The sequence below is a fragment of the Coregonus clupeaformis genome, unplaced genomic scaffold (assembly GCF_020615455.1).
Source record: "Coregonus clupeaformis isolate EN_2021a unplaced genomic scaffold, ASM2061545v1 scaf1727, whole genome shotgun sequence".
In the NCBI taxonomy this organism is placed as follows: Eukaryota; Metazoa; Chordata; class Actinopteri; order Salmoniformes; family Salmonidae; genus Coregonus; species Coregonus clupeaformis.
This window is the reverse complement of record NW_025535181.1, coordinates 1-114,321: the sequence shown is the minus strand read 5'-3', so window position 1 is coordinate 114,321 and position 114,321 is coordinate 1. Positions and strand designations below refer to the sequence as shown.

The 114,321-nt window shown below is 44.4% G+C and overlaps 1 non-coding gene and 1 pseudogene across 1 annotated transcript; both read left to right on the top strand.

Moving 5' to 3' along the window:
• Window positions 1-5,152: 5,152 nt before the first annotated feature.
• On the top strand, window positions 5,153-68,390 carry LOC121564672 (annotated as a pseudogene).
• Window positions 68,391-77,322: 8,932 nt separating this feature from the next.
• LOC123487488 lies at window positions 77,323-77,441 on the top strand. Its single transcript, XR_006659790.1, has one exon. It is a non-coding gene; the product is annotated as a 5S ribosomal RNA (ribosomal RNA).
• Window positions 77,442-114,321: the final 36,880 nt, after the last annotated feature.

Genomic DNA, 114,321 nt, shown 5'->3' with positions numbered 1-114,321 from the left:
GGCAGTAATGTTGAAGGGTTCTGGCAAGTATTACTTAGCCAGCTAGGATGAAGTAAGAAGCTAACGTTAAATGGAGAAAATAATATGCTACTAAGTTCTCATAGGTTACTGAGACAGACAGTGATGTGGCACTCAGCAGTGATCAGTGGTGTGGCTGAGGCAGTGCAAAGCAGAGGAAGCAAGCAGAGAGGTTAGTACAGTGGTTAACAAACTTGGGGGTCGGGGCCCCTTGTGGGGGTCCCCTAAGGAAATCTGTACTAATCATATATGATCATCTCCACATGGCCTATCTTCCTTATGCAATCAAATGCAAACAATCCAGTAAAAAAATGTCATAGGTTTTCGTTTTCGTCGCTGATGCTACGTGTCAGTGTGAATCATTTCTCATATTTCCCTCTTTCAGGGGTATAACATTACAATTGTATAACTAATAGGCTATGTGTTTGTAGATCGACTGAGGTGAATGAACCTTCAGCAGCCAAGGTGGTAATGTCCGGGGTCATTTTCGCTTGTTTTTGCTGTTCTCCAAATAGCATTTAAAAGTTTTTTTATTGTAGAGAAATGCAGTAAATGAGCTTCAACTTTCAGAAACAGCCCCCTTCCTTCCAGACCTCACTAAAACTCAAACCTTGGTTACGGCCCTGACCATAGTAGCTGTGTGGAGAATGGGGATTTTGTATGGTCTCACCTGATGGTGAACTGAGAAACACTGTTTGTAACCCGGCACAAGAGAATAGGGATTTTGTATGATGTCTCCGTCATACCTGATGTGTCCTACACTCTTAGAAAAAAGGCTTCCAAAAGGGATTTTCGGCTGTCCCCATAGGTGAACCCTTTTTTGGTACAGGTAGAACCCTTTTGGGATCCATGTAGAACCCTCTGTGGAAAGGGTTCTACATTGAACCAAAAGGATTATACCTGAAACCAAAAAAGGGTTCTTCAAAGGGTTCTCCTATGGGGACTGCCGAAAATCCATTTTAAGTTCTAGCACCTTTTTTTCTAAGAGTGTACTGATTATAATGAGGGGTCAAGATGTGAGAGAACACTGTTTGTAGCCCACTAGCACGCTTATTAAAGACTACTGTGTTCCATAATGGAATGTCTTGACTTTTTCATCCTCCCTAAAACTGGACTGATTAAATTGTGATTAAGCTGATAGAAAGTTTCAAGTTCTCTGTTAGCAGATCCATGTTGTTTGTTTTTGCTCGTGTAATCTCAGAATACGATTGTAAGAATTGTTGGTACTATGCCTTTTGATGTCTGACAGGGTGTGATCTGATCATTCTACAGTAATTTGTGAATGACATTGTAGAATCATTTGTTTCCCTATCTCAACTTGTTTTGAAGGATTTAACTATGAGTGAATTAACGTTTTGTGAGTAAATGGACTCAGGTTATTAAAATATAATACAGTTTTGTACAGGATTGTGCATTATGTAGGCTATTTGATTCTAAAGTCATTGGATGTAGCCCACACTATTCATTTTGTTCTTGCTATTTCAAAGTGTAGAAGGTCGTTCCACAGAATTAGTCCTTTTTGTGTAGTGTAACTTGTTGAAAAAATACGTTTGATTTCACCTAATTTTAACATTCTGTCATGAAGAGCACATGTTCAACTTAATAAAAAAATATGTTTTCCCATCTTAAAGCTTCAATATGTAACTTTTTGGGTGACCCCACCAAAACCACATAGAAAAGTGAGTTATAGATCTGTCATTCTCATTGAAAGCATGTCTAAGAGCGGTAGATCTGTTCTATGTGCACTATTTATATGCTTCCCGTTCTTAGTTTAGCTTTTGCTTTACTTTCGGTTTTGTACACCAGCCTCAAACAGCTGAAAATACAATATTTGTATTGAAAATATATCTCACAGCAGTTTAGATTGTACAATGATTCTCTACACATCATTAAAAAACAATTTCTACCCTTATTTTACCAGGTAAGTTGACTGAGAACACATTTTCATTTACAGCAATGACCTGGGGAATAGTTACAGGGGAGAGGATGAGGGACAGATTGATATGAGGACAGATTGGGAATTTAGCCAGGACACCAGGGTTAACACCCCTACTCTTACGATAAGTGCAATGGGATCTTAAGTGACCACAGAGAGTCAAGAAAGACACCCGTTTAACATCCCATCTGAAAGACAGCACCCTACATAGGGTAATGTCCCCAATCACTGCCCTGGGGCGTTGGGATATTGTTTTTAGACCAGAGGAAAGAGTGCCTCCAACACCACTTCCAGCAGGTTCTGGTCTCCCATCCAGGGACCGACCAGGACCAACACTGCTTATCTTCAGAGGCAAGCCAGCAGTGGGAAGCAGGGTGGTATGCTGTTGGCCAAACTGAAATTAAGCGAGCTATTAGATTTTTTTGCAACCAGGAAATGGTGGAGCGATTCCTGCATATTGCACCTTTAAGAGGTTATTGAATGAAAAAATTACTATAGTTCTTCGGCTGTCCACATTTTGAGAACCCTTTTTAGTTCCAGGTAGAACCCTTTTACTGCACACATTTTGTTTTATCATTTTAAAAGATATTGCATCTCTTCCTTTTTGGACAATTTAGGCTTTCTGATAATGTATCAATAATAACAAATAAAACATGTCATAAGAAAATACAAGTTGGGCACAAATTAGTATTTCACCGCCTCTCAAACCTGATTCTGGGGCCCATTCTTCCCATGCTGTCACTGTCCTCAAGCCCACTGTCCTCACTATCAGAGGGTATGCTTGATTAGGCTCCTTTCGCCATAGAATGTCCCTGTTCATTGCCTGTGAAGGCTGTGGAATGTCAGTGGATATGTTGGCATACCATTGACCAAGGCCATCATTTTACATCAAATTACATGTCATTAATTGAGCATTATATTGCCCTGAAAAGTAGTCTACTGAACAACATTGCCCTGAGGCAACAAAAAAGTAGCCTCTCCTAACAAAAACTATTAAAAATATATATATACAGTACCAGTCAAAAGTTTGGACACACCTACTGTGCCTATGTATTATTGGATTCCGTTACAGTGTAATTGCCAGGGATGTTTGTTTCCCCTGTGCCTGTTTCGTTGATCGCTATTGGAGCGCATGTGTGTGTCAACGAAGGAATAAACTCTGTATTTGGTGATTACCCTCCTGCGCCTGACTCCTTTCACCACACTCACCACACAAGTCCATATTATGGCAAGAACAGCTCAAATAAGCAAAGAGAAACGACAGTACATCATTACTTTAAGACATGAAGGTCAGTCAATGTGGAAAATTTCAAGAATATTAAAAAGTTTCTTCAAGTGCAGTCGTAAAAACCATCAAGCGCTATGATGAAACTGGCTCTCATGAGGACCGCCACAGGAAAGGAAGACCCAGAGTTACCTTTGCTGCAGAGGATAAGTTCATTAGAATAACTGCACATCAGATTGCAGCCCAAATAAATCCTTCACAGAGTTCAAGTAACAGACACATCTCAACATCAACTGTTCAGAGGAGACTGCGTGAATCAAGCCTTCATGGTCGAATTGCTGCAAAGAAACCACTACTAAAGGACACCAATAAGAAGAAGAGACTTGCTTGGGCCAAGAAACACGAGCAATGGACATTAGACCGGTGGAAATCTGTCATTTGGTCCAAATTTGAGATTTTTGGTTTCAACCGCTGTGTCTTTGTGAGACGCAGAGTAGGTGAACGGATGATCTCCGCATGTGTGGTTCCCACCGTGAAGCATGGAGGAGGAGGTGTTACGTTGTGGGGCCGCTTTGCTGGTGACACTGTCGGTGAGTTATTTAGAATTCAAGGCACACTTAACCAGCATGGCTACCACAGCATTCTGCAGCAATACGCCATCCCATCTGGTTTGCGCTTAGTGGGACTATCATTTGCTTTTCAACAGGACAATGACCCAAAACACACCTCCAGGCTGTGTAAATGCTATTTGACCAAGAAGGAGAATGATGGAGTGCTGCATCAGATGACCTGGCCTCCACAATCACCCGACCTCAACCCAATTGAGATGGTTTGGGATGAGTTGGACCGCAGAGGGAAGGAAAAGCAGCCAACAAGTGCTCAGCATATGTGGGAACTCCTTCAAGACTGTTGGAAAATAATTCCTCATGAAGCTGGTTAAGAGAATGCCAAGAGTGTGCAAAGCTGTCATCAAGGCAAAGGGTGGCTACTTTGAAGAATCTAAAATATATTTTGATTGTGACATCATACCAACTTCTGGACCTCATTAGATTGTCATCACATATTGTCATGTGTAGGAATTTAAACAAATATATAGGGGGTGTGAGGGGATAAAATGTTTTCTGTTGCCTGAAGGCAATGATGTGCAGTAGAGGTTTAAAAATCAGATTTATTGCATTTTCCATGTGGTCTATATTAAAGGCCATTTAGTTTAATATTACAGGCATTTAAAATGCAATATTGATGCAAAAGTTGTACTTATAACATCAAAGGGATCCCTCCTGTAGCTCAGTTGGTAGAGCATGGCGCTTGCAACGCCAGGGTTGTGGGTGGGCGGGGGCCAGTATGAAAAATGTATGCACTCACTAACTGTAATTCGCTCTGGATAAGAGTGTCTGCTAAATTACTAAAATGTAAAATGTAAAGGGACGCAAAAGGATTCATTTCGTGGAATGACCCAGAAAATGACAGGACTTAACCTACTTTTTCTTGAATATTCTCCAGACTAACTCTATTATCTAATATTTTTAGACTAATACATTCTTTGCTTGGAGCCCCAGGTGATATAACTGGGTTTTCTGAAGGACCACATTCATTCTATCAAATTAATGATATCACATATCCTCCTATTGATTCAAATAATAGGTCACATAATTGCAGAAGAGGTGAAACCAGCCTGCTAAAAAGTGGTGGGCAATGTAGTAGTTTATGTCTCTGCAAATTGGGTTGCCACAATATGCAACCCGTGTCATTTTTTGCAGGGGCCTGTCATTATGGAAATGACGCGCTCGGGATCTTTGGCGAGCCCATAAATGATCCTCTCGCTAACCACCGTGTTCTCATTGTTGGGATCAAGGAAAGGACAAGACAGCCCATTTGCTGCGGTCTGTGTTGTGCGCTCTGCAGTGTGCGAGAACAGTAAATGCTGAACTGAGAAGCCGGATAGTACGATAGTGTGTTGGATAGTGGTCGCAGCTCCGGCTAGGGAAGAGACAATTTCGCAACATTGACATCACCTCTGATCTGCGCATTTAGGCTACAGTCGGCACAAGGTGGGGCAGTCAGAACAGAACAAGGGCTGGGTCATCCTCAAGGAAAAGGGAAGCGGAGGGACACAAATGTGAGCGACACAGCGATACAGGTGCAGTGAAATCAAACTGGCGGTGCTCTTAGGATGCAGAAGTCACCCGTGGAAGATGCAAACTTCCTCTCCAAATATTTCTTCTGGTAAGGAATTATATGTTTTCTTCATCTATGTCCCGGCTGATTTGACAAGTAAATAAACCATGGAATGATTTGCTAGACGTGGACACGTAAATAAACCATGGAATGATTTGCTAGACGTGGTTGCCAGATTTGGAGAACACATTGTTGAAAGGGGACCAGGTCAGGTCAAGGCAGGTCACAGGAATTTTACTTATTATTTTATAGTTGTTTCAATGGTCACTTTTAGGGCAACTATGCACCATGGACAGTTTCTGTGTCCTGTTTTGCTCCGGAGAGGAAATTCCAGCAGCCCTTTTGCGCTCTAGTGCGTCACATTCCGATTGCCCTCCAACTTTCATAATGATTATCTTTGTATGAAATGTGTAATTGATACTAATCATCTCTCGTCATTCTTCCGCGCGTAAAGATATGTACAGTGCCATCATGTATCCTACAATAGGCCTACGCAGCACATGCTTCCTGCCATTGGAAAAGTCCATGTCATCCCAAAACTCATTATTATGCAACATAGCCTACTCAGGATTGCCTATATATTTTTTTAAACAAATAGATATTCAGCTATCTTTTAGCTATCTATATAATGCTATCTAAGATGTAGTATGCCTAATTCTCCCACTACATGCACTCTGCTGTTTGCTTGCTGTTTGATTTTGTCACCCCTATATGACTGGGCGTTTGCTTAATTAATTTATACATTTATTGATTTGGCCTATCTGTGGTAAACTTCAGAGGACATTGATCTATGTAGGTACCTCAGAAGTAGGCTATATTCTATACCCTATACCCAATGTATAGCCTACTCACTTGTTGTGAGTTTTCCACTGCGCAAAAACTGGTTGAATCAACATTGTTTACATGTCATTTCAACAAAAAAGTCAATGTAATAATGTTAAATCAACATGGAAAACTGATTGGATTTGCAAAAAGTCATCAACATGAGGGAATTTTGTCTTTTTTTCACCCAACTGTTAATCTAAATCCAATGACATGGTTACATTTTTTTGGGTTGATTTCATGTTGTATTCAAATTAATTTGTTCTCAACTGGCTTACCTGGTTAAATAAAGGTGAAATAAAACTAAATAAACCTCCTATACCCGTTCGAGTTGTTTTGCAGGTGGACATCTCCACTGTTGAGGAAGGGCTTCAGAAATAAGTTGGAGTTGACAGATATTTATAAAGCACCATCTTTTGATCTCGCAGACAATCTTTCTGAACGACTAGAAAGGTTTGTATCAGCAAAAGTGCCTCACTTTATGAAAATGTAAGGCACGTTGGACTCATATTAAATTGATATAACCATTTTATAACTATTATTCATCATCTAAATCAGAATCACATTGGAAGTTAATACATTCTAAATCAGAATCACATTGGAAGTTAATACATTCTAAATCAGAATCACATTGGAAGTTAATACATTCTCAATTAGAATCACATTGGAAGTTAATACATTCTCAATTAGAATCACATTGGAAGTTAATACATTCTAAATTAGAATCACATTGGAAGTTAATACATTCTAAATCAGAATCACATTGGATGTTAATACATTCTCAATTAGAATCACATTGGAAGTTAATACATTCTAAATTAGAATCACATTGGAAGTTAATACATTCTAAATTAGAATCACATTGGAAGTTAATACATTCTAAATTAGAATCACATTGGAAGTTAATACATTCTAAATTAGAAACTAATTTGATTACACACATGTACATACAGTAGCCTACGTAAAGGACCTATTTTATATCAATATATCAAATTGAGTGCTCCTGTTGGCATTGTTGTTGGTCCCTTCTTTGTTGTCGTCTTGTTGAGTTGAGAGAGTTGATCATTCATGTTTCTTACTGCCCTTTAAGTGTATTTACTGTAATAACCCCCCATCCATTCCACCGCCCATCCAATGACTGCAATGATTAGCTTAAGAAACTGGAAATTCTAGACAGACAACCCCAACCTAAAATATGGGATGGTTTTTGGTTGGAGGAGGACAGACAAACATAAACCTTAGCGTGTTCCCAAACAAACACACTGGAGACAGGATGGGGCAGGCTGGGCTCTCTCCAATCTCACTTTCTCTCCAATCCCTCTGCCTTTTCTCTTCTCCCCACACTGTATGTGCCTTCTCCGCTCTGTCCCCGTTATTTAAGAGCGAGTAAATGTCACCTTTGAGAGGATTGTAAGAAAAAATAAAGAAAAAGGGAAGGATCTTAGGCCACCCGTTAAATACCATCCGTTAAATACCACCCGTTAAATACCATCCGTTAAATACCACCCGTTAAATACCATCCGTTAAATACCATCAGTTAAATACCACCCATTAAATACCATCCATTAAATACCATCCGTTAAATACCACCTGTTAAATACCACCCGTTAAATACCACCCATTAAATACCACCGTTAAATACCACCCATTAAATAGCACCCGTTAAATACCACCCGTTAAATACCCCCGTTAAATACCCCCGTTAAATACCACCCGTTAAATACCACATGTTAAGTTAAATACCACCTGTTAAGTTAAATACCACCTGTTAAATACCACCCATTAAATACCACCTGTTAAATACCACCCGTTTAATGCCACCCATTAAATACCACCCATTTAAATACCACCCGTTAAAGCCACCCATGTTTTCGCCCCCGAAATGACGCAAACACAACCCTGCCCCATGATGGCCCTGCTTCGGGGGCCCCAGTGGGGCTGGGGTAGGGGCAGCGTCACGGTAAAGGGTGCCAGCAGCCCTCTAAATGGGTGTAAAAGTCGACCTTTAAAAGGGCCAGATGCCTGGAGGGTGATAGATGACCGGGACATTTTTTTAATCTGCCAAATACTGCTGGTAGCTGCATGGGAATTTGAACTTTACATTGAATTAACATGTTGGTATGGTCCCTCAATCTATCATCCGTGCACACGTTCTCATTTTTACATTTTAGTCATTTAGCAGACGCTCTTATCCAGAGCGACTTACAGTTATTTCGTTTTTTTTTCTTACACTCTTTCTCTTTCTCTGTCCCCCCTCTCTCTCTCGCTCTCTCTCTTTCTCTCTGTCTCTCTGTCTCTCTCTCTCGCTCTCTCTCTCGCACTCTCTCTCTCTCTCTGTCCCTCTTTCTCTCTCTCTCTCTCTGTCCCTCTTTCTCTCTCTCTCTCTCTCTCTCTCTCTCCCTCTCTCTCCCCCTCTCTCTCTCCCCCTCTCTCTCTCTTTCCCTCCCTCTCACTTTCTCTCTCGCTCTCTCTCTCGCTCTCTCTCCCTGTCTCTCCCCCTCTCCCCTCTCTCTCTCTCCCCCTGTTGCTCTCTCTCGCTCTCTCTCTCCCCCCTCTCCCCCTCTCTCTCTCTCTCTCCCTCTCTCTCTCTCTCTTTCCCCCCTCTCGCTCTCTCCCCTCTCTCTCTCTCCGCCCCTCTCTCCCCCTCTCTCTCTCTACCCCCTCTCTCTCTCTTTCCCTCCCTCCCTCTCACTTTCTCTCTCTCTCTCTCTCCCCCCCTCTCTCTCTCTCTCTCTCTCTCTCTCTCTCTCTCTCTCTCTCTCTCTCTCTCTCTCTCTCTCTCTCTCTCTCTCTTTCTCTCTGTCTCTCTCTCTCGCACTCTCTCTCTCTTTCTCTCTCTCTCTCTTCCCTCTTTCTCTCTCTCTCTCTCTCTCGCTCTCTTTCTCTGCCTCTCTCTCTCTCTCTCTCTCACGCTCTCTTTCTCTGCCTCTCTCGCTCTCTCTCTCTCTCTCTCTCTCTCTCTCTCTCTCTCTCTCTCTGTCCCTCTCTCTGTGCCTCTCTCTCTCTCTCTCTCTCTCTCTCTCTCTCTCTCTCTCTCTCTCTGCTATCGCTATCGCTCTCTCTCTGTCCCTCTCTCTCTTGCTGTCTTTCTCTGTCCCTCTCTCTCTTGCTGTCTTTCTCTGTCCCTCTCTCTCTCTCACTCTCTTTCTCTCTCTCTCTCCCTCCCCTCCCTCCCCGCTCTATTTGTGTCATAAATGTTCTCACCTTTTTCTCTTTCCTCTTTTTTCTCCCTCGTTCGTTAAGGTCTCTGCACTCTGTTTAATAAGTTAACCAAATCTCCCAGGTTATACACCAGTGCCCTGAACAATGTGCCCCTACTTTACTTTTACTGTTAGCTAATGTATGTGTTTTTTAACAGCTTCTAACTCCTCTGGTCTGTGTTCTTGGTGTAGAGAATGGGACCGAGAAGTGGCATCGGCCAAGAAGAAGCCTCGGCTCTTGCGGGCACTCTCCCGTTGTTTCCTCTGGCCTTTTGTGTTCTACGGAATCCTGCTGTACTTTGGGGTGAGTCCATCTCTCCGTGTAAAGCACCGTTGACCAATGGTTACCTGGAGAGGCTGCAGTTTAACAGTCTATTTGATCAGGTGTGTTGGAGCTGTGCTAGAGCAAAAGCCTGCACACATTGTGGGCTCTTCACAACCGGAGTTTGCCACGTTTGTCAAAAAGGACTCCATACTTTATTAGTACGATACCAGATGAACCACCTTGTATTTAAAATGTAGGTCACTATTTGGTTCTTATTATAGTGTTATTCCACCCAGCACCTAAATATACTGTGATACGCACATGACAATGTTGCTTTTTTAAAGTGCATCTGTCTCTCATATCTCGTATCTCGCATATGATAACATGTAATGTATTGTGACAGCATACGTGTTATGCCATTGCTAGGGTTGTGTGTCTGATCAATTCCATTTAAATTCAGGAGGGAAATGGAAATTCCAATTCAAGAAAGAAAAAAAAGCTACCATTTATTGTCAATGAGGAGATGACAATAAAATTCAATTCCTGAATTGATGGAGGGAGTTGGAACTGGAATGGAACTGACCTCAATCCAACCCAAGCTGGCTGTTAGCCTGTTCTGTCCTGTACGTGTGTGTTACTTACTAGTGAATTAGCGGCATGACCAATAGCATGGAGAAAATGCATGTGTCACTGCAGTGTGAGTATCCCAGTGTCCCCGGCTCGGAGAGGAAGCTGAAGTCAGCAGCAGGTCTTGCATAACCTGGTGGTGTGGGGTGTTCCCCATGGAACCTTCTAGGAATGCCCATCAGTTCCGTTCAGAGTTGATTGGAAAATAAGACTAGAGGTATCAAGGTACATCATTAAGACCATGATATCAAGGTGCCACCAAATTGTATTTTGTAGGGCTGGGGCAAATATTTTATAGGATAGATTCTGAACTCTTTATATCAATGTCTCTGCATCTTTTTTTTTTTTTCTTACAGGAGGCGTCGAAGACAGTGCAGCCCCAGCTCCTGGGTCGTATCATCGGCTCGTTCGACCCCATCCATGCCCCTGAGCGGGAGCAGGGTTACTACCTCGCCCTGGGTCTCTGTCTTCTCTTCACCGCTCGCTTCCTGCTCCTGCAGCCAGCCATCTTTGGACTGCACCACCTGGGCATGCAGATACGCATCGCTCTCTTCAGCCTCATCTATAAGAAGGTGTGGGGGGAGGTGGTGTGTGTTTGTGTGAGCAGGGTGTGTGTGTGTGTGTGTGTGCACATCTTAGGCATGCCACCACCTAGGCAGGCATGTAGATCCACATTGCCTTCTTCAGTGTAGCCAGACTCTTGTGTGAGGGTTGGGCTGTGTGGTTGCCACACCCTCTTAGTGTCACACAGCAGCCTCTCCTGCCTCAGGTTTTTAACCCTTTGTGTCTGTCCTAACCCCTGACCTTTGACCTCTCAGACTCTGAAGCTGTCCAGCCGGGTCCTGGACAAGATCAGCACAGGTCAGCTGGTCAGCCTGATGTCAGCCCACCTCAACAAGCTGGATGAGGTAAGAACCACCCAACTCATCTGCTGTACTAACCCTAACCTCAACCTCAACAATCTCAATGAGAACTAAGGACCCAAGTAATCTACTTATTAACCGTCAGTTTACCAGGTTAGTCGACTGAGAATGCGTTCTCCTTTATAACAATGAAGTCAAGAAGAACATTGTCTTCGCCGTTGCATAGGAGTGATGAAACGGGTTAGAAGACAATGGGGGAAGAATTTCAGTGGAGAAGAGGTGGGGGATTTGAATTAGCCAGTTGGAAGCTGGGGATAGTTAGGTGGCCATGGTGGTATGAGGGGACCAGGGTGAAGGGGCCAGGTTGGGCCAGGATACCGTAGTCGAGGGCAGGGGTGACATTTGAATCATTGTTGCATCATCATCCAAACACCAAGCTATGCTTTCTACGAATTGAGCCTCCACAACACTAGCTGTGCTCCCAGGAATATCTACCAATTGAACTATGTGGTAACAAACCTACTACAGCATGGGCCGAATCCCAGCTCGAGATACACACGCAGCCAGGCAACTCCAACCTCCCTGTAAAATCATACATCCTGCAGATGTCAATGAGAGAAGGGCGTAAAATGTGAGTCACCCTCCCAGCACATTTCTCCACTCCGGTTAGGCTTGGGCATGAGCCCTATGTCAGTGCTCAGTGGTGGAAAACAACTGAAGCTAGCCGTTTGTCAAGCCAACATGGGATGAGAGGGTGTGTCATTTAGCCTTAACGTGGCTAGGCTAGTGAAGGCTGAACATTAGGAGTCCTAGAGCAGGGGTGTTGAATGTCAATACACTCTGCTACCTGCTCCCTAGGCAATTATCACCTGGATTGGATGTGGCTTCAAACTCTCACTCATTCCCAAGCTCTCCCTTCTCCTCTCTTGTGGCTTGGCCCAAAGCTATCTCTACGAACTAGCATGTGCTTACTTTGCCAAGCCCTCCCATCTAGGTTTTTTGGATAAAGGGGTAGACGGTTAACACTTTACTTGATTTTGGCATTCTGAACCAAATCTCACGTGCGCAGGCAAGCTAGATATATATTGTTTCTTCAACTTCATATTCATTATCTCCAGTACCACAACAACATTAACATATGAGACCCACCATCTCTTTTCAGTCTTATGTTCTACAATTTGAAATTGTGTTTTTTACATTGGATAAATGGCGTATCATACACTGCAGTTGGAGGAAACATGGGGAAGTAATGCTGCTTTAAAAGTTGATAAACTTATGATCCAAGAAAAAGGCATTCAAACATTTAGATTTTCACACTTGCTCTACATTAATCCTTGGGAATCATACTGTATATTTAGAAAAGGAATCATTTCACCAAATTGCCAAAATGGATTCTCTGAACATTATCTCACCAAGTTCCCCCATTAGCCAAACCATCTACAGTATTAAATAACCTATTGTTGCATAAAGATAACCTTTCACATTGAACAGCTACAGTGCTGTTCTTTGTTTACGCACATTTAGCCTCGTTTACACCCTCTAAAGCCTTAGACCCACCCATCTCTTAAACAAATGCAAATGTAGTCATGTGGGTCATGTGGCTCTATGGGGGGTGCCACAGGGTTCAATTCTTGGGCCTACTCTTTTCTCTGTGTATATCAATGATGTCGCTCTTGCTGCTGGTGACTCTCAGATCCACCTCTACGCAGACGACACCATTTTGTATACATCTGGCCCTTCATTGGACACTGTGTTAACAAACCTCCAAACGAGCTTCAATGCCATACAACACTCCTTCAGTAGCCTCCAACTGCTAGTAAAACTAAATGCATGCTCTTCAATCGAACGCTGCTGGCACCCGCCCACCCGACTAGAATCAATACTCTCGACGGGTCTGACCTAGAGTATGTGGACAACTACAAATACCTAGGTGTCTGGTTAGACTGTAAACTCTCCTTCCAGACTCACATTAAGCATCTCCAATCCAAACTTAAATCTAGAATCGGCTTCCTATTTTGCAACAAAGCCTCCTTCACTCATGCTGCCAAACATGCCCTCGTAAAACTGACTATCCTACCGGTCCTTGACTTCGGCGATGTCATTTACAAAATAGCCTCCAACACTCTTCTCAGCAAATTGGATGTAGTCTATCACAGTGCCATCCGTTTTGTCATCAAAGCCCCATATACTACCGACCATTGTGACCTGTACGCTCTTGTTGGCTGGCCCTCACTACATGTTCGTCAGCCAAACCCACTGGCTCCAGGCCATCTATAAATCACTGCTAGGCAAATCCCCGCCTTAGCTCATTGGTCACCATAGCAACACCCACCCGTAGTATGTGCTCCAGCAGGTATATCTCACTGGTCATCCCCAAAGCCAACACCTCCTTTGGCCGCCATTCCTTCCAGTTCTCTGCTGCCAATGACTGGAACGAACTGCAAAAATCTCTGAAGCTGGAGACTCTTATCTCCCTCACTAACTTTAAGCATCAGTTGTCAGAGCACCTTACCAATCACTGCACCTGTACACAGCCCATCTGTAATTAGCCCACCCAACTACCTCATCCCCATATTGTTATTTATTTTGCTAATTTGCACCCCAGTATCTCTATTTGCACATCATCTCTTGCACATCTATCATTCCAGTGTTAATACTAATTGTAATTATTTTGCACTATGGCCTATTTATTGCCTTACCTCCATAACTAGATACATTTGCACACACTGTATATATATTTTCTGTTGTATTTTTGACTTTATGTTTTGTTTTACCCCATATGTAACTCTGTGTTGTTGTTGTTTTTATCGCACTGCTTTGCTTTATCTTGGCCAGGTCGCAGTTGTAAATGAGAACTTGTTCTCAACTGGCTTACCTGGCTAAATAAAGGTGAAAAAATAAAATACAAATTATAAAAAAATGTGCTAAAGCAGTGAGTTAGTGTTTAAAACACAAAGAAAATATTTCAACAATAAAATACTTTATTAACTTCAAGTGCTAAAGGTAGTAGCCTACAATTAGGAAAAACTTAAACACATAAAGGCTTAGGTAAAAACAACATCTAGATCTAGGACTATATCATAAGATCCTTTGAGTAACTTTGGTTCAGGTCATGTTATGATATGAACAAAGAAATCTAGCCTGAGAGCATATTTCTGTCCTGCCCTTTGGAGCAGGACATGTAATGTCCATGGCCTTTTCATTGCAAAAGTCCTGATCTTCTCAATATATGTTTTCCGGGTTGTGTCCAGTCAGGGGGATGCTTTCACATCTCTGGGAGGAAGGACGTCAACATTGCACAGCAGCTTAAACCTGGTTCCATCTGAGTGAACGTTCCTTGGCCACAACAACACCAGGCTCCAGACCATTCAAGCTGTAAAGGAGGAAAGCAGACAAGACATTCAAACCCTGCATACCAGCAATAACATTAATTGACCCCCAAGTCCAAGTAATAAGCTCAAAGTACAAAGACAAATTACCTAAAGTGTTGCTTGTTCACCCTCAATCATTGTACTGGTGGCGGAGAGCAGTATGTGAAAACTGCGTGTTTCTATATTGATTTTAATTAATTATGAGTAGGCATGACCTAATTCCCTACTAATTTCCTACTAATTGGTTTATGATGTAATTGAAAACCCTTATCTTCCTCTATCTTTTTACTGCAAAACATAGAAACGCATCATTTTTACATATGTTGATGTTAGGGGTGGTGCTGGAGATGATGAATATGAAGTAGAACATTTTAGAGATGTCCCTATAATGCTAACAATCTGTTATGAGAGATGTTTATGAATTATGATGCAGTTATTATGCAATCAATGTAAGTGGTGAAAGCAGCTCGTCTTTGCAGTTCTTTCACATCAGTGCAGATGAAGGAAAGGAGGTGAGGAGAGAACAGGACTTAAGACTATTGAGATTCACACCCAAGTGGACAGAAATCGTGCGCCTGTGGTTCACCTGCCCCTGAATGTGTGTGTGTGCTTGTGAGTGCTAGTTTAGCACACCGTATGTCATTTAACCGACAGTATGTAATTTAACTGACAGTATGTAGTTTAGCCAACAGTATGTGGTTTAGCCGACAGTATGTGGTTTAGCCGACAGTATGTAGTTTAGCTGACAGTATGTAATTTAACGACAGTATGTAGTTTGCCGACAGTATGTAGTTTAGCCGACAGTATGTAGTTTAGCCAACAGTATGTAGTTTAGCTGACAGTATGTAGTTTAGCCGACAGTATGTAGTTTAGCTGACAGTATGTAGTTTAGCCAACAGTATGTAGTTTAGCTGACAGTATGTAGTTTAGCCGACAGTATGTAGTTTAGCCGACAGTATGTAGTTTAGCCAACAGTATGTAGTTTAGCCGACAGTATGTAGTTTAGCCAACAGTATGTAGTTTAGCCGACAGTATGTAGTTTAGCTGACAGTATGTAGTTTAGCCAACAGTATGTAGTTTAGCTGACAGTATGTAGTTTAGCCGACAGTATGTAGTTTAGCCAACAGTATGTAGTTTAGCTGACAGCATGTAGTTTAGCCAACAGTATGTAGTTTAGCCGACAGCATGTAGTTTAGCTGACAGCATGTAGTTTAGCCAACAGTATGTAGTTTAGCCGACAGCATGTAGTTTAGCTGACAGTATGTAGTTTAGCCGACAGTATGTAGTTTAGCTGACAGTATGTAGTTTAGCCGACAGCATGTAGTTTAGCTGACAGCATGTAGTTTAGCCGACAGTATGTAGTTTAGCCGACAGTATGTAGTTTAGCCGACAGCATGTAGTTTAGCCGACAGTATGTAGTTTAGCCGACAGCATGTAGTTTAGCCGACAGCATGTAGTTTAGCCGACAGTATGTAGTTTAGCCGACAGTATGTAGTTTAGCCGACAGTATGTAGTTTAGCCGACAGAATGTAATTTAACTGACAGCATGTAGTTTAGCCCGACAGTATGTAGTTTAGCCCGACAGTATGTAGTTTAGCCGACAGAATGTAATTTAACCGACAGTATGTAGTTTAGCCGACAGAATGTAGTTTAGCTGACAGTATGTAGTTTAGCCGACAGAATGTAGTTTAGCTGACAGTATGTAATTTAGCCGACAGTATGTAATTTAACTGACAGTATGTAATTTAACTGACAGTATGTAATTTAACCGACAGTATGTAGTTTAGCCTACAGAATGTAGTTTAGCCTACAGAATGTAGTTTAGCCTACAGTATGTAATTTAGCCTACAGAATGTAATTTAGCTGACAGTATGTAATTTAGCTGACAGTATGTAATTTAGCCGACAGTATGTAGTTTAGCCGACAGAATGTAGTTTAGCCGACAGCATGTAGTTTAGCCGACAGTATGTAGTTTAGCCGACAGCATGTAGTTTAGCCGACAGCATGTAGTTTAGCCAACAGTATGTAGTTTAGCCGACAGCATGTAGTTTAGCCAACAGTATGTAATTTAGCCGACAGTATGTAGTTTAGCCGACAGCATGTAGTTTAGCCGACAGTATGTAGTTTTTATTTTTTATTTTTTTTATTTCACCTTTATTTAACCAGGTAAGCCAGTTGAGAACAGGTTCTCATTTACAACTGCGACCTGGCCAAGATAAAGCAAAGTAGTGCAATAAAAACAACACAGAGTTACATATGGGGTAAAAAAAAAAACATAAAGTCAGAAATACAACAGAAAATATATATACAGTGTGTGCAAATGTAGCAAGTTATGGAGGTAAGGCAATAAATAGGCTATAGTGCAGAATAATTACAATAGTATTAACACTGGAATGCTAGATGTGCAAGAGATTATGTGCAAATAGAGATACTGGGGTGCAAAAGAGCTAATTAAATAACAATATAGGGATGAGGTAGTTGGGCGGGCTAATTTCAGATGGGCTGTGTACAGGTGCAGTGATCGGTAAGGTGCTCTGACAACTGATGCTTAAAGTTAGTGAGGGGAGATAAGAGTCTCCAGCTTCAGAGATTTTTGCAATTCGTTCCAGTCATTGGCAGCAGAGAACTGGAAGGAATGGCGGCCAAAGGAGGTGTTGGCTTTGGGAATGACCAGTGAGATATACCTGCTGGAGCGCAGACTGCGGGTGGGTGCTGCTATGGTGACCAATGAGCTAAGATAAGGCGGGGATTTGCCTAGCAGTGATTTATAGATGGCCTGGAGCCAGTGGGTTTGACGACGAACATGTAGTGAGGACCAGCCAACAAGAGCGTGCAGGTCACAGTGGTGGGTAGTGTATGGGGCTTTGGAGACAAAACGGATGGCACTGTGATAGACTACATCCAATTTGCTGAGTAGAGTGTTGAAGGCTATTTTGTAAATGACATCGCCGAAGTCAAGGACCGGTAGGATAGTCAGTTTTACGAGGGCATGTTTGGCAGCATGAGTGAAGGAGGCTTTGTTGCGAAATAGGAAGCCGATTCTAGATTTAACTTTGGATTGGAGATTCTTTATGTGAGTCTGGAAGTTGAGTTTACAGTCTAACCAGACACCTAGATATTTGTAGTTTAGCCGACAGTATATGGTTTAGCTGACAGTATGTGATTTAACCGACAGTATGTAATTTAACCGACAGTATGTAGTTTAACCGACAGTATGTAGTTTAGCCTACAGCATGTAGTTTAGCCGACAGTATGTAGTTTAGCCAACAGTATGTAATTTAACTGACAGCATGTAGTTTAGCCAACAGTATGTAATTTAACCGACAGTATGTTGTTTAGCCGACAGTATGTAGTTTAGGCGACAGCATGTAGTTTAGCCCGACAGCATGTAGTTTAGCCAACAGTATGTAGTTTAGCGACAGCATGTAGTTTAGCTGACAGCATGTAGTTTAGCCGACAGTATGTTGTTTAGCCCGACAGCATGTAGTTTAGCCGACAGCATGTAGTTTAGCTGACAGCATGTAGTTTAGCCAACAGTATGTAGTTTAGCCAACAGTATGTAGTTTAGCTGACAGCATGTAGTTTAGCCAACAGTATGTAGTTTAGCTGACAGCATGTAGTTTCAGCCGACAGTATGTAGTTTAGCTGACAGTATGTAGTTTAGCCAACAGTATGTAGTTTCAGCCGACAGCATGTAGTTTAGCCGACAGCATGTAGTTTAGCTGACAGCATGTAGTTTAGCCAACAGTATGTAGTTTCAGCCGACAGCATGTAGTTTAGCCGACAGCATGTAGTTTAGCCGACAGTATGTAGTTTAGCCGACAGCATGTAGTTTAGCCGACAGCATGTAGTTTCAGCCGACAGCATGTAGTTTCAGCCGACAGCATGTAGTTTAGCCGACAGCGTGTAGTTTCAGCCGACAGTATGTAGTTTAGCCGACAGCATGTAGTTTAGCCGACAGCATGTAGTTTAGCCGACAGCATGTAGTTTAGCCGACAGCATGTAGTTTAGCCAACAGCATGTAGTTTAGCCGACAGCATGTAGTTTAGCTGACAGCATGTAGTTTAGCCGACAGTATGTAGTTTAGCCGACAGCATGTAGTTTAGCCGACAGTATGTAGTTTAGCCGACAGCATGTAGTTTCAGCCGAAGCATGTAGTTTAGCCGACAGCATGTAGTTTAGCTGACAGCATGTAGTTTAGCCGACAGTATGTGTTTAGCCGACAGCATGTAGTTTAGCTGACAGCATGTAGTTTAGCCGACAGCATGTAGTTTAGCCGACAGCATGTAGTTTAGCCGACAGCATGTAGTTTAGCTGACAGCATGTAGTTTAGCTGACAGCATGTCTATCCACACTTCTCAAGGAATGTGTAAAACAGGGGTATTCAACCAGGGGTCTGCAGGGGATCTGCGGGAAAAAATAAGAAAAATACGTGATCTTATTGTATTATTTCAATGTTTTTATGAATATCGCTAACAACAACAGAATAAATACATTTTTTATTACATACCGACAGGAGAAAATAGGAGAATATCTTATTTCTAATGATGTCAACTTTATTTGTCAACTCTTAATATTGAGCAAATTACAGTCATTGGAGCCAATTACATTCACTGGACGTATATGACATAGGCTTAGAAAAAGCACACCCGCTAATAGGCTACCAGTCAATAGGCTACCTGGGGGTGTTGTCTCTGGGCCTCTCCTCTGTGTCATACAGCCGTGACAATGCGTCTGCCTTCACGTTCTTCGTACCCGGTATGTATGACAGTGTAAAATTGAATCGGGTGAAGAATAGGGCCCACCTGGCCTGGCGAGGATTCAGCCTCCTCGCTGCCCGGATGTACTCCAGGTTACGGTGGGAGCTGCGACCTTGCCAAAGCCCCGGATAAACCTCCGATAGTAGTTGGCGAAGCCAAGGAAGCGCTGCCCCTCCTTAACTGTGGTTGGAGTCGGCCAATTACGCACGGCTGAAATGCGATCTCCATCCATCTCCACACCTGAAGCGGTATCCGAGGAAGGAGACGGACTGCTGGAAAAACATACACTTCTCTGCCTTGGCATAAAGGTCATTTTCCAACAGTCGGGCCAGCACTTTGCGAACCAGGGACACATGCTCGGCGCGCGTTGTGGAATACAACCAGAATGTAGACGATGTAGACCACTACACAGCGACCAAGCATGTACCGAAACACCTCGTTCACAAAGGACTGGAAGACGGATGGAGCATTCATCAAACCGTAGGGGCATCACCAGGTATTCATAATGCCCCGTGGTTGTGCTGAATGATGTCTTCCACTCATCCCCCTCTCGGAAACGCACCAGGCAATACGCACTCCTGAGATCTAATTTGGTGAAGAAGCACGCCCCATGACGGAATGAGGGGGAGAGGATAACTAAATCTGATCGTCTCCTTAGTGGTCGATAATCAATGTACGGGCGCAGACCGCCGTCTTTCTTCTTCACAAAGAAGAAACTCGAGGAGGCGGGTGAAGCGGAGGGACGTATATACCCCTGGCGCAGGGACTCGGTGACGTATGTTTCCATAGCCGCCATTTCAGCATGCGACAGTGGGTACAAATGACTCCTGGGAGGTACAGCGTCTACCCGGAGGTTTATTGCGCAATCCCCCGCCCGATGAGGTGGTAACTGGGTAGCCTGCGTTTTTGAAAACGTGTGCGCCAATTCGAGGATTTCGGGGGGAATGCGCACGGTGGAAGTACTGTCAAGACTTTCCACCATGGTTGCACCAACGGAAACACCTAGACACCTACCCTGACACTCTCGCGACCACCCTGTGAGAACCCTCTGCGGCCATGAGAAGGTGGGGTTGTGGAGTGCTAACCAAGGGATACCTTTTATTTTTATTTTTTATTTCACCTTTATTTAACCAGGTAAGCCAGTTGAGAACAAGTTCTCATTTACAACTGCGACCTGGCCAAGATAAAGCATAGTAGTGCGATAAAAACAACAACACAGAGTTACATATGGGGTAAAAAAAACATAAAGTCAATAAAATACAACAGAAAATATATATACAGTGTGTGCAAATGTAGCAAGTTATGGAGGTAAGGCAATAAATAGGCTATAGTGCAAAATAATTACAATTAGTATTAACACTGGAATGCTAGATGTGCAAGAGATTATGTGCAAATAGAGATACTGGGGTGCAAAAGAGCAAAATAAATAACAATATAGGGATGAGGTAGTTGGGTGGGCTAATTTCAGATGGGCTGTGTACAGGTGCAGTGATCGGTAAGGTGCTCTGACAACTGATGCTTAAAGTTAGTGAGGGAGATAAGAGTGTCCAGCTTCAGAGATTTTTGCAATTCGTTCCAGTCATTGGCAGCAGAGAACTGGAAGGAATGGCGGCCAAAGGAGGTGTTGGCTTTGGGAATGACCAGTGAGATATACCTGCTGGAGCGCAGACTACAGGTGGGTGCTGCTATGGTGACCAATGAGCTAAGATAAGGCAGGGATTTGCCTAGTTGTGATTTAAAGATGGCCTGGAGCCAGTGGGTTTGACGACGAACATGTAGTGAGGACCAGCCAACAAGAGCGTACAGGTCACAGTGGTGGGTAGTGTATGGGGCTTTGGAGACAAAACGGATGGCATTGTGATAGACTACATCCAATTTGCTGAGTAGAGTGTTGGAGGCTATTTTGTAAATGACATCGCCGAAGTCAAGGATCGGTAGGATAGTCAGTTTTACGAGGGCATGTTTGGCAGCATGAGTGAAGGAGGCTTTGTTGCGAAATAGGAAGCCGATTCTAGATTTAACTTTGGATTGGAGATTCTTAATGTGAGTCTGGAAGGAGAGTTTACAGTCTAACCAGACACCTAGGTATTTGTAGTTGTCCACATACTCTAGGTCAGACCCGTCGAGAGTGGTGATTCTAGTCGGGTGGGCGGGTGCCAGCAGCGTTCGATTGAAGAGCATGCATTTCGTTTTACTAGTGTTTAAGAGCAGTTGGAGGCTACTGAAGGAGTGTTGTATGGCATTGAAGCTCGTTTGGAGGTTTGTTAACACAGTGTCCAATGAAGGGCCAGATGTATACAAAATGGTGTCGTCTGCGTAGAGGTGGATCTGAGAGTCACCAGCAGCAGGAGCGACATCATTGATATACACGGAGAAAAGAGTCGGCCCAAGAATTGAACCCTGTGGCACCCCCATAGAGACTGCCATAGGTCCAGACAACAGGCCCTCCGATTTGACACACTGAACTCTATCTGAGAAGTAGTTGGTGAACCAGGCGAGGCAGTCATTTGAGAAACCAAGGCTATTTAGTCTGCCAATAAGAATGCGGTGGTTGACAGAGTCGAAAGCCTTGGCCAGGTCGATGAAGACGGCTGCACAGTACTGTCTATTATCGATGACCAGCTCGGAAACCGGATTGCATAGCGGAGAAGGTACGGTGGGATTCGAAATGGTCGGTGATCTGTTTGTTAACTTGGCTTTCAAATACTTTCGAAAGGCAGGGCAGGATGGATATAGGTCTGTAACAGTTTGGATCTAGAGTGTCACCCCCTTTGAAGAGGGGGATGACCGCGGCAGCTTTCCAATCTCTGGGGATCTCAGACGTTACGAAAGAGAGGTTGAACAGGCTAGTAATAGGGGTTGCGACAATTTCGGCGGCTAGTTTTAGAAAGAAAGGGTCCAGATTGTCTAGCCCAGCTGATTTGTAGGGGTCCAGATTTTGCAGCTCTTTCAGAACATACCTAATACCACAGGGAAAGCAGAGGACTCAATAATTTAAAAAAAGTGATCTGCTCACAATGAGTCTTCTGGGTAATCATGGTGACTGGTGCAGGAACTTCCTGAACAAACCCGGACCCTAATGGTCGACTATCAAGTGCTCTGATGGGGAGTGGAATGGATAGACGGCGTGAGAATGCCCTGTCCATAAAGTTCCCAGCTGCGCCTGAATCGACTAGCGCCTTACACTGGGGTGATCAGGAAAGTAGATGGGTAGGGTACAATGCGCAGCAGAGGGCTCTGAATGAGTGTGGGTGTTGGATACCTGGGGTGATGCGAGAGTGCCCTGCCTGCCGCCTCCAGACCCAAAAGATCGTTGACGACAACGTGTGGTGTACTGTCCCTTCGTGCCACCAGAGTGGCACTGTCGCTGTCGTCCTCCACTCTCTCGGACGGCGGCTACCACCCAGCTCCATCAGCTCGGGAACCGAGTCGGCCAGGGTGGGAACGGGCTGACCCCTTCCAGGACGTCCTCTGGCTGCCAGCAGGTTGTCCAAATGGATGGCCATGTACGCCAGTTGCGTGAAGGACAACATGGTGTCCCGGCAGGCCAGCTCCCGTCGGACGTCCTCCCGCAGATGGCAACGGAAATGGTCGATCAGGACCCGCTCGTTCCACCCGGACCCCGCTGCAAGAGTCCGAAACTCCAACGCGAAGTCCTGCGCGGTCCTCGTCCCCTGCCTCAGGTGGATCAGCCGTTCGCCCGCCTCTCGACCCTCGGGCGGGTGATCGAAGACCGACCGAAAGAGGCGAGCGAACTCCCCGTAGTTCTCCAACGCAGCTCCTCCTTTGTTCCAAACCACGTCGTCCCACTCCAGGGCTTTCCCCGAGAGGCAGGAAACGAGGACGGACACCTTCTCCCACTCCGATGGGGCCGGCCTGATGCTGGAAAAGTAGAGCTCCAGTTGGAGGAGGAATCCTTGGCAGAGCGCCGCCGTCCCGTCGAACTCCCATGGTCGGGATATCTGGATCCCTACGGGTGCTGGGGTGTGGGTGGATGGATTTGGTTGGCCAGCTGGTCTCGACAGATCGGGTCCTTTCCTCTCCAGGCGTTGGACGAACTGAAGAACCCGATCCATTGCTTCCCCCAAGCTGGCCAGCATCGTGGAATGCTCCTGGACCCATGCCACGACTCCAGGCATGCGCTCCTCTCCCGCTGACTCCATAGCGGGTGGGTGATTCTGTGATGAGTGTGATTAGAAGGAGAGTTTATTCCGTCAGTACACAGTTGCGCTCGATAGCGACCACAAAATACAGGCACAGGGGAACAATCTACCCCGGCAATACAAGGTACGGGTAGCTCCAACAAAATACAGGCACAGGGGAAATATCTACCCCGGCAATACAAGGTACGAGTAGCTCCACCGAGCTACACTCAATTCACATAAAACAATCACCCACAAGGACAAGGGGGCAGAGGGAACACTTATACACAGACTAATGAGGGGATATGAACCAGGTGTGTGTAATTGACAAGACAAGACAAATGGAATGATGATATATGGAGCGGCAGTGGCTAGTAAGCCAGTGACGACGAACGCCGAAACCTGCCCGAACAAGGAGGGGAGGCAGCCTCTGCGGAAGTCGTGACACTACCAGTCAATAGGCTACCAGTCTACCAGTGCGGCAGGTGCTGCTGGCTGCTGGTAAGCTTTCTTGACTTGGACATACATTTTTGCCAACACATGGCTAACCTTTGTTAAACCAGCTAAACAGCTGCTCTTAGCGAAAATGTGTTTGTAGTTACTTTTCTAGCTAATATGTTATGTTAAAGTTTACAATTCCTCTTCCATTTAAAATGTGGGAGGTCAAAATAATGAAAAACGATCTACCAAATTATTCATTTTAAAATGTTGATTACTTGTGACATTATCATTTACCTGATGATAAGACAACACGTGTAAACATTTTTTTTTGCTAATGTATGATAGGGGTCCCTGGGTTGCCGGTTTGCCTGGTAGGGTTGAAGACCCCTGGTCTAAAATATGTCGTTTTTTTTGTGTGTGCTTGTGTGTGCGCTTGTGTGTGTGTGTGTGTGGTCTGTGTACATATACATGTTACTGCCTGTGTCTTCTCTTCATACATTCATCTGTATGTGTTGCAGAGTCTTGGCCTGGCCCACTTTGTGTGGATCACCCCTCTGCAGTGTATCCTGTGTGTGGGGTTGATCTGGGAGCTGATCGAGGTGAATGGTTTCTGTGCCCTGGCTGCCCTCACCCTGCTGGGCATCATACAGGCCTGCCTCTCCCAGAAGATGGGGCCTCACAGGTGGGTACTGGACCGTACAGGAGTTCACACACACACACGCACACACACGTACACGTACACACACACTGTGCTCTCTAGATGGGTCTGTACAAGACAGGTAGCCCTGATCTCCACCAGTGATCTCATCTTACCCACAGAGAACAGAACGGCATGGCCTGTGCCCCTGAGAAATGTCAACAAAGTGGGAAACCGTGCCTATTCAGACATGCACAACTTTCACTGTTCCATACAAAACTCTTTGATCCAGAAATAAATCTTGTTAATTAACATCCAAACCCGTTAGGTCTTCATGTTTATGTTCTCAGCCATCTCTCTGAAGTTGAAAAGTCTCATTAATTGTATCAATATGGTGTGTGTGTGTCTTATTCTCTGTGTGTGTGTGTGTGTGTGTACATGTGTCTTATTCTGTGTGTGTGTGTGTGAGTGTGTGTGCGTACATGTGTCTTATTCTGTGTGTGTGTGTGTGTGTGTGTGTGTGTGTGCGTACGTGTGTCTTGTTCTGTGTGTGTGTGTGTGTGTGTGCGTGCGTGCGTACATGTGTCTTATTCTGTGTGTGTGTTTGTGTGTGTGTGTGCGTACGTACGGGTGTCTTATTATGTGTGTGTGTGTGTGTGGATCCTATTATCAGGCAGAAAAGAGCAGGGATGATCAGCAGGCGTCTGGCTCTGACCTCAGAGATTGTAGAGAACATCCACTTAGTGAAGGCCTATGGCTGGGAGGAGGTGATGGAGGACATCATCAAGAACATCAGACAGTAAGACACACCAAACACTCCATAACCTAACTATAACCTAATACTGTACATCAACAGAGACAAGTGATCTAACAAGCAATGTTCAGGGCAACGATCCCAGAGCTATAGGGAAAGTGGTCATGCTTTGACTCTATTGTATAACTCTAATACTCTAACGTGAAAAGTCATGTTAGCAACACGAACCCATCGACCCGAGATCTTCTGGGAACTAAAAACAGTTAGTTGGGATAGATGATCTGTGACTCTCATTAACGAGATTCCCATCAAGATAATTTCACTTCACTTCCATTAAATATGACTCAAAGCTCAAAGGAAGGATTAATTGTGGTCTATGATCATGACACATGACTTTCACAAACAAAGCCAATCAGAGCAACAATCCTGCATTGTGTAGTCCAGCCAATGAACGGAGAGATCTATCCTTGACGTGTGATGTTTTTTGTTATACAATCCTTGAGTAAATTGCCAATGATCAATGTTTAATCCCTGTCTGATTTTGGAGAATTTTGGGCTAAATCCATAATTTGATTTCCCTTTGGCTGTTTGTCCACCTATTTATGCCATCAAGTACATGACAGGATGTCTTGTAACCTTGTCTAGGCAGATTGTGACATAAAATATGGTCGCCCCCCCCACCTCTCCTCTCTCCCCCCTCCCAGGGATGAGATGACGTTGACGAGGAAGATTGGTTCTCTGCGTTACTTCTACAGTGCCTCCTACTTCTTCTCTGCCATCCTGGTCATTGTGTCAGCCATCGTGCCCCATGCCCTCAGCAAGGTACTTTTCCCCACTGGTCTATATATATATTTATATCAAATCTGATTGACTTGTGATGTTTTTGATGTTGTGAGTATTTGTTTTGTATTTGTATTGTTGACAAAGTATGACAAATTAATTTCCTCTTGTGGATTAATAAAGGACCTGTTCTTATCTGTTTTACTACGAAACATAGAAACACACAATTTTCACATACATATGTAGCCACTGGTATTGTGCTGGATATAATGAATATGAGGTAAAAGATCTGTGAAATACTCCCATTGGGGATTAATAAAGTACAATCTGAATGGGGTCTATCCAGGGCATCATCCTGAGAAGTATCTTTACCACCGCCTCCTACTGCATGGTGCTCCGTATGACCCTCACCAGACAGCTGCCTGGCTCTATACAGATGTGGTACGACACCCTGGCGCTGGTCACAAAGATAGAGGTGAGGCGGTTATGCGTACTTGGGCATGGGAGGAAAAGACGGATGGGGGGGACGGGAGAGGGGAGAGGGATGGGGGGAGGACAGGGGGAGAAAAGAGGGGTGGGGGGAGAGGTCAGGGAGCAGAAAAAGGGATGGGGGAGGATGGGGAGGGGATGGGGATGGGGAGGACAGGGGGAGGGGAGAGGGGTGGAGGGAGGACAGGGGGAGGAGAGAGGAGTGGGGAGGTTGGGGGAGGGGGATGGGGGAGAGAGGGGTGGAGAGGAGAGAGGGGGTGGGGGAGGGATGGGGGAGGGGTGGGGGGAGGACAGGGGGAGGGGAGAGGGGTGGAGGAGGACAGGGTGAGGAGAGAGGAGTGGGGAGGTTGGGAGGGATGGGGGAGAGAGGGGGTGGAGAGGAGAGAGGGGTGGGGGAGGAAAGGGGGAGGGGAGAGGGGTGGGGGAGGACAGGGGGAGGGGAGAGGGTGGGGGGTTGGGGGAGGGGAGGGGGATGGGAGAGAGGGGTGAGAGGAGAGGGTGGGGGAGGGATGGGAGGGGGATGGGGATGGGGGAGGACAGGGGAGGGGGAGAGGGGTGGAGGGAGGACAGGGGGAGGAGAGAGGAGTGGGGAGGTTGGGGGGAGGGATGGGGGAGAGAGGGGTGGAGAGGAGAGAGGGGTGGGGGAGGAAAGGGGGAGGGAGAGGGGTGGGGGGAGGACAGGGGGAGGGGAGAGGGGTGGAGGGAGGACAGGGGGAGGAGAGAGGAGTGGGAGGTTGGGGGGAGGGGGAGGGATGGGGGAGAGAGGGGTGGAGAGGAGAGAGGGGTGGGGGAGGAAAGGGGGAGGGAGAGGGGTGGGGGGAGGACAGGGGGAGGAGAGAGGACAGCGTCAGAGGAGAGGGGGTGAGGAGAGGAAAGGGGGGAGTGAGAGGGGTAGGGGGGGGGAGTGAGAGGGATACGGGAGGAAAGGGGGAGAGGAGAGGGGTTAGGGAGGACAGGGGGAGGGAGAGGGGTGGGGGGAGGACAGGGGGAGGGGGAGTAAGAGGGGCACGGGGAGGAAAGGGGAGAGGGGTGGGGGGAGGAAAGGGGGAGGGAGAGGGGTGGGGGGAGGAAAGGGGGAGGGGAGAGGGGTGGGGGGAGGACAGGGGGAGGGGGAGTAAGAGGGGTACGGGGAGGAAAGGGAGAGGGGGTGGGGGAGGAAAGGGGAGGGGAGAGGGGTGGGGGGAGGACAGGGGAGGGGGAGTAAGAGGGGCACGGGAGGAAAGGGGGAGGGGAGAGGGGTGGGGGAGGAAAGGGGGGGGAGAGGGGTGGGGGGAGGACAGGGGGAGGGAGAGGGGGTGGGGGAGGACAGGGGGAGGGGAGAGGGGTGGGGGGAGGACAGGGGAGGGAGAGGGGTGGGGGGAGGACAGGGGGAGGGAGAGGGGTACGGGGGAGAGAAGGGGGAGGGGGAGTAAGAGGGGTTAGGGGAGGAAAGGGGGAGGAGAGGGGTGGGGGAGGAAAGGGGGAGGAGAGGGGTGGGGGGAGGACAGGGGGAGGGAGAGGGGTGGGGGAGGACAGGGGAGGGGAGAGTGCGGGGAGAGAAGGGGGAGGGGGAGTAAGAGGGGTTAGGGGAGGACAGGGGAGTGAGAGGGGTGCGGGGAGGAAAGGGGGAGGGGAGAGGGGTGGGGGGAGGACAGGGGGAGGGGAGAGGGGTGGGGGGAGGACAGGGGGAGGAGAGGGGGTGGGGGGAGAGGGGAGGGGGAGAGGGGTGGAGGGGGAGGGGAGAGGGATGGGGAGAGAGGGAGGAGAGGGGTGGGGGGAGGACAGGGGGAGGGGAGAGGGGTGGGGGGAGGACAGGGGAGGAGAGGGGTGTGGGGGAGGACAGGGGGAGGAGAGGGGTGTGGGGAGGACAGGGGAGTGAAGAGGGGTGGGGGGAGGACAGGGGGAGTGAGAGGGGTGTGGGGAGGACAGGGGGAGTGAGAGGGGTGTGGGGAGGACAGGGGGAGTGAAGAGGGGTGGGGGGAGGAAAGGGAGAGGGAGAGAGGGGTAGGGGGAGGAAAGGGAGAGGGGAGAGGGGTGGGGGGAGGACAGGGGGAGGGAGAGGGGTGGGGGAGGACAGGGGGAGGGCAGGGGGAGGGGAGAGGGGGTGGGGGGAGGACAGGGGAGTGAAGAGGGGTGGGGGGAGAGGGGGAGGGAGAGGGGTAGGGGGGAGGACAGGGGGGAGAAGAGGGGTGGGGGGAGGACAGGGGGGAGTGAAGAGGGGTAGGGGGGGAGGACAGGGGAGTGAAGAGGGGTGGGGGAGGAAAGGGGGAGGGAGAGGGGTGGGGGGAGGACAGGGGGAGGGGAGAGGGGTGGGGGGAGGACAGGGGGAGGGAGAGGGGTGGGGGGAGGACAGGGGGAGGGAGAGGGGGTACGGGGGAGAGAAGGGGGAGGGGGAGTAAGAGGGGTTAGGGGAGGACAGGGGGGAGTGAGAGGGGTACGGGGAGGAAGGGGGAGGGGAGTAGAGGGGTTAGGGGAGGACAGGGGAGGGGAGAGGGGGGAGGAAGGGGGAGGGGGAGTAAGAGGGGTTAGGGGAGGACAGGGGAGTGAGAGGGGTACGGGGGAGAGAAGGGGGAGGGGGAGTAGAGGGGTTAGGGGAGGACAGGGGGAGTGAGAGGGTGACGGGGAGGAAAGGGGGAGGGAGAGGGGGTGGGGGAGGACAGGGGGAGGGGAGAGGGGTGGGGGGAGGACAGGGGGAGGGAGAGGGGTGGAGGGAGGACAGGGGGAGGAGAGGGGTGGGGGGGAGGACAGGGGGAGGGAGAGGGGGTGGGGGGAGAGGGGGAGGGGAGAGGGATGGGGGAGAAGGGGGAGGGGAGAGGGGTGGGGGGGGAGAGGGGTGGGGGGAGGACAGGGGGAGTGAGAGGGGTGTGGGGAGGACAGGGGGAGTGAGAGGGGTGTGGGGAGGACAGGGGAGTGAAGAGGGGGTGGGGGAGGACAGGGGGAGTGAGAGGGGTGTGGGGGAGGACAGGGGAGTGAGAGGGGTGTGGGGAGGACAGGGGAGTGAAGAGGGGTGGGGGGAGGAAAGGGAGAGGGGGAGAGGGGTAGGGGGAGGAAAGGGAGAGGGGAGAGGGGTGGGGGGGAGGACAGGGGGAGGGGAGAGGGTGGGGGAGGACAGGGGGAGGGCAGGGGGAGGGGAGAGGGGTAGGGGGAGGACAGGGGGAGTGAAGAGGGGTGGGGGGGGAGGACAGGGGAGTGAGAGGGGGTGTGGGGAGGACAGGGGGAGTGAGAGGGGGTGGGGGGAGGAAAGGGAGAGGGGGTAGGGGGAGGGCAGGGGGAGAGGGGTGGGGGGAGGACAGGGGGAGGGAGAGGGGTAGGGGGAGAGAAGGGGGAGGGGAGAGGGTCACGGGGAGGAAAGGGGAGAGGGGGTAGGGGGAGGGAGAGGGGTGGGGGGAGGACAGGGGGAGTGAGAGGGTGCAGGGGGAGAGAAGGGGGAGGGGGAGTAAGAGGGGTACGGGGAGGAAAGGGGGAGGGGAGAGGGGTGGGGGGAGGACAGGGGGGGGGAGAGGGGTGGGGGGAGGACAGGGGGAGGGGAGAGGGGTGGTGGGAGGACAGGGGAGGGGAGAGGGGGTGGTGGGAGCAGAGGGATGGGGGGAGGACAGGGGAGGGGAGAGGGGTGGTGGGAGCAGAGGGATGGGGGGGGAGGACAGGGGAGGGGAGGGGGGTGGGGGGACAGGGGGAGGGGAGAGGGGTGGGGGGGAGGACAGGGGGGAGGGAGAGGGGGTGGTGGGAGGACAGGGGAGGGAGAGGGGTGGTGGGAGCAGAGGGATGGGGGAGGACAGGGGGAGGGGAGAGGGGTGGGGGGAGGACAGGGGGAGGGAGAGGGGGTGGGGGAGGACAGGGGGAGGGAGAGGGGTGGGGGGAGGACAGGGGGAGGGAGAGGGGGTGGTGGGAGCAGAGGGATGGGGGGGAGGACAGGGGAGGGGAGAGGGGTGGTGGGAGCAGAGGGATGGGGGGAGGACAGGGGAGGGGAGAGGGGGTGGGGGGAGGACAGGGGGAGGGGAGAGGGTGGGGGAGCAGAGGGGTGGGGGGAGGACAGGGGAGAGGGGAGAGGGGTGGGGGGAGGACAGGGGAGGGAGAGGGGTGGGGGGAGGACAGGGGGAGGGAGAGGGGTAGGGGGGAGGAAGGGGGAGGGGAGAGGGGTGGGGGGAGGACAGGGGGAGGGGAGAGGGGGGGGGGAGGGGAGAGGGGTGGGGGGGAGGACAGGGGGAGGGAGAGGGGGTGGGGGGGAGGGAGAGGGGTAGGGGGAGGACAGGGGGAGGGGAGAGGGGTGGGGGGAGGACAGGGGGAGGGGAGAGGGGTGGGGGGAGGACAGGGGGAGTGAAGAGGGGTGGATGGGGTTTTGAATGTTCCATCCAGATGCAGTACAGTATGCTGGAACTTTGGGTCATCGTTGAAGTAGGCATTTAACTTGGTTAGAGTCTGGTAGAGGGCTGTAATAGTTGGGAGTGGGCCGTGGAAAATGAAAAGAAGATGTTGGATGGAGTTGGCTTGGAGAAGCACAGTCATTGATACTGTATATAATGTAAAATGTATAGACTTGAGGAGAGGAAGTGGAGGGGAAAGGAGTGCTTGTTAACAGAAGTTGATGATAACTCTGGTTTTGTCATTGTCAGTGTTCCCGAAGGTTATGTCAGTGTCCCCAAAGGTTATGTCAGTGTCCCTGAAGGTTATGTCAGTGTCCCTGAAGGTTATGTCAGTGTCCCTGAAGGTTATGTCAGTGTCACCGAAGGTTATGTCAGTGTCCCCGAAGGTTATGTCAGTGTCCCGAAGGTTATGTCAGTGTCCCTGATGGTTATGTCAGTGTCCCTGATGGTTATGTCAGTGTCCCCGAAGGTTATGTCAGTGTCCCCGAAGGTTATGTCAGTGTCCTCGAAGGTTATGTCAGTGTCCTTGAAGGTTATGTCAGTCTCCCCGAAGGTTATGTCAGTGTCCCTGAAGGTTATGTCAGTTCTGGTGTGTTTTTGTCAGTATCTTAAGAAGACTCATAAGAATTGGCAAACAAACACACACACACACACACACACACACACACACCCACACACACACACACACACACACACACACACACATACACAACACTACACATACACACATGTAACACAAATGCATGTTCAGACATGCTGATTATGTCCCCTATATTCATTTAGCAGCAGCGTTTTAAAAATAAAAATAATATCATTTTTGGGATGTTAGAGTGTTTTCAGTGTAAACTTAAACGACTAAAACCAGATATAAAGTATTTAGAGATAATGGAGCTATATATTTTTGAATAAGATTTTTGAAAAACAATCACCAAAATAAAAACTAGACAGTCAAGGAGAATCTAAAATTCCAAAAATGTCATGGCATGGGGCCCTCATTGATTTTGGTATTATGTTTGAGTCACTCATGTAGCATAAAACACGGCATAAGCCAAGGCAAAATGTGTAGAATTGCAGGAAATTAGCTTTAAAACAGCAACATTTTGTCTCTGTTGCCAGGAGGAGGTCCTTTAAAAATGTTGGTCGGAGACAGCGCAATTGGCCACGCCCACTACCACACTAACTTTGCCACCACAAAAATCCTAGGGGAAACACTGCAGACGCGCACACACGCACACACACACAGGCAACCCCACACGCACGCGCAGGCATTCAATCACACGCACAAAGAGGAAGTAGAAGCTACCTGTTTGATTTAATGGACTCATCTTTCCAGTCCAACATCTGGAATCCAAAACACCAACTGCACCCCAAGACACATACATGCCCTTCATACCGCCTTGCCATAAGGCCCATCAAGAAATAGAGAGAGAGAGACAGACACACGTCATCCATGGCCAAAAAGCCATATTAGGGTCACAGTACAGTTGTTGTTGTGTCAGTCTTATCAGGGATTCCTCTCTATCTCCTGAACATGTTGTCTATTCTGTCTACGAGCCACTACTGCACAGGACACTACAGTAGGACAACACATGTTGTCTATTCTGTCTATGAGCCACTACGGTTTGTTCTCCACTGTGAATGTGTGAATGTGTGTGTGTGTGTGTGTGTGTGTGCTTGCGTGATTGTTTGTGTGTGTGAGAGTGCGTCTGTGCGTGTGTGTGCGTGTGTGTGCGTGTGTCTGTGTCTGTGTCTGTGTCTGTGTCTGTGTCTGTGTGTGTGTGTGTGTGTGTGTGTGTGTGCATGCGTGTGTGTGTATTGAGTTGACTTGTTGTTGCCAAGATAATATTCTTGTCTGTTTCAATTTGTAACATATTAGTGGTTTTAACTCTTGTTTTGTCTGTCCTGTAGGAATACCTCTGTAAAGAGGAGTACAAAGTATTGGAGTACAACCTGACCACCACTGAGGTAGAGCTGGTCAACGTGACTGCCTCCTGGGATGAGGTACGTGTGTGTGTGTGTGCATTCTATTCTATTCTTCCTGATGATAATCCTAGTATTGTGTAGGTAAAAGGCAATTCATCATCATGACCACAGAACAACGTTATCAGTTTGAAGTGTCGCAGGCAGTACATTTAACTTTATGGACACATTTTATGGCCATCCCAAGTAGGTAGAAAATAATTTGTGTTCAGATGCTTTGTGCACTAATTTAGATAACTAACACCAATGCAATGCTACACGGTGGTAAACTATACCAAATCCATCTCTATGCTGGGAAAATCTGGTTAGGAATCCATTCATTTATCACACCCAGGATTATATCCCAGTGTCTCCTCTTCCCGTGAAAGTTATTTTGGGAATAGGCCAGAGGTGTCCGACTGGTCTTTATTGTGGACTGCGTGTACGTCAGCTCATTTGAATATGAATGTGACGCAGTGTAAGCTATGGAAATGACAGAAGCCCTTAGAAGAGCACTGACCCATAAAACGTCACCCAGGTCAATGATTAAACGAACCAACCAGGGAGCTTCACTATTTCTCTCCTACAGAAGTCTCACTCTCACCAGTGATTTGATTTCTATGGAAATGTTGATGGATTAGACATTTTAGGTCTTTTTTCTTTGGGGCCCAAGAGTCTCCTATTTCTCAGTGATTCCCAGAATCTTGAAAAGAAATGACAAAAAATACTTTACTCATCTTTCTAATTGTCGGACACATTTCAGCATAAAGCCGTCATCAGAGCATTTTATCACTAGTCTGTTTTCCCCTTTATGCCCAAATAGTATTCCTAATACAAACAGAGCTGTACACACATGAGCTCACTCTTTCAGACAAGCTGGTCTGGTCATATTGTATGAGAGAAATGTACATTTGATGTAATGTAAAGCTATTTCTGACCCCTCTCTCTCTCTCTCTCTCTCTCTCTCTCTCTCTCTCTCTCTCTCTCTCTCTCTCTCTCTCTCTCTCTCTCTCTCTCTCTCTCTCTCCTCTCCTCTCTCTCCCTCTCTCTCTCTCTCTCTCTCTCTCTCTCTCTCTCTCTCTCTCCTCTCTCTCTCTCTCTCTCTCTCTCTCTCTCTCTCTCTCATCCTCTTTCTCCCTCCCCCCCCTCTTTCCCCCCCCTCCCTTTCTCTCTATTTCTCCCCCAACTCTCTTCCCCCCTCTCCAGGGTATCGGAGAGTTGTTTGAGAAGATAAAGCAGGAGAACAAGTCTAACGGCCATCCTAACGGTGACGTAGGGCTGTTCTTCACCAACCTATATGTTACACCCGTCCTCAAGAACATCAGCCTGTACCTGGAGAAGGGACAGATGCTGGCGGTGGCTGGATCCACCGGCTCAGGAAAGGTAGCACTACCACTCACTGTCTGTCTGGGAACACTGGAGTGGACGGAGGAGGTCTGGGCCTTTTGTAGTTTACTTTATTGGGTTAATTTGATTTGACAGGAACAATGTACGTTAATCAACATTTCTTTAAATGTACCAACTGCAGTCCCTGTAATTCTCATATCTCACTATGTCATAGGGTCTTCCATTCCAACGATTAGCCTAATATTGACGTTTTCTACTGGAAACACAAAGAAGCGAGTGTTTCCGGTGGAAAATGTTAATAGTAGGCTAGTGGAAGACCCTGGATAAAAACTGGTTATAAATGCGTTTTTAGATAGCGACAGACACATTTTTCCTGCCAACTGGTAAGTAGTGTTCCTAGAAATTGTAGCTTTTGTTGACGGGCAAAAAAAGATCGGGTGAAAACGGACACTTTGGGTTAGGGTTATTTTCCATTGCCAGGCACCAGAGAGATGCGCAACTAAGGGAGTCCAAAAATGTCAGCCCAATGTCCCAACAGACTCCCGAAGTTGCGTCCGGAAGCTTACACACACACTAATGTGTGTCTTCCATAGAGATAAAATGTTATTTTATGTGTCTTTTGTCTTTAATTCTGTGTCTCCCCCAGAGTTCCCTGCTGATGATGATCCTGGGAGAGCTGGTCCCGTCTGAGGGGAAGATCAGACACAGCGGACGGATCTCCTTCTCCCCCAGACCTCCTGGATCATGCCCGGAACCATCCGTGACAACATCCTGTTTGGTCTGACCTACGACGAGTTCCGCTACACCTCTGTCATCAAGGCCTGTCAGCTGGAGGAGGTACGGTGGACTGAAATATGTAAACTCGTTGTTTGTGTGTTGGTTGTTAGCTTGGTTAGAATTCCTTTGGTCTCAGGTCTGGTCTTTGATGTAGTAGCGTCAGATGTTTCTTTACTTTTTCTGCTTTCCTTTGTCTTTGCTTTCTTTTCGACCGTTCTCGCTAATTTTTATTTTACCTGAATAGTTTTCTTCTACTCTCTCAACCTCCCCCTGTTCTGTTGCTACTCTCTCAACCTCCCCCTGTTCTGTTGCTACTCTCTCAACCTCCCCCTGTTCTGTTGCTACTCTCTCAACCTCCCCCTGTTCTGTTGCTACTCTCTCAACCTCCCCCTGTTCTGTTGCTACTCTCTCAACCTCCCCCTGTTCTGTTGCTACTCTCTCAACCTCCCCTGTTCTGTTGCTACTCTCTCAACCTCCCCCTGTTCTGTTGCTACTCTCTCAACCTCCCCCTGTTCTGTTGCTACTCTCTCAACCTCCCCCTGTTCTGTTGCTACTCTCTCAACCTCCCCCCTGTTCTGTTGCTACTCTCTCAACCTCCCCCTGTTCTGTTGCTACTCTCTCAACCTCCCCCCTGTTCTGTTGCTAATCATTCCTAACCCAATTCTCTCTCCTTCTCCCTTGACTCATATGTTCTACTTGGCTGTCTACCCAGGAGCCTTTGTGAGGCGTTGATGTGTCATATTTCTCCAGTTTATACACACACACACACACACACACACACACACACACACACACACACATGAACACACACACACACACACACAAACTAACACACACGCAAACACAATCCTGTCCCGTCCCTGTGTGGAGCCCCAGTGTAAGGTGGTGGGCAGTGTGTTCAAAGTGCTGCCTCAGCAGGGGGGCCTTGTCCCTGGATTACTGTCCCAGACACTCCCGTTGCCATGGACACACCACATTATGTCATTGGGACGGAATATCAGCTTGCTCAGAGTCACAGGCATTGATGTAGACTAGACTAGAGCATTCATTGTCAATCTGTGTATCTGTGTATATTTAGGATCAGGAGTTTTTCCTGACTACGTGACCTGACCAGAAAACTCTGGGCACCAGAGCTACTATACAGTAGCAATCATTGGTTTTACATTTAGACTTCTGAGAAGGCATGAAAATGATTAAAGTGGCAAATTGGCACCACTCATGCCCTGGGGTATTGATGATTTGCCACAGATAATGTGGATGGTGTGTTACACAAATCAAATCAAATCAAATGTTATTTGTCACATGCGCCGAATACAACCGGTGTAGACCTTACAGTGAAATGCTTACTTACAAGCCCTTAACCAACAATGCAGTTTTAAGAAAGAATACCAACAAAAATCACAAAAAAATACAATATAAAATAATACGAAATAAAAGTAACAAATAATTAAAGAGCAGCCGTAAAAATAACAATAGCGAGGCTATATACAGGGGGTACCGGTACAGAGTCAATGTGCGAGGCACTGGTTAGTCGAGGTAATTGGGGTAATATGTACATGTATGTAGAGTTATTAAAGTGACTATGCACAGATAATAAACAGAGGGTAGCAGCAGCGTAAAAGAGGGGTGGGGGGCAATGCAAATAGTCTGGGTAGCCATTTGATTAGATGTTCAGGAGTCTTATGGCTTGGGGGTAGAATCTGTTTAGAAGCCTCTTGGACCTAGACTTGGCGCTCCGGTACCGCTTGCCGTGCGGTAGCAGAGAGAACAGTCTATGACTTGGGTGGCTGGAGTCTTTGACAATTTATAGGGCCTTCCTCTGACACCGCCTGGTATAGAGGTCCTGGATGGCAGGAAGCTTGGCCCCAGTGATGTACTGGGCCGTACGCACTACCCTCTGTAGGGCCTTGCGGTCGGAGGCCGAGCAGTTGCCATACCAGGCAGTGATGCAACCAGTCAGGATACTCTCGATGGTGCAGTTGTAGAACCTTTTGAGGATCTGAGGACCCATGCCAAATCTTTTCAGTCTCCTTAGGGGGAAAGGGCTTTGTCGTGCCCTCTTCACGACTGTCTTGGTGTGCTTGGACCATGCTAGTTTGTTGGTGATGTGGACACCAAATAACTTGAAGCTCTCAACCTGCTCTACTACAGCCCTGTCGATGAGAATGGGGGGCGTGCTCGGTCCTCTTCATTTTCCTGTAGTCCACAATCATCTCCTTTGTCTTGATCACGTTGAGGGAGAGGTTGTTGTCCTGGCACCACACTGCCAGGTCTCTGACCTCCTCCCTATAGGCTGTCTTGTCGTTGTCGGTGATCAGGCCTACTGCTGTTGTGTCATATGGCAAACGTAATGATGGTGTTGGAGTCGTGCCTGGCCATGCAGTCATGAGTATAGGAGGGGACTGAGCACGCACCCCTGAGGGGCCCCCGTGTTGAGGATCAGCGTGGCGGATGTGTTATTACCTACCCTTACCACCTGGGGGCAGCCCGTCATGAAGTCCAGGATCCAGTTGCAGAGGGAGGTGTTTAGTCCCAGGGTCCTTAGCTTAGTGATGAGCTTTGAGTGCACTATGGTGTTGAACGCTGAGCTGTAGTCAATGAATAGCATTCTCACATAGGTGTTATTTTTGTCCAGGTGTGAAAGGGCAGTGTGGAGCGCAATAGAGATTGCATCATCTGTGGATCTGTTGGGGCGATATGCAAATTGGAGTAGGTCTAGGGTTTCTGGGATAATGGTGTTGATATGAGCCATGACCAGCCTTTCAAAGCACTTACATTTAGCAGACGCTCTTATCCAGAGCGACTTACAGTTAGTGAAAACATATATATATTTTTTTATACTGGCCCCCCGTGGGAATCGAACCCACAACCCTGGCGTTGCAAATGCCATGCTCTATCAACTGAGCTACATCCCTGCCGGCCATTCCCTCCCCTACCCTGGGCCAATTGTGCGCCGCCCATGAGTCTCCCGGTCGCGGCCGGCTGCGACAGAGCCTGGATTCGAACCAGGATCTCTAGTGGCACAGTTAGCACTGCGATGCAGTGCCTTAGACCACTGCGCCACTCAGGAGTACACTTTATGGCTACAGACGTGAGTGCTACGGGTCGGTAGTTATTTAGGCAGGTTATTTTAGTGTTCTTGGGCACAGGGAATATGGCGGTCTGCTTGAAACATGTTGGTATTACAGACTCAGACAGGGAGAGGTTGAAAATGTCAATGAAGACACTTGCCAGTTGGTCAGCGCGTGCTCGGACGTCCTGGTAATCCGTCTGGCCCTGCAGACCTGTTTAAAGGTCTTACTCACATCGGCTACGGAGAGCGTGATCACACAGTCATCTGGAACAGCTGATGCTCTCATGCATGTTTCAGTGTTACTGGCCTCGAAGCGAGCATAGAAGTAATTTAGCTTGTCTGGTAGGCTCGTGTCACTGGGCAGCTCGCGGCTGTGCTTCCCTTTGTAGTCTGTAATAGTTTGCAAGCCCTGCCACATCCGACGAGCATCAGAGCCGGTGTAGTACGATTCAATCTTAGTCCTGTATTGACGCTTTGCCTGTTTATTGGTTCGTCAGAGTGCATAGTGGAATTCCGGGTTAGAGTCCCGCTCCTTGAAAGCGGCAGCTCTATCCTTTAGCTCAGTGCGGATGTTGCCTGTAATCCATAGCTTTGGTTGGGGTATGTACGTACAGTCACTGTGGGGACGACGTCATCGATGCACTTATTGATGAAACCAGTGACTGATGTGGTATACTCCTCATTGCCATCGAAAGAATCCCGGAACATATTCCAGTCTGTGCTAGCAAAACAGTCCTGTAGCTTAGCATCTGCTTCATGGACCACTTTTTTATTGACCGAGTCACTGGTGCTTCCTGCTTCAGTTTTTGCTTGTAAGCAGGAATCAGGAGGATAGAATTATGGTCAGATTTTCCAAATGGAGGGCGAGGGAGAGCTTTGTATGCGTCTCTGTGTGTGGAGTAAATGTGGTCTAGAGTTTTCTTCCCTCTGGTTGCACATTTAACATGCTGGTAGAAATGAGGTAAAACGGATTTAAGTTTCCCTGCATTAAAGTCCTCGGCCACTAGGAGCACTGCCTCTGGATGAGTGTTTTCCTGTTTGCTTATGGCCGTATACAGTTCATTGAGTGTGGTCTTAGTGCCAGCTTCGGTTTGTGGTGGTAAATAGACAGCTATGAAGAATATAGATGAAAACTCTCTTAGTAGATAGTGTGGTCTACAGCTTATCATGAGATACTCTACCTCAGGCAAGCAAAACCTAGAGACTTCCTTAGATATCGTGCACCAGCTGTTGTTTACAGATATACGTAGACCGCCACCCCTTGTCTTACCAGTGGCTGCTGTTCTATCCTGACGATACAGTATATAACCCACCAGCTGTATGTTATTCATGTCATCGTTCAGCTACGACTCGGTGAAACATACGATATTACAGTTTTTAATGTCCCGTTGGTAGGATATTCGTGCCTGTAGTTCGTCCACTTTATTATCAAGCGATTGTAAATTGGCCAATAGTATCGATGGCAAAGGCAGATTAGCCACTCGTCGCCGGCTCCTAACCAAGCACCCCGATCTCCTTCCGCGATATCTCCTTTTCTTTCTACTGCGAATGACAGGGATGAGGGGCCTGTCGGGTGTCTGGAGCAAATCCCTCTCATCCGACTCATAAAATAAAAATTATTCATCCAGTTCAAGGTGAGTAATCGCTGTTCTGATGTCCAGAAGCTCTTTTCGTTCATAAGAGACGGTAGCAGCAACATTATGTACAAAATAAGTTACAAACAATGCGAAAAAACACACAAAATAGCACGGTTGGTTAAGAGTCCATAAAACGGCAGCCATCACTCAATGGCTGTTTGACCAACAACAGGGTGTGTTTAAAGCAAACACTACTGTGTGAACCTATTTTAACGCTTTGACAGCTCACGATAGTGACCGTTCCCTCTTTTGTAACTGTAATGTTTACCTTTTTCCAAACTGTCAATTGAGTGACTTTAGAAGAGTCATGAATATAACATCTCTCAAAGTGAGTGATATGACAAAAGCAATCTGGTATATGTGGTCTGAGACAGAGAGAAAAGAGAGACACCTGTTTCTGTGTGCCCAGACGAATCAGACTGTGTTTAGTGGGCTTGTGATTGTGCTGCAGTCTATTGTTGCCTGTCCTAGGACCAGACAACTACCATGGGTGGGCTGTATCTTGTAAACCCCAAGCATTGTACACATTAGCCCTTAGTTAGCTTGTATGTTTCAGCTCTAGCCTGACAGTGGATACGTTCCAAATGGCACCATATTCCCTATAAAGTGCACTACACCTGGTCAAAAATAGTGCACTATATAGGGAACAGGGTGCCATTTGGGATGCATCCAGTGGCTTTGTTCAGTATGAGACACACAAGGTGCTTTTTTCCACTTGCTGTGTTTTACGACCTGTTAAACAACCTGTTAATTTAATTCCCAATGCCTTCCTTTCGGACAGCAGAAGTTTCAAAAGGTAGGCGGTTTTATGACTGTGTTCCATCACTGTATGACTCAATTCATTATTTTACATGTTGGTGTACATGTGTTTCAGATGTTTGAGTTTGAAATAATCTACCTAATAATGAACAATTCATCAGCTGTGGTCGTTTGTGATGTTTTTCATACTCATATTTCAGTGTTTCTTGTTTGGTATTGTTTGGTATGTGGCGCAATTAGACTTTTGAAATCCAACCATTGTGTCTTTCAGCTAGGGTACTTATACTGTAAATATATATATTATTTTGAAATAGCTTTAATGTGGAAAAGGAATTGGATTTGCAAAACTCAACAGGTTGTACATTTTCACCAGGCCTCAGGTTAATTTAATTTCACATTTAAACAATTGACAGAAACTAGGGACGTTGAACTGAGTCTTTGCCCAGTTTGTTGTCAACATTCTTTCAGGAGTAATAGACGTAAACAAACTGCTTGTTTAGATTTCTTTAGCTGCCATCTCAGTCTGTTATGTCTGCTAAGGTATTGAACTTTTGATTTTGTTTTCCTTGACAGATTTAGTAGGGCTATGATGTCCCTACTCCCCTACATTTCATATTTCAGTTTTTGATTTGTGTGTGTGCGTCTCAAACATGTATCTAAACCCCTGCTGCTCTCCCCTCAGGATCTGGCCCTGCTGCCGGAGAAAGACAAGACGCCCCTTATGGAGGGAGGGGTGACCCTTAGTGGAGGTCAGAGGGCGAGGATAGGTCTGGCCAGGTACGTACCTGTACACACACACCTGTCTTTCAGCACGTATCACTCACCCCAGCACCTGTCACCATGGTAACGTTAATTCATGAAGTCTCCTCCGTTCAATATAAAAGACCCAAGATATGTTTAGTCACTCACTCTATGATCTACTCGGCAAAACACTGTGGTGGATTTCTTAAAGTCATGACTGGTGTTGTGACTCGTTAAATGTATATTCCTTCCTATACTTACTTGTCAATGGAATGTAACATGATACTCTTGAAGGAAGAATCCATTTTGTGTTGTTTTGCCCTGGAGACTCCTGGTATGGGACGGTGTATGGATAGTGATTCCTGGTCATAATGCCCTATGAAAAATATGATTACTACAGTATCAATATCTTTTTTCATCTGACTGTTAGTTCAGCTTAGAGGTCTTCTCGGTACAAAAGTTGGACCCGGACCCGATAAGGGAACCCGGACCCGAAACGGACCCAGAACAATCAGACTCGACCGAAGGCACCCAGCGACAACCAGACCTAGACCCGACCCGTTCCCTAATGGGTCCGGGTCTAGACCCGAGTGACAAAAAAATTATGTTTATCAGTCAAGTTGCTCTTCTTGTTAACGAATAGGTCTGTATATGTTGGCTAGGCCTTCTATAAGTCAATAAATTAACCTTATTAGCGTAAAAGAAATATGCTATAGGCATATCTGCATTGCTTGCTGTTTAGGTTTAAGGCTGTGTGTCTGTATATGCACTTTGTGACATCTGCTGATAAATAATATATGCAGAGCCCTGGTCGGGTCCACTCTTGTCTATCAGCTGTAAATGTAGACCCAAGACCCGATTACAATCAAACAGGACCTGACACGGACCCGAACAAAAGTTCGAATTTTGGACCCAGACCCGCTCAAGTCTCGGGTATTTGGGTTCGGGTGGACCCGTGAAGACCTCTAGTCCAGCTCCTATAACTGTAGTGTTTTATAATCTAATATTGCCGGTGCTTCTGCAACCTTTTTCTTACTCCCATTGAACCTCTATGTCTAGTCCAACGTTCCGACATATGCATTATTTATTGGTTTTATAGTCCCGGGTCTCCATTTGCTCCCACTTAACTGAGAGAGCATCACTGTCATTTTGGCTAGATTGTCATTGTAAATGTATCACTTAAACTGAGTTGAATCCCACAGGGACTTGACTTCCTAATTTACAAGCCTGTTTGATTTATTACCTACTTCCATTTATGTTTGTGTGTGTATCTCTGTGTGTGTGTGTGTATCTGTGTGTGTATCTCTGTGTGTGTGTGTGTGTGTGTGTGTGTGTGTGTGTGTGTGTGTGCGTGTGCATGTGTGTGTGTATCTGTGTGTGTGTGTGTGTGCATGTGTATGTGTGTGTGTATCTCTGTGTGTGTGTGTGTGTGTGTGCGTGTGTGTGCTTTTACAGAGCTGTGTACAAAGACGCTGACCTCTACCTGTTGGATTCGCCTTTCACCCACCTGGACATTGTGACGGAGAAAGCGATCTTTGAGAGGTCTGTCTGTGGCTCAACACTGAGGATTTCATATGGGCTGGTTGGAATGGGCTGGGTGAATGGTTAAGGAGAAGAGAGAAGGTTAAGGTTAAGGTTGCATCTTTCTTGTTGTCTTTGACCTATTGAGAAATTGGGTTAGGTGGTGAAGTGTGAGGGGCGATCAAAGGGCTTTTTGTGGAAATGTCTCTTTCTGTCTGACATGAATGATCTTTGATCTAATTTCGGACATTTGTGTTATCAGCATCTTCCCTCCCAGAAATGAGGGCAAGCACAGGATTGAACAGCAATGTGAAACTTATCATCTCTTTTTACTTGTTTTCCAAAGGTCACTTCATGCCTGTCTGTTAAAGTAAAAGTTGATAAATTAACAAAGGATACATGTGTTTTCTCTTGCCAGGTGTCTGTGTAAACTGATGTCCTCCAAGACTCGTATTGTGGTCACCAGTAAGCTGGACCACCTTAAGAGAGCGGACAAGATCCTTCTGCTTCACAACGGAGTGTGTTATTTCTACGGCTCCTTCTCCCAGCTGCAGGCCCAGAGACCAGACTTCAGCTCCCTGCTCCTGGGCCTGGAGGCCTACGATAACATCAACGCCGAACGCCGCAGCTCCATCCTCACCGAGACACTCCGACGCGTCTCCATCGACGAATCCGCTGTCCTCCGTGGCCCCGAGCCCATCCGCCAGTCCTTCCGCCAGCCCCCGCCATCAGTCATCAACGGCAACACAGGACCTCAAGGCATCACCATCGCCGGGGGCGACGGTCTCACAGATGCGGAGAAACGTAAACAGTCGATTATCTTAAATCCATTAGCAGCGGCACGTAAGTTCTCCTTCATTGGTACTGGGCCCCAAAACAGCCAGGCTCCGCCCCCAGGGTCCACCACCATCGAGGACGGCGTGCGGGAGCTGTCAGAGAGGAAGTTCTCTGTGGTCCCCGAGGACGATCAGGTGAGGGTGCTTTTCTATTTTTTATTTACATAGTGCTCTTAGAGTTCGGTAATATCGGGGGAGTGGGGGTGTCTCTTTATTAACAACAGCTGGTGTGCGATCTCTAATATTAAGGAAGTCTCAAGGTTCTGCTCGCCTGAGTTAGAATACCTCATGAAACACTGTAGACCATAACATTTACCAAGAGCGTTTTCATATGTATTTTTCATAGCTGTCTATTTACCAACACAAACTGATTCTGGCACTAAGACCGCACTCAACGAGCTGTATAGGGCCATAAGCAAACTCCTAGTGGCTTGTGATTTTAATGCAAGGAGACTGAAATCCGTTTGACCTCATTTCTACCAGCATGTCACCTGTGCAACTAGAGGGATAAAAACTCTAGACCACCTTTACTCCACACACAGAGACGCATCCAAAGCTCTCCCCCGCCCTCCATTTGGCAAATCGAACCATAACTCTATCCTCCTGATTCCTGCTTACAAGCAACAACTCAAATGGGAAGTACCAGGGACGTGCTCAATACAAAAGTGGTCCATGAAGCAGATGCTAAGCTACAGGACTGTTTCGCTAGCACAGACTGGAATATGTTCCGGGATTCATCCGATGGCATTGAGGAGTTTACCACATCAGTCACCGGCTTCATTAATATGTGCATTTGACGACGTTGTCCCCACAGTGACCATACATACATATCCCAGCAAGGTGCCATGGATTTCTGGGAACATCCACATTGAGCTAAAGACTAGAGCTGCCGCTTTCAAGGAGCAGGACACTAATCCGGAAGCTTATAAGAAATCCTGCTACGGCTTCCGACGAACCATCAAACAGGCAAAGCGTCAATACAGGACTAAGATTGAATCCTACTACACCGGCTCTGATGCGCATCGGATATGGTAGAGCTTGCAAACTATCATGGATTACAAAGGGAAACCCAGCCGAGAGCTGCACAGTGACCGAGCCTACCAGACGAGCTAAATGCCTTCTATGCTCGCTTTGAGGGAAGCAACACTGAACCATTTGTGAGAGCACCAGCTGTTCTGGACGACTGTGTGATCACAATCTCCGTAGCCAATGCGAGTAAGACCTTTAAACAGGTTAACATTCACAAGGCCGCAGGGCCAGACGGATTACCAGGACGTGTACTCAGAGCATGCGGTGACCTGCTGGCAAGTGTCTTCACTGACATTTTCAACCACTCTCTGACCAGTCTGTAATACCTACATGTTTCAAGCAAACCACCATAGTCCCTGTGCCTAAGAACGCCAAGGTAATCTGTCTAAATGGCTATTGCCCCGTAGCACTCACATCTGTAGCCATGAAATGATTTGAAAGGCTGGTCAAGGCTCACATCAACACCATCATCCCAGACACCCTGGACCCACTCCAATTTGCATACCGCCCCAAAAGATCCACAGATGACACAATCTTTATTGCACTCCACACTGCCCTTTCCCACCTGGACAAAAATAACACCTATGTGAAAATGCTGTTCGACTACAGATCAGGGTTCAACACCATAGTGCCCTCCAAGCTCATCACTAAGCTAAGGACCCTGGGACTGAACACCTCCCTCTGCAACTTGATCCCTGACTTCCTGACGGGCTGTCCCCAGGTGGTGAGGGTAGGCAACAACACATCCGCCACACTGACCCTCAACACGGGGGCCCCTCAGAGGTGCATGCTCAGTCCCCTCCTGTACTCCCTGTTCACCCACGACTGCGTGGCCGCGCACGACTCCAACACCATCATTAAGTTTGCCGATGACATGACAGTGGTAGGCCTGATCACCGACAATGATGAGACAGCCTATAGGGAGGTGGTCAGAAACCTGGCAGTGTGGTGCCAGGACAACAACCTCTCCCTCAACGTGGGCAAGACAAAAGAGCTTATCGTGGACTACAGGAAACGGAGGGCCGAACATGCCCCCATTCACATTGACAGGGCTGTAGTGGAGCGAGTCCAGAGCTTCAAGCTCCTCGGTCTCCACATCACTAAGGACCTATCATGGCCCAAACACACTAATACAGTCGTGAAGAGGGCACGACAACGCCTCTTCTCCCTCAAGAGGATGAAAAGATTTGGTATGGGCCCTCAGATCTTCAAAAAGTTATACAGCTGCACCATTGAGAGCATCTTGACTGGCTGCATCCCTGCTTGGTATGGTAATTGCTAGGCATCCAACCGCAAGGCTCTACAAAGGGTAATGCGTACGGCCCAGTACATCACTTGTTTTGTGTTACTATAGCAAACATGTGTTTTGTTGGTTAAGGGCTCGTAAGTAAGCGTTTCACTGTAAAGTCTACACCTGTTGTATTCGGCGCATGTGACAATTAAAATTGGTCTTACTGTACTTTATTCTACATGTTTTTCATTGATTACATTTATAGTTGTTACACTGTTTGACAGGAGAGCTTGCATGTAAACATTTAATTGTACTGTGTTTACATTACTTTGCTGTATACTGTACATATGACAAATAAACTCATGTTGTTGTTAATGAGAATGTGTTCTCAATGACTTACCTGGTTAAATAAAGGCAAAATATATTTTAAAAATCTAACTTTAATTTGATTTGATTATAGGTGGAAGAGTCGCTGCCCCGGGGGAATCTGTACCACGACGGCCTGCAGCACCCGAGCGGGCAGCGGCGCCAGTCTGTGCTGCAGTTCATCACCAACGCCAAGGGGCAGGGCAGGAGGGAGCAGCTCCAGACGTCCTTCAGGAAGAAGCTGTCCATCACGCCGCAGTGCGAGCTGGCCTCTGAGCTGGACATCTACGCACGACGCCTGTCCAAAGATAGTGTCTATGACATCAGCGAGGATGTGGATGAGGAGGACATGGAGGTTGGTTCAGTGATGGGAGCAGGTTGGGTTCAAGGCAGCTTGGACCGTTTCCCCTGTAGCTGCTGGTCTTTAAGAGCACATGGAGGTTATGGTTAGGGTCAAGGAGTTGCCAAGGGGACGTCATAGATTGTTCACCCGTGTTTGAACCACCTTTTTCAAAGCAAAGTTTGAACATAAACGTTTAAAGACAAAACACAAAGAACAGCTAAGTTTTAGTATTTGACATATTTCTTTTGTCTGTTTGCAGCAATGCTTTGCAGACGAGCGTGAGAACGTGTTTGAGACGACATCGTGGAACACCTACCTGCGTTACATCTTCACCAACAGGAACCTGGTCTACGTCCTCATCTTCATCTTCCTCGTCTTCGCTCTCGAGGTAAAGAAATGAAAACATTAGATGATCCCTGTCTCAGAGATACTGTAGAGCAGGGATGGGCAACTGGCGGCCTGCTGGCCACATGTGGCCCCCCTTTTGAAGGCCCTCGGATCAATAATTTATTTATTTTAGGAGGGAACTCAGTCTGGGTCTTAACTTACTGTTGCGAGGTAGAATAGTAGAATACACAAGGTGCAATTTCTAAATGTGGTTGTGCATCAGCAGTTTTTCTCAGTCGCTGATAGTCAGTCAATTACCCCATGTCAGCTAAAAATGTTTAAGATTGCTAAGTTAGTTTAGTAGCCAGCTATCTAAAGTTGTTATCATGGTCGAGTTACCGGCCTGGGGGTCCCCATGATGCTCGCAGACCCGCGAGCAATTGCGGCCTCTCATGATGAGTTCAGATTTTTTGTTACCCCCACCCCCATCAAAGTTGCCCATCCCTGCTGTAGAGATTATATAATAAACGATACCATCACTGTTTTAGAGTTAAGGTTCTACACTGCTCAAAAAATAAAGGGAACACTTAAACAACACAATTTAACTCCAAGTCAATCACACTTCTGTCCACAAACTGTCCACTTAGGAAGTAACACTGATTGACAATAAATTCCACATGCTGTTGTGCAAATGGAATAGACAACAGGTGGAAATTATAGGCAATTAGCAAGACACCCCCAATAAAGAAGTGGTTCTGCAGGTGGTGACCACAGACCACTTCTCAGTTCCTATGCTTCCTGGCTGATGTTTTGGTCACTTTTGAATGCTGGCGGTGCTTTCACTCTAGTGGTAGCATGAGACGGAGTCTACAACCCACACAAGTGGCTCAAGTAGTGCAGCTCATCCAGGATGGCACATCAATGCGAGCTGTGGCAAGAAGGTTTGCTGTGTCTGTCAGCGTAGTGTCCAGAGCATGGAGGCACTACCAGGAGACAGGCCAGTACATCAGGAGACGTGGAGGAGGCCGTAGGAGGGCAACAACCCAGCAGCAGGACTGCTACCTCCGCCTTTGTGCAAGGAGGAGCAGGAGGAGCACTGCCAGAGCCCTGCAAAATGACCTCTAGCAGGCCACAAATGTGCATGTGTCTGCTAAAACGGTCAGAAACAGACTCCATGAGGGTGGTATGAGGGCCCGACGTCCACAGGTGGGGGTTGTGCTTACAGCCCAACACCGTGCAGGACGTTTGGCATTTGCCAGAGAACACCAAGATTGGCAAATTCGCCACTGGCGCCCTGTGCTCTTCACAGATGAAAGCAGGTTCACACTGAGCACATGTGACAGACGTGACAGAGTCTGGAGACGCCGTGGAGAACGTTCTGCTGCCTGCAACATCCTCCAGCATGACCGGTTTGGCGGTGGGTCAGTCATGGTGTGGGGTGGCATTTCTTTGGGGGGCCGCACAGCCCTCCATGTGCTCGCCAGAGGTAGCCTGACTGCCATTAGGTACCGAGATGAGATCCTCAGACCCCTTGTGAGACCATATGCTGGTGCGGTTGGCCCTGGGTTCCTCCTAATGCAAGACAATGCTAGACCTCATGTGGCTGGAGTGTGTCAGCAGTTCCTGCAAGAGGAATGCATTGATGCTATGGACTGGTCCGCCCGTTCCCCAGACCTGAATCCAATTGAGCACATCTGGGACATCATGTCTCGCTCCATCCACCAACGCCACGTTGCACCACAGACTGTCCAGGAGTTGGCGGATGCTTTAGTCCAGGTCTGGGAGGAGATCCCTCAGGAGACCATCCGCCACCTCATCAGGAGCATGCCCAGGCGTTGTAGGGAGGTCATACAGGCACGTGGAGGCCACACACACTACTGAGCCTCATTTTTACTTGTTTCAAGGACATTACATCAAAGTTGGATCAGCCTGTAGTGTGGTTTTCCACTTTAATTTTGAGGGTGACTCCAAACCCAGACCTCCATGGGTTGATACATTTGATTTCCATTGATAATTTTTGTATGATTTTGTTGTCAGCACATTCAACTATGTAAAGAAAAAAGTATTTAATAAGATTATTTCATTCATTCAGATCTAGGATGTGTTGTTTAAGTGTTCCCTTTATTTTTTTGAGCAGTGTATATTAACCGATAACATCACTGTATTAGAGGAAAGATTCTATATTAACCGATACCATTACTGTATTAGAGGAAAGATTCTATATTAACCGATAACATCACTGTATTAGAGGAAAGATTATATATTAACCAGAGGTGAAAGTAGAATTCATTTCTTCCCGGTACAGGACCTCCTATATGCACTTGCGTGCACAAATTTTTTTTATCGGCCTCATCATAACTACATGTAGAATCACTATTAATTCAATAGGATCTCTGTGGGTTTAGTCGTAATTTGTCATTTAACTTTTAAAATGTATTACCTTTTATTGTGGCATAAACACAACCAGTCATGATGTTTTCATCTGATTGTAAAACAGTCACTTCAAAGGGCTCCTTTGCTAGGCTATCCGTGCACATTCATCCACTCGCAACATATTTCCAGCCTCCAAACAGTGGTGAATGGAAAGAGACATCTGTTCCACAAAACACCAAAAATTGTAATGACATTTGCCGATTGTCATTAGGCCAGAATTTATGCGTCCCCTGCTGTCAGCTTGCGTCTTAGTGTCAGCCACTCATCTCTGACTTGGCAAAATGTCAGTGTTCCCGTCGAACCACATCGAATTTTGGAACGTAGGCTATACCATCCGTTTTCCAAGTCTATTTGCTAATTTTTCATGCCTCTGAAATGCGGTAATAATAAAAAGTGGTGTAATAGCCTACAGTTTTCTTGAGATTTGGTTTTAATTATTGTCATAGGCTCATGTTTTACCAGTACCGCGTACACCCTCTATTATATAGATTCTATATTAACCCATAACATTTAGGGCTGTGACAATACCAGTATCGCAATATTGTTTTCCATGGCAAAAATGAAACAGGAAGCAGACCAGGGGGAGAGTATGGACTAATGTCTGGTAGCGCTAGGCTAGAGGGACCCTGTTAGATCATAATTGCATTTATTGACAATATTATTTAAATGCATGTTGTTGCCACCCTCAGTCTAACTGTGTTTATTGTGTGTTGTAGGTTGCCGGCTCTGTCCTGGGGATATTTCTTATCACAGAGTAAGTACTTGTTTGTTTTTACATGTACTGTAATCTTCATCACAAGGCACTAGGATGATTAGCCTACAAGGTTAAACAAGTAGTATCCACCACAAGAAATGTAAGGGTTGGTGTGAGGTCTGAACCAGGTGCGGTGCAGGATAGACAGTAGGCAGTAGGCAGAGATGGTGAAACAAGGATCTTTACTGGTGGTCCCAAAACCAGGATACAAAATAACGGACAACGAAAAAATAAAGGAGCAAATTGGTCTCCAAAAACAGGCTGACAGCAAACATACGAAATACTAACTATGACTGAAAACAACAATGAAACAGGGAGAACACTCTCAAGTACCTGTACATACGTCTCGCGATCAGACACTGATTAGTACTGTTTGGCATCGAGAACTAGCAGAGAAAACAGAGCAAGGGCACACAGGCAAGTGAGGGCATAAATACACAGGGGAACAGATAGACATATGTGACACCAATAAGATAATGATTAGTCCAGACTGTGAGTGAGAAGGTGCCTAAGGTTGTCCAGGATCCAGGATCCCCCGCCGGCAGTCCAGGATCCGGTCCACAGTAAAAGCTGGCTGCCCTCCGACGAGGCGCAGTGGGGGAACAGGATGAGGAGGGGGAGTCAGGGGACAGGTGGCGACGGGCTTAAGGAGGGACACATGGAACGTGGGATGCAGCCGCATGGTGGGGGGAAGTTGCAGGTGGTAGGCCACTGGGTTGACTTGCTGGACCACTCTGAAAGGCCCGATGAACCGGGGGGACTGCTTCCTGGACTCCCCGCGGAGGGGAAGATTCGCACTCTGTCCCGGGCGAAAAACCGGGGCCGGGCGACGCCTGGGGTTGGCCTGATGTTGAGACCTGACCGAGGCCCGCTTAAGCGCCGCCCGTACCTGCCTCCAGGTGCGGCGACAGCGACTGATGTGGGCCTGGACCGACGGGACAGCCACCTCCTCCTCTTGCTCGGGGAATAGTGGGGGTTGGTACCCGTATTGGCACTGGAAGGGGGACAGGCCGGTGGATGAGCAGAGAAGGGTGTTGGGGCGTACTCCGCCCACGCCAGTCGCTGACTCCACGTAGCTGTGTTGCTGGAGGCGTAGCACCTCAGCACCACCTCCAGATCCTGGTTGACGCGCTCTGTCTGCCTGTTCGACTGGGTATGGAAGCCGGAAGACAAGCTGATGGAGGCGCCGAGGCAGGTGGCGAACGCCTTCCAGAACCTGGAGGCGAACTGAGGACCCCGATCCGACACCACATCTTGGGGAAGGCAGTGGACCCGGAAAACGTGCTGCACCACCAACTTAGCCGTCTCCCGGGCCGACGGGAGTTTGAGAAGGGGAATGAAGTGGGCAGCCTTCGAAAACCGGTCCACAACGACCAGGTAAATGTGTATCCATCAGAGGGGGGTTAGGGCGGAAATGAAATGTGGGACCAGGGGTGCTTGGGGATAGGCAGGGGTCAGAGCAGCCCTGCCGCGGGCTGACGTGAGTTCTTTGTTCGTGCGCACACCGGGCAAGCAGCCACGAAGGCGCAGGTATCCCCCTCAGCTGATGGCCACCAGAACCTCCTACGCAGGAACTCCAAAGTCCTGTCACTCCCCGGATGGCTGGTGAGTTCGGACGCGTGCGCCCACTGAAGTAGTCGTGAGTGCGCAGCCTTGGATACGTATATCCTCCCCGATGGACCTCCGCCCGGATAGGGCTCCAGCCGTAGCGCTGCTCTGACCAGCCTATCGATTCCCCACGAAACTGGGGCAGCAATCACGGCGTTGGGGACAATGGGGTCGTCCCTCTCCACCAGGTCCACGGGGTCAAATTGCCGGGAGAGCGCGTGAAGAACAACGCCCACCTGGCCTGGTGCGAATTGAGCCTCTCGTCCCCCTGAATGTAGGCTAAGTTCTTATGGTTAGTCCATACGATGAATGGATGGGCGGCCCCCTCTAGCCAATGCCTCAACTCCCCCAGGGCAAGCTTGACCGCTAGCAGCTCATGGTTCACACATTGTAGTTCCGCTCCGCCGGGGACAGCCGACGGGAGAAAAACGCGCAGGGGTGAGTCTTACCGTCCGTAAGGAACCGCTGGAACAGGATTGCTCCCACCACAACGTCTGAAGCATCCACCTCCACAATGAACGGCAGGGACGGATCAGGATGCCCTAGGACCGGGGCCAATGTAAAGCGTCACATTTACATTTACATTTATGTCATTTAGCAGACGCTCTTATCCAGAGCGACTTACAAATTGGTGCATTCACCTTATGATATCCAGTGGGACAACCACTTTACAAAATATATTTATTTGTTAATTTTTTTGGGGGGGGGGTGGGGTAAGGGGGGGGTAGAAGGATTACTTTATCCTATCCCAGGTATTCCTTAAAGAGGTGGGGTTTCAAGTGTCTCCGGAAGGTGGTGAGTGACTCCGCTGTCCTGGCGTCGTGAGGGAGCTTGTTCCACCATTGGGGTGCCAGAGCAGCGAACAGTTTTGACTGGGCTGAGCGGGAACTGTGCTTCCGCAGAGGTAGGGGAGCCAGCAGGCCAGAGGTGGATGAACGTAGTGCCCTCGTTTTGGGTGTAGGGACTGATCAGAGCCTGAAGGTACGGAGGTGCCGTTCCCCTCACAGCTCCGTAGGCAAGCACCATGGTCTTGTAGCAGATGCGAGCTTCAACTGGAAGCCAGTGGAGTGTGCGGAGGAGCGGGGTGACGTGAGAGAACTTGGGAAGGTCGAACACCAGACGGGCTGCGGCGTTCTAGATGAGTTGTAGGGGTTTAATGGCACAGGCAGGGAGCCCAGCCAACAGCGAGTTGCAGTAATCCAGACGGGAGATGACAAGTGCCTGGATTAGGACCTGTGCCGCTTCCTGTGTAAGGGTCGTACTCTGCGAATGTTGTAGAGCATGAACCTACAGGATCGGGTCAACGCCTTGATGTTAGCGGAGAACGACAGGGTGTTGTCCAGGGTCACGCCAAGGCTCTTTGCACTCTGGGAGGAGGACACAATGGAGTTGTCAACCGTCATGGCGAGATCATGGAATGGGCAGTCCTTCCCCGGGAGGAAGAGCAGCTCCATCTTGCCGAGGTTCAGCTTGAGGTGGTGATCCGTCATCCACACTGATATGTCTGCCAGACATGCAGAGATGCGATTTGCCACCTGGTTATCAGAAGGGGGAAAGGAGAAGATTAATTGTGTGTCGTCTGCGTAGCAATGATAGGAAAGACCATGTGAGGATATGACAGAGCCAAGTGACTTGGTGTATAGCGAGAATAGGAGAGGGCCTAGAACTGAGCCCTGGGGGACACCAGTGGTGAGAGCACGTGGTGCGGAGACAGATTCTCGCCACGCCACCTGGTAGGAGCAACCTGTCAGGTAGGACGCAATCCAAGAGTGAGCCGCGCCGGAGATGCCCAACTCGGAGAGGGTGGAGAGGAGGATCTGATGGTTCACAGTATCAAAGGCAGCAGATAGGTCTAGAAGGACGAGAGCAGAGGAGAGAGAGTTAGCTTTAGCAGTGCGGAGAGCCTCCGTGACACAGAGAAGAGCAGTCTCAGTTGAATGACCAGTCTTGAAACCTGACTGGTTTGGATCAAGTAGGTCATTCTGAGAGAGATAGCAAGAGAGTTGGCTAAAGACGGCACGCTCAAGAGTTTTGGAGAGAAAAGAAAGAAGGGATACTGGTCTGTAGTTGTTGACATCGGAGGGATCGAGTGTAGGAGGGGTGCAACTCTCGCTCTCTTGAAGACGGAAGGGACATAGCCAGCGGTCAAGGATGAGTTGATGAGCGAGGTGAGGTAAGGGAGAAGGTCTCCGGAAATGGTCTGGAGAAGAGAGGAGGGGATAGGGTCAAGCGGGCAGGTTGTTGGGCGGCCGGCCGTCACAAGTCGCAAGATTTCATCTGGAGAGAGAGGGGAGAAAGAAGTCAAAGCATAGAGTAGGGCAGTGTGAGCAGGACCAGCGGTGTCATTTAACTTAACAAACGAGGATCGGATGTCGTCAACCTTCTTTTCAAAATAGTTGACGAAGTCATCCACAGAGATATCCTCCCATAGCCCCCCTGCCACCCGGACACGCATGGGGACAGTGCGCCAGGTGATGAAGCCCGACCCCAATGGCCGGCTGTCCAGGCCCATGACCGGTCCCAAAACCAGGATACAAAATAATGGACAAAAAAATAAAGGAGGATCAAATTGGTCTCCAAAAACAGGCTGACAGCAAACATACGGAATACTAACTATGACTGAAAACAACAATGAAACAGGGAGAACACTTCTCAAGTACCTGTACATACGTCTCGCGATCAGACACTGATTAGTACTGTTTGGCATTGAGAACTAGCAGAGAAAACAGAGCAAGGGAACACAGGGAAGTGAGGGCATAAATACACAGGTGAACTGGTAGACACAGGTGACACCAATAAGATAATGATTAGTCCAGATTGTGAGTGAGGAGGTGCCTAAGGTTGTCGGAGGATGACACCTAGTGGGTCGCTCCGTAACTGCGACCACCTCCTGTAACAAAGAAACCCAGATCAGCCTGATAACATGTAAACAGCTCAGATCAGCCTGATCACATGTAAATAGCTCAGATCAGCCTGATCACATGTAACCAGCTCAGATCAGCCTGGTAACATGTAAACAGCTCAGATCAGCATGATAACATGTAAACACCTCTGATCAGCCTGATAACATGTAAACAGCTCAGATCAGCATGATAACATGTAAACAGCTAAATGCAAAGTACTCAAACAAAAATATCATCAGTTGAAGAAAAAAAAATCGGCAGTTGTCTCTCAGGACCTGGCCTAAAGTAGGAAAAAACAGAGTTCAGATACTGTTGTAACCATTATACTCTCTTCTCTCCCTCTCAGTAAGATCTGGACAGAGGAGGCCAACCCGTTGGCGCCTAACTACGTAGACCAACAACACTCCAACACCTCGTCACCCGCCGTCCAACAGTCAGTCATCGTCACGCCAACCAGCACCTATTACATCATCTACATCTACGTGGCGACGTCGGAGAGCGTTCTGGCACTGGGGTTCTTCAGAGGCCTGCCACTGGTCCACACCTTACTGACCGTGTCCAAGAGGCTGCATGAACAGATGCTCACTGCTGTGCTGAGGCCCCCCATGGCCGTACTCAACACTATGAAGACAGGTGAGGCCCACTGCTGAAACCCCTGGCTTAACCAATCTGCTAGAGATACATACGTACATGCATCTACCGGTACTGTATCTGAACACAGGCTTAAATGTCTAATGTATCAGTCAGTTGTCTATGTAATCTCACAGCATATACATCAGTCAGTTAGTCAGTACGACCACCACCAGTCAATTCCTCTAACGTTCAGCAGCAGTCAATTCCATGTGTGTGTTTTTCTGCCCTGTAGGTCGGATCATGAACAAGTTCACTAAAGACATGGCCACCATCGACGACATGCTTCCTCTTGTATTGTTTGACCTCATCCAGGTAGGTGACTGGCTACTCTGTCGGTCTGTCTGTCTGTCTGTTTGTCTGTCATCCAGGTAGGTGACTGGCTCCTCGGTCGGTCTGTCTGTCTGTCTGTCTGTCTGTCTGTCTGTCTGTCTGTCTGTCTGTTCTGTTTGTCTGTCATCCAGGTAGGTGACTGGCTCCTCGGTCTGTCTGTCTGTGTCTGTCTGTCTGTCTGTCTGTCTGTTTGTCTGTCATCCAGGTATCTGTCTGTCTGTCATCCAGGTAGGTGACTGGCTGCTCTGCCTGCCTGCCTGTCCTGCCTGCCTGTCCTGCCTGCCTGCCTGCCTGCCTGCCTGCCTGCCTGCCTGCCTGCCTGCCTGCCTGCCTGCCTGCCTGCCTGCCTGCCTGCCTGCCTGCCTGTCTGTCTGTCTGTCTGTCTGTCTGTCTGTCTGTCTGTCATCCAGGTAGGTGACTGGCTACTCTGTCACTCATTCTCTCTCAAAGAGATTCTTTCCCAGTCTCTATCTCGATCTATCTCTATCCCTCTCTGTCTTTTTTTGTTTTGAGGTTTTTCATTTTAGTTTTTTGATGCCATGAAAGCTCTGTATTTTACATGATTCGTATTATCTCCCTCTAGTTAACTCTGATCGTGCTGGGAGCCATCTCTACTGTGTCCATCATGCGGCCATACATCTTCATCGCCGCGATCCCATTGGCCGTCATATTCATGGTCCTGAGGAAGTACTTCCTGCGTACAGGACAGCAGCTCAAACAACTGGAGGCTGAGGGTGAGACTGGTAGGGGTATTGGCTGGGGCTGCGGCTGGGGAACTTGATTTATCTCCACTGGTGAGAAAGGTGAGCAGGCTTTTCACTTTTGGAACTATTCCAGAAGTTCTATTGTACCGGACAGGGAAGCGAAGAAAGTAAGGGATATAAAAGAAAGGAGAGTGAAAACAGGAGAGGAGGAATAGAAAGAGATATCACATATTGGAGAGAAAAGTGAAAGTGAGAGAAAACTTGGAAAGCCACAAAGTGAATGGAGGAAGTTGTAGCAGTGGGCAACAGACTATGAGACTACCACTGGCTCATCTTGTCTGTCAGTGGGCGGGCAGCGCTGCCAGCAGAGCAGGGGAGGCGTGTGGCACAGCACCAAGGGTCAGAGGTTAACCCAATGGGCAACAGCAGGATGGAGAGAGAAGAGAATGGAGGGAGGAGAGGGTGGAGGCCGGAGAGGATGCACAGAGGGGCGAGGTCCGCTGGAGGGGAAGTGGGACATAACGGAGTGCGAGGTCAGCTCTCGTCCAATCAGATTCTAGAATCACAACCCCGTACACGACCAAAAAACATTGATTTGATTTGAAAATAATTGATGGGTGATGTCTTTGGATGCCTAAATCTGTCCTCGGGTCCTTTAGTTGTATGGAAAGTGGTGGCCCTTTAACAATTGTAACCACTGATCTGACATGACTGGATAGGGGATAGGATACGTAATGGAACTCTTGCTTGAGTTCTCCCTCGCCCCAACAATTCCCAACATTCTGTAAACATTCCCTTTAACTTACTTTGTTGGATTGAAATAGTGAGAGATAGGTGTGTGTGTGTCCGTGTCGGGACTTGGGACATTCTGACTCCACTCCTCCTGATCCTGTCATTCTGTGTGTGTCGCAGATGGCAACAAGGCCTTTCTGCAGCCACGGAGGGGTCAGAGTGAAAATCCGATCAGGGATTTCCTCTGGCTCCATCCTGGCATCACTCTCTCACTGTTCCTCACATAACAATGCCCCTCTGAAACGTCCAGTGAAATGCCTTTCTTGCAAGCTCTAACCCCCACAATGCAGTAATCAATAACAATGTAATACTAAAAATATCAAGGTAGAACAAAAACACACAAGATATAGAATTAAGAAGAAGAAGAAGAACACGAAAAAGTAAGAAGCTATATACAGGGTCAGTTCCAATACCATATTTACAATGTGCAGGGATACTGTAGTCCTCTGTAGTCCCGTGTAGCTCAGTTGGTAGATCATGGCGTTTGCCATGCCAGGGTTGTGGGTTCGATTCCCACGGGGGCCAGTATGAAAATGTATGCACTCACTAACTGTAAGTCGCTCTGGATAAGAGTGTCTGCTAAATGACATGTAAAATGTAATACTGGATCGATAGAAGTAGATGTGAATAGGGGTAAGGTGACTAGGCATCAGGATATATGATAAACAGAGTAGCAGAAGTGTATATGATGATTGTATGTGTGTGTGTAGAGTCACTATAAATGTACTGTATGTGCATATTGTGTGTGTGCGCAAATGATGGAGTGAGTGTTTGTATGTGGGTTGATGTATCAGTGTACGTAGTGTGTAGGGCCCTGTGAGTGTGCATAGAGACAGCTATTTAGTTGGCTATTTAGCAGTCTTATGGCATGGGGATAGAAGCTGTTCAGGAGTATGTTGGTGTCAGACTTGATGCACCAGTACCGCTTGCCTTGAGGAATAATAATAATAATAATATGCCATTTAGCAGACGCTTTTATCCAAAGCGACTTACAGTCATGCGTGCATACATTTTTGTGTATGGAAGCAGAGAGAACAGTCTATGGCTTGGGTGGTTGGTCTTTAACGATTTTCCGGGCCTTCCTTTCACACCACCTTGCTTACGTGATGTACTGTAAGTCAGGGTTGACATCACCCGTTAGCTACATTTTGGTCAAGAAGTACCTAGATCCTGTGAGTGATTGACTAATGCTTCTGTGTTTCTCTTCTCTCCCTCCATTCCACTCTCTCTTCCTCCATTCCACCCTCTCTCCCTCCATTTCTCTCTCTCCCTTTTGCTCTTTTTTTTTCTTCTTCTGTTCACTCTCTTTATATCTCTCTTTCTCTTTCTGTCTTTCTCCCTCCTCCCAGCCCGTAGCCCTATCTTCTCTCACCTCATCATCTCTCTAAAGGGTCTGTGGACCATCCGTGCATTTGGACGTCAGTGCTACTTTGAAACATTGTTCCACAAGGCCCTGAACACCCACACGGCCATATGGTTCCACTACCTCTCCACGCTGCGATGGTTCCTCTTCCGCTGTGACATCATCTTCGTCTTCTTCTTCAGCGCCGCAGCCTTCATCGCCGTGGGAACCAACCGTGAGTGATGGGCAGACAGACAGACACACTTAATATTGTTAGGCTATTTCCAATAAAGCATTTACTTGAAAAGGAAGTTGGCATATTACAGATGCCGACTGCGTAGCATGTACCCATATTTACTTTAGGCCTGAGTAAATTGTTGCTGCCTTCTCATGGACAACGTAGAAAAGATCTTTGCCTCTTGTGTGTCATAGAGAATCTCTAAATGGGCCACAGTGTTTATGTTGGTAGTGAATTTAGGGGTAATTTTACAGACCGTTGAATACCTGTGTGTTTGTGTGTGTATAATAACAAAGGGTTGCAGTGAAGTATGCTATGACGTGTGGGTGTGTGCGCACTGATAATGTGGTGTGTGTGTTCCACAGAGGATAAGCCAGGGGAGATTGGCATCATCGTGGCCTTAGCCATGCTTATCCTTGGTACCTTCCAATGGGCTGTCATCACCAGCATCACTGTGGACGGACTGGTATGTACATTACCAGTAGGCAGTGATCAGTATCAGTATCGCACACACAAACACGCACAACACACACACAAATATGAATCTCATTAACCTTTTACACTCGTTTGAATTGGCCTATATGGATAGGGGTCAATTAGAATGTTTCTTAAAGAAGAAATATGAAATGCATATGCATAAGCATGATAGCAATTGAATGGGAACAGTTTGGAGATATTGGGAAAAGTATTCAACCAAAGTTAAGGAATCAACAGTTCACCTGACACAAGACTGAATCTAAGACTGAATCCTGTTTATTATATGTGCATTTTACATTTACTGTACTTTTAGCCACATTTGTTGATAACGAAATCTGAAAATACTCTGGATACATTCAGTAACATGATAAGAATATTCCTGGGACATGTGGGGTAGGTGGAACATAAGACAAAAACAATGACAAGGGTTTGAGTGAGAAAACGAAATATGCTAAATATGTGTAGGAGACTAATAACATTTAATTTGATTTTAATTTGATTTGAGGACTAACTGGTGCACTTGTATGACTCAAAGAAGGGTCTTCAACTATAGGCGCTTTTATGAGCTGTCCTAGCTGTGCTGTTGAGGAACTAGAGAAAGCACACTTGTAGTTGTTTTGTTTGGAACACAAAAGGTGATGCATCACAAAATTATTGTTGTTGTTTACGAAATCCCAAAATGGCCCATTATATCTGACTCAGGTGGGCATCATTTGAAAGCTTGTTCTATTGCCAACATGACTAGTTATAAAATACGATTTTACAGTGTTAGGCTTTCACAAGGCAATTCAGAGAAACAGATTGTAATTTTGGTGCGCATAGAAAGGAGTCCTGAGCTCATTCAGTTATGTGTTCTGCTGCAAATTTTCTTCCCAATAAACAAACATAGGCTCATTCTGTTCAGAACAACCCAGGGAATGACGCCATGTCATCTTGTAACTGTACATCAAACAGAGTGATCATAAACGTTGACACTGTATATGGTTTGGAAATGTGAAGTGTACATTTGGACTCACGGGTGTTTGGCTTGCTTGTATGACTACAAAGCAGTATTTATTATAATCCTCACGGTCTCATCTTTAAAATACATAGATTCCTCTTCATTTACAGCATTTCCCTCACTCAGACAACAAATAATGTGCCGGAGGGATGGGGGCAACTTGTCCCGTGCAGTGCTCAACTTCAGAACGGCTGTCAGTCAAAACCCATACAGCGCTGTGAAGACACGCAGAGACAGAGCTCTGATGTCATGTATAGCATGTTACTGTACAGCCACTGTGTTCCAATTTAGATGCTTATCAGTGCCTAAATCTGCCATTTTCAACCCGTCGAGTGTAAAAGGCTACCTTTACTTGAGTGGGAAACGCCACTTGTCTTGTTTGTTGTTAGGAAAGATTTCAAAATATAGAATACTATATATTTAGTTCACACACCCCAGTGTTGTTGTTGTGGAAATGAGCTTAATTCAGGTTCAGGATTCTGAAAGAGCTTATCACAGTGCAGGACATTTTGTTCTCCTAGTGTTGGAAAAATTCACCAATTATTGCCAGACTGACTGATACTTCTATACACTGATAATACTCACTAATGTGAGAATAGAACTCATTAACAAGGGCGAGGGAGCTCACTACTCTAACATACCGTCACATGTACAGTATTAGGTCACAAACTAACATTGACCCACTTATAGTATGAACTCACTCCTTACTCCCACAAACACACACACACACACACACGTTTCACTCCCCTCCGTACACACATTCCCACAGGTTTCTACTCATTTATATTATCTCATGTTCACACACACATATGCCCCTCCTCCTACCCCTTCCTCACAACTCTGTGTCCTCTTTTCCTCTGCAGATGCGATCAGTAGATCGGGTCTTCAAGTTCATCGACTTGCCGCAGGAGGAGCCTAGACCCAGTGGTGGTGGTAAAGGCAAAGACCTGGTCCTGGACAACCCCCACACTCAAGACTGCTGGCCCAACCGGGGCCACATGGATGTCCAGGGACTGACTGTCAAGTACACAGAGGCCGGACGCTCTGTGCTGCAGAACCTGTCCTTCACCGTGGAAGCGGGCCAAAGTGTAGGTGACAGTGTAGGGGACGGAGACAGGGACGGAGACAGGGACGGAGACAGGGACGGAGACAGGGGCGGAGACAGGGGCGGAGACAGGGGCGGAGATGGTGTGTGTGTGTGTATGGGATGGGTGCAGGGATGTGCGTGTGCATGTGTGAGGCTGATACTCCCACCCATATGTGGGGTCAGCGCCCGCTCAGCCCAGTCAAAGCTCTTCTCTGTCATGGCACTCCAATGATGGAACGTCAGGACAGTCCCTGCCCATCTTCCGAAAATGTCAGAAACCTTACCTCAATTTTTTTTTTTATATAACATATGCTGATAACATTTTTATTGAGGGAAAATGTACTTGCTATAAGTGATAAACTGCGTTGTTGGTTAAGGGCTTGTAAGTAAGCATTTCACTGTAATGTCTACACCTGTTGTATTCGGCACATTGTCTCACCTACTATCTTAAGATGAATGCACTAAATGTTGCTCTGGATAAAGTGTCTGCTAAATTACTCAAATGTAAATGTAATTTAGTGTGATGGCCTGATCTGCCCTCAGGTGAACCGAGTGTAGATGAATTTCTCTCCGTCAGTTAGGAGGCTAGATGAACCCTCAGTGGTGTGTCTTGAGAGGTAATTACAGAGAAAGAGCTCTCAGTAACGAGACCTGAGGGAGGCTAGCGCATTGGGCCTAGCTTAGCCATTAGCACTTTTGCCTAGCCATTAGCTAAAGCTTCCTGCTAATGGCCTACTTGTCATTGATGCTTTAGGCCAGAGGGAGAAAAGAGGGTTTCTAGTTTCTCACAGTTTACAGTGTAGTGTTATGTTGTATGCTATGTAGCGTATAGTATCACAGTTAAAATGCTGTCTCAAGATCTTTATTGAAAATGAGCAGGTTAGTGGGAGAGAGTAGTGGGAGACCTGTAGGAAGACAATGGCTTGTGGAGATTTTGGGTACATATTCTGAATTAATTATGGTATATATTCTGAATTAATTATGGTACATATTCTTATCTCAGTGTACGTTTGTGGCTGTCCATAGGTGGGTGTGTTGGGGAGGACAGGCTCAGGGAAGAGCACCCTGCTTTCTGCCCTGCTGCGCCTGGCCTCTACAGATGGAGAGATCTCCATTGATGGGGTCTCCTGGGACTCTGTCACACTACAGACCTGGAGAAAAGCCTTTGGTGTGGTGCCACAGGTATATATTTCTCCTCATAGGGTTATAAACAGCTCCCCTCAAGGACCTGAAAATAGCTCAACTATTGTACCATCAGTCCCTAGGGTTGTTACGGTGACCGTATTACCGCCATACCGGAGGTCACGAGTCATGACCAAGGTCAAATTCCACGTGACCGTTGAGTCACTGTAACTAGGCCTACTCTAAAACTGCGGTCTGGAAATGAATGCCGCTGATGGGCGTTAGTAGCCTACCAAACTTTCTAATGGCCCTCAAGTCGCTGATGGCCTGGTACTCAGAGCTCTATTGTCCCTCTAATCACTCTGACATCAATGCAAATGCCATCGACAATCAAATCAAACACACACGTTTTAACTGGAATAATTGGAATGACGAGGATAAATGATGATGGGAGTTACAGGTCCCATTCTGAAATGGACCCGGGGCTTTCCCATCCGGACCCGGGGCTTTCCCATCCGGACCCGGGACTTTCCCATCCGGACCCGATATGCACAAATTACATTTTAAAACATTCCATGGTCGTCGTGGATCTTGTTTCAAGCTCAAAGCCAAACACAACGGCAGCCATTTGGATGCACTATCAGCGAGAGCGGAATATCAGCGAGAGCCAGCTCCTTAAACAGCAGGTTGATGCATGGAATATAATAAGTACACTGCTCAAAAAAATAAAGGGAACACTAAAATAACACATCCTAGATCTGAATGCATGAAATAATCTTATTAAATACTTTTTTCTTTACATAGTTGAATGTGCTGACAACAAAATCACACAAAAAGTATCAATGGAAATCAAATGTATCAACCCATGGAGGTCTGGATTTGGAGTCACCCTCAAAATTAAAGTGGAAAACCACACTACAGGCTGATCCAACTTTTATGTAATGTCCTTAAAACAAGTCAAAATGAGGCTCAGTAGTGTGTGTGGCCTCCACGTGCCTGTATGACCTCTCTACAACGCCTGGGCATTCTCCTGATGAGGTGGCGGATGGTCTCCTGAGGGATCTCCTCCCAGACCTGGACTAAAGCATCCGCCAACTCCTGGACAGTCTGTGGTGCAACGTGGCGTTGGTGGATGGAGCGAGACATGATGTCCCAGATGTGCTCAATTGGATTCAGGTCTGGGGAACGGGTGGGCCAGTCCATAGCATCAATGCCTTCCTCTTGCAGGAACTGCTGACACACTCCAGCCACATGAGGTCTAGCATTGTCTTGCATTAGGAGGAACCCAGGGCCAACCGCACCAGCATATGGTCTCACAAGGGGTCTGAGGATCTCATCTCGGTACCTAATGTTTAAGTGTTCACTTTATTTTTTTGAGCAGTGTATATAAGCCCAGTCATTGCGCAACATTTCTATTGCATGTAATCGCGTGTGAAAACAGAGTTTTGATGGCCTCTATTAAAAAGAGGAGGATCCCAGCTTTCTATATCTAGGCTAAAATATGTATTTCTCAAGTGCTAATATTAAGCATTGCTTTACAAGCTTTTCAACCGAAATAGCATGAAAATGAACCGCAGGAAAAACGTCCTCAAATGCATACGGATGACACATATTTTTTTCCCCTGCCCCTTGCAATGTCTGATTGATAGCGGCCCATTTTAAATCTAAACTAATTTCACACATATCAGTACTTTCAAGTACTGTTGATAACTTGGTATTGGTCAACAAGTACAGTGTGGCTACAAAGTACAACTGTCACACAGGTCACCCTGAAAAACAAAACAACTCACACAGCTCCTCCATTCTCTCTTTTCTTTGACAGAAAATCTTCATACTGACTGGAACGTTTCGTATGAACCTGGATCCGCACGCTCGCCACAGTGACGAGGAACTGTGGCGGGTGGCTGAGGAGGTGAAACACAACATTAACATCAGTCACACTGGTGTCTGGTCTAACCCTAACCCTAGCTATATGTCCACAGCCTGGTTCAACCCTAAACCTAGCTTCAACCACAACCCTAATCCTAACCCTAATCCTAACCCTAATCCTAACCCTAATCCTAACCCTAATCCTAACCCTAATCCTAACCCTAATCCTAGCTTCACGTCCACATCCCGTGGTCCTCTGTAGCTCAATACCTCTGTAGCTCAATTGGTAGAGCATGGCGCTTGTAACGTCAGGGTAGTGGGTTCGATCCCCGGTACCACCCATACGTAAAAATGTATGCACACATGACTGTAAGTCGCTTTGGATAAAAGCGTCTGCGAAATGGCATATTATTATTATTATCCCGGTTCAACCCCAACCCTAGCCTCAACCAGCCTCAACTTTATTTTGAAATCTATGGCTTTGTTAGCATTTAGTACCCTTCCCTTAACGCACTTGATTTGTTCATATTAGCACTTATAACTTTATGAATAACAATACTTATTTATTTATGATTTATTATATATTTCTTTAAGGGTCTAGATATTTTGAGGTTTGGATTCTGTGGTGGTCTCTTCTCCCAACAAAAAGGCCTTATATTGGGCTATATATACACAGCTCCTGAACATGTACAATAATGAGCTTCATGCATTTGGGCCCACCTGTGGCCAAAGGATGCTATCTAGTGGCCCTTTATAAACACTACAGAGCACTCTTTTTTGATTCTGGTCGGAGTTTGGAGCGTTCTGTGAGACCCCCAGCCATACACTCTTAACAGCTTGTAGAAGTGTTCTCTTTTAACTAGCGGTTTATACGATTATTTGGTCAAGTGTGCCTGTGCACCCTGTCCCCCTTGTGGGTAACATACCTCAGTCTCCTTACCTAACCCTCAACCCTAGCTTCATATCCACATCCCGGTTCAAACCTAACCCTAGCCACAACCCTAACCATACCTTTATGTCCACATCCCGGTTCAACCCTAACCCTAGCCACAACCATAACCCTAGCTTCATGTCCACATCCCGGTGTAACCCTAACCCTAACTCTAGCTTCATGTCTACCTCCCGGTTCAACCCTAACCCTAGCCCTAACCCTGGCTTCATGTCCACATCCCGGTTCAACCCTAACTCTAACTTCATGTCTACCTCCCGGTTCAACCCTAGCCCTAACCCTGGCTTCATGTCCACATCCCGGTTCAACCCTAACCCTAGCCCTAATCCTAACCCTGGCTTCATGTCCACATCCCGGTTCAACCCTAACCCTAGCCCTAATCCTAACCCTGGCTTCATGTCCACATCCCGGTTCAACCCTAACCCTAGCCCTAATCCTAACCCTGGCTTCATGCCCACATCCCGGTTCAACCCTAACCCTAGCCCTAATCCTAACCCTGGCTTCATGCCCACATCCCGGTTCAACCCTAACCCTAGCCCTAATCCTAACCCTGGCTTCATGCCCACATCCCGGTTCAACCCTAACCCTAGCCCTAATCCTAACCCTGGCTTCATGCCCACATCCCGGTTCAACCCTAACCCTAGCCCTAATCCTAACCCTGGCTTCATGCCCACATCCCGGTTCAACCCTAACCCTAGCCCTAATCCTAACCCTGGCTTCATGCCCACATCCCGGTTCAACCCTAACCCTAGCCCTAATCCTAACCCTGGCTTCATGCCCACATCCCGGTTCAACCCTAACCCTAGCCCTAATCCTAACCCTGGCTTCATGCCCACATCCCGGTTCAACCCTAACCCTAGCCCTAATCCTAACCCTGGCTTCATGCCCACATCCCGGTTCAACCCTAACCCTAGCCCTAATCCTAACCCTGGCTTCATGCCCACATCCCGGTTCAACCCTAACCCTCAACCACAACCCTAACCATGGCTTCACGTCCACATCCCAGTTCAACCCTAACCTTAGCCTCAACCCTAACCCTAACTGCCCCCTCTATCTCTTTACCTATAGACTCTATCACTATCCTCCTTCCTTCACCTTTCTCCTCACTCTGTCTATCTGTCTGTCTATTTATCTGTCTGTCTGTTTATCTGTCTGTCTGTTTATCTGTCTGTCTGTTTGTCTGTGTTACTTTAAAAGTCTAGGGTTGATGGAAAAGAGACCCGTAACATAACTCATGCAAATTAGAATCGTGACACGGAAACAGTGAGATCAAAAATACACAGACAACCATAAGCTACCGTCAAACACAAAATGTTTATTATGAACACACGGTAAAGGTTTGGGAAAAAGGGCTGAGCAGGACCCAAGGAATGAAACAATAATGTCAAAAACCCCTAAACTGATCTTGCCTGCCTCAAGAACCGCTAAGCTACTGCTACCATACAAAAATACAGTGGGTGGTCCGCTCAGGTCTAACTAGTGTTTTTTAGACAATGTTCTTTCTACGGGTAATATATGCCCAAGGGCAACTTGCTAAATCCCCCTTTTCCCAGGAACACACAACATAGTTACCATATAGAGTAACCAGCAAATTAGTGAGTACACAAAAAACAGGACACCACAGTATCCATACTCACTATGGACAGGTGGGACACCCCAACGACCACAAACGACCACCAACCAGGAACTCAAAGGACACCTGTGATTAGGGCAGAAGGAGAGGAAAAACACAAAAACACATACAGGATACCTGTATCCATAACTATCTGTCTGTCTGTCTGTTTATCTGTCTGTCTGTGTGTCTGTCTGTTTATCTGTCTGTCTGTCTGTTTATCTGTCTGTCAGTGTGTCTGTTTATCTGTCTGTCTGTCTGTAATCTGTCTGTCTGTCTGTACACTGCAGAGAGTGACACTGACCCCTTTCCTACCATACAGTAGTAACCTCATTCTGACATGCTATGCTGATGGTAAGGTGTTGCTGTGTACGTGTGTGTGGAGCGGGGCAGTGACGGAGCCACCATAGACACCATAGTGGTGGTTGCATAGCAAGCACAGCCAGGAGACACACACAAGACTCCTTCTCTTGACTCTGAACATAGCTGATGTCATGTCTGATGTGGAGTTCAGGGTAATACCATGTGTTCGGGAAGGTCCACCACCTTCATTTTAAAGGAGTCAAAACAAGTACAGTATGTGCATTGGGCGATCTATGATGTCATGTTGCTCTCCTATACATGACATCATAGATCGCCCAATGCACATACTGTACTTGTTTTGACTCCATTAAAATGAAGGTGGTGGACCTTTCCAATCACATAGTATTACCCTGAACTCCACATCAGAGGTAAATGACTACACTCATTTGTTTTATTGATTGATTCATTGACTGACTGATTGATTTTTCCTATTTTCCTGTTCTCCCATGTGTCTTCCAGGTGGGTCTGAAGTCAGTGATAGAGCAGTTCCCAGACAAGCTGGACTTCCAGCTGGAGGACGGGGGTTACGTCCTGAGTAACGGACACAAGCAGCTCATGTGTTTGGCCCGCTCTATACTCAGCAAGGCCCGCATACTGCTGCTGGACGAACCCAGCGCCTACCTCGACCCCATGTAAGAGAAGAGGGAGGGAGGGAGGGAGGGAGGGAGGGAGATGTGGGTGGTGGTGTGATGTGTGTGTGTGTTTGAGTGTCTCACTGCATGTGGTGACAATTCCAGGACTTACCGTAACGGTCATTGGCTGTGTGTGTACTGAGACGTACAGTATGTGTGTAACCACATATACCGACACAGGTCTTTACGCTAAATGGGGCCTGTAATGAGTGAATTAGTGGTGGTTGATGACGCTGGTCAACTTCAGACCTGCTGCTTTCATCTTAACCTCAGCAGGAAGTGCACATTAGTGGGCTGAAGGGAGGAGGTTGTAGGGTGAGACTGGGGAAAGTGAGAGTGGATGTAAAGGGAGAAAGAGAGAGAGAGTGATGTAGGCCTATCGTTAAACTCTGTGGTTATTTTTGTCTACTCTGGTTTGTGTATGGTTGACAGAAAGATGTTGTCTAATGGTTGTGTTTTGGTTTGTTTCTGGTTGACAGAACGTTGCAGGTCCTGAGGAAGACGCTGAAACAGTCTTTCTCCAACTGTACAGTCATACTGTCAGAACACAGACTGCTGGAGTGCCAGTCCTTCCTGGTTAGTGCACAAACACACACACACACACACACACACACTTTCGAACATCCTCCTGAGTGTTTGACAGTGCTTTAAATTTCAACAACACTGTCTCAGTGTCAGAAACTAGAGAAATCTTCCCTGTGCTGTCAAAACACAGTGTTCTAAGCAGACAGGAAATGCACCAGCCAGTATTACACAGCAGAAAGAGAAACAGCTACAGTGAGGGGAAAAAAGTATTTGATCCCCTGCTGACAAAATTTGCCCACTGACAAAGAAATGATCAGTCTATAATTTTAATGGTAGGTTTATTTGAACAGTGAGAGACAGAATAACAACAAAAAATCCAGAAAAACGCATGTCAAAAATGTAATAAATTGACTTGCATTTTAATGAGGGAAATAAGTATTTGACCCCTCTGCAAAACATGACTTAGTACTTGGTGGCAAAACCCTTGTTGGCAATCACAGAGGCAACTCGAACCTTCAGCTCCCTCCACAGATTTTCTATGGGATTAAGGTCTGGAGACTGGCTATACATATACACAGTGGGGAGAACAAGTATTTGATACACTGCCGATTTTGCAGGTTTTCCTACTTACAAAGCATGTAGAGGTCTGTAATTTTTATCATAGGTACACTTCAACTGTGAGAGACGGAATCTAAAACAAAAATCCAGAAAATCACATTGTATGATTTTTAAGTAATTAATTTGCATTTTATTGCATGACATAAGTATTTGATCACCTACCAACCAGTAAGAATTCCAGCTCTCACAGACCTGTTAGTTTTTTTTTAAGAAGCCCTCCTGTTCTCCACTCATTACCTGTATTAACTGCACCTGTTTGAACTCGTTACCTGTATAAAAGACACGTGTCCACACACTCAATCAAACAGACTCCAACCTCTCCACAAAAGCCAAGTCCAGAGAGCTGTGTAAGGACATCAGGGATACAATTGTAGACCTGCACAAGGCTGGAATGGGCTACAGGACAATAGGCAAGCAGCTTGGTGAGAAGGCAACAACTGTTGGCGCAATTATTAGAAAATGGAAGAAGTTCAAGATGACGGTCAATCACCCTCGGTCTGGGGCTCCATGCAAGATCTCACCTCGTGGGGCATCAATGATCATGAGGAAGTATTTGATCCCCTGCTGATTTTGTACGTTTGCCCACTGACAAAGAAATGATCATTCTATAATTTGAATGGTAGGTTTATTTGAACAGTGAGAGACAGAATAACAACAACAAAATTCCAGAAAAACGCATGTCAAAAATGTTATAAATTTATTTGCATTTTAATGAGGGAAATAAGTATTTGACCCCCTCTCAATCAGAAAGATTTCTGCCTCCCCAGGTGTCTTTTATACAGGTAACGAGCTGAGATTAGGAGCACACTCTTAAAGGGAGTGCTCCTAATCTCAGTTTGTTACCTGTATAAAAGACACCTGTCCACAGAAGCAATCAATGAATCAGATTCCAAACTCTCCACCATGGCCAAGACCAAAGAGCTCTCCAAGGATGTCAGGGATGAGATTGTAGACCTACATAAGAATGGAATGGGCTACAAGACCATCGCCAAGCAGCTTGGTAAAGAAGGTGACAACAGTTGGTGCGATTATTCGCAAATGGAAGAAACACAAAAGAACTGTCAATCTCCCTCGGCCTGGGGCTCCATGCAAGATCTCACCTCGTGGATTTGCAATGATCATGAGAACGGTGAGGAATCAGCCCAGAACTACACGGGAGGATCTTGTCAATGATCTCAAGGCAGCTGGGACCGTAGTCACCAAGAAAACAATTTGTAACACACTACGCCGTGAAGGACTGAAATCCTGCAGCGCCCGCAAGGTCCCCCCTGCTCAAGAAAGCACATATACAGGCCCGTCTGAAGTTTGCCAATGAACATCTGAATTATTCAGAGGAGAACTGGGTGAAAGTGTTGTGGTCAGATAAGACCAAAATGGAGCTCTTTGGCATCAACTCAACTCACCGTGTTTGGAGGAGGAGGAATGCTGCCTATGACCCCAAGAACCCCATCCCCACCGTCAAACATGGAGGTGGAAACATTATGCTTTGGGGGGGTTTTTCTGCTAAGGGGACAGGACAACTTCACCGCATCAAAGGGACGATGGACGGGGCCATGTACCGTCAAATCTTGGGTGAAAACCTCCTTCCCTCAGCCAGGGCATTGAAAATGGGTTGTGGATGGGTATTCCAGCATGACAATGACCCAAAACACACGGCCAAGGCAACAAAGGAGTGGCTCAAGAAGAAGCACATTAAGGTCCTGGAGTGGCCTAGCCAGTCTCCAGACCTTAATCCCATAGAAAATCTGTGGAGGGAGCTGAAGGTTCGAGTTGCCAAACGTCAGCCTCCAAAACCTTAATGACTTGGAGAAGATCTGCAAAGAGGAGTGGAACAAAATCCCTCCTGAGATGTGTGCAAACCTGGTGGCCAACTACAAGAAACGTCTGACCTCTGTGATTGCCAACATGGGTTTTGCCACCAAGTACTAAGTCATGTTTTGCAGAGGGGTCAAATACTTAATTCCCTCATTAAAATGCAAATCAATTTATAACATTTTTGTTGTTATTCTGTCTCTCACTGTTCAAATAAACCTACCATTAAAATTATAGACTGATCATGTCTTTGTCAGTGGGCAAACGTACAAAATCAGCAGGGGATCAAAAACTTTTTTCCCTCACTGTATGTGAAAGCGTCCCTGGCAACGCTCCAACACTGGCAGTGGGTGGATAGGGGATCAATAGAGACCCCTGAGTCATGTACACACACACACACACACACACACACAAGAGAAGAGTAAAGTACATTTGCATACCGACAATAAATACAGCACAAAAACTAAAACCTCCACAACATACTGTGTCTAGACAACTTTACACATTTCCACAGTTGATACTTTAAAGGTTCTGTAAGCACACACACACACACTGGGTGCACCCACCCACGCATCCACTCCCTTAGAGGTGTCAACAAAGACATTTACATTTTAGTCATTTAGCAGACGCTCTTATCCAGAGCGACTTACAGTTAGTGGCCCCCCGTGAGAATTGAACCCACAACCAAGCGCCATGCTCTACCAACTGAGCTACAGGAGGACAAACCCAAAACCCATCGGGGTGCTGATCTTCACTGACACAGAAACCAGACACATTTCTCTAAATATGCCAAACTCCCTCACACCCTCACTCTCTTGTCCTTGTGTTTTGATAAAGCGGTTGCTCCGGCAGAATTCCCACAGATGGTTTCCCCTTGACGTGTTAAACTGAGGACAGACCACTCCTCCTCTCCGTTGTCTGAGCTCAGGCTAGACTAGATTTCACTCCGTCGGTTCAGACTCTATGTAACGAGCCAATCATTCACCAGTCTCTTGTGACAGCATTAACATTGAAATGTTCAAATTGGAATAGTTGATTTGGTTCTGGGTGCCGAGATTAGTAATTCATAGACAGGACACAGATTAGATTAGTCATTAGTGCACTTCAACTACCTCAACTAGCTGGTGCCCCCGCACATTGACTCTGCACCGGTACCCCCTGTATATATAGCCTCCCTACTGTTATTTTATTTTATTCTGCTCTTTTTTTCTCAACACTTTTTTGTTGTTTTATTCTACTTTTTTATTAAAAATAAATGCACTGTTGGTTAAGGGCTGTAAGTAAGCATTTCACTGTAATGTCTGCACCTGTTGTATTCGCGCATGTGGCCAATACATTTTGATTTGATTTGATTCATAGACAGGACACATATTAGATTAGTCATTCATAGACAGGACACAGATTAGATTAGTAATTCTTAGACAGGACACATTCTGGAGTTTGTCCAAACAATGTGAACGGAAAATTGCCTCCTTGGAGGAATATAATGTATTATATTCTAATCGACTCAATCATTGAGAGATAAAGGGCTCTATTCAATCTGTAAAACTGAAGCGTTGCGGATTCCGCAATAGAAATGTAATGGTCATTTCCGATTGAGCCACATACGCAGCGTTTACCCTGAATGCAGTCTCTGCTAAAGCAGGAACATTGCCTTTACATTTCAATCACGCTGTAATGCTGAACTTCCGCGATGGGATTGAATAGAGGTCAACGTGTGTGTGTGTGTGTGTGTTCTGTTTATTTTGGGCAGCCTCTCAGTGTGAGTGTGGTGTGTTGTGATTGTGCCAAGCTCAATTAGGCTCGTGTCCCAGCCCTCTCCAGCTTGGCCCAGTCACACCTTTGGACAGGACCCAGGGACGAGTGCCATACAACAGAGCTGCCCTGTGTAAGGGTGTGATACAGAAATAGAGAGAGAGAGTGATAGAGAGAGTGTGTGTGTGTGTGTGTGTGTGCATGTATGTGCATGCTTGCGTTGTGTGTATGTGTGAGTGTGTGTGTGTCTGTGTGTATGACCTTTGCTACACCAGCTGCAATGCCAGGTGCCTGGAAGAGCCCTGATATCAATAATCAGTTATCAAGGAGTCAATTCATTCCAAAACGATTCATCCAACAGTCACTGCAATTCAGCTTTTAACTGTGAATGTGAATACAACTAAATTAAACTTTGTTGACAGTCATTCATAAGATACTCTTCTTAACAAAAAAAAGTTTGTTTTATTTTACAGCCTGCTATTCATCTACTATTTACTCCTAAATGTCCAATTAAATAGTTAGTAACATTGAGAGATATGAAAACTATTTTTCTTAAGACCCATTCTTCCCATAGTGATTCCCCCTGGAATCAACTTATACTGTAAGAGCGATTCATCAGAGAGAATAAGAGAGATTCAAATGTATATAAGCGACTCAGTTCAGCAGGGAGTCGTTGGGTGCTGGGTCTCTGGTTGGGTGCCATCCATTCCCTCATGCTGACAAGGGGAAATTCAAACTTGAATCAGGAGGTGTTCAGGAGGCGGTCAGGAACAGCAGCTGTTTGGACCGTGTTGCGTTGCAGCTCAGGAATAGACCGCAACACCTCGGTAAACTTGAATCTGGTTGGGGGATACGTCCTAAAATAACAGACAAGGCCCTGCTCACTGCCTGCGACAGGGACCAACGTGCATTCTCTCTGTTTAGGATATCCTTTAGAGATAGCGGGCTAGTCGGGATATTCTTTAGGGATAGCGGGCTAGTTGGGATATCCTTTAGAGATAGCGGGCTAGTCGGGATATTCTTTAGAGATAGCGGGCTAGTTGGGATATCCTTTAGAGACAGCGGGCTAAGCTACACTGTGGTAAACATCAACATCAATAGCTGAGGCCATGCCAAAGTGTTAAAGTCATATTGGTATTTATAATAGGATAATAGGATAAGAAGTGGATAAAGTCAACTACAATCATTACAGCTCCTTACATTTGAGGACGGAGGCCATACTAGCAGGGGTCAGTCCCAGGTGTGTGTGTGTGTTGGTGTGTGTGTGTGTGTGTATTGGTGTCACCACAGAGCAGCTGGAGGTGAGAGGTCAAGGCTTAGCTCAGGGCATGGTTCAGGTCGGCCCAGTGCGTATCCCGCTGGACACACACACACCCCCAGCACACTCACACACACACTATCGTCAAACACCTCCACTAGACACATGGGCTGGCCTGAGCCTCTGGGCTGGACACACATTAACACTCTGTAGGAGTCTGAGAGAGGGAGGGAGAGGGGAAGAGGGGAAGAGAGAAAATTACACTCACCAGTTTCAGACACAAACACTCATGCCTATAATCTCACACACACGCACAGACGCACACACAGGTCCATGTACTAACGTAGGTTCTCAGTAGGTCTTTACAGTCGCCGTACGTCCTGGTCGCCGTAGTTACACAACACCTCCAGGCAGTTCTGCAAGAGAGGTCATTTTTTTCTTAAACAGTGTGTGGCTACTCCATGCTGTGTGTGTGCGTGTATGTATGTGTATGTTGGTGCATGTGTGTGTACATATCTGTGATTGCGTGGTTGTGGTTCCCAGTCAAATAAGCTTATTAAACCATACAGAGAGAAGTTCCTGATCCAAAAAGTTGGGCAATTTCCAATTGTGTGTCTGTGAGTCTATAATGCATAATACAGTACGTTATCCAGTAAACCTCCATATGTCTGAGACAACATGACATGATCAGTGTCCCAGTACCTTGAAGCCCCTGGCAGCGATGTGTGCAGCGTCCAGCCCTCACAGTTGGCCTGGTTGAGCAAGGTGCTGGACAGTACCGGGACCGTGGCAGGACCAGGGCTATGGTTGCGGTCAGGGTTAGGGTCATGGTGTGTGTGTAGTCAGGGGCAGGGGTGGCAGATGAGGAGTTGCAAAGTGTCCACATGTCCCGAGCTGACCCCGCACGGAGAGCCGTGCAGCTGTCCTGTGGATCACACACACATGTTAGCGTTGGGACACGCTCACACACACACACACACATACACACACACACAAAGAAATGATCCACTTACACACACTCGAAACTGTTCACACAAAATTGGCAAGGCTTTCTGTGAAATATTAGTCAATATGATTTCTACAAATGTGATATGACAGAAATAGCCCAGTGGAGCTGTGTACGTAGGCAGTGGCGGCTCCTGAAAAAATTCTCAGGAGGGGCAATTTTTCTGATGATTTAGGTGACCTACACACATTTTAAAAAAAGATATGTCCAGCAACAACATGAAGACAGGGCAGCATATAAGTCAATACCAGAAGCATTTATTGACTGATCTGGGGAGATGGATTCCAGTTTCTGTGGACAGATTATAAATAATCTCTGATGCCTTTGTTAAATTAGCTTTTGGTTGAATGTACTGTCGTAGTAAATATATAATGTTATAGCTTGGTCTGACTAAAATCTTGTGCATGACCCATTTTGTGTTGGGCGTTTGTTTTCAATCAATGCTGTTCCTATCCTATAACAATGGACAAAAGAGTCCTATCTTGTCAGCCTTGTCAGCAGGTGGCCAAGGACAACACCACGCCATAGGTCTCTCAGTTCTTCCAACTCACGAGTTCTTGCTCTGAGGACACACACACACACACACACACACACACACACACACACATCATCACTGATAACACACACACACACACACACATCATCACTGTTAAACACACACACACACACACACAAAAATCCCCTCTCTTTAGGCTGAACATTTGAAGACAGAGAACCCGACTCAGAGCCAATGCAACAGTGGAGGGGACCTCGCCCAACTCATCAGGACCAATCAGAAGATCAGAACTACTAGATTCAACCTACATCATTTATTGTATAAAATGTCTGCACACAATGTTTTCGGGGCTCTCTTCAGATAGCTCCCTTAAGAGTTTGACGAACGAGTCCGTGCACGCGATTCCAGATATCTTTACCTCTGAATAAACTGCCTTTATTATACCATATCCACCCTGTCCAAAGTCTCTACTTGGTCTCAGTTCTCCAGTAAACTTGTGATTATCAACAGTACACAACGGTAACAAACAATTGGGGGAACTCACGGGGCAGATAGTAAAGGTCGCAGTGACACAGAAAGCAGTTCAATGTCGGGGGTACAGAGTCGCTCTCTTACCAGGATCGATTTTCCCTAGTGACTGTGTCAGATCGCGTCCGCTCTGACCAGGGTGAAGCCGGCCGCTCCACTTCTCTGTCCGGGACTCTGTCATCCAGCCAAGTCTCCCAGCTGTATTGGATTCCGCTGCCAGCAGCGTTTTCATTATTTAGTCCGTTCGTAGCGGGGTATGTACACGATCAACAAGATCAGTCCAAAACCCACCACTGGAAATCCATGGTTGGCAGAATGTTTGTAAACTAAGTGTACAAATTAAAAACATAAAATAACGCCACTAAGTGTACAAATTAAAAACATAAGATAACGCCACACTGCAGGTCGCAACAGAGACGCTGCTAGCCGCTATTTTCTTAGTTACGTCTCATGGTTACGTCACGTGTGACGAAAGCGCGAAGTGCAAGCCCACAGACACCCATAGAGATTGTATTGAAAGCTTTGAAATTTGAAAAAATAGATTTTACATGGGAGTCTATGACAGACTTCTGGGCGATTTTCAACATGACTGAAATCGCCCCAAAAAACGGGCGGGGCCATTTGAAGCACTGACTTTAGCCTGATTTGACATTTAGTGGCAGTCAGATCAGATTAGAACACTGATAACTACTGTTGCCGTGATATAATTGATTAGAAAAAAATCCCTTCCTTTTTCCCCGTTTGGCAGCGTCAGCCCTATATCGCCCTATTGAACACACCGCCCCTGGTTACAGGGAGTGTTAAGTGGCGATGTCCCATCATTTCAGGTTGAGGGCATGAGGTAATAGTAAATATATTTAAATAGTGGAGAAGGGTGGGGTTAATTATTAGTAATATTTCTGAATTCGTGAGTGTAGTGTTAGATGGTAGGTTATTTAATTTTTTCAAGAAAAAGATAAGGGAGTTGGGCTCCAGTCTAGTAGGTGGCGGTAATGCAACACATTGATGCCAACCGCAGTTAAACCTCAATGAAGAAGAAGAAGATGTTTTTGTTTGGTTAAGCGGTGTTGCTGTAGCGTTCATGTGATTGTAGAGTTTGTCAAACAAATAGCCACTGGATTGATGCAAATTATCACGGTATAATTCTGCCAGGCAGGCATAGGCTACTTTGAAGTTCACATTTACTTGAGAAGGTTTTGGGTAAAGCCATACCTTCCCTACCAGAAGAAGGTTATCGTTAGCATCATCGCTAACGGCTACACAAAGTGTAGACATAGCCGCACGGCACACAGACAGGGGCATTCCTGTGCCGTTTCAGAAAGTTTTATGGAAATACGAATCACCTGATGCATTTTGTTCATGTCTTATGATTCACTTAGGCAAATGAATGCATGTTCTAACAAGTTGAATAGATTTAGTTGATTTCTTGCTAAGTTCAATACATTTTTGAATATTGTTGAATTTCGGTTTAATGTCTGGATTCCGTCCGCAACGCCTATTTTAAAGGGCCCTAGTCCATGAAGTTGTCATAAGTCAACATAGGATATGGCCTCTTTCCCAACCCCCCCCACAACACTCAAAAACATAGCCTGGAAATGTAAGCACAAGTGGATATTTGTCCGTGTCCCTTTCAGAGTGAGTGACACATTGACTTTATATAGTGTACCAAGAGTTGTTTCCTTGCTTACGGCCATACCAGCCTGAATACGCCCGATCTCGTATGATCTCGGAAGCTAAGCTGGGTCGGGCCTGGTTAGTACTTGGATGGGAGACCGCCTGGGAATACCAGGTGCTGTAAGCATTTTGTTCCAGTAGGGTGTACTCTTGTGTCATGGAGCAACTGCCTTTTATTTATCACCCTAATAATATCATGTATTTCTATTGGACTAAATGCAGTTTGTATGTGCTGCACTGCCTGCCCTGCCCTGATCAAATTAAATAATGGACAGTGCGTTTCCCTCAAAATGTAGGCAGTACATTCAGCCTTTGTTTTTAGTCTAGGAGACTGTCAATGTCTGTAGTCCATTAGGGCACTATAAAATCCCTTGGATGTTTTGCCTCATTCCGTTTTTTTCCCAAGATCCCTTTTTCTTCTTTTAGATTTCCCTGTTGACCGTTTGTCCCTGTTTTTGCAGGTTTTCGCTCTCAAAAGTACACCTTTTAATAGAAAAAACAGCACAGTTGGATGTTCTATGTCCACAACAATGTTTCAACTCTATCAGGAGACCATTTTTGAGGTCTTGGAAAATTGAAGACATTTAGATTTTGGGGTGTAGTTACCTTTAAATTCAAGCGTGCACCAGGAAGAGACCTTTAATATGCGGAGGCAGTGAAGAAAGTAGAGGAAGAGGGGTCAAGGGGGGGAGTGGTGAGAGTAGGAGATATGTACCAGTACAGAGGGATAGGCAAAAAAGTGATATATGTTTCAGTAAGATTGGATTTTTAGCGTTTATAGCAATGGTTATTAATTATACTGCAGGGATGGAACCCAAGTCGAAGAAAAATTGAGGTTGTGGTGGCAGCTGCAGAGAGGTATTTGGGTGTGCGAGACTTGACATCAGAAGAGTTACAGGGAGTGTTAAGTGGCGATGTCCCATCATTTCAGGTTGAGGGCATGAGGTAATAGTAAATATATTTAAATAGTGGAGAAGGGTGGGGTTAATTATTAGTAATATTTCTGAATTCGTGAGTGTAGTGTTAGATGGTAGGTTATTTTATTTTTCAAGAAAAAGATAAGGGAGTTGTGCTCCAGTCTAGTAGGTGGCGGTAATGCAACACATTGGATGCCAACCGCTTTAAACCTCATTGAAGAAGAAGATGAAGAAGAAGAATACATTTTTGTTTGGTTAAGCGGTGTTACTGTAGCGCTCATGTGATTGTAGAGTTTGTCAAACAAATAGCCACTGGATTGATGCAAATTATCACGGTATAATAATAAAGAAAGTTTTATGGAAATACGAATCACTGATGCATTTTGTTCATGTCTTATGATTCACTTAGGCAAATGAATGCGTTTTATAACAAGTTGAATAGATTTAGTTGATTTCCCTACTAAGTTCAATACATTTTTGAATATTTCGGTTTAATGTCTGGATTCCGTGATTCCGTCCGCAACGCCTATTTTATAGGGCCCTAGTCCATGAACTTGTCATAAGTCAACATATAGCCTGGAAATGTAAGCAAGGTTTAAGCTTCCTCAGTCTGTGTCACAAAGTGGATACTTGTCTGTTTCCCTTTCACAGTGAGTGACACATTGACTTAATATAGTGTACCAAGAGACTATGAGTCTGTCCAAAATGGGTGGGATGGGGTGTGGAGGAAGAGGATTAATCAGTCTCATTAACTCGAATGTTATGATCTGAAAATAAGGAATTTCAAGTTTGATGCTACTTCCTTGAATGCCTGCCAGTTCTCTATTGGGAAGAAGGCATGGGGCGTGGTGGAAGAGGATGAATCAGTCTCGTTTCCTTGAATTGAATGGTCTGAAAATACGTTTCCAGTGTGAAGCTACTTCCTTGAATGCCTACCGTAGCTTATTCAAACCTGTCTCAAAATACACAACACTGCCCCTTTAAGACAAAAAAAAAAGCTCATTACCTGACTGGCTTTTCAAAGATGTCTAGAAATGTACATGTTTTGTGCTCTTGTAGGAACCAATCACTCCCCTATTGCTGACTACAAAGTATCTATAACTGGGCTATTAACTCACTAACTAGCAAAGGATATGAACAACATGTGCAGACCTCAAAACAAGCGCATCTACTCAAGACCACAGCTGTAAACACAGTCCTGTTCAAAGTAAATGGCACAGATACATATTTGGCCAGTGGTGGAAAAAGTACCCCAAATGTCATACTTGAGTAAAAGTAAAGATACCTTAATAGAAAATGACTCAAGTAAAAGTGAAAGTCACCCAATAAAAGTATCAAAAGTAAATTAAATTGCAAAATATACTTAAATATCAAAAGTAAAAATAATTTCAAATTCCTTAAAGTAAGTAAACCAGACAGCACCATGTTCTTGTTTTTTTAAATTTACAGATAGCCAGGGGCACGCTCCAACACTTGGACATCATTTACAAATGAAGCATGTGTTTAGTGAGTCGGGCAGTAGGGATGACCAGGAATGTTCTCTTGATAAGTACGTGAATTGGACCATTTTCCTGTTCTGCTAAGCATTCAAAATGTAAGAAGTACTTTTGGGTGTCATTGAAACTGTATGGAGAAAAAGTACATAATTTTCTTTAGGAATGTAGTGAAGTAAAAGTAGTCAAAAATATAAATAGTAAAGTACAGATACAAAAAAATAGTACAAAAAACGTTAATAGTACTTTCAAGTATTTTTACTTAAGTACTTTACACCACTGTATATGGCAATGGTCTATTTGCATATAGGCCTACTGCAGCTCTGTGTAGAGTACTCAGTCGTGGGCAATATAATCCTACTTCAAAACACAGCATAATCTCTTGCATAGTTCGTTTTGTTTCAGTATGTTGCATTGAAAGTGGCTAATTGCATTGATTCGATCACAATTGCCACAGTAAAGGGAAACGTTGATAGTTAACTAACAGGGAAAACTCTAGAAAATTGAGTGAAACGCAATCTCCTGCTTCTCTCCGTGGGCTGATATTTCTTCTGCGGCGCTGTGCGGCAATCCCGGGGGAGCTGCTTGGCAGTCTAGAGGCCAGTGGCGGCTGGTGAAAAATATTCTCGGTGGGGCTGTGCCATACTTTTTTTTTCCTGTAACCATCGCGATATATTTTAACACAAACTGCAGGACAGCAGTGCTCAGTGAAACATTCAGTAATTATTTAATGCCAATATTAAAAAGTTGAGGCATTCTTACACAAAAACATATTACACAAACCCAAGCCTTTCATTTGCATTTAAAGTGAACTTTTCACCATTGGTAGTAAACAGGCAACGCAACAGGCATGCTGTCAGAACAGAGTGGAAAGTGGACAATAACATGAAATTATTATAAAGTTTATAGGAAATCTTACACTGTATGAAAGGATGTATAATATAGAAATGGATATCAAGTGGATGAACTCAAACCTTTGACTGGAAGAATAGCATACAGTATTTTATGATCATACTAAATGTGACTAATTGTTAATGTGCTCCAGAACTGCAACAATTAATTGATACAAAACAACATATATACAGTAATATTAGCAAAGACACTATTAAGACTTTCTAGAGTACCATATATAACTGGATTTTTTATGCTAAGGTCAACTATATACAAAGAAACATGCGGCCAGAGCTGCTCTGTGTGTGTGTGTCTGTCATCTTATTTGTACAGGAATTTTGCCCGTCTGTCCTTCTGAGTGGCAAACCTCTCAATGACCCCTTTTGATTAAAGTCAGGAATGTCCCTGACAAGTTTCTTCTCCATGGAGAGCATGGCCAGAGCGTTCAGGCGATCCTGTGTCATGCTGTTTCTCAGGAAGGTCTTGATCCTTTTCAGTGTAGAGAAGCACCTTTCTGACTCAGCAGTTGTCATGGGTGTGGTGATGAGGATCTTGAGGAGGCTGGCAGTCTCTGTGAAAGTGCTCTGAAGGTTGTTCTCCATGAAGAACTGGTACAGGGGCACTGCACCACTACAAGCCTTGAACTCACTGTTCTCATAGATGAGGGACAGTTTGGTTTTGAGCTTGGCCTTGTTCAACATGGGGTACGCCTCCACGGTTGTTTCAAGCGCTGTATCGGGGAACTTCACACTGTGTTGTGGGAACAACTCTCCGTGCAATAGTGTTGCGCTGATGAGGTGCTGGGTGAAGGAGAACCTCTCTTTGGCATGACTCAGGATGGTATCACATACCTGTAAAAGATACATCATCAGCTTTAATTTGCAATTAAGCTATTTTGATGCAAGTGATCCTGACTGACACATGCCTATGTCCAACTCAAGTATATGATTACCAAGGTGCTGATTGTTCAGGGTTTTGGCTACATACTACCAGGCCTGAAAAAAGTTCTGGGTGGGAAACACTGACAATTACATCACAACTTACCTCTATAGCCAACCTCTGTTGTTCTCCTGGTCCCAGCATCCTCCGTCGCTTGATGGGCTGTTGCTGCTCGTCAGATGCGCTGTCCCCACACAAAGAGGGAATTGAGGCCCTGGGTCCAAAAAATAAAGTTTAATTTGATAACTTGCAATCAGACTTCTTAACTCACTGTAATTCCCCCTCAACACACAACCAGTGACTTATATATATATATATAGACAGACAGACAGACAGACAGACAGACAGACAGTGTGTATATACACACAAACTATGTCTAGTAACTGCTTTTAACCTGTGATGTACATAATTAACTGATGTTATTACGTTTTAAAGCCTTTTTCTATTACATTTGTGAGAGGGATGCAACATAATTTTGTTCTGCTGTTCACTTAGCAATAAAGTTAATATTCAATAACAACTAGGCCTCTTCTAGAAATTGACCTGGTGGACACCTGAATAATTATTACAAACTGTGTAGTACTTTCCTGCATTATTATCAACGTCTGATTGTGTCTTCTCTTTCCTTTTAAAATACTAAAACAAATATAATTGTGACGGCTCTATGATAATCACTCACACAAGCACCAACTGGCAGTGGGTGGAAACGTCAGTCGTCTCGTCAGCTTGAATGGCGATAAAATCAGCACTCTTTACTTCCTCCAGGATGTAATCCTTAAGCATTGACAGCATACAGTCCAACAGCTCGTTCTGTATCGTCTTTGACGTGCCCTTAAAAACGGTAGCTGTCTTCAGGTGCTCCTCCAGCACACTGTCGAGGGAGGCAACAAAATCCACTAAGCCCCGGAAAATGCCGGGGTTGTCTGAGAGTCAGTCTCCTCGTGCCCACGCAAGGCCAACTCAAAAGCCCCCACAGAACTTCACACAATCGATAATTTTGGATAGAATGTGCCTGTTTTTATCCACCTCCTCATTGTGTTTCCTCACCGCAATCCTGTGGCCGTCATCCAGCTGCGTAGCAATGTTCACCCTTCCTAATACAGCTAGCTTTACAGAGTTGTCCATGTGTGCCCTGGTGTTCTCATGTTTCTTTACCTTCTCTGACAGGTGCTTCATATCCCTCACTCCGGTACCTGTCCATGCTGAATCTGACCCCGTCGTTTTAAAAAGCAAGCACGGAAAGCAAAATAAAGCATTAGCATCAGTGCACCCAGCTAGCCAAGCCTTCCTGGTGTACCAGCTACGGGAGAAGCCGCGCATATACTGCTTCCCTTTCTCGCTAGCCTGCTGTCTGATTGAGAGGTCAGGTTGATCTGGGCCCAGCTCTTTCACCCGAACTTTCTCTGACAAAGTTCTCCTCTCAAACGGATCTTGGAGGAGAGATTTCACCGAGTTAGGGTTGGGTCTTGGAGGAGTAACGCTTTGCGTTCGCCATTGTTGTCTAGTAAAAATGGCGTCACTGGACCCCGGTCCTTATTTTATCAGGGGGCGAGCTTGGGGCGGTAAAATAATCGCCCTCCTTGGATTCGATTTAAGATCGCTTATTGACTACATTTTATGTCATACATTCATATCTTAAATTAGCAATTGGCTTAACTGCTACGTAGACCCGCCTCCTCGGGGCACTTTCTGTATCGCCCAGAGCTGACGAGGCGTTTGACAGGCAGAGGAAAGGTTGCGAATATGATTTTCTATCATATCTTACACATATTACTGTGTGCATTCCATATTTCAAACACACAAATATTGACATACTGATGTTTTTATTATTATTATTATTTTTTTTTATTTTTTTTTATTTTTTTAAAATAATTTTATTTAAGGGGCGGCGCCCTAGCGCCCTCATCGGCCAGCCGCCACTGGTACGTAGGTAGTGTCCAGGAGACAACAACGTGGTGGCTATTCACAGAGGGGGAGTCACAGCAAACTACAACAGAACTGTCTAAAAATATAAATAAATAAAACACATTTATAAATCATTGGCAAGAACAATTAGTCATATCCCATATATGTCGTTCAAGGGAATTCGGGACAAGGTGACTAGTTAACGTTAGCTTGGCTCTCTCTGTGTGTTCGTGCCGTGGGAGGAGGGGTTTCTTCGTTGGCAGATAGCAATGGCTAGAAAGTATGCTGACTATTCTGGCTAACTAACTGGCTGAATAAGTTGACGACGGACTCGCTCAAGCTGTTGGGACTAACCCACAAAGTTAGACACGGACACGAATGATCTGCTTGGCGTGTTGACACACTGGTGGTTTGTTGTGGCCGAGTATTGGTGCTAAACCGTGTTGTTGAAGTCCGGCATGCTAGTTGGCTGTGGCGTCATATGACTAGGTGCCCTGGACAGTTTTTACGGAAGAATACTGTACCAAATTAGCTAGCTGAATAAACTAAGTTAGTCTATTCCTAGAAAACATTGAACCGCTGTAGTTTACAACAATTATAGTTTCTGAGGTGGAAGTTGGGAGAGTTATATTTGGGTGTTTCAGTGAAACGTAAGTGAGGGAGGCCCCGCTCTCTCGCTTTCCCAGATGTTTAGTTCATTTCATTCCGATCTCCTTTGCATTATTGTAGCCATTTTCTGTAGCCTGTCAACTATGCCTCTGTCTATCCCTGTTCTCTCCTCTCCGCACAGGCTATACAAACGCCTCACACCGCGTGGCTGCTGTCTCTCTAACCTGGTGGTCCCTGCACGCACGACCCACGTGGAGTTCCAGGTCTCCGGCAGCCTCTGGAACTGCCGTTTCTGCGGCCAACAAGGCAGAGTTCATCTCAGCCTATGCTACCCTCCAGTCCCTCGACTTCTTGGCGCTGACGGAAACATGGATTACCACAGAAAACACTGCTACTTCTACTGCTCTCTCCTCGTCTGACCATGTGTTCTCACATACCCCGAGAGCATCTGGTCAGCGGGGTGGTGGCACAGGAATCCTCATCTCTCCCAAGTGGACATTCTCTCTTTTCCCCTGACCCATCTGTCTATCTCCTCATTTGAATTCCATGCTGTCACAGTCACTAGCCCATTCAAGCTTAACATCCTTGTCATTTATCGCCCTTCAGGTTCCCTTGGAGAGTTCATCAATGAGCTTGACGCCTTGATAAGTTCCTTTCCTGAGGATGGCTCACCCTCACAGTTCTGGGTGACTTTAACCTCCCTACGTCTACCTTTGACTCATTTCTCTCTGCCTCCTTCTTTCCACTCCTCGCCTCTTTTGACCTCACCCTCTCACTGTCCCCCCCTACTCACAAGGCAGGCAATACGCTTGACCTCATCTTTACTAGATGCTGTTCTTCTACTAATCTCACTGCAACTCCCCTCCATGTCTCCGACCACTACTTTGTATCCTTTTCTCGCCGCTCTCCTCCAACACTACTCACTCTGCCCCTACTCAGATGGTAATGCGCCGTCGCAACCTTCGCTCTCTCTCTCCCGCTACTCTCTCCTCTTTCATCCTATCATCTCTTCCCTCTGCTCAATCCTTCTCCCTCCAATCTCCTGATTCTGTCTCCTCAACCCTCCTCTCCTCCCTTTCTGCATCCTTTGACTCTCTATGTCCCCTATCCTCCCGGCCGGCTCGGTCCTCCCCTCCTGCTCCGTGGCTTGATGACTCATTGCGAGCTCACAGAACAGGGCTCCTGGCAGCCGAGCGGGAAATGGAGGAAAACTAGACTCCCCTGCGGACCTGGCATATTTTCACTCCCTCCTCTCTACATTTTCTTCATCTGTTTCTGCTGATAAAGCCACTTTCTACCACTCTAAATTCCAAGCATCTGCCTCTAACCCTAGGAAGCTCTTTGCCACCTTCTCCTCCCTGCTGAATCCCCCCTCCCCCTCTGTGGATGACTTCCGTCAACCATTTTGAAAAGAAGGTTGACGACATCCGATCCTTGTTTGCTAAGTCAAATGACACTGCTGGTCCTGCTCACACTGCCCTACCTTATGCTTTGACTTCTTTCTCCCTCTCTCTCCAGATGAAATCTTGCGACTTGTGACGGCCGGGCCGCCCAACAACCTGCCCGCTTGACCCTATCCCTCCTCTCTTCTCCAGACCATCTCCGGTGACCTTCTCCCTTACCTCACCTCACCTCGCTCATCAACTCATCCTTGACCGCTGGCTATGTCCCTTCCGTCTTCAAGAGAGCGTGAGTTGCACCCCTTCTCAAAAAAACAACCTCGATCCCTCTGATGTCAACAACTACAGACCAGTATCCCTTCTTTCTTTTCTCTCCAAAACTCTTGAGCGTGCCGTCTTTAGCCAACTCTCTTGCTATCTCTCTCAGAATGACCTTCTTGATCCAAACCAGTCAGGTTTCAAGACTGGTCATTCAACTGAGACTGCTCTTCTCTGTGTCACGGAGGCTCTCCGCACTGCTAAAGCTAACTCTCTCTTCTCTGCTCTTGTCCTTCTAGACCTGTCTGCTGCCTTTGATACTGTGAACCATCAGATCCTCATCTCCACCCTCTCCGAGTTGGGCATCTCCGGCGCGGCTCACTCTTGGATTGCGTCCTACCTGACCGGTCGCTCCTACCAAGTGGCGTGGCGAGAATCTGTCTCCGCACCACGTGCTCTCACCACTGGTGTCCCCCAGGGCTCAGTTCGAGGCCCTCTCCTATTCTTGCTATACACCAAGTCACTTGGCTCTGTCATATCCTCACATGGCCTCTCCTATCATTGCTACGCAGACGACACACAACTAATCTTCTCCTTTCCCCCTTCTGATAACCAGGTGGCGAATCGCATCTCTGCATGTCTGGCAGACATATCAGTGTGGATGACGGATCACCACCTCAAACTGAACCTCGGCAAGACGGAGCTGCTCTTCCTCCCGGGAAGGACTGCCCGTTCCACGATCTCGCCATCACGGTTGACAACACCGTTGTGTCCTTGCCGTGACCCTGGACAACACCCTGTCGTTCTCCGCTAACATCAAGGCGGTGACCCGATCCTGTAGGTTCATGCTCTACAACATTCGAGAGTACGACCCTGCCTTACACAGGAAGCGGCACAGGTCCTAATCAAGGCACTTGTCATCTCCCCGTCTGGATTACTGCAACTCGCTGTTGGCTGGGCTCCCTGCCTGTGCCATTAAACCCCTACAACTCATCCAGAATGCCGCAGCCCGTCTGGTGTTCAACCTTCCCAAGTTCACTCATGTCACCCCCTCTCCTCCGCACACTCCACTGGCTTCCAGTTGAAGCTCGCATCTGCTACAAGACCATGGTGCTTGCCTACAGAGCTGTGAGGGGAACGGCACCTCCGTACCTTCAGGATCTGATCAGTCCCTACACCCAAAAAAGGGCATTGCGTTCATCCACCTCTGGCCTGCTGGCCCCCCTACCTCCGCGGAAGCACAGTTCCCGCTCAGCCCAGTCAAAACTGTTCGCTGCTCTGGCACCCCAATGGTGGAACAAGCTCCCTCACGACGCCAGGACAGCGGAGTCACTCACCACATTCCGGAGACACTTGAAACCCCACCTCTTTAAGGAATACCTGGGATAGGATAAAGTAATCCTTCTACCCCCCCCCCCAAAAAAAAATAAATGAACATATTGTAAAGTGGTTATCCCACTGGCTATATGTAATGGCTAATTTGTAAGTCGCTCTGGATAAGAGCGTCTGCTAAATGACGTAAATGTAAATGTAAATATGGTTGCTGTAGAGACACAGGAAACCTATACAGTGAGGGAAAAAGGTATTTGATCCCCTGCTGATTTTGTACGTTTGCCCACTGACAAAAAAATTATCAGTCTATAATTTTAATGGTAGGTTTATTTGAACAGTGAGAGACAGAATAACAACAACAAAATCCAGAAAAACGCATGTCAAAAATGATATAAATTGATTTGCATTATAATGAGGGAAATAAGTATTTGACCCCCTCTCAATCAGAAAGATTTCTGGCTCCCAGGTATCTTTTATACAGGTACGAGCTGAGATTAGGAGCACACTCTTAAAGGGAGTGCTCCTAATCTCAGCTTGTTACCTGTATAAAAAGACACCTGTCCACAGAAGCAATCAATCAATCAGATTCCAAACTCTCCACCATGGCCAAGACCAAAGAGCTCTCCAAGGATGTCAGGGACAAGATTGTAGACCTACACAAGGCTGGAATGGGCTACAAGACCATCGCCAAGCAGCGATTGAAAAGGTGACAACAGTTGGTGCGATTATTCGCAAATGGAAGAAACACAAAATAACTGTCAATCTCCCTCGGCCTGGGGCTCCATGCAAGATCTCACCTCGTGGAGTTGCAATGATCATGAGAACGGTGAGGAATCAGCCCAGAACTACACGGGAGGATCTTGTCAATGATCTCAAGGCAGCTGGGACCATAGTCACCAAGAAAACAATTTGTAACACACTACGCCGTGAAGGACTGAAATCCTGCAGCGCCCGCAAGGTACCCCCTGCTCAAGAAAGCACATATACAGGCCTGTCTGAAGTTTGCCAATGAACATCTGAATTATTCAGAGGAGAACTGGGTGAAAGTGTTGTGCTTAGATGAGACCAAAATGGAGCTCTTTGGCATCAACTCAACTCGCCGTGTTTGGAGGAGGAGGAATGCTGCCTATGACCCCAAGAACACCATCCCCACCGTCAAACATGGAGGTGGAAACATTATGCTTTAGGGGTGTTTTTCTGCTAAGGGGACAGGACAACTTCACTGCATCAAAGGGACGATGGACGGGGCCATGTACCGTCAAATCTTGGGTGAGAACCTCCTTCCCTCAGCCAGGGCATTGAAAATTGGTCGTGGATGGGTATTCCAGCATGACAATGACCCAAAACACACAGCCAAGGCAACAAAGGAGTGGCTCAAGAAGAAGCACATTAAGGTCCTGGGGTGGCCTAGCCAGTCTCCAGACCTTAATCCCATAGAAAATCTGTGGAGGGAGCTGAAGGTTCGAGTTGCCAAACGTCAGCCTCGAAACCTTAATGACTTGGAGAAGATCTGCAAAGAGGAGTGGAACAAAATCCCTCCTGAGATGTGTGCAAACCTGGTGGCCAACTACAAGAAACGTCTGACCTCTGTGATTGCCAACAAGGGTTTTGCCACCAAGTACTAAGTCATGTTTTGCAGAGGGGTCAAATACTTATTTCCCTCATTAAAATGCAAATCAATTTATAACATTTTTGACATGCGTTTTTCTGGATTTTTTTTATGTTATTCTGTCTCTCACTGTTCAAATAAACCTACCATTAAAATTATAGACTGATCATGTCTTTGTCTGTGGGCAAACGTACAAAATCAGCAGGGGATGAAATACTTTTTTTCCCTCACTGTATGTGAAAGTCCTTGAACCATGATCACAGACTTTATTTTTATTTTTTAAGGCTCTGATCTGTTGGTTTCTGGTCCTATGACATGCTGTAAAGGTCCTGTGATGCAAATGTAAAAAGTGAAACTGTGTTTTGAAGGGTATTTATTAGGGGTGTAACGATCCATCTATTACATCGATGTATCGATTTATATTCATATGATCCAACTACATCGATCTGTGCTCGGCGAGTTGGCATTTTGGACAACATATATCGATCTAACATCGTTTTAAAATGTAATAAATCGATTTTATCGATACTAGGATATAACCCATTGGATTTAAGCACGTCAGACTTTATATGCAGGGTGCACATAACTGGTACTCAGATACGCAAGCGCGACAAAAATCAGGAATGCGTAATGACACTTGTGTTACTACGCGCCTTGCGTACTTGACCGATCTTCTCAGCTAACCTTACACATGACATGTTGCTTGTCAACTACTGTCAGGGATGTCCAAAAAGCAACAGACATTAAGCAGATTCTTTGGCGTTTCGCCACCTACAAAGAAACGCCAACTGGAGCCAGAGCCGAAGAAAATACTTTTTTCGGAAAAAGTGGCTTGAAGCTAACGATGAGCGCACTGAAATGTGGTGCAAGATTTGCCGCTCAAATCCACATCTAGCAGACAAAACAGGTGCATTTTGTAAAGGCTCAAAGAATTTCAACCATCCTTTATTTGACAAACATGAAAAGAGCAAGGAGCACACGAATGTGGCGCAAGCCATTGCTAAAAGCTAGCCGAGAATAAATGTCCAGTCGCGAGACAAGCTGAATGAAGAACAGCGGCAAGCTCTGTTTAATATTTTTCTCTTTCCATAAAGCTAAACACGCACGTCCCATGTCTTCCTATTCTGAGGATGTTCCTTTACTGAATGCTTTTTGATGGATCTGAGGACATCACAAAAACTGAGCAGGGAAATAGTTTACATTGTGTCTGTGTCCAGCAACGGAGAGTTTACTTCGGACTTTATTGGACTGATTGAATTGGGTGCTGACCGAACCGCACAGGCCATAACAGACGGACTTGTGAGACTTTTCCAGGACACAGGCTTGGATGACTGGACAACAAAGTTGGTCGCTGTATGCACAGACGGGGCTGCTGTCAACGTAGGTATGGGTAAGTTTCATAATACCAGATGGTCTGCATGGAGGCATGAAACACTGTTAAAAATATCAAGACTATTGCCAGCCATTAAATGCAACTGGTTACCAGGTATTTATTTCAGTCACACTGGTTGAATTTTTGGCTAAAAGGTTACTGAATCGATTTCAAGTCACTGAATCGCTTTCGGATCGTGATCGTTCTAAATGAACCAATATCGTCCTTGAATCGTATCGACAACCACGAATCGTGATACAAATCGAATCGTTGTTAAAACGAATCGTTACACCCCTAGTATATAGCCTCTACTGTATATACCCTCTACTGTATATAGCCTCTCTACTGTATTTAGCCTCTCTACTGTATATAGCCTCTCTACTGTATATAGCCTCTCTACTGTATATAGCCTCTACTGTATATAGCCTCTACTGTATATAGCCTCTACTGTATATAGCCTCTACTGTGTATAGTCTCTCTACTGTATATAGCCTCTCTACTGTATATAGCCTCTACTGTATATAGCCTCTACTGTATATAGCCTCTACTGTATATAGCCTCTACTGTATATAGCCTCTACTGTATTTAGCCTCTCTACTGTATATAGCCTCTCTACTGTATATAGCCTCTCTACTGTATATAGCCTCTACTGTATATAGCCTCTACTGTATATAGCCTCTACTGTATATAGCCTCTACTGTGTATAGTCTCTCTACTGTATATAGCCTCTCTACTGTATATAGCCTCTACTGTATATAGCCTCTACTGTATATAGCCTCTACTGTATATAGCCTCTACTTTATATAGTCTCTCTACTGTATATAGCCTCTCTACTGTATATAGCCTCTACTGTATATAGCCTCTACTGTATATAGCCTCTACTGTATATAGTCTCTACTGTATATAGCCTCTACTGTATATAGCCTCCTTACTGTATATAGCCTCTACTGTATATAGCCTCTACTGTATATAGCCTCTACTGTATATATCCTCTACTGTATATATCCTCTCTACTGTATATAGACTCTCTACTGTATATAGACTCTCTACTGTATATAGACTATCTACTGTATATAGACTCTACTGTATATAGGCTCTACTGTATATAGCCTCCCTACTGTATATAGCCTCTACTGTATATAGACTCTTTACTGTATATAGCCTCTACTGTATATAGTCTCTACTGTATATAGACTCTCTACTGTATATAGCCTCTACTGTATATAGCCTCTACTGTATATAGACTCTACTGTATATAGCCTCTACTGTATATAGCCTCTACTGTATATAGCCTCTCTACTGTATATAGCCTCCCTACTGTATATAGCCTCTACTGTATATAGCCTCTACTGTATATAGCCTCTCTACTGTATTTAGCCTCCCTACTGTATATAGCCTCTACTGTATATAGCCTCTACTGTATATAGCCTCTACATTATATAGCCTCTACTGTATATAGCCTCTACTGTATATAGACTCTCTACTGTATATAGCCTCTACTGTATATAGCCTCTACTGTATATAGCCTCTCTACTGTATATAGACTCTCTACTGTATATAGACTCTCTACTGTATATAGCCTCTCTACTGTATATAGCCTCTACTGTATATAGCCTCTCTACTGTACATAGCCTCTACTGTATATAGCCTCTACTGTATATAGCCTCTACTGTATATAGCCTCTCTACTGTATATAGCCTCTACTGTATATAGCCTCTCTACTGTATATAGCCTCTACTGTATATAGCCTCTACTGTATATAGCCTCTACAGTATATAGCCTCTACTGTATATAGCCTCTCTACTGTATACAGCCTCTACTGTATACAGCCTCTCTACTGTATATATCCTCTACTGTATATAGCCTCTACTGTATATAGCCTCTACTGTATATAGTATCTCTACTGTATATAGCCTCCCTACTGTATATAGCCTCTACTGTATATAGCCTCTACTGTATATAGCCTCTACTGTATATAGCCTCTCTACTGTATATAGCCTCCCTACTGTATATAGCCTCTCTACTGTATATAGCCTCTACTGTATATAGCCTCTCTACTGTATATATCCTCTACTGTATATAGCCTCTACTGTATATAGCCTCTACTGTATATAGTCTCTACTGTATATAGCCTCTCTACTGTATATAGCCTCCCTACTGTATATAGCCTCTACTGTATATAGCCTCTACTGTATATAGCCTCTACTGTATATAGCCTCTCTACTGTATATATCCTCTACTGTATATATCCTCTCTACTGTATATAGACTCTCTACTGTATATAGACTCTCTACTGTATATAGACTATCAACTGTATATAGGCTCTACTGTATATAGGCTCTACTGTATATATACTCTTTACTGTATATAGCCTCTACTGTATATAGTCTCTACTGTATATAGACTCTCTACTGTATATAGCCTCTACTGTTTATAGACTCTACTGTATATAGCCTCTACTGTATATAGCCTCTACTGTATATAGCCTCTCTACTGTATATAGCCTCCCTACTGTATATAGCCTCTACTGTATATAGCCTCTACTGTATATAGCCTCTACTGTATATAGCCTCTCTACTGTATATAGACTATCTACTGTATATAGCCTCTACTGTATATAGCCTCTACTGTATATAGACTATCTACTATATATAGCCTCTACTGTATATAGCCTCTACTGTATATAGCCTCTCTACTGTATATAGCCTCTACTGTATATAGCCTCTACCGTATATAGTCTCTACTGTATATAGTCTCTCTACTGAATATAGCCTCTACTGTATATAGCCTCTACTGTATATAGCCTCTACTGTATATAGTCTCTCTACTGTATATAGCCTCCCTACTGTAAATAGCCTCTACTGTATATAGCCTCTACTGTATATAGCCTCGCTACTGTATATAGCCTCTCTACTGTATATAGTCTCTACTGTATATAGTCTCTCTACTGTATATAGCCTCTACTGTATATAGACTATCTACTGTATATAGCCTCTACTGTACATAGCCTCTACTGTATATAGCCTCTACTGTATATAGCCTCTACTGTATATAGCCTCTCTACTGTATATAGCCTCTACTGTATATAGCCTCTCTACTGTATATAGCCTCTACTGTATATAGCCTCTACTGTATATAGCCTCTACTGTATATAGCCTCTACAGTATATAGCCTCTACTGTATATAGCCTCTCTACTGTATACAGCCTCTACTGTATATAGCCTCTCTACTGTATATAGCCTCTACTGTATATAGCCTCTACTGTATATAGCCTCTACTGTATATAGCCTCTACTGTATATAGTCTCTATACTGTAAATAGCCTCCATACTGTATATAGCCTCTACTGTATATAGCCTCTACTGTACATAGCCTCTACTGTATATAGCCTCTACTGTATATAGCCTCTCTACTGTATATAGCCTCCCTACTGTATATAGCCTCTCTACTGTATATAGCCTCTACTGTATATAGCCTCTACTGTATATAGCCTCTCTACTGTATATATCCTCTACTGTATATAGACTCTCTACTGTATATAGACTCTCTACTGTATATAGACTCTCTACTGTATATAGCCTCTACTGTATATAGCCTCTACTGTATATAGCCTCTACTGTATATAGCCTCTACTGTATATAGGCTCTACTGTATATAGCCTCTCTACTGTATATAGCCTCCTTACTGTATATGGCCTCTACTGTATATAGCCTCTACTGTATATAGCCTCTACTGTATATAGCCTCTACTGTATATAGCCTCTACTGTATATAGCCTCTCTACTGTATATATCCTCTACTGTATATATCCTCTCTACTGTATATAGACTCTCTACTGTATATAGACTATCTACTGTATATAGACTCTCTACTGTATATAGACTCTCTACTGTATATAGACTCTACTGTATATAGCCTCCCTACTGTATGTAGTCTCTACTGTATATAGACTCTCTACTGTATATAGCCTCTACTGTATATAGCCTCTACTGTATATAGCCTCTACTGTATATAACCTCTCTACTGTATATAGCCTCCCTACTGTATATAGCCTCTACTGTATATAGCCTCTACTGTATATAGCCTCTACTGTATATAGCCTCTACACTGTATATAGCCTCTCTACTGTATATAGCCTCTCTACTGTATATAGCCTCTACTGTATATAGCCTCTACTGTATATAGCCTCTACTGTATATAGCCTCTACTGTATATAGTCTCTCTACTGTATATAGCCTCTCTACTGTATATAGCCTCTACTGTATATATCCTCTACTGTATATAGTCTATCTACTGTATATAGCCTCTACTGTATATAGCCTCTACTGTATATACCCTCTACTGTATATAGCCTCTCTACTGTATTTAGCCTCTCTACTGTATATAGCCTCTCTACTGTATATAGCCTCTCTACTGTTTATAGCCTCTACTGTATATAGCCTCTACTGTATATAGCCTCTACTGTATATAGCCTCTACTGTATATAGTCTCTCTACTGTATATAGCCTCTCTACTGTATATAGCCTCTACTGTATATAGCCTCTACTGTATATAGCCTCTACTGTATATAGCCTCTACTGTATATAGTCTCTCTACTGTATATAGCCTCTCTACTGTATATAGCCTCTACTGTATATAGCCTCTACTGTATATAGCCTCTACTGTATATAGTCTCTACTGTATATAGCCTCTCTACTGTATATAGCCTCCCTACTGTATAAAGCCTCTACTGTATATAGCCTCTACTGTATATAGCCTCTCTACTGTATATAGACTCTCTACTGTATATAGACTCTCTACTGTATATAGACTCTACTGTATATAGGCTCTACTGTATATAGCCTCCCTACTGTATATAGCCTCTACTGTACATAGCCTCTACTGTATATAGCCTCTACTGTATATAGCCTCTACTGTATATAGCCTCTCTACTGTATATAGCCTCTACTGTATATAGCCTCTCTACTGTATATAGCCTCTACTGTATATAGCCTCTACTGTATATAGCCTCTACTGTATATAGCCTCTACAGTATATAGCCTCTACTGTATATAGCCTCTCTACTGTATACAGCCTCTACTGTATATAGCCTCTCTACTGTATATAGCCTCTACTGTATATAGCCTCTACTGTATATAGCCTCTACTGTATATAGTCTCTATACTGTAAATAGCCTCCATACTGTATATAGCCTCTACTGTATATAGCCTCTACTGTACATAGCCTCTACTGTATATAGCCTCTACTGTATATAGCCTCTCTACTGTATATAGCCTCTCTACTGTATATAGCCTCTCTACTGTATATAGCCTCTACTGTATATAGCCTCTCTACTGTATATAGCCTCTCTACTTTTCCTCTACTGTATATAGCATCTCTACTGTATATAGACTCTCTACTGTATATAGACTCTCTACTGTATATAGCCTCTACTGTATATAGCCTCTACTGTATATAGCCTCTACTGTATATAGCCTCTACTGTATATAGGCTCTACTGTATATAGCCTCTCTACTGTATATAGCCTCCCTACTGTATATGGCCTCTACTGTATATAGCCTCTACTGTATATAGCCTCTACTGTATATAGCCTCTCTACTGTATATATCCTCTACTGTATATATCCTCTCTACTGTATATAGACTCTCTACTGTATATAGACTCTCTACTGTATATAGACTATCTACTGTATATAGACTCTACTGTATATAGGCTCTACTGTATATAGCCTCCCTACTGTATATAGTCTCTACTGTATATAGACTCTCTACTGTATATAGCCTCTACTGTATATAGCCTCTACTGTATATAGCCTCTACTGTATATAGCCTCTACTGTATATAACCTCTCTACTGTATATAGCCTCCCTACTGTATATAGCCTCTACTGTATATAGCCTCTACTGTATATAGCCTCTACTGTATATAGCCTCTCTACTGTATATAGCCTCTCTACTGTATATAGCCTCTCTACTGTATATAGCCTCTACTGTATATAGCCTCTACTGTATATAGCCTCTACTGTATATAGTCTCTACTGTATATAGCCTCTCTACTGTATATAGCCTCTACTGTATATAGCCTCTACTGTATATATCCTCTACTGTATATAGTCTATCTACTGTATATAGCCTCCCTACTGTATATACCCTCCCTACTGTATATAGCCTCTACTGTATATAGCCTCTACTGTATATACCCTCTACTGTATATAGCCTCTCTACTGTATTTAGCCTCTCTACTGTATATAGCCTCTCTACTGTATATAGCCTCTCTACTGTATATAGCCTCTACTGTATATAGCCTCTACTGTATATAGCCTCTACTGTATATAGCCTCTACTGTATATAGCCTCTACTGTATATAGTCTCTCTACTGTATATAGCCTCTCTACTGTATATAGCCTCTACTGTATATAGCCTCTACTGTATATAGCCTCTACTGTATATAGTCTCTACTGTATATAGCCTCTCTACTGTATATAGCCTCCCTACTGTATAAAGCCTCTACTGTATATAGCCTCTACTGTATATAGCCTCTCTACTGTATATAGACTCTCTACTGTATATAGACTCTCTACTGTATATAGACTATCTACTGTAAATAGACTCTACTGTATATAGGCTCTACTGTATATAGCCTCCCTACTGTATATAGCCTCTACTGTATATAGACACTTTACTGTATATAGCCTCTACTGTATATAGTCTCTACTGTATATAGTCTCTCTACTGTATATAGACTCTACTGTATATAGACTCTACTGTATATAGCCTCTACTGTATATAGCCTCTACTGTATATAGCCTCTCTACTGTATATAGCCTCCCTACTGTATATAGCCTCTACTGTATATAGCCTCTACTGTATATAGCCTCTCTACTGTATTTAGCCTCCCTACTGTATATAGCCTCTACTGTATATAGCCTCTACTGTATATAGCCTCTACATTATATAGCCTCTACTGTATATAGCCTCTCTACTGTATATAGACTCTCTACTGTATATAGCCTCTACTGTATATAGCCTCTACTGTATATAGCCTCTCTACTGTATATAGACTCTCTACTGTATATAGACTCTCTACTGTATATAGCCTCTCTACTGTATATAGCCTCTACTGTATATAGACTCTACTGTATATAGCCTCTACTGTATATAGCCTCTACTGTATATAGCCTCTCTACTGTATATAGCCTCCCTACTGTATATAGCCTCTACTGTATATAGCCTCTACTGTATATAGCCTCTCTACTGTATTTAGCCTCCCTACTGTATATAGCCTCTACTGTATATAGCCTCTACATTATATAGCCTCTACTGTATATAGCCTCTCTACTGTATATAGACTCTCTACTGTATATAGCCTCTACTGTATATAGCCTCTCTACTGTATATATACTATCTACTGTATATAGCCTCTACTGTATATAGCCTCTACTGTATATAGACTATCTACTATATATAGCCTCTACTGTATATAGCCTCTACTGTATATAGCCTCTCTAATGTATATAGCCTCTACTGTATATAGCTTCTACCGTATATAGTCTCTACTGTATATAGTCTCTCTACTGAATATAGCCTCTACTGTATATAGCCTCTACTGTATACAGTCTCTCTACTGTATATAGCCTCCCTACTGTAAATAGCCTCTTACTGTATATAGCCTCTACTGTATATAGCCTCTACTGTATATAGCCTCTCTACTGTATATAGTCTCTACTGTATATAGTCTCTCTACTGTATATAGCCTCTACTGTATATAGACTATCTACTGTATATAGCCTCTACTGTACATAGCCTCTACTGTATATAGCCTCTACTGTATATAGCCTCTACTGTATATAGCCTCTCTACTGTATATAGCCTCTACTGTATATAGCCTCTCTACTGTATATAGCCTCTACTGTATATAGCCTCTACTGTATATAGCCTCTACTGTATATAGCCTCTACAGTATATAGCCTCTCTACTGTATACAGCCTCTACTGTATATAGCCTCTCTACTGTATATAGCCTCTACTGTATATAGCCTCTACTGTATATAGCCTCTACTGTATATAGTCTCTCTACTGTATATAGCCTCTCCCTACTGTATATAGCCTCTACTGTATATAGCCTCTACTGTATATAGCCTCTACTGTATATAGACTATCTACTGTATATAGCCTCTACTGTATATAGCCTCTACTGTATATAGACTATCTACTATATATAGCCTCTACTGTATATAGCCTCTACTGTATATAGCCTCTCTACTGTATATAGCCTCTACTGTATATAGCTTCTACCGTATATAGTCTCTACTGTATATAGTCTCTCTACTGAATATAGCCTCTACTGTATATAGCCTCTACTGTATACAGTCTCTCTACTGTATATAGCCTCCCTACTGTAAATAGCCTCTACTGTATATAGCCTCTACTGTATATAGCCTCGCTACTGTATATAGCCTCTCTACTGTATATAGTCTCTACTGTATATAGTCTCTCTACTGTATATAGCCTCTACTGTATATAGACTATCTACTGTATATAGCCTCTACTGTACATAGCCTCTACTGTATATAGCCTCTACTGTATATAGCCTCTCTACTGTATATAGCCTCTACTGTATATAGCCTCTACTGTATATAGCCTCTACAGTATATAGCCTCTCTACTGTATACAGCCTCTACTGTATATAGCCTCTCTACTGTATATAGCCTCTACTGTATATAGCCTCTACTGTATATAGCCTCTACTGTATATAGTCTCTCTACTGTATATAGCCTCCCTACTGTATATAGCCTCTACTGTATATAGCCTCTACTGTATATAGCCTCTACTGTATATAGCCTCTACTGTATATAGCCTCTCTACTGTATATAGCCTCCCTACTGTATATAGCCTCTCTACTGTATATAGCCTCTACTGTATATAGCCTCTACTGTATATAGCCTCTCTACTGTATATATCCTCTACTGTATATAGCCTCTACTGTATATAGACTCTCTACTGTATATAGACTCTCTACTGTATATAGCCTCTACTGTATATAGCCTCTACTGTATATAGCCTCTACTGTATATAGTCTCTACTGTATATAGCCTCTCTACTGTATATAGCCTCCCTACTGTATATAGCCTCTACTGTATATAGCCTCTACTGTATATAGCCTCTACTGTATATAGCCTCTCTACTGTATATATCCTCTACTGTATATATCTCTCTACTGTATATAGACTCTCTACTGTATATAGACTCTCTACTGTATATAGACTATCAACTGTATATAGGCTCTACTGTATATAGGCTCTACTGTATATATACTCTTTACTGTATATAGCCCCTACTGTATATAGTCTCTACTGTATATAGAATCTCTACTGTATATAGCCTCTACTGTATATAGCCTCTACTGTTTATAGACTCTACTGTATATAGCCTCTACTGTATATAGCCTCTACTGTATATAGCCTCTCTACTGTATATAGCCTCCCTACTGTATATAGCCTCTACTGTATATAGCCTCTACTGTATATAGCCTCTACTGTATATAGCCTCTCTACTGTATATAGACTATCTACTGTATATAGCCTCTACTTTATATAGCCTCTACTGTATATAGACTATCTACTATATATAGCCTCTACTGTATATAGCCTCTACTGTATATAGCCTCTCTACTGTATATAGCCTCTACTGTATATAGCCTCTACCGTATATAGTCTCTACTGTATATAGTCTCTCTACTGAATATAGCCTCTACTGTATATAGCCTCTACTGTATATAGTCTCTCTACTGTATATAGCCTCCCTACTGTAAATAGCCTCTACTGTATATAGCCTCTACTTTATATAGCCTCGCTACTGTATATAGCCTCTCTACTGTATATAGTCTCTACTGTATATAGTCTCTCTACTGTATATAGCCTCTACTGTATATAGCCTCTACTGTATATAGACTATCTACTGTATATAGCCTCTGCTGTATATAGCCTCTACTGTATATAGACTATCTACTATATATAGCCTCTACTGTATATAGCCTCTACTGTATATAGCCTCTCTACTGTATATAGCCTCTACTGTATATAGCCTCTACTGTATATAGTCTCTACTGTATATAGTCTCTCTACTGAATATAGCCTCTACTGTATATAGCCTCTACTGTATATAGTCTCTCTACTGTATATAGCCTCCCTACTGTAAATAGCCTCTACTGTATATAGCCTCTACTGTATATAGCCTCGCTACTGTATATAGCCTCTCTTCTGTATATAGTCTCTACTGTATATAGTCTCTCTACTGTATATAGCCTCTACTGTATATAGTCTCTCTACTGTAAATAGCCTCCCTACTGTATATAGCATCTACTGTATATAGCCTCTACTGTATATAGCCTCTACTGTATATAGTATCTCTACTGAATATAGCCTCTACTGTATATAGCCTCTACTGTATATAGTCTCTCTACTGTATATAGCCTCCCTACTGTATATAGCCTCTACTGTATATAGCCTCGCTACTGTATATAGCCTCTCTACTGTATATAGCCTCTACTGTATATAGCCTCTACTGTATATAGCCTCTACTGTATATAGCCTCTACTGTATATAGCCTCTACTGTATATAGCCTCTCTACTGTATATAGCCTCTCTACTGTATATAGCCTCTACTGTATATAGCCTCTACTGTATATAGCCTCTACTGTATATAGTCTCTACTGTATATAGTCTCTCTACTGTATATAGCCTCTCTACTGTATATAGCCTCTACTGTATATAGCCTCTACTGTATATAGCCTCTACTGTATATAGTCTCTACTGTATATAGCCTCTCTACTGTATATAGCCTCCCTACTGTATATAGCCTCTACTGTATATAGCCTCTACTGTATAAGCCTCTCTACTGTATATACCTCTACTGTATATATCCTCTCTACTGTATATAGACTCTCTACTGTATATAGACTCTCTACTGTATATAGACTATCAACTGTATATAGGCTCTACTGTATATAGGCTCTACTGTATATATACTCTTTACTGTATATAGCCTCTACTGTATATAGTCTCTACTGTATATAGAATCTCTACTGTATATATCCTCTACTGTATATAGCCTCTACTGTTTATAGATTCTACTGTATATAGCCTCTACTGTATATAGCCTCCCTACTGTATATAGCCTCTACTGTATATAGCCTCTACTGTATATAGCCTCTACTGTATATAGCCTCTCTACTGTATATAGACTATCTACTGTATATAGCCTCTACTGTATATAGCCTCTAATGTATATAGCCTCTACTGTATATAGCCTCTCTACTGTATATAGCCTCCCTACTGTATATAGCCTCTACTGTATATAGCCTCTACTGTATATAGACTATCTACTATATATAGCCCCTACTGTATATAGCCTCTACTGTATATAGCCTCTCTACTGTATATAGCCTCTACTGTATATAGCCTCTACCGTATATAGTCTCTACTGTACATAGTCTCTCTACTGAATATAGCCTCTACTGTATATAGCCTCTACTGTATATAGTCTCTCTACTGTATATAGCCTCCCTACTGTAAATAGCCTCTACTGTATATAGCCTCTACTGTATATAGCCTCACTACTGTATATAGCCTCTCTACTGTATATAGTCTCTACTGTATATAGTCTCTCTACTGTATATAGCCTCTACTGTATATAGACTATCTACTGTATATAGCCTCTCTACTGTATATAGCCTCCCTACTGTAAATAGCCTCTACTGTATATAGCCTCTACTTTATATAGCCTCGCTACTGTATACAGCCCCTCTACTGTATATAGTCTCTACTGTATATAGTCTCTCTACTGTATATAGCCTCTACTGTATATAGCCTCTACTGTATATAGACTATCTACTGTATATAGCCTCTACTGTATATAGCCTCTACTGTATATAGCCTCGCTACTGTATATAGCCTCTCTACTGTATATAGTCTCTACTGTATATAGTCTCTACTGTATATAGTCTCTCTACTGTATATAGCCTCTACTGTATATAGCCTCTACTGTATATAGACTATCTACTGTATATAGCCTCTCTACTGTATATAGCCTCCCTACTGTAAATAGCCTCTACTGTATATAGCCTCTACTTTATATAGCCTCGCTACTGTATATAGCCCCTCTACTGTATATAGTCTCTACTGTATATAGTCTCTCTACTGTATATAGCCTCTACTGTATATAGCCTCTACTGTATATAGACTATCTACTGTATATAGCCTCTACTGTAAATAGCCTCTACTGTATATAGCCTCTACTGTATATAGCCTCTACTGTATATAGCCTCTCTACTGTATATAGTCTCTACTGTATATAGTCTCTCTACTGTATATAGCCTCTACTGTATATAGCCTCTACTGTATATAGCCTCTACTGTATATAGTCTCTACTGTATATAGTCTCTCTACTGAATATAGCCTCTACTGTATATAGCCTCTACTGTATATAGTCTCTCTACTGTATATAGCCTCCCTACTGTAAATAGCCTCTACTGTATATAGCCTCTACTGTATATAGCCTCGTACTGTATATAGCCCTTCTCTACTGTATATAGTCTCTACTGTATATAGTCTCTCTACTGTATATAGCCTCTACTGTATATAGCCTCTACTGTATATAGTCTCTCTACTGTAAATAGCCTCCCTACTGTATATAGCATCTACTGTATATAGCCTCTACTGTATATAGCCTCTACTGTATATAGTATCTCTACTGTATATAGCCTCTACTGTATATAGTCTCTCTACTGTATATAGCCTCCCTACTGTATATAGCCTCTACTGTATATAGCCTCGCTACTGTATATAGCCTCTCTACTGTATATAGCCTCTACTGTATATAGCCTCTACTGTATATAGCCTCTACTGTATATAGCCTCTCTACTGTATATAGCCTCTCTACTGTATATAGCCTCTACTGTATATAGCCTCTACTGTATATAGCCTCTACTGTATATAGTCTCTACTGTATATAGCCTCTCTACTGTATATAGCCTCCCTACTGTATATAGCCTCTACTGTATATAGCCTCTACTGTATATAGCCTCTCTACTGTATATATCCTCTACTGTATATATCCTCTCTACTGTATATAGACTCTCTACTGTATATAGACTCTCTACTGTATATAGACTATCAACTGTATATAGACTCTACTGTATATAGGCTCTACTGTATATATACTCTTTACTGTATATAGCCTCTACTGTATATAGTCTCTACTGTATATAGAATCTCTACTGTATATAGCCTCTACTGTATATAGCTCTACTGTTTCTATAGACCTACTGTATATAGCTCTACTTATATAGCCTCTACTGTATATAGCCTCTCTACTGTATATAGCCTCCCTACTCGCATATAGCCTCTAGTATATAGCTCTACTGTATATAAAGCCTCTACTGTAATAGCCTCTCTACTGTATATAGCCTCTACTGTATATAGCCTCTACTGTATATAGCCTCTACTGTATATAGACTATCTACTATATATAGCCTCTACTGTATATAGCCTCTACGATATAGCCTCTACTGGTATATAGCCTCTACTGTATATATCCTCTACCGTATATAGTCTCTACTGTATAAGTCTCTCTACTGAATATAGCCTCTACTGTATATAGCCTCTACTGTATATAGTCTCTCTACTGTATATAGCCTCCCTACTGTAAATAGCCTCTACTGTATATAGCCTCTACTGTATATAGCCTACATTGTATATAGCCCTCTCTACTGTATATAGTCTCTACTGTATATAGTCTCTCCTACTGTATATAGCCTCTACTGTATATAGCTCTATGTATATAGACTATCTACTATATATAGCCTCTACTGTATATAGCCTCTACTGTATATAGCCTCTCTACTGTATATAGCCTCTACTGTATATAGCCTCTACTGTATATAGTCTCTACTGTATATAGTCTCTCTAATGAATATAGCCTCTACTGTATATATAGTCTATACTGTTTATAGTCTCTCTACTGTATATAGCCTCCTACTGTAAATAGCCTCTACTGTATATAGCCTCTACTGTATATAGCCTCGCTACTGTATATAGCCTCTCTACTGTATATAGTCTCTACTGTCTCTACTGTATATAGCCTCTACTGTATATAGCCTCTAGTGTATATAGTCTCTCTACTGTAAAATTCTACTTTTTATATAGCATCTACTGTATATAGCTTCTACTGTATATAGCCTCTAATGTATAAGTATATCTACTGAATATAGCTCTACTGTATATAGCCTCTACCGTATATAGTCTCTCTACTGTATATAGCCTCCTACTGTATATAGCCTCTACTGTATATAGCCTCGCTACTGTATATAGCCTCTCTACTGTATATGAGCCTCTTACTGTATATAATTTCTGTGTATAGCCTCTACTGTATATAGCCTCTACGTATATGGACTCTTTACTGTATATAGCCTCTACTGTATATAGCTCTCTACTGTATAAGCCTCTACTGTATATAGCCTCTACTGTATATAGACTCTACTGTATATAGCCTCTACGTATATAAGCCTCTACTGTAGTATAGCTTCTCTACTGTATTTAGCCTCTCTACTGTATAGCCTCTACTGTATATAGCCTCTACTGTATATAGCCTCTACTGTATATAGTCTCTACTGTATATAGCCTCACCTCTACTGTATATAGCCTCCCTACTGTATATAGCCTCTACTGTATATAGCCTCTACTGTATATAGCCTCTACTGTATATAGCCCTCTCTACTGTATATATCCTCTACTGTATATATCCCTCTACTGTATATAGTACTCTCTAGGTATATAGACTCTCTACTGTATATAGACTATCAACTGTATATAGGCTCTACTGTATATAGGCTCTACTGTATATATACTCTTTACTGTATATAGCTTCTACTGTATATAGCCTCTACTGTATATAGCCTCTCTACTGTATATATCCTCTACTGTATATATCCTCTCTACTGTATATATCCTCTCTACTGTATATAGACTCTCTACTGTATATAGACTATCAACTGTATATAGACTCTACTGTATATAGGCTCTACTGTATATACTTCTACTGTATATAGCCTCTACTGTATATAGTCTCTACTGTATATAGAATCTCTACTGTATATAGCCTCTACTGTATATAGCCTCTACTGTTTATAGACTCTACTGTATATAGCCTCTACTGTATATAGCCTCTACTGTATATAGCCTCTCTACTGTATATAGCCTCCCTACTGTATATAGCCTCTACTGTATATAGCTCTACTGTATATACTGCCTCTACTGTATATAGTACTATCTACTGTATATAGCCTCTACTGTATATAGCCTCTACTGTTATATAGACTATCTACTATATATGGCCTCTACTGTATATAGCCTCTACTGTATATAGCCTCTACTGTATATAAGCCTCTACTGTATATAGCCTCTACCGTATATAGTCTCTACTGTACATAGTCTCTCTACTGAATATAGCCTCTACTGTATATAGCCTCTACTGTATATAGCTCTCTACTGTATATAGCCTCCTACTGTAAATAGCCTCTACTGTAAATAGCCATCTACTGTATATAGCCTCTACTGTATATAGCCCTACTGTATATAGCCTCTACTGTATATAGTCTCTACTGTATATAGTCTCTCTACTGTATATAGCCTCTACTGTATATAGCCTCTACTGTATATAGACTATCTACTGTATATAGCCTCTACTGTATATAGCCTCTACTGTATATAGACTATCTACTATATATAGCCTCTACTGTATATAGCCTCTACTGTATATAGCCTCTCTACTGTATATAGCCTCTACTGTATATAGCCTCTACTGTATATAGTCTCTACTGTATATAGTCTCTCTACTGAATATAGCCTCTACTGTATATAGTCTATACTGTTTATAGTCTCTCTACTGTATATAGCCTCCCTACTGTAAATAGCCTCTACTGTATATAGCCTCTACTGTATATAGCCTCGCTACTGTATATAGCCTCTCTACTGTATATAGTCTCTACTGTATATAGTCTCTCTACTGTATATAGCCTCTACTGTATATAGTCTCTCTACTGAATATAGCCTTCCTACTTTATATAGCATCTACTGTATATAGCCTCTACTGTATATAGCCTCTACTGTATATAGTATCTCTACTGAATATAGCCTCTACTGTATATAGCCTCTACCGTATATAGTCTCTCTACTGTATATAGCCTCCCTACCGTATATAGCCTCTACTGTATATAGCCTCGCTACTGTATATAGCCTCTCTACTGTATATAGCCTCTACTGTATATAACCTCTTCTGTATATAGCCTCTACTGTATATAGCCTCTACTGTATATAGACTCTTTACTGTATATAGCCTCTACTGTATATAGTCTCTCTACTGTATATAGTCTCTCTACTGTATATAGCCTCTACTGTATATAGCCTCTACTGTATATAGACTCTACTGTATATAGCCTCTACTGTATATAGCCTCTACTGTATATAGCTTCTCTACTGTATTTAGCCTCTCTACTGTATATAGCCTCTACTGTATATAGCCTCATGTATAACTTGCCTCTACTGTATATAGTCTCTACTGTATATAGACCTCTCTACTGTATATACTATTACTGTATATAGCCTCTACTGTAGTATAGCCTCTACTGTATATATAGTTGTACTGCATATATAGCCTCTACTGTATATATCCTCTACTGTATATATCACTCTCTACTGTATATAGCGATCTCTACTGTATATAGACTCTCTACCGTATATAGACTATCAACTGTAATATAGGCTCTACTGTATATAGCCTCAATGTATATAACTCTTTACTGTAATATAGCTTCTACTGTATATAGTCTCTACGTATATAGACTCTCTACTGTATATAGCCTCTACTGTATATAGCCTCTACTGTATATAGCCTCACTACTGTATATAGACTCTACTGTATATAGCCTCTACTGTATATAGCCTCTCTACTACTGCATATATACTTCTACTGTATATAGCCTCTACTGTATAGTATCTACTGTATATAGCCTCTTGTATATAGCCTCTAGTGTATATAGCCTCTCTACTGTATATAGACTATCTACTGTATATAAGCCTCTACTGTATATAGCCTCTACTGTGCATATAGCTATCTACTATATAGCCTCTACTGGTATATAGCTCCTCTACTGTATATAGCCTCTACTGTATAGCCTCTACTGTATATATAGCCTCTACCGTATATAGTTTCTACTGTACATAGTCTCTACTAACAGAGTCTTCATCAAGCATAGGTCTTTAATGTATATAGTCTCTCTACTGTATATAGCCTCCCTACTGTAAAAAGCCTCTACTGTATATAGCCTCTACTGTATATAGCCTCGCTTACTTATATAGCCTCTACTGCATATAGTCTATTCTGTATATAGCCTCTCTACTGTAGCCTCTACTGTATATAGCCTCTACTGTATATAGCCTCTCTACTTTATACTATCTACTGTATATAAGCCTCTACTTATTTAGCCTCTACTGTATATATCCTATCTACTGTATATAGCCTCATACTGTATATAGCCTCTACTGTATATAGCCTCTCTACTGTATATAAGCCTCTACTGTATATAGCCTCTACCGTATATAGTCTACTGTATATAGTCTCTCTACTGAATATAGCCTCGACTGTATATAGCCTCTACTGTATATAGTCTCTCATGTATATAGCCTCCCTACTGTAATAGCCTCTACTGTATAAGCCTCTACTTATATGCCTCGCTACTGGTAAAGCCTCTCTACTTCATATAGTCTGTTCTGTATATAGCCTCTCTACTGTATATAATCTCTACTGTATATAATACTGTACTGTATATAGCCTCTACTGTATATAGACTCTCTACTTATATAAGACTCTACTTGTATATAGGCTTCTCCTACTGTATTTGGCCTCTCTACTGTATATAGCCTCTCTACTGTATATATATCTGTATATAGCCTCTCTACTGTATATAGCCTCTCTGTATATAGCCTCTACTGTATATAGCCTCTACTGTATATAGCCTCTACTGTAAGCATAGTCTCTACTGTATATAGCCTCTACTGTATATAGCCTCTTACTGTATATACTACTACTGTATATAAGGGCCTCTACTGTATATAGTCTCTACTGTATATAGCCTCTCTACTGTATTTATGCTCTCCCTACTGTATAAAGCCTCTACTGTATATAGCCTCTACTGTATATAGCCTCTACTGTATATGGCCTCTACTGTATATAAACCTCTCTACTGTATATAGACTCTACTGTATATGGCTCTCTACTGTATGACTATCTACTGTATATAGCTCTACTGTAAATAGCCTCTACTGTATATAGACTCTCTCCTGTATATAGACTCCTCCACTGTATATAGCCTCTCTACTGTATATAGCTCTCACTGTATATAGCCTCTACTGTATATAGGCTCTACTGTATATAGCCCTCCCCTACTGTATATAGCCTCTACTGTATATAGACTCTTTACTGTATATAGCCCTCTACTTTATATAGTCTCTCTACTGTATATAGTCTCTCTACTGTATATGTATCTACTGATATAAACACCAGTATAGACTCTAAGTATATATTCTACTGTATATAGCCTCTACTGTATATAAACTCTTACCTTATATACCCTCTACTGTATATATACCTCATATAGACATCTACTGTATAAGCCTCTACTGTATATAGCCTCTCCACTTTTATGTCCTACTGTATATAGCCTCTACTGAATATGTACTCTACTGTATATAGCCTGTACTGTATACTATACTGTATAGTCTCTACTGTATATAAACTTTCTCTACTGTATATAGCCTCTACTGTATGCCTCTACTGTATATAGCCTCTACTGTAAATAGCCTCTCTACTGTATATAGTCTCTCTGTATATAGACTCTCTACTGTATATACCCTCTACTGTATAAAAGCCTCTACTGTATAAGCCTCTCTACTGTACATAGCCTCTACAGTATAGTACTACTGTATATAGCTCTCTACTGGGTATATAATTACAGGCCTCTCTACTGTATATAGCCTCTACTTTATATAGCCTCTCTACTGTATATAGCCTCTACTGTATATATCCTCTACTGTATATAGCCTCTACCGTATATAAGCCTATCTACTGTATATAGCCTCCCTACTGTATACAGCCTCTACTGTATATAGCCCTCTGTATATAACCTTTACTTATATAGCCTCTCACCGATATACCTCTACTGTATATAGATCCCTACTGTATATAGCCTCTCAACTGTATATAGCCTCTACTGTATATAGCTCTACTGTATATATCCTCTACTGTATATAGCCTCTACTGTATATAGCCTCTCTACTGTATACTCTACATTCTCTACTGTATATAAGCCTCTCTACTGTATATACTATTTATCTGTATATAGCCTCTCACTGTATATGAACCTCTCTGCTGTATATATCCCTCTACTGTATGTAGCCTCTCTATATGTATATAGACTCTCTACTGTCTATATAGCTCTCTACTGTATATAGCCTCTACACTGTATTTAGCCTCTACTGTATATAGCCTCTACTGTATATAGTCTCTACTGTATGCCTCTCTACGTATATGATCCCTACTCTGTATATAGCCTCTACTGTATATAAGCCTCTACTGTATATAGCCTCTACTGTATATAGCCTCTCTACTGTTATATCCTCTGACTGTATATAGACTCTTACTGTATATAATCTCTACTGTATATAGCCTCTCTGTTATATAGTCTCTCTACTGTATATATACTCTACTGGTATATAGCTATCTACTGTATATACTACTGTATATATCCTCTACTGTATATAGCTCTCTACTGTATATGGACTATCTACTGTATATAGACTCCCTACTGTATATAGAATGTACCGTATATATCCTCTTTACTGTATATAGCCTCTACTTATGTTTAGTCTCTACTGTGTATATATAGCTCTCTACTGTATATAGCCTCTACTGTATATAAAGCCTCTACTGTATATGGACTCTACTGTATATTGCCTCTACTGTATATAGACCTCTACTGTATATAAGCCTCTCTACTGTAAGCTATAAGCCTCCTACTGTAAATAGCCTCTATACTGTGTATATATATCCTCTACTGTATATAAGCCTCTCTACATTGTACCTACTGTATATAGCCTCTACTGTATATAAGCCTCTACTGTGCATTAGCCTCTACTGTATATAGCCTCTACTGTGTATATAGCCTCTACTGGTATATAGCCTCTCTACTGTATATAGCTCTCTACTGTATATAGCCTCTACTGTATATAGCCTCTACTGTATATAGCCTCTACTGTATATAGACCTCTACTGTATATAGCTCTCTACTGTATATAGACTCTTTACTGTATATAGCCTCTACTGTATACAGCCTCTACTGTATATAGACCTCTACTGTATATAACCTTCTACTGTATATAGACTCTTTACTGTATATAGCCTCTACTGTATATAGTCTCTCTACTGTATATAATCTCTACTGTATATAGCCTCCCTACTTTATATAAGCCTCTACTGTATAGACTCTACTGTATGTATAGCCTCTTACTGTATAGCCTCTACTTATATAGCTATCTCTGTATATAGCCTACTGTATAGCCTCTACTGTATATATAGCCTCTACTGTATATAAGCCTCTACTGTATTGCCTCCTACTGTATATATCCTCTACTGAATATAGCCTCTACTGTATATAGACTCTACTGTATATAGCCTCTACTGTATATAGATATCTCTACTGTATATAGACTCTCTATACTGTATAGCCTCTACTGTATATAGCCTCTGTATATAGCCTCCTACTGTAAATAGCCCTCTACTGTATATAGACTCTCTCTGTATATAAGCTCTCTACTGTATATAGCCTCTCTACTGTATATAGCCTCTACTGTATATACCTCTCTACTGTACATAGCCTCTACTGTATATAGCTCCTCTACTGTGTATATAGCCTCTACTGTATATAGCCTCTCTACTGTATATAGCCTCTACTGTATATATCCTCTACTGTATATAGACCTCTACTGTATATAGACCTCTAACTGTATATAGCCTCTACTGTATACATAGCCTCTACTGTATATATCCTCTACTGTATATAGCCTCTCTACTGTATACAGCCTCTACTTATATAGACCTCTCTACTGTATATAGCCTTTTACTGTATATAGCCTCTACTGTATATAGACCTCTACTGTATATAGTCTCTACTGTATATAGCCTCCTACTGTATATAGTGTATGCTCTACTGTGTATATAGCCTCTACTGTATATAGCCTCTACTGTATTTAGCCTCTACCGTATATAGCCGTCTCTACTGTATATACCTCCTACTGTATTTTAGCCTCTCTGTAATATATAGCCTCTACTGTATATAGCTCTCTACTGTATATAAGACTCTCTTCTAGTAATAGCCTCTACTGTTTATATCCTCTACTGTGTACTAGACCTCTACTGTATATAGACTCTCTACTGATATAGCCCTATCTTTATTTCTGTATATAGCCTCTACTTTATATAGCCTCTACTGTATATAGTCTCTACTTATATAGCCTCTCTACTGTATTTAGCCTACTACTGTATATAGCCTCTACTGTATATAGCCTCTACTAGTATATAGCCTCTACTGTATATATCTCTCTCTACTGTATATATCCTCTACTGTATATATCCTCTACCGATATAGCCTCTCTACTGTATATAGCCTCCCTACTTTATATAGCCTCTCTACTTATATAGCCTCTACTGTATATAGCCTCTACTGTATACAGCCTCTCTACTGTATGTATAGCTCTACTGTATATGGACTCTCTACTGTATATAGACTATCAACTGTATATAGACTCTACTGTATATAGGCTCCACTGTCATATAATATTTACTGTATATAGCCTCTACTGTATATAGTCTCTATGTTGTGGCTCTCTACTGTATATGCCTCTCTACTGTATATAGCCTCTACTGTATATAGACTTATGCCTGTATATAGCCTCTACTGTATATAAGCCTCTCTACTGTATATAGCCTCCTACTGTATATAGCTTCTCTACTGTATATAGTTCTACATGTATATAGCCTCTCTACTGTATATGGCCTCTACTGTATATATTTTTCTCACTGCATATTTCTCTACTGCATATAGCTCTACTGCATATAGCCTCTACTGTATATAGGCCTCTACTGTATATAGCCTCTACTACAGGTCTCTCACTGTATATAGCCTCTCTACTGTATATAGCCTCTACTGTATAATTTCACGCTTCTACCAATATAGTCTCTATTGTATATAGCCTCATCGGCCTCCTACTGTATAAAGCCCTACTGAATATAGCCTTACTGTATATAGCCTCTCACTGTATATATCCTCATTGTATATATCCTCTCACTGTATATAGACTCTACTGTATATAGACTCTCTACTGTATATAGACTTGCCCACTGTATATAGACTCTACTACATAGGCTCTACTGTATATAGCCCTCCTACTGTATAAGCCCTCTACTGTATATAGACTCTTTACTGTATATAGCCTCTACTGTCATATAGTCTTCTACTGTATACTTTACTGTATATATTTCTCCTTAATTTACATAGCCTCTACTAGAAATAGACACTATATAGCTCTACTGTATATAAGGCTCTACTGTATATAGCCTCTCACTCACATAGCCTCCCCACTGCATAAGCCTCTACTGTATATAGCCTCTACTGTATATAGCCTCTCTACTGTATTTAGCTCTATAGCCTCTACTGTATATACTCTACTGTATATAGCCTACTGTATATAGCCTCTACTGTATATGACTCTACTGCATATAGCCTTTACTGTTTAAGTAGCCTCTACTGTATATAGCTCTACTGTATATAGCCTCTCTACTGTATATAGACTCTACTGTATATAGACTTACTGCATATAGCTCCTCTACTGTATATAGCCTCTACTGTGGTTACAGCTCTCTCTACTTGTATATAGGCTCTACTGTATATAGCCTTCTACTGTATATGTCTCTACTGTATATAGCCTCTACTGTATATAGCCTCTACAGTATATAGCTCTACTGTATATAGCTCTCTACTGTATACAGCTCCTCTACTGTATATAGCCCTCTCTACTGTATATAGCTCTACTGTATATAGCCTCTACTGTATATAGGCTCTACTGTATATTCTACTGCAAAGGCCTCCTACTGTATATAGCCTCTACTGTATATAGCTCTACTGTATATAGCCTCTACTGTATATAGTTTTCTACTGTAGCTAGCCTTCACTGTATATAGTCTCTACTGTATATAGCCTCTACTGTATATAGCTCTACTACACAGTTTCACTGTATATAGCCTCTCTACTGTATATAGCCTCACTGTATATAACCTTTCTACTTTACAGAACTTCTACTGTATAGATTCTCATTGCATATAGCCTCAAATGTATATAGCCTCTACTGTATATAGCCTCTACTGTATATAGTCTCTACTGTATATAGCCTCTATCAGCTCACTGTGGCAGCCTCTACTGTATATAGCCTCTACTGTATAGCCTCTACTGTATATAGCCTCTACTATCCTCTAATGTTTAAAGATCCTCTACTGTATATAGGACTTCACTGTATATAGACTCTCTTCTACTGTATATAGACCACAATGTATATAGGCTCACTGTATATAGGCTCTACTGTATATATACTCTACTGTATATAGCTCCTCTACTGTATATAGTCTCTACTGTATATAGACTCTCTACTGTATATGTAGCCTCTACTGTACATAGCCTCTACTGTATATAGACTCTACTGTATATAGCCTCTACTGTATATAGTTCTACTGTATATAGCTCTCTACTGTATATAGCCTCCCTACTGTATATAGCCCTACTGTATATAGCCTCTACTGTATATAGCCTCACTGCATATAGCTCCTCTACTGTATATAGACTATCTAATGTATATAGCCTCTACTCTATATAGCTCTACTGTATAGAGACTATCTACTATATATAGCTCACTCATATACTCACTGTATAGCCTCTACTGTATATAGCTCTACTCATAGCCTCTACTGTATATAGCTCTACCGTGATATAGTCCTAATTTGTATAGTCTCTCTACTGAATATACCTCTACTGCATATAGCCTCTACTGTAGCTAGCCCTCTACTGTATATAATTTCCCTACTGTGCACAGCCTCTACTGTATATAGCCTCTACTGTATATAGCCTC